This window comes from Bubalus kerabau, chromosome 3 (genome assembly GCF_029407905.1).
Source record: "Bubalus kerabau isolate K-KA32 ecotype Philippines breed swamp buffalo chromosome 3, PCC_UOA_SB_1v2, whole genome shotgun sequence".
Taxonomy (NCBI): Eukaryota; Metazoa; Chordata; class Mammalia; order Artiodactyla; family Bovidae; genus Bubalus; species Bubalus kerabau.
The window spans coordinates 149,808,659-149,930,554 of NC_073626.1; the positions used below are offsets into that span (position 1 = coordinate 149,808,659).

The window sequence follows — 121,896 nt, forward strand, 5'->3', positions numbered from 1 at the left end:
TTGAGATGTGTGGCAACTGGAAACTAATACACGAGTCATCACAAACCTGAGAATCACGGCTTACAAACCACCCAACAAACCTCAGGCAGACAACCACAAATCCCAAGGCCCAAATAAAAGCAGAAATAAGTGCTGAGTAAGGAACTGATGCCAGGAATTTGTATCCAGTCGGCCTGTGACTATGGCCCCCTACCCTCCCAAACATATAATTTCCATTGCTTCTCCTAAAACCCAACCCAATAAGCCCACAATCTAAGTTAAAAACAAACATAAAAGTGTGCCTGCCATGCAAATGCAGCTTCAAAGCAAGCTCATCCATTTACCCCTTCGCTGCCTAAACACAAAAACCTAGAGCAGCCATGGCTTCCAGAGTCAATGTCAACAGCCTGAATGAAGCACTAAAGAAAATGGGAGGTGTGCTGGGTTAACCTAAGCACAGGGGCTGATAGGATGGAGCCAGGACCAGAGCGGACGGGGTCGTGGGAAAGGGATACACTGGCTCAGCCACACAAGCCAGCTGGTAGATGGACCAACGCAGAAAATAACAGGGACATGACACTCTCAGGATCGAGATGGTGCCAGCAATTGGAGCACTGACAGGGGAAAGAAAATCAGGACCAGCAGGACTGAAGCCAGCAGGACCCGGAGCAGTGGCAAGAGGACACCAGGAACAGAACTCAGGGGAGGACCAGCGAGATCCAGTGTGAGGCTGTAGGGCTGGGAGGTAGCAGCTAATGAGGGCCAAGACCCGGAACTCCAGGTGGGGATGCTGAGGCAGAAATCCAGGGACATGAGGAGCAAGAACTACATATGCATACTTAGCACATACTGAGTGCTTTAAACTCACAGTGCACTTAATTCTTCCAAATATCTTGTGAAGGGGAAGTTTTACCATCTCCATTTTTGAAAAGAAGAAATTAAGGTTGATAGAAGATACTGATTTGCTCAGCCACGTGCTAGTATATTGGTCAGCTTGGGCTATTATAATAGAATACCACAGATCGGGTGATGTAAAGAACAGAAATTTTTCAGCCTTCTGGAGTTTCAAAGTCCAAGATCAAGGTGCTGGCAAGGTTGGTTTCTAGTGAAGTCTCTTTTCCTGGTTTGCAGATGGTTGCCTTCCTGCTGTGTCCTCACATGGCCTTTAATTCAGTACACATGTAGAGACAGAGATCTCTGATTTATCCTCCTCTTATGAAGACACCAGTCCTAATGGGTTAGGGCCCCACCCTATGACTTCATTAAACCTTAATTACCTTCTTAGAGGCCCTTATCTCTAAATATAGTCACATTGGGCTTTCGGGCTACAACATAAGAATCTGGAGGAGACGGGATGGGTAGGGGAGTGGGGAGGGAGTGGGAAAAAGACACAAATCAGGGGAAAAGACACAAATCAGTGCAAAAGAGCTAGTTAGTAGTAAATACAGACAGTATGACTTCAGACCCTAATACTCTTTTTGTATATTTATATATTATTGAGGTATAGTTCAATAAACTAAGATTATAGTTCAATGAGTTTTGAATAAATGCATATACATTCAAATAACCCACAGTCCTAGCAAGAACTAAACAGTACATCTTAACCTTGAGACCCCCTCTACCAGACTATCTGATGACAGGAGGTAATTCTACTGGTAGATTTCACAGCAGCCCGGAGTCATCTCTGGCACTGAAGACACAAGGTCCATGAGCAGCAAGACTGGATTATGAACTCCCTTCTACACACACCCACATCTGTACAGGGCTCCCTGCCTGGCCAGTCCTCACCCTCTGCTGCTCTGGATTCTAGCAGACTGACCCTCCCGAGGTATTACTACCCCTCCCTCTCTGTGTAAGGTAGTGCCTCTGGCATCTTCTCTGTGGCTCCAGCTCCCATCAAATAGTCCCACAGTGGTTTCCACCAGATGACCCTCGTGCCTCCTCTACTTTGGTAAAGAAGCACTTCCTCCCTGTTGAGTTCCAGTTCAGAAGAATCAGGGGCTTCCTGCTGTTGCTAGTCTCTGAGTTATCCTGCCATCCATTGCTTGGCTTCTCCGCTCTTCCATCTCCTATACCAACAGTTACCTGCATTATATTCCACAGATTCAGACACTCAGCATGGTTTCTCTTCTCCTGGTTATGCTTTTATAGTACACTGCTACAGCCCCTCAGAAACTGGGGCAGTTCTAGGCATTGGATGGCACCCATGCACAGATGCCGGAAGATGGAGGATTCATCAGCAGAGATTTCTCCCAGAGAATACCAGAGATTATGTTTTTGTTCTTGACATGTTGACACCTTGCAGGTCTATCTTGTTAGCAAATTAGCACTTCCCTCCAATCCATTTGTTGCCCGTGGCTCACCAGTTTTTCAGGTGGACCTGTGCAAGCTGTCGAAACTAGCGATGCTTTTATCATATGGTTCTTTAGCTACTGTCATGACACCATGCTACTAATTGGAGTTGTCGAACTGCCACATATTTTCCCAAAAAAAGTGCATGTCTCTATGAAGTGGTTGGGGAGAAAATAGTGACTTTGGAGGGCAAAATCGGATACTCCAACACTGAGAAGCCTTCAACGGCCTGTGGGTATCCCCTTGGATGCTGCCAACCAGCTGGGGTAGGGTGGGGGAGAAGCCTTTGCAGAGGCTTAAAAGATGACCACAATGCCTGGTCAGCTCTAGTTCCAGTTTACGTCAAGCTCTAGCTAACTGTAAAATCCATATTGAGTAGATTCCCAGGACTACCACAGAAGGAACCCCATCTCTAGTTTGGCTGCAAAACTAAGCCTTGGCTTCCAAGAGAGGGAACACCAGGAGGCAGACTGCACCCACTGGCTCACTGCCCTGTATCTGGGGACTTCTCCAGAGCTGCAATACTTCTGAGTCAAGTCTCCTTTTCTCAGCGCCCACCTCCTAAGCGACAGGCTGTTGGCCGGTCCTGATTGCCGGAGTAGAAGTCCTGCTGTCTGGGGTGGGGAAGGAAACCAGACAGCTCCCACTTCTCCTTCACTCGCTACGTGATAGATCACTTCAGCTGGAAGAAGTATCGCAAAAGGACCTGGAAGCTAGTGGGAGAAATGTGACCCCAAAAAAGAAAGAAAGGAAGAAAGAATCCTTTAGTCACAGAGCTTTTTATCCTAACCACAGAACAGGCTCTTGCTTTCTGTGGGAATAATAAAATCCCAGGCCCGCACTATACTAGCTCCTCAAACAAAAAGCAGCTCCCTAGACTGTAACTCCTCAGGGCTTCTGGGTTGGATTTAGTTTTCACTGGGTATAGGAATACATTAAAAGGAAAGACTGACTACCCTTAAGAAAATCAAAGAAGTAAATAAGCCTGCTGTTCAAATAAGGAAAACACAGGCTGCAGGCAGCTGTGCCCTGTGGTGGATTCTGCACCTGGTGAACAGACAGCACTGTGTCTGCCCCAGCAGGACTTTCCTCCAGTGGACCGGCAGCTTCAGGGGTCCAGCAGACTGCCAGGGACAGCTCTCCCACCTGGGAAAATAGAGTGAAAAGGAAGGACTGAAAGAGATAATTTCATTCCAAAGGAAAAGCACAACAGCTAAAAGTTATTATAAGAGAAGGATCTCAAAGCAGGTGGCAGGAGCTATTTTAAGGGTAAAGAAATATTCTTGGTGGAGAAGTGTTTGGGAAAAAAACACAAATAGTGCATGAATATCATATTAGAGGAAGAAAATGTTCTCTCCAAACTAAAGAGCGGGTATGGAGTCAGTTGTTTTCACATCACATAAGCCCAGTGCATGCCATCTCAGCCTTTCCTCATCTCACCTGGCTCCTGTCTTTGGCAACCCTTTCCTCCAAAGGCAGCCAGACTCAGAATTCTCTGAGAAGAGTGTTCCTCTAAATTATTCATAGGACAGTTCTACCAACTTCCTATCCTCCCCTTCCCAGAAGTATCTGCTCTGTAATAATCCAGTGAAAATGACCAATGCTTGGAACAAATAATGAATCACTCCTTGTAAAATTTCAGGAACTTGTAGATATTTCATACAGGGAGGAATGTCTCTTCAGTTCAGTTCAGTTCAGTTGCTCAGTCATGTTCGACTCTTTGTGACCACATGAATCGCAGCACGCCAGGCCTCCCTGTCCATCACCAACTCCCGGAGTTCATGCAAACTCATGTCCATCGAGTCGGTGATGCCATCCAGCCATCTCATCCTCTGTTGTCCCCTTCTCCTCCTGCCCTCAATCCCTCCCAGCATCAGAATCTTTTCCAATGAGTCAACTCTTCGCATGAGATGGCCAAAGTATTGGAGTTTCAGCCTCAGCATCAGTCCTTCCAATGAACACCCAGGACTTTAGGATGGACTTGTTGGATCTCCTTGCAGTCCAAGGGACTTGCAAGAGTCTTCTCCAGCACCTACCCACATCCTAAATGGTACCACATATAAATATGCTATAAACTTGACCTTTTTTAGGGTATGAGGTCTTGTTTTATGGGAGTGAGAACATTATTTTTTAAATACTGATTTTCAAAAGTTGAGATCACTTTCAATTTACTTTCAATTAAAATCTAAAGCAGACCAGAAAAATATTTATGATGTTAATTCCCACTTGTCTTCTCTTCCTCGTACGTGAACTTTGTTTTTAGTAAAGATACGGGAAAGTGTCTTAAATAAGCAAGAAAAAAAACTTTCTAAAATCCTATTTAAACTTGTATTTTTTTTTTTTTTTTCATTTTCAAAACTGGCTTTAAATACTCATCAGAGTGCCATGCGAAGCGACTGGGGTGAGAGCATGTTACACATATGAGCGGGGGCTGGAGTGCCATGAGAGAAGAGGGACCCAGCCATCAGGGCAGCTGGGGTGCCCCACCCCCACCCTGGGATAAGGGAACAGATAGAGGCCCTCTCTGGAGGGTCCCATGGGCCAACTGGGAGCCAGCCCTCCCTTCGAGGTAGATCATCCAGGAGGGGACCAAGAAGGAGCTCTCACAGTGGTGGTGATAGGCGGTCACTTCCTCAGTGGTACTGCTGATAGCTGGGGTAGCTTGGGCCCTGGGTACCCTCCTTAGGGGGCAGCTGGCCAGGGTCCTCCAAGAATGGGGGTGCATTGTGGCACTGCTGGGCAGTATAGCAAGTGAGAAGGATGCCAACACCCTCGATGAGTGCCAACAGGATGGCCCCCCATCATTGCCGAGCCCACCATGGCCAATGGGCCACTGCGGGCAGCCAGCACAGCCCTGGTCTATGCTCCACTGGTGATGGAGTTCCAGGGATCTTCCTTGCCCCGAAGCCGCACCAGACCGCAGTTGATGGTGGAAAACCGCGCTCCTCCCCCGCCCGCCAGAGTGAAGTCTCCACCGCAATCATCCACAATTCGCCCTGGGCAAGGTTCCCGAGCATACTCCTCCATGGCCCTGCACAGTATGGCTAAACCCCAGCCAGGCCACACCCCCCGTTGTATTTCTTTTCTACCAGTGCACTTTTGGAAGTGTTTTATCCATATGACACTCTAGTCCTGGTAGCGATAAAACACGATTGACAAGTCTATGTCCATATTTACAACTGGTAGGGATTCCTACTCTAATATTGACATTCTCAGTTCTCACTACAGTAGACTATTGCCAGGGACAGACACAATAATCCCCTCAATTGCATGCCTTTTCAATGTGACTCTGCTACTCCTTCCATCAGTGAAAGTGAAAGTGTTAGTCACTCAGTCATGTCCACCTCTTTGGGACCCCCATGGACTGTAGCCCACCAGGCTCCTCTGTCCATGAAATTCTCCAGGCAAGAATACTTCCGTCAGTGAGTGGAGTCGATTTCCTCTCCCCGTGAACCTGGGTTGGCTTTGTGACTTTCTTGACTCACAGAATTTAGCAGGTGTGAGTTCCAGGCACCCTTGTGGAGCCCCACGCCTCCATGTAAGGAAGCCCAGGCTGTCCTGTTAGATAAGTGTCTCAGAGGAAGGAGCCCCAAGGTGCCCAGCTGACAGCCATACCCAGACATGTGAGTGGGACCATGCTGCATCCTCCAGCTGGAGCCATAACCAGCCCACACATGTAGAGCAAATGTGTATCTTTTCCACTGAGTCCACTCAGATGGCAGGTCTACAAAATCATAAGCAAATTACTGCTTTATGCCACTGTGTTTTGGGGTACTTTGTTACCTAGCAGTAGATAACCAAACTACTGACTTTACATAAAATGACTTAATTGTGTACAGCTACCCAAATTTGGTATATCCAGGATGAAATACTTAACCTCAGAAAGCATCACCTGTCTAAATACAAAAATGTAAATGATTGAAGTTCAAATTATGCTCCAAATCAGAGACCACTTCCCCCAGACCCCTGTTTGCCTTCTTCTATGGCAGTGGCCCTCAAAGTGTGGTGCCGGAACAACAGTATCAACAACACATGAGAATTTGTTAGAAATGCAGATTTTGGGCCTTTTACTGAGAGAGAAACTCTGAGGATGGGGCCCAGAAATCTGTATTTCAACAAGCCTTGTAGGTGAGTCTGATGCATGCTGAAGTTTGAGAACCACTGTTCTATAGCAATAATACTTCTGATGCTTAACTGGTATACCTGGCCACCTGGATAAAAACTAGGTTAGGTGGCTAGGTAAAGCCACGGCTAAGTTCCAACAAACAAAAAGTAAGCAGAAATGGGAAAAGGGGTGTTCTCTTCTCTGTCTCTTTCACCTTCATGCTGGCTGGAATTCAGATATGATGGGTGGAGCCCTGGAAGCTGTCTTTGATCATGAGATGATCCTGGGAAAGGAATCCATGCACAGCAGAGCAACAAGATAGAAGGAGCCCAGGCCCCTGATATTATGGAGATGCCACGTGCCCTGACTTCCTGAACATGAGGAATTCCTATCTTCAGTTCTGTTTCTAAAGTTTTCTACCCCTCACAATTAAATCCTAACTAAGATATCATTCTAAGTAGTACCCCTTCCCCTTACCAGCTGAAATATTCTTTAATATAAGAATATTTTATTTTCTTCACTTGTCACAAGCTATTCTTTAGGTTGTTTCTATTTTCATTTGCCTATTAACCATCTCCTTATTTGACTGGAAGCTCATGGGGGCAGTTTTATTCATCATTGAATCCCCAGCATCCAACACATTTTACCCTCCAAACGAGGACTTGGAGAATATTTACTGAATCAAATGGACAGATGAAAGGATGGATGTAGTAAAGCCACAGTTTTTCCTGAGATCTTTAAGCACTGATAAAATGATCAAGCCTTAAATAAATCTTTTTACGTCCAGTAAAACTATCTCCCTACAACATCTTATCTGTTCCACAATGTAATCTAAACATGAAGCAATAATAGTAACTAACACTTTTATACATCTTGTGTGAAAGTCACTCAGTCGTGTCTGGCTCTTTCCAACCCCATGGACTGTGTAGTCTTTGAGGCTCCTCTGTCCATGGAATTCTCCAGGTCAGAATACCGAAGTGGGTAGCCGTTCTCTTCTCCAGGGGATCTTCCAAACCCAGGGATTAAACCCAGGTCTACCACATTGCAGGCAGATTCTTTCCCATCTGAGCCACCAGGGAAGCCCAAGAATACTGGAGTGGGTAGCCTATGCCTTCTCCAGCAGATCTTCTCCAGCAGATCTTCCTGACTCAGGAATCAAACCAGGGTCTCCTGCATTACACCAAAACAAGCTCCAAAAGAGGCACATACTATAATATACCTTACCAGTATTCCTCAAACCTGTCAAAAATCATCAAAAACAGGAAAGTTTGAGAAAGTGTCACAGGGAACTTAAGAAGACATGACTAGAAAATGTAACCTAGTATTCTGGATGGAATTATGGGAACAGAAAAGGGCATTAGGTAGAGACGAAGGAAATCTGAATAAATTAAATACTTTAGCTGATAATAATATGTCACTATTGGTTTAGTAATTGTAACAAATGTACCACACTGATACAAGATGTTAATAGCAGGGAAACTGGGCATGGGGTGGGGTAAGGTGGGGGATGTGGGTATATACTCTCTGTACTATCTGCTCACTTCCTTAAATCTAAAACTGTTCTAAAAAAATGAAGTCTATTTTTTAAAAAAGACATATATTAATTCTCATGAAAACTGAGATGGGAACCATGATGAGCCCTATTTTACAGATAAGAGTACCTTAAGTTCGGTTTCCCCAAGTCTTTGAGACTTAGAATATACATCTCTTCTGCACCAAAATGTATTTGATTCATTTAAATAATGTGTATTGATTACTGTCTGCCAGTCAGAGACTGAGCTTAGGTGATTCTATGAAGAGAGGCACAATTAGGAAGGCAGAAAGAGCTTTGTATCTACCTACTGAAATTAAAGGGCACAAGCAAACATTTTATTAATAAAGTGTGCACAATTCTAAAATGTATTTTACATGGTGACAGCACATATACTCCTTCAATAGCTAGAAACAACTGAGCCTGACATCTAATTATCAAGAATAATTATTTAAATATGAAGCCACCACATGGCATAAATTTTTAAGAACACATAAGCCATATATCAGAAGTTACAAGGCTGTTTAAGAATGAATTTGTATCTTATCCCAGATACTAAAATAACTAAGGCTCTATCTTTGAGGACAATCCCTGGTCTATTGAAAGAACACCTCAAAGGAGAAAACTTCCTATGTCATTTGCATTCCTTTCTGAAGATATTCAGTGTAAACTCCCTTAACTGTTATTTTGGCTGGTAGAACCTTAACATTTTCATTACTGATTACTCCACTGATCAAAACAAAGATTTGGTACATTGGCTGATCAAGCTGAAATTCCTGGCCCATGCCAGTCTGACCATGAAATGTCATACATGCTCACATAATGTGGTACACCAAGACAAAAATAAGCTTTTTTTTTTTTTTGCAAAGTGTATTATTACCTCTGAGGCTTCTTGATTTTCATACCTGGAACTGTAAGCAACAGGTAGACTCCAATCTAAATATCCACCTGAAACAATACCCAAGGGAGCACTTTGTACCCGTAACTTCACTGCTTCTTGTGATTCCTTTAGCTGCCTCACTGTATTTAGCCTTAAAAGTCCAGCTGAGGCATTAGGTCCTTCACAAAGTTTTAGCCTGCTCAGTGTGGGCCATGGCACCTTGTACAGACCTCAGTCATAGTACTTACCACAATTCAGTACATTTTAACAAGTAATGAATAAATGCAGGTGAGGTACCATTCTGGGCATCTGGGAAACATCAGTGAACAAATCAAAGATGCCTACCCTTGTGAGGAAAAATATACAATAAATAAACTATAATAAGTAAATTTTATAGTATGTTATAATGATAAGTGCTATGGAAAAGTAAAGGGCTTCCCTGGTGGCTCAGTGGTAAAAGAATCGGTCTGCCCATGCAGGAGATGTGGGTTCAGTCCCAGGTCTAGGAAGATCCCCTGGAGAAGAAAATGGCATCCCATGGACAGAAGAGCCTGGCGGGCTATAGTCCATAGGGTTGCAAAAGGGGTGGACACGACTTAGCAACTGACCAACAAAAACATATGGAAAAAGAAAACACAGAGTGGGTTAAGAGGGCTGGGATGGACTAGGGCACAGAAGAAGGTTCAAGTTATAGCACTTGAACCATATATAAGAGTACTCATGTTCTCTTCTATGAGAACAGGATTTAAGCAAAGACTTGATGGAGGTGAGGGAATTAACTCACTTCCTTCAAGTCTTTGCAGATCCCAGAAAAAGAGGCTTCCAGATAGTGGAAAGAACAAAAGCAAAGACCCTCACACAGGAATATGCTTGGTGAGTTTGAGAAGAAGCTTGGAGGCCAGTGAGTCTGGAGCAAAATGCCTCAGAAGGGAATAGGAGGGGAAGAGAGAGGTAAAGCAGGGAGCATCAATGATGGCAGCTTCTGGGCCATTACAAACACTGTGGCTTTTACTCTGCGTGAAGTGGGGAACTGTTGATGGGCTTTGAGTAGTGGAGAGACATGATCTTATTTTTGCAAGATTCACTCAGGTCATTATGTGGGGAATAAAATTGTAGCGGGTCCAAGACAGAAGCAGAAAAACCTGTTAGGAGGTAATTATGAGAGAGAAGGATGCCTCAGGCAAGAGAAGTAGCATAAAGTGGGGCAGATGAGAGCCAGATTTTGGATTTAGCATCATGGGGGAAGGAGTTGGTGTAATCCTTGTGTTAGTCGCTCATTCATGTCTGACTCTTTGCTACTCCACAAACTGTAGCCTGCCAGGCTCCTCTGTCCATGGAATTCTCCAGTCATTGCCATTTCCTTCTCCAGAGGATCTTCCCGACCCAGGGACTGAACCTGGGTTTCCTGCACTGCAGGCAGATTCTTTACCATCTGACCGCTAGGGAAGCCCCGATAACAAACAAAGGAGAGCCAAAGACGTCTTCAGGGATTTTGTCCTGAGCAACTACTACAATGGAGGTATCAGGAGCCAATGTGGGAAGACCATGGAAGAGGCAGATTAGGATGTGAAGAGCAGGAATTCATGAAAGAACATGAATTTGGTTGTTGTCTGAAAATGTTCTGTTGACACTTTCTGGTAAGATGGAATAAATACAAGGAGAGTGGGTGTCAGCAGTCTGAAAGAAAATCTGGGATTCAGCAGAGCAGCACATTTTAGAAGTGCTCCATTTCAAATTCCCAACACTTGATATCAGAGACAACATTGTGAGGAAAAACACAGAAATCAATGTCTTTGAATCTAAAAGTGATTGTGAAGAATTAGACTCTGAACATGAAAAAAAAATCTAAAAACACCTCAAATGATTTATCTACATTTACCTCTTTATACATGACCTGAGAATAAAATATGATTTTAAAAATCCACTAGATAGGACTAAATTTTCAAAAAATAGAAAATAACTTCAGTGGTAAGAAATCACCATGTAATAGTTTAATGAGCAATGCTTTTCTTAGTGACACAAAAAAAATATCTTTAAATTGGATACAAGGAAATAATGATGATTAAAAATAACTAATACTTACTAGCCACAATGAGCCAGGGACAGTGCTAAGTGCTATACATGGATTTTTTTTTTTTTTACTCTCTCAGCAATCCTATGAAGTAGTAACCAATTTCCCTCCTTTTAAGAGAATGCCCAAAATAGTGCAGAAAACTTATGTGTCTTTTGTATGTCCCATACAATCTTTGTGCTTTGCTACTTTTTCCCCTTTGGAAAAAATCATCAGCCTCCTATTTAATAATTCCTCACCTTTAAGAATTTTAAGAAGGAAATCTTTAGCATGGGTCTTAGATGCCTGCTGCATTTATTATCCCAAGTCCAGCTGCTCTCTCTGCTACACATAGACTTCTAATTCCAGTCTTTTGTGTGGGTTTGGGGTTTTGTTTGGTTCCCTTTTTCAAGTCAAAAAATAGACATGGGAGACTTCCCAGTGGCTGGGACTCTGTGATCCCAATGCAGGGAGTTCCAGTTTGATCCTGGGTGGGGAAAGTGAAAGTGAAAGTCACTCAGTCATGTCTGACCCTTGTGACCCCATGGACATACAGTCCATGGAATTCTCTAGGCCAGAATACTTGAGTGGGTAGCCTTTCCCTCCTCCAGGGGATCTTCGCAACCCAGGGATCAAATCCAGGTCTCCCACATTGCGGGTAGATTCTTTACCAGGTTAGCCACAGGGAAGCCCAAGAAAACTGGAGTGGGTAGCCTATCCCTTCTTCAGCGGATCTTCCCAACCCAGGAATTGAAACGGGGTCTCCTGCATTACAGGTGGATTCTTTAGGAACTGAGCTCTCAGGGAATTGGATCTCAAGTGCTACAACTGAAGAGCCCATGTGCCACAACTGGGACCTAACACAGCCAAATAAATAAATGAATTTTTTTTCAAAAAAAAAAAAAACAAGCACAGAAGGAGGTACAGGGCTAAAGGGATGAGTAACACTTTGCCCCTGCCTTGAGGCACTCACAGTCTAATTGGTGAAACAACACACGAATGGGTAATCTACTCCCGCTCACATGCCCCGTGCTCTGTGTCTGTGTGCAGCAAGCTCTGACAATGCAGCGACAACTCAGGGCAGGCCCTGATGGAAAGAAAAAGTGGGTGTTTTCTCAACTCCTTCAGCTTCATGCTGGATTACAGGTCATTCTGGTAAACATTCTTGGGCTGCAGTGAGCCACTCAGGGGGTGTTTTGATAACTCTTTGATACCTTGTATCACGTAGGCCACAAGAGCATACACTGTTTGTTTAATCTTGGACTAAAGATGACAGACTAGGTTCTATGTAAGTCCTGAAGATGATTCAGTTCCAGCTTCCCAGGGAAAAAAAAAAAAACAAATTCTGACACACAATTACAAAAGCATGGTACTGGCTGGGCTCAAAAACCACAGTTACAAAAACTATTTAGCAACGTACTGTAGAATAAATGTTCATTGACATTTACAGAGTATTAGTCAATAATATATTAGACAATAACATTTACAGATTTATTACATGAATCTACACAGGGTACTTGTACTGGGGTTAGGGGGTGGGGGAAAAAAAAGGACGTAGTTCATTTTGGAAAAGGACCAGTCTAGTTAGGGAGCCTCTGTGAACCTAGAATAAAACCCAGAGTTATAAACACACCAAATTCTAGTAAATTCAATCCCATTTTACTGATGTTTATAACCCTCATAGGCTGCAGTCCATGGGGTCACTACGAGTTGGATACGACTGAGCGACTTCACTTTCACTTTTCACTTTCATGCGTTGGAGAAGGAAATGGCAACCCACTCCAGTGTTCTTACCTGGAGAATCCCAGGGACGGGGGAGGCTGGTGGGCTGCCGTCTATGGGGTCACACAGAGTCGGACTTGACTGAAGTGACTTAGCAGCAGCAGCATAACCCTCATTCATAGTTTGAGACTATGTGCACTAAGGGACCTCTTATATTAACAGCATCTCAGAACTGTGACAATATCTGCTCAAACCAATGGATTAGGATGATATGAAGTTTTTTTTTCCTGATCTGCAACTATAAGACCCTAATGGTATAAAATCTGCTTGTGCAGGGGAGGGATGAGCAAGAATGTGCTCTAAGTTCAGCTGGCAATAAGATACTTCCTAGAAGAAGCAACACTGTTGTTAATGCAATTTACAGAAACCTATACCAAATCACTGTCATTTTTGACAGGTCCCTTAGGGGAAAAAAAAAAAAGTGTGTCAAATACTAAAATATAAGATTTTAGCTGACTGGATTAGATTCCTTGCTAAAAGCTGTCTACACAGAAGCAACATTGGCAATCATGACACTGAAATTTTTAAGGGTTCTTATTCTCATCTGCAGCCTTGGGATGTGTACAGATGAAAAGATTTATTCTCTCCTCCATCATCCTTACAAACTCAAACAAGTAACCTCATCTAAATTCCTTGTAGAGGGAAGGGGTAAAAGCCTAGGTGGGAGGAACTTTTGAAAATAGTGTCTCTTCCCCACTCCAACTTTTGATGTTACTGATAGAAATGGTCTGTGTGTGAAAAAGAAAACCTGAGAACGACTCATCTGAAATATCTGAACACACAACCAGATGATACAGATAGTTTCAGGAGATACAGGAACTGCTACCATTAAGCTCACCTCCAGTACAATTCCACTATATAGAGATGGGATGCCTCCTAGGGTGTGGCTTGAACTGCTGTATCCTGTACCTGAGTTTAAGTGAAAGTGAAGTTGCTCAATCGTGTCCGACTGTTTGGGACCCCATAGACTGTAGCCCACCAGGCTCCTCTGTCCATGGGATTTTCCAGGCAAGAGTACTGGAGTGGATTGCCATTTCCTTCTCCAGGGGATCTTCCCAACCCAGGGCTTGAACCCAGGCCTCCCACATTGTAGACAGATGCTTTACCATCTGAGCCCCCAGGGAAGTACCTGAGTTTAGGTAATAACAACTCCTGTGAGGGCGTGAGTCAGCTGTGCTGCTTTCCAGTGTCACCAAGACTACATACACGACTAAACCACAACTAGCACAGAGATCAGAGAAGTTTTATCAAGATGCACGTGAACATCAGCATGAAGACTGATGCAGCTAACGACCACTTCACCCTTTTTATTCATATATTGAAAGAAATGTTAACTCTTCTAGAGAAGAAATGTGCTCTGATACTTCTGAAGTACATCCTATGATAAATTATATTTCACTTCAGCACAGTAAAGCATCAGTTTTTAAGCCCCAAAAGACATTTTGTGTGGATGCTTTGCTTTCTTTGAATAAGCATTAGGGAGCAAAGGCATAAAACCTAAAGGGGAAGGAGTTAAGAATCCAGTAAGACAGTTATAAAGTTAAGAGAAACCTATCTATTTGGACTGATGTCGAAGCTGAAACTCCAATACTTTGGCCACCTGATGTGAAGACCTGACTCATTTGAAGAGACCCTGATGCTGGGAAAGATTGAAGGCAGGAGGAGAAGGGGATGACAGAGGATGAGATGGTTGGATGGCATCACTGACTCAATGGACATAAGTTTGAGTGTACTCCTGGAGTTGGTGATGGACAGGGAGGCCTGGAGTGCTTCGGTCCATGGGGTTCCAAAGAGTCAGACACGACTGAGCGACGGAACTGAACTGAAGTGAATGCTGTAGATATTTGACTGCTATAACTAGTAAGAGAGTAGTGTAGCCAAAAATGCAGTATTTGGACAGGACTGCAAAAAAGAAAGCTGTTATCCTTAGAAAGTCAAATGTTTCCACCTTCTCAGGGTTACTAATGCTGTTTTCCCACAGCTTCTTGGAAAAATATCGCTTTTTTCTCTGGGCTCTTTCCAGGTGCTTTATTGAGAGAGTAAAATGGAGGAAGAGGAAAATACCATAAACAACTTCACTGTAGGATGGGAAATGCTGACCTCAATCTGCTTCTGTTCTTTCTGTATAAAATTCTCATATGCGTAATTGCAGAGGAAGAAGGATGATCAGAAAACATGGCATTGGTCATTTGCTGATTGTTCTAGCACAATAATTCTCAAATATATTCATCCTTTATAGTCTAAATCAGAGCTTCTAAAACATTCTATGGTAAAGGACCAAATTTTAAAATTTCCAGTCTACTGCAAGCTTTTATAAATTACAGTAGAAATGAGTTACTAGAAAAGTAAATTTTTAAAAATATACAAAATATAAGCCCCTAAATTTTGTATTAGTGATTTCAACAGGCATAAAATACTCTGTCAAATTGCTATTAAAGCTTATAAAAGCTTATTCTCAGCTTCTGTACTTACCTTGTGGCAGATGGATAACAAACTATTCTGAACTACAGTCTGAAAAGAATTGTCTTAACCACACACCTATCCACAAACATGGGACACATATACATCACAGAAGCACACACAAGTACATCAAAGTAAAGATAAATTTCTATCCATTTAAAAAATAATTTAAATATATATATATAAAATAATTGTTCTACATATTTCTTTAAAATTCACTTTATACCAAAAAAGTTGATGAGAAAGCAGCCATCTCCTATCCCAGCTCTCCCCTTCAGTACCTACCCAAAGTGGCAGCTGTCTAACAATCACACCTATCAGGGGAGCTGTCATTGCCAACCTCCCATCCCCCCAGCCTGACTTTCCTCCTGGGGCTCTCTTCTTCTCACAGCTGCTGACCTGGGTATTCCCTCTGCCTCTCTTCTATGCAGGGGTACCCTTTGAGAAAAACTATAATACTGTTAAAAATATTTGCTGCTCCTGCCTTGGGGTTGATTATACTCACCCCATTGATGTCAGGCTTGGTTATGAGTTGTGATGTCCCATCCGATGGGAGGATTTTCCATCTCTGCCTTGTTAAACTCACAAGTGACCGTGTGACTTGCTTTGGCCAATGACATGTGACATTCCAAGGTGGAAACTTAAGACAGAGTTCTATCATCTCTTTTTGCTCTGCCACAAGTCTGGCAATTTCACAGATAAAGAATGCTCCACCAGCCTGAGTCCAATTATGATGATGAAAAGGAGCAGAACTACACAATGGGCACAGTGGGTGAAAAGAAATAAACCTACACTGCAAACCATTGAGAGTTTGGTACTGTTTGTGACTGCATCAGAGCCTGAGTTGATGAATATATCTGTATTTCCTAGATCTCCTTTGTTTTATGCTCTAATTTTGGCAATTTATCTTCCAGTAGCTTCCTGAGAAAGTGTCTATAATAGGCAAAGATCTAATATGTCTGAAAATAATAGAATACTGAATTTGAAATAATTTTTCTCTGAATCAGAAAGCACTGAGACATTGTCTTCTAGTTTCCAATGATGCTGTTGGGAAGACCACTGTTATTTTTATTTCTAGTCCTTTGTGCGTGTCTTCACCCACTCCCAGAGGCTTTTAATGGCCGCTCTAAAATTTCGTGGTTATGTGCTTTGTTACAGGCCTTTTTCAAGAGATCTGAGTATCTTTCAATCTTAATGCTGATGTTTTTCAAATCTAGGACGGAATCTTCAATATTTATCTTAAAATCATCTGTTTTTTTTTAATAAAAATTTTAGTTTCATCAAAGTTAAATATGCTGTAAGTCTGTAGAGTCAACAACCTTCTCACTGAATGTTTACTGTTCCCCAGGGACAGCCACTCTGATTTTTTTTTTTTAGCTAGTTCTTTGGTATTGACCTCCATATCTCTACACATATATTTAATTGTGGTAACATGATATTTCTGTTTTAGGCATTATTTATTTTCATTATGGAAGTGAGGATTTATTCTCCTCCTTCTCTGCACACCCACAACATACATGCTCCTTTCACTATATATCATAACTTTAATTAGATTAATCATGAGTATTTACATTATTGGGACCTTGTATTCCAGTTAGATTTGAGTCATGTAATAACTATGATTACTTTTCCTCTCCTACCAAACTTTTGGTTTTCCCTGGAGTTAATAATTGTATTGTTCTTTTCATTTACTTAGTTTCCTAAGCATATATTGGCAATTCAAAACTCTCTACGACTCATTTAAATTTCATCTCAGTACATTTTTACATGTCAGACTTTCTAGTTTGTTGGTTAGTTGGTTGGATAGTTTGTTGGTTTCTCTCTTTCATGCTGGACAATTCCCTTAAGTTCGCTGGAGCACTCCCAAATGGAGGTCCTTTCTCCTCATTTCTCAAGAAAGGATTGAATATACTTTAGTTAGCAGTTTGTTAGCTGGGTTTATAACTTTTAAATATTTGGACAAATGCTCTGTAGGCCTCTTTTTATGCTCTTTTCCTAGGCTCTACAAATGGCATAAAGCAGACACGGCCACTAACCCCTGAACTCTGGCTTCCTGTTGGGCAAATTTGCTTCCTTTTCATCAATACCCCTTCTGCAGGCTTAGGTATCAGCTTCCCCAACTCTGCTAAGTCAGTTGCCCTTCCTCCATCCATCCTATCTTCTAAGCATGCGTTGAATTCTCTCAACTGCTGTTATCAGCTTTTCTGTTCCTTTGTCCTTGAGGGGTTGTAGAAGTATCCTATTGCTGCTGTGACAAATTATCACAAACGAAATGTCTTCAAACAATACAAGTTTATTATCTTAAAATGCTGGAGGTCTGAAGTCCGTAATCAGTCTCAGTCCGCTAAAATCAATGTGTTGGCAGGTGGCATCCTGTTAGGAAACTGTGAGGGAGAATCTGTTTCTTTGCCTTTTCAAGTTCACACAGGATGTCTGCATTTGTTGGCTAGTGACCTCATCCTCTATCCTCAAAGCCAGCTACTAAGCATCTTCCATTCTCTCTCTCTCTCTCTCTAACTCTCCTGCCTCCTTCTTTCCCTTATAAAAAGCTTTGTGAAGTCATGTCCAACTCTTTGCAACCCCATGAACTATAGCCTGCCAGGCTCCTCTGTCCATGGAATTCTTCAGGCAAAAATACTAGAGGGGGCAGCCATTTCCTTCTCTAGGGGATCTTCCTGACCCAGGAGTTGAACTCAGGTCTCCTGCATTGCAGGAGGATTCTTTACCATCTGATCCACCCTGGAAGCCCTGGGGGATTACACTGGGCCCACTCAAACAATCTAAGATAATCACCATATCTCAAAATTCTTAACTTAATCACATCTGCAAAGTCCTTTTTTTTTCAAATAAGACAATCCCAGGTCCCAGGAATTAAGATAGGAGTACTTATGAAGGGACTGTTATTCTGTCTATCGTAAGGGTTTACACTTTTCTTACTCCTTTAGTGTGGAGTGTCAGAAATGAGCAAAGCAAAAAATATGTGTTCAATCACCTTGTTTGATCAGGAGCCCAAATAGTATGTGTACTGTTTCCAATCCCTGGGATTCTTCTCAAATCTTTTTTCAAATAGATAAAAATAACAGATAGGAATAATAATAGAAATAACCAAATATCACTGAAGCCTTTAATCTATACATGAGATTAGAACAACCTTCAGAAATTTTTCATGAATCATGAGTGTCACTGTTTGAAAGAGAATCTGGCAGAGTAGAAATGGGAAGAAAATGAATAAAAGTGGAAAACAGAACAAATGAGTGGGAAAAAAAATTTCTGAAGGAGGTGCTTACAAGATTATGAAATATACCTGACACTCAGTAATATGGGTGCTAACCACAGACTGACAGACAAGAATCAAAGATGAGAACAGAAAGGTCACATCACATATGAAAAAAAGCTAAATTTAGAATTGGAATTTCTAAATTCAAACCCCAATTCTCAAACTTACAGTCTGATCTTGTGCAAGTCAATCAGGTGTCTTGGTTGTACAGCTGAAGCCGAAACCATCAAAAAAAGTTATCTCAATTTAAATTAGCAAACATATATGAAAGTCTTCAGGGAGCCATCAATCACATTGCAGTTGGATGTTAGTTGAATCTAAAGCAGAAATCGGCACTAATTGAAAACTAGCATTATGGTAAAGTAATGATAACATAAGAACCCAACAGCTGGAAGGCAGACTAAACGAAAATTTTCTTTCCTATTTCTAAAACAATGGACTTAAAAAAATAAATAAACAAAGAAAAAGATGGACTAACCATAAGAAAATTCACCTTAATGCATGGTCACGATTGCAGATATTCTATAGAAATACCACTTTTACTCATTATTATTATTATTTTTTACTGAACTCCTTCAGTGTGCCAAACACCCCATGCTAGGTATTAAGGTTATAGCAGTGAATAAGGCAGATGCAATCGCTGCCCTCACAGAGGTTAGTCTAGTAGGGAACAAGACAATTAAGCAAAAAATGGCAAGTAAGTGTAATAGGTGATTTCAGTTCAGTTCAATTCAGTTGCTCAGTCGTGTCTGACTCTTTGCAATCCCATGAATCGCAGCACGCCAGGACTGTGTGTCCATCACCAACTCCTGGAGTTCACTCAGACTCACGTCCATCGAGTCAGTGATGCCATCCAGCCATCTCATCCTCTGTCTTTCCCTTCTCCTCTTGCCCCCAATCCCTCCCAGCATCATGGGAACCAAAACATGGACTTCAGGCAGTGAAATCAGACTAGGGTGCAAGTCTGAGGTAGGGGGTTAAGTACCGTGCTCAGAGTTCATGACATACCCTTCAGAGCTCAGCCACACAGCAGGAACTAGCAAAGCAAAAATGAAAGGGGATGGTTAGACAGAGGGTGCCAAGGAGACTACTCCTTCACCTAGGAAGACTGACAAGGTATTTTGGAAACTTTTTAGCCTAATTCTTGTGTCATGTATGAAATGGTGACAGGACCAATATGAGAGTAAAGTGCTTGTATTACTATGATGCTATCAGACTCACACTAATGAAATAATAATTACTTTGCTTTCTTCTCAAAGTAAATTCCCTCCCCTACTTCTCACTCTACAACCGGGCAGTGGGGCACAGTGGCTAAGAGTGCCACTGTGGAATCCGTTTGCCAGCTCTGGAAATCAGGCTCTGGAATCAGGTTGCCAGCCTTGGGTGCACATTCTCACTCTTACCACTTGCTAGCTCTAAGACCTTGGAGACGTTATTTTCTTCATCCCTTTAGGCTTCAGCTTACTTATGTACAAAATGTTCTTAATGTTACTATTTTCCTCATTAAGTTATTATGAGGATTAAGTTAGTTAACAAGTCAAAAGTGTTTAAAACAGTGCCCAGGCCAAAGTAAGAACTCAATAAATCTTCACTTATTGCTGCTACCAGTTTTATTTGCCAACCACTGGCCTTTTGTAATTTCCGGGAGGATAAGAGGTCAGTTGATTTTGTTTACATGGCATTGCTTTCAGTCACAAGGAAGACAAGAATGCAGCAGGACTACTAGCTTACCAACTGGTCCTCAAAATAGAAATAAGAAGCAACCAGAATCTTGCTGATCAGTTCTTCAGTTCTGACTCTGAACGTGGGAAGATCAGAAAGCTTCAAAGAGGTCTTCGTCTCTTTCAGGTTATATAGAACTAAGACAAAGATGGCAGAGAGTGTGACCATGCTGAAATCAGGTCCCATAAGAAGGCAGTACTTTGGGGGACTCTTATGATTCAGGCTGTAATACAGAAACAATATTTATAGATGCATTTAGAGACTATCAAGCTAAGGGAGACCTGTTTATGCAAACCAATGCCAGGAGATTAAGTCCAAAATTTCAACTGCATTTACTCATGAAACATTTGAATGGCAGCTATGTATAAAATACTGTTTTAAATGTTAAGAATAGCAGTCAAAAAAGAGACGAAAGTCCCTGCAAACATATTAAATGAGCTAAGTATATACCATACCAGAAAGTCACAGGTGCCATGGAGAATAATAAAGTACCAAAAGGAGACAGAGAGAGCAAAAGAGCGAAGAGAGAGGTGGGGTGTGGGGTGAACAATTTTCATCAGGGTAATAAAGGAAGGCCTCACGGAAATGGGGACGTTTAAGCAAAGACCTGAGGAGGTGAGAAGGACACGGAAACGTCTCAAAGGAGCATCCTGACCAGAAAGAACAGCAAATTTGAGTCCCTGAGGAGAATGTGTCCAAAGTGTTGAGGAACAGCAAGGTGGTCAATGGGCCTGAGCAGTGAAAGTTAGGGTGAGAAGAGCAGGAAGTGGATCAGAAAGGAAATGGGGTCTTGTAAGCCTAACTGTAGGAATCACAGCCTTTTCTGAGTGAGGTGGGAGCTACTAGATAGCTTTGAACAGAATCATAGTTTAAAAGGATCACCCTGGCTGCTGGGCTGAGAAGAGAATGAAGGCTAATGGAGGCTGATATGAAATCCTGATTGAAGGTAACGGCAGCTTGGACCAAGGTGGTATCAGTGAGGATGGGAAAATTAGTCACATATTTTGAAGAAACAGCAGCAGGATTTGATGACAGATTGGATGTGGGGTGTAAAAGAGTTTCTGAGTCAGCCTCAGCAGTGGAAATGATGGAGTTACCATTAACCGGGACAGAGAAGGTTTTAAGTATAGAAGGTTTTTGAGCAGAGGAGAGATCAGGAGTTTAGTTTTAGTATAATAAAATGCGACCCCAGAGACTGCAGCCCACCAGGCTCCCCCATCCCTGGGATTCTCCAGGCAAGAACACTGGAGTGGGTTGCCATTTCCTCCTCCAATGCATGAAAGTGAAAAGTGAAAGTGAAGTCACTCAATCGTGTCCAAGTCCTAGCGACCCTTTGGACTGCAGCCTACCAGGCCCCTCCATCCATGGGATTTTCCAGGCAAGAGTACTGGAGTGGGGTGCCATTGCCTTCTCCGAATAAAATGGAAAGGTCTATTAAACATCCAAGGCTTCCTTGGTAGCTCAGCTGGTAAAGAATCCACCTGCAATGCAGGAGACCCCGGTTCGATTCCTGGGTCAGGAAGATCCACTGGAGAAGGGATAGGCTACCCATTCTGACATGGAGAATTCCATGGACTGTATAGACAGTCCATGGGGTTGCAAAGTCAGACACGACTGAGCGACTCTCACTTTTCAGAGGCCTATTAAATATCCTTGGATACACAAGTCCTACTCTGAGACTAGGGAGTTGTGAGCATATTTATATCTGATGCCATAACACTGAATGAGGTACTGAGGGAGAGAGCATGAAACAGAAGAGGTGCAAGGTCAGAGACCTGAGACACTCCAATAGTAAGAGGTCAGTGAGCAAAAGAGATTGAGAACAATGACTAATAGTGCATTATGAATATCAGAGGAGAGTAAAGTGCCCTGTAACACTGAAGAAACAAGTGTAACAAGTGAAGTTACATGGGCGGTTGTGATCAACTGTGTCAAATGCTGTTGATAAGTCAACTGAAAAGACTGAGAACAGGCCATTGGATTAAGTAACATGGACAGCAGTTTTGGTGGAATTCTAAAGGCAAGAGCTAGTTGGAGTGAATTTAACAGAAAATGTGAGAAAGGAACTGGGATGGTAAATACAGAACTCTTTCAGGGATACTCACTGTAAAGAGCAAAAAAAAAAAAGGGACAGTAGCTAGAGGAGAAAGTAGAAATAGAGAGTTTTGTTGTTATTGTTGAAGATTAATTTTAAGAAGCAAAATAATAATTTACATTGTTTTTCAGTTGCTAAGCCATGTCTGACTTTTTGTGACCCCATGAACTGCAGCATGCCAGGCTTCTCTGTCCATCGTTATTTCCCTGAGTTTCTTCAAACTCATGCCCATTGAGTCAGTGGTGCCATCCAACCATCTCATCCTCTGTCACCCCCTTCTCCACTTGCCCTCAATTCTTCCCAGCATCAGGGTCTTTATCAATGAATGAGTCAGCTCTTTGAATTAGGTGGCCAAAGTATTGGAGCTTCAGCTTCAGCATCAGTCCTTCCAATCTACCTTATCTAACTTATGCAGGGAACTATAACTATTAAACAGAACACAAACAGATGTAACTGATCAGTGCTTTCTCCTCTCTGTTGGAAAACTGTTGGGAAAGTCCAATTAAAGTCACAAGACTAATTCATGGGCATGGACAATAGCTCCACCTTACCACTGTTTCCAATTATGAAGACTCTCAAGCATCCATCTACACTGCAGGAAAAGAACCGCTAAGTACATCAGATGCTTTAATCAGCTGGGCAGGGTGACCAGTGCTGGAGAAACTCTAACCATTCTAATCATTCCTTCATTCAAGAAACATTACTGAGTGCCTGTTATATGCCAATTACTAGGGATACAAGTCGAACAAAACGTAACATTGCCTTTAGGAAGTTCATGGTTCAAAAAAAGATGCAGACAAGCAAGGAAATCAAACCAGTCAATCCTGAAGGAAATCAACTCTGAATATTCATTGGAAGGATTGATGCTGAAGCTCCAATACTTTGGCACCTGATTCGAAGAGTCAACTCACTGGAAAACACCCTGATGCCTGGAAAGACTGAAGGCCAAAGGAGAAGGGGGTGGGAGAGGATGAGATGGTTAGATATGTAATGTTAGATGTTTAGATATGTTAGAACCATTTAGTGACTGAACCACAACCAAATAAATAGTTCTCATTTAATGGTAAAAGAGGTATGTGTACATGTAAGAGACAAACTTTGAATTAAATAGTTAACTGCTTAGTATGGGGACATCTAGGTCATTTCTTTATAGATGGGCTTCCCTGCTAAGTCACTTCAGTCGTATCTGACTCTTTGCAACCCCATAGACAGAAGCCCACCAGGCTCCCCCGTCCCTGGGATTCTCCAGGCAAGAACACTGGAGTGGGTTGCCATTTCCTTCTCCAGTGCATGAAAGTGAAAAGCGAAAGGGAAGTTGCTCAGTCGTGTCCGACTCTTAGCGACTCCATGGACTACAGCCTACCAGGCTCTTCCATTCATGGGATTTTCCAGGCAAGAGTACTGGAGTCGGGTGCCATTTGCCTTCCCTGGGGGCTCACAAATCCACCTACCAATGCAGGAGACATGGGTTCAATCTCTGGGTCAGGAAGATCTTCTGGAGAAGGCAATGGCAACTCACTCCAGTATTCTTGCCTGGGAAATTCCATGGACGGAGGAGCCTGTCCTCTGTTCATGTGATGACAAAAGAGTCAGACTAAACAACAATGGTTCAAGTGTTTGAGATCCATCAGTGAACAAAACAAAGACACTCCTATTTAGAATGTGTATATTAGCAGGGGAACAATAAACAATGAACATAAAAAGTAGTAAAACAGACAGTGTATCTGAAGATAATGACTGCTATAGGGAAAAATAGGGGTGGCTGAGGTAGGTGTCAAATTGTAATTTTAAACAGTATGAGCAAGGCCTCAGTGAGAAAGTGGCCGTTGGGGCAAAGACCTGAAGGCGGTGAGGGAGTCAGCTATCTTCAGATTTGGAAAAAACATTTTAAGCACTGAAACAGATCCAAGGTGCTAAGGTAGAAGTGTAGTTGGTGTGTGGCAGTGGGAGAAGTAGGGAAACTTCTTAAGAAGCAATTGCAGTAATCCAGGCAAGAGATGAAGGTACTGCAGATCCAGGTCACCTGTACCTGCAGTGGAGGTAGTAGTCAGTTTTTGGATATATTTTGAAGGTACAGCCAATAGAATTACCTACAAGAATAGATGTGGAATAAGAGAGAAAAGAAGGTATTAAGAATCATTCCAAGATTTCTAACCTCAGCAACTAAGATGGAAAATGCTGCAGGTGCAGATGTGAGGGGGAAATCAGCTCAGTGTTGGACATACTGAGCTTGAGATGTCTATTAGACACCTCTGTAGCACCTAGGATCCTCTTGGCCTTCTTGCCTGTGGGACGATTTGCAACTTATTTTGTCCCTATTGCCATGGCCACTCAACCTCAGGCAGTAACCACCCAATAGTGCTTTGCCTCATGCCCAGGCCGCACGTCTCACACAAAGGTCTGCTTGGTGCCCACACAAAACATAACTGTGTATATGTTCCAGAGGAGGGTAGTGTTAGCATTTTCTGATTGAATCTTAACCTTCTCTCCTGACTCACTTCTTTTCCCTACCCTCATTTCCCCAGGACTGTACTCCCTAATGAGATAGGAGCACAGAAGCCTCTGCCTCAGATTCTGTTTTCTGGGAGAACCAAGGCTAAAACAACATCCTAAGACAACAGCAAAGGCATGAGTGGATAGCTGTTGGAGTCTGGAGTCTGGAGTTTGGGAGAGTGATTTGGGGAAAAGATATAATTTTGAGAGTTAATCAGCATGGGCATTGTATTTGCAATCACAAGACAGGATGAGGGCATAAACGAGTGAACAAAAAAGATAAATATCAGATACTGGAGAAGTTGACGATTTTATTCTAGATTCTTTGAAAGCAGTACTTTTGAGAGCAGAAACAACCTTTTATTCATTGCTATAGCTCCAGTTTTATAGTACAGGGCACAAAGTAGGTGCTCAACAGTTATTTTTAGAATAAACAAAATAGGTCATCATGGCCCTCGGGTTAGATAGAAAAACAAACTAAGTCACGAGAGGTGATGAACTAAAACAAGCAGGATTCATGGAACTTGAGTTCACAGTGAGGGTAAAAATTAGGTTCAACAGCTGAAGTAAGAGAGAAAAATAACAGGAAAAGGAAGTGGTGGTTAGAAAAAAAGTGCTCAGATACCACTTTCTCCTTGAAGCCTTTTACAATCTCATGAAACCTTTCCCCTTTTCCATCTCATCTGCCTTATACTAAGTCCACTTGCCCCCATGTGCTCTTCTCTTTCATTAACCCTGTTTTCCAATTGAAAAATTAAGTCATAAATGGGAGTAGTTTTCAAGTCCCAGAGATAAAAATGGATGCTAAAGTTGGATGATTCTAGTTCATTTCTATGGTTTATGGATATGCAAATACATGAAATTAGAAGACTACATTTCAAATCTGAAGTATATCCAAAGTGTTTAGTAAAATAACATGCACTTGAATGACTGGATGACTGAATGAATAAGTGAATTAACGAGGTCAGGTAAGAACAGAGGTCAGGGGAGCTGACATCAAGGACAAAATACAATTGAATGACTGTTAGAGGCTCACTGATCTGACCATAGGGCAAAGGTGAATCAGGGAAGTGGGGCTGCAGTTAAAAGCACCTAGGAAGTTAGCAAAGCAAATAAGACATGAAGAGGTAGGGCCTAAGTGAGTTCACAGTGCAAACAGAAAAGGAGAATGCAGGGAAATTTTTAAATTGAAAATTACCATATTTGGTGAGTCGTAAGTCTAGGCTATGAGTAACTTTATGATCCCATGGACTGTAACCCGCCAGGCTCCTCTGTCCATGGGATTCTCCAGGCAAGAATACTGGAATGTGTTGCCATTCCTTTCTCCAAGGGATCTCCTGGACCCAGGGATCCAAACCCAGGTTCTCCCACATTGCCGGAAGATACTTGACCATCTGAGCCACCTGGGAAGCCCCAAATAATCCCAATATTTTGGTATCATGTATAGTGCCAGGGTAAGAAAAACAAGAAGGTAAGCTACATTTTGAAAGTGTATTTTACACAAAGATAAGATATATAAATAAATCTAATAATGGGCAACATTTTAATTGACACTTGTTACATGTCATTGTGCCAAGTACACTTTCCATGAATGATCTCATTTAATTACCATAAGTCAGTCATGTCTGACTCTTAGGGACCCCATGGACTGCAGCCTACCAGGCTCCTCTGTCCATGGGATTTTCCAGGCAATAGTACTGGAGTGGATTGCCATTTCCTTCTCCGGGGGATCTTCCCGACCCAGGGATCAAACCCGGGTCTCCCGCATTGTAAACAGACAGTTAACCGCCTGAGCCACCATTTCACTGATGGGAAAACTGAGGTGCAGGAGGGAAGACCATGCCCAAAGTCACACAGCTGAACCAGGATTTGAATCCTAAAATATTAAGAAATTTTTCCATGACCACAGAGATATTATTTGTTCAATAAATACTTGATGAACACCACTGCATTGTGCTGAGGATGGGAGGAGAGAAACTCTGGTGGCAAACGAGGCACACTTGGTCACTACCTGCACAGAATTACATGGACAGTAAACAAATAATTCCAAGAATGATGAATCAGGAAAGTGCTAAGTTACAATTAGGTAGGAGGAGTGGGTGACAGAAAAGAATTTCAAGGAAAGGGAATAGCATGTATAAATACCTTGAGGTGAGAGCCTACAGTAGAGAACAAGAGAAAAGAGCCTGGAAAAATAAAAGACATGGCTGGAGTGCAGATAGCTAGAGAAATCATTGGCGAGGCTGAGAACACAAACCTGGATAACGGAGGGCCTGGCCTTCATGATAAGGACTCAGATTGTGTTCAGTAAACAAAGGGAAGGACTGAAGGAATTCCATCAGGGTAGTGACTTGATCAGATTTGTATTTGTTAAAAATTACTCTGGCTGCAGTATGGCAAATGGATTGGAATGAGCCAAGACCAGTTTTGTAGGACCTAGATGGTAGTTGCTGCAGAACTTCCAGCAAGAGGTGAAGTTAGCTTAGAGTGGGATGGAACTGTGGTCATAAGAACAGAGAGAAGCCACAAATCCTATTCTTTTAAGGTAGGTCTAGGTGATTCTGATGTGTGTTGGAGGTGTCTTAGGTTTCTGAACTAAGTAGATGGATAGGATTTCCTTTACTGAACCAAGGGCTATTAGGAAGAGGGGTTTGGCACACCAAAGTCATCCAGATGAAAGTGTAGCAAAAGCACTTGGAAATATGAATCTAGAGTTCAAGAGCAAGATCTAGGCTTGAGCTCTGAGCTGGAGTCTTTTGCATATGGTATCTGAAGGGAACAGAAGAGGAGACCACCTAGGAAAGCGCATACGGTGGGACTCCAGAAGCAGGTGAAGCTCAACAGGATTCCAGTATTTAACAGTTGGCTAGAGGAGAAGCGGGTTGTTAGAGAACCAGAGTTAAGAGGAAAACAAGAGTTTAAGACAAGAGCATATGTGGATGAGGGTGTGGGCAATAGTAAGATGCCAGAACAAGGTCTTGTAAGCAGAGGTCTGAAGCTTGTCTGTGACAATTCAGAGCTCCTCCAGGTGTGTGGTAAGAACAGAAACTAGACTAGAGAGGGCTGAGGAGTGAGTCATGAGAGAATGTCCATGTGGTAAGACATGGAGAGGGACTTAAAGACAGAAATCTAGGCGTGAGAGATTTGGTGGTGGTTTAGTTGCTAAGTCGCGTCCGACTCTTGTGACCCCATGGACTGTAGCCTGCCAGGTTTCTCTGTCCGTGGGATTATCAAGGCAAGAGTACTGAAGCGGGCTGCCATTTCCTTCTCCAGGGGAGAGAGACTTAAGTCTGTTCAAATACTAGACAGAAACGCCAGTAGAGGAAGAAAGGTTGAAAATAACGGAAGGAAAGAAGGTTATTCTTCAGCCCAGGGAGAAAGCAGGAGGAGATCTACAGTACTAGGCTACAGTACCGGGCTAGGGAACTCTTTCAACAGGAAGTCAGTATGGGGCGGAGCTCTGACTTGGACCCTCTCCGCTTCCTAAGACACATTTGCTTTAAGCGTGCCAGCTAAGTTGCTTCACTCGTTTCTGACTCTTTGCAACCCCATGGGCTCTTGCCCTCCAGGCTCCCCTGTCATGGGATTCTCCAGGCAAGAATATTGGAGTGGGTTGCCATTTCCTTCTCCAGAGCTTTAAGCGACTGAAAGTGAATTACAATAGACCTGAAAGCCCGGGAGAGAGCATTGCCGAGTTAAATAAAACGGATAATGATAAAATCAGCATCGAGTCTCGGGTGACCTCTCAGGGGGCAAGATCAGCAGCTTCCAGGCAACGGAAGTCGTACTGAGGGTGCGGATGGGGGAGTGCGTAGTGAAGAAAAGGGGGCAGCGGCTGCAGTAGGAAACTGACTGTGAAAAAGAAAACAATACAGGATGGATCCCCCCCCCCCCCCAAAAAAAGGCGGGCAGGTAAGGGGGGTTAGGGGAAGACATTTCGAAAGTGCAAAAGAGCAACCTCGGACAGGGCAGGTCATGGCTCGGAGGCCGAAGGTGTGCCCCACGGGCCTGGCCTTCCTCGCTGCCCGGCTAAACTCCGCCAGCTGCCCGGAGTCCCAGGGCCTCCGTGCCCCGAAATTGAACGGTCCCGCCAGCGGCCGCCAGGTTTCTCTGCGGATTCTCGGAGCGGAGCCTCCCAGCCTGCCCAGAAAGGCGGAAAACCCTTCCCACAGGGGCCCACGACGCCCCCGGGCCGCGCCGAGGCCTAGCATCCCAGCGTCCGGCCCAGGCCTCGGGGAACCGCAGAGCTGCAGCAGGCCTTCCTCCCCGGCTCCGCAGGGCTTCCGCGCTCAACCGCGGCCCCGACCCGGTGGCGCGTCTTTCTGGTCCCTGCAGCTTTTGAAAGTTCCCGGGGCGGGCGGCGCTCTGGGGCCCAGGCCCGTGACGCTGCAGCCGCCCTAGAGCCCGCCGCTTACAGCCGCAAGGGCAGCCCGCGCGGGGGTTTCCATCGAACCGTCCACACCCTTCGGGAATTCCCCACCACGCCACACACAAACCCCAATTCTTCCTGCAAATTTCCGCCGCCGGTTTGAAACCGTCGATACACGGCGAGGGCAGCGGGGGTGCGTAGACAGACCCCCCCCTCTTCCCCGCCCCCGGTTCCAAGCCCACCGCCTCTTTCCCTCTCCCGGAGGAACCCCTCCGCCGCTCCCGAAGGAACTCGAAGGTCTTCGGCAACTTCCGCCTCCAGCGCGGAGGGCGGGGCTGCTCGAGCTCCTCCGGGCCGAGCTCGGCTGTTTCCGTGCGCGGCCGCTGCGCACTCGGCACTGGGCGGCGCTGGCTGGCTCCCTGGCTGCGAGTCCTCAGTCGGCGGCGGCTGCTGCTGCCTGTGGCCCGGGCGGCTGGGAGAAGCGGAGTGTTGGTGAGTGACGCGGCGGAGGTGTAGTTTGACGCGGTGTGTTACGTGGGGGAGAGAATAAAACTCCAGCGAGATCCGGGCCGCGAACGAAAGCAGTGACGGAGGAGCTTGTACCACCGGTAAGAGGAGCAGGAGGAGGAGGCAGGAGCCGGAGAGAGCCGGGGGGACGGAGGGGGGACGGGGAGGCGCCGGACACCCGCGCTCGGGGCCTTCCCCTCGCAGGAGGGGCCGCGGTAAAGATGGAGCCTCCGCCCGAGCCCCACACCATCGCCGCCGCTCGCAGCGAACAAAGAATAATGGCGGCGGACTGGAGCCAGCGGCGGCCGGGGCGGCAGCGACTCTGCCTGCAGCCAGCGGCGGCGCTCATGGCGGGGGGCGGCGGGCGGCGGGCGGGGTGGGAGCCGGCGGCCGGGGGTGTGTGCGGGCGGGCGGGCGGCCGGCCGCGGCGAGCTGGCGCCCGCGTTCCCGCCGCCGCCGGACCGGGCGCGGAGCCGGGAGCCCGGAGCCGCCCCGGGGGAGGCCGCCCGCCGGCCCGGCCGGCGCTGCCCCCTGTGCCGCCTGCCCGGCCCCCGCCGACAGTCTCGCCCCCCGACCCGGCCCGCAGTCCGCCGGGGCAGCGCCGCCGGGGTGCCCGCGGGGGGTGGAGGAGGAAGAAGGCGACAGTTAAGGGCAGAGGAGGTGAAGGTGCCTGCCTTCCCGGTAGCCTCCGTGTCTGCCATGCCCGCCTAGCGAGGGGAAGCGGTGCTCAGTCTGACCTACTCTCCTCTTCTCTCTTTGTGCAATAAAGTTCGAAACCCAAGGTTTTCCTCTCGTCCTGTATTTTATTCACGCCCTTTCCCCCCGCTCCCGCCCCATTGGGAAAATGCTGTTTTCTGTGCTTCTCTGCTTACATGAGGTAATGAGAACTCGGCGCTTTTTAAAATAATTTTTTGACTCTTTTCCTCACCCTCTTTTTTTTTTTTTTTAATCAGTAGTCATGGAAATGCATTCTTTGGGGGAGGAAGGGGGTGCTAAGAAAAATATATTTGTAATTAAAAACCTATTGGGATCTTGTAAAAGGGAAGCTGATGTTTGAAAACAGTTTCGGTTTTAACCCTTTTCAATAAGGTAATCACTTGAGAGCTATCATTCTGAAACACTTCGTTGAAACAAGTATTAGCGATGTACTTTTGTTTCATATCACCTTGGCGGGGGGCAGCCGTGGTGTTGGGTCCTTTGGATCTCCCCTCGCACCCCAACCATATTTCTCACATCTTTCTTAAATACGAGATTGGTTAACCCTAATTCTAAAAATAGCCATTTAAAAGTATCCATTATTTGCCTCGCCCGTAGTAGGTAACCCTAGCCCCAGACCCACAATAATTTAAGCCGCAAGGTTTATTTTTTTCTTTCCCTATTGGGGAAAACGGACAGCAGAAAAATCATTGACACATCAAAAATTAAAAGACAGTTTTTAAAGGACCATGGGATGTGACCTATTTAAGTTTCTCTTACCTTCTTCAGAAGTTAAAATTTCATGCTAGCGTTAGCTTTCATCAGTTCTGCCTTTAAAGGTTTAATATAAAATACTTTTGGTTGCCAGTTGTTGAAATCTTTTACATTCATTTCCTGATTTAAATATAAAGCCAAAACGGTTATTTTAGGTGATGCAAAAGGTTCTTTTTAAAATACTTCCCTGTCTAATGGTATGATAGAATGGTGATTGATACAAGGTTTCTTGTTAGGAATAAATACTGTTAGTAGAAGCACTGTCTTCTGATGTTCTTTATCCAAGTCACTTTTCCAAAGCCTCCTTGCTGTATTACTAGTATTAAAAAAAAAAAAAAACCACATTGGCCATTTTTCATTGCCAAGAAATTTAATTAAGAAGATGAAATAAACAGTATTTTTCCGTTAAGGGTTGGGAAGATGATTTTATTTCCAAACACTGAGGAAATTATGGTCTTGATGATGCCATAGATTACTGGTTTTCCTTAAGGATTTTCTGCAAACCGGCGTAAGTTGAACAGAATTTCTTTGCCCTTACGGATACTATCTGACAATGACTCTTCCTTTGTTGAATTTTTTTTTAAGTTATGATAGTTTTTTCTTTTGTTTCATCCAAAAGATCTTTTAAATTTTTTAATTATAAATTCATAATCTAATTCTTAGCAGTCTCAGGTGAAACTTCATAAACTTTTGTAATCATTAATATTTGTAATCATTAATATTTGGATATTTATTTGTAACATGTTACTAAGTTATACTTCTACCCCCTCCCAGGGATCAGCAGAAATTACAGCTAAATCTGCTTGAACCTTTTTTTAATGGATGTGTATTCAGAAAGCCAGTGAGTCTTTGACAGAAATTAACTGAAGACTATTAGAGAAGGGCATTTCTTCTGGAATATAAAACTCCAGTGTAACTCCTTTTGAATCATTTTTTTTTTCTCCCCCACAGAAGAGCCTAAGGAAACTTATTCATAAAATGGCACCTTTTTCTGCTTTCTGAAATTCATTTTCATGATTAGATCTGATTAATAGACATTTTTGTTTCTTCATAGAGACGTACTTTTATTTTTCATTCTAAGACACTGAGTTTTATTTGGGGGGATATAATATGGCTACAGTAAAAGCAGGTATATAGCCCTCACTTCACCTCATTTTAAAAATTCTTTTCCTTTATTTACACAGTAAAAAAAAATTCTTGTACTCTTATGCATACAATGTATCAGTGAAATTTGTAATTTCATTTATTCTATAAATGTCTTATCAGACATGGTTATGTGGCCTTGTTTATAGCCAGCCTGTGATACAATCTTACAAGCATATCTTTCTTGATATATAGTGTCACTTCAATTGATGGCTTCTTTATTGACTAGTTAGAGCTCAAATCTGAGTTTAAGGATATAGTAGTCAGAGAATGAGAAAAAGAAAATGAAAGGATTTTTTTTTCTTCTTACGCAAATATGAACACATTTCTACATTATCACTTGAAACACAGTTTATGGCGCTGAGTCGGACGAGACTGAAGTGACTTAGCAGCAGTAGCAGCAAATAATAGTATTTACTGTGGTAGAGAATGTAGTTAGTGGAAAAAGCATTGGGTTTGGGAATCACAGGCCAGTTTGAATCCTGCTGTTGCCACTCTTATCCTGTGCCTACCCTCAAGGAATTTTGTGACCTACAAGAAGTTTCTTGATCTTTCTCAGTCTTTGTTTCTTTATCTGTTAGAATAATGCCAGCTACTTTTAGTGTTGTCAGGTAATTATAAAGTACTTCCTTGGGGATTGAATTTATTTTTAAGTTTTATTTTAACTTCCTAGCTGTGGAACCTTGGGCAGATTTCTTCTCTGTACTACTCATTTTCCTTGATCTTAAGTAAACAGTTATCTAACTCAGACACGTGGGAATTAAATGAGTCAATACATATTAAACTCTAGGCATGTCACAAGTGGTCAACAAATGTTTCCTTTATGTTTTAAATTATCCTTCATCATTATTGTTACTGTGTTTTAATTCACTAGGCCAGAAGCTGCAGCAAATCCAAAGATGGATTACACTGTCATATCTCTCTACCCTCAAGGAACTATTGGGGACATGATGACTAATAAGGCAGAATATATGTCATAAGAAAGCAGTCAAAAGGAAAGAGAGATCCCACTTGATGAAGATGGAAGAAAAGAGGATTATACTTTTGTATTTCCAGTTTTTATTTTTTAATAAGTAATTCTTTTAGATAGTCCATAATTCAGAACACATAAAATGTCATGCAGCAGAAGGTCATGTTTTTTGCCCCCACTCTCCAATCACCCAAGTGTTAGCAGTTTCTCTTTTGTTCTTTCCGAGGTACTCTATCCATGTACAAACCAGTATGTATGTACTCTCCTGCCCCATCCCCCTTTTTATTCGAATGGTAGTACGCTGTGTACACTTCTATATCTTGCAGTTTTCACTTAACACAGCTTAGCATTTGGGTTGTTTCAGTACATAAAGACCTTCATTCTTTTCATTATCAGGCACTTCATCATCTGGATATACCTTTGTTTATTGACCAGTTAGTGTGTTGATTTTATTTTTAACTCTCATGGCTTTTTAAAGTAAGGAAATCTGTTATTACGCCTTTATTTCTTTAAATGAAAGATTTCATTTGAATGAGACATAGCAAGTTATTTAAACTCCCTTGATTATCTTCAGTTTCAGGTTTTTTTTTTAAGTTTTATTAAAATATTTGAGATGTACATGAATAGGGAAGCAAGCTGTATAAGAGTTAACTCTCAAAGTAAATTTAGTCTGTATTTAACTCCTTTGTTGTGGTCCTTATAGCCCTAAACAGACTCTTCCTTTTATTATTTCAGCCAATAAAAGTCTATAGTTTTCTCTTTAAATGAGAAAGAACATCTTACATAGTCTAGATCTTTTTTTAAGTAGACCATTCTCACGGGATGCGATTACCCAGTAATCTTGATTACTGTACTAGCTTTCTCCGAGTTAATTTTTTACACACTCATTAACTTATTTTTTTGATGATTTTCTAATATTTCTTGGTGTACTTATCAGTGAGTTTTATATTTGATACCTAAATAAACAGTTTCACCTATACGATTGTCTACTGACACTTTTCTTCTTAGATGAATTTTTTTTTCCTTTTACTGTGGAAGTCCTTGGCCAAGTTATTACTTGGCCCAAGTAATAACTCCTTTCAACAAAAGCACAAAAGAAAAATTTCAATGCTCTCTTTTTCTTTTTTTTTGACCTTCTAAGCAGCATTTAACTATTTGTACATTTTAAATATACATCTGTTAGTATATTTATCTTTAAAATACACATGCTATAAGGTCTTTAAGTTGATTAAACTTAGAAAATGATAACTAATAATCTAGCAGCAGGAACTCAGAAAGCTCTCTTATCTTTTGAAAAAAAAAAAATCATTAAATGAAGCTGTTTTGGTGATCTCATTCTTTGTATGCTTAATTTGACATATATTAAAGCTTTTAATGTAAGAATATTGTCTTACTGTTATTTTGAGGATTTACTAGTATTTTATATAAAATACTAATACATGCCAGTTTTACCCACTCAATGACTAAAATATTTACAAAGCACTTATAGATTGGTAGGGGTCGGGAGTGGATAATTGAAATCTGTAAAGACAGGAAAGTTTTCCTCTGGAACATATCTGGGGGCTACCAGGGAATTAAATGATTTCTCACAGTCTCATTGTATCAGTGAATTGCCTTTTGGGTTGGAGGTAAAGATCGTGAACTAAAACAACAAACTGATACTGTGAAAATGGCTACTTGTTTTCCTCTGCCAATTTAATAAATATGCTAACTCAGTCATTATAAGTGGTTAGTCTTGGTCAACTTTTTGAAGTTATAAGAAGTATGGTTCTAAATTTATACTATCAAATCTGTAAATGTAGATTTTTGAGACATATTTGAAACACATTTGTTTCTCTCCTGACTCAGTATACCCCCTTAGTATATACAGACTCTTTGTCTTGTGTTTTGCTTTGCATTTTTCTCTTTTCTTAGCTCTGCCAGTCCTGATCCTGTACAGATATGTTTCATTATTTTACCTAGTTTTGCTTACCTGTCTCCTCTGTCACCAATAAGAAGATGGGGCAAAGATTTCTGGTGTTAATTCCAGCAGATAAGTAGATGACAGTATTTTACATAACCAGTGATGAAAAATTACCTTTATGTATTTAATCAATTACATGAATCACAGTTTAAGAATAGTACCCCTTGTTAAACTTTTAAATACCTGAGTTGCTTTTCCTCAGGGTTGAGGTAAGATTAGTAAAGTTTAGTTTACCATAAGTGAAATGGGCTGTCTGAACAAATTCTTCCTGGTTGGATTTATCTAGAATCGCTGAATATTCTATCACTCATCAAAATTTAGAGAGTAAGAAGTCTGAGGCATTGATGCTAACTTTTTTCCTAACTTTTACTCCTTTTGAGAAAAGTAAATACATTTGTTTGGAGAAGAGAGAATTAAGTGAGAAGTTAAAATAACTAAGTAATGACCTTGGTGTCTGAGTGGAGGATGGGCCTGAGAGTTTATACCAGTGGTATTAGAAAATGTCTACCAAAGATTAGTAAATCTTGGAAACTAAGATTTCTTTCTTTAATTTTAAGTCTTTCTCTAATGAAGTGGTTATCTGTGTTTGAATTTCTGGTTATTATTATATGACAGTATCTGTGTTAAGTTGCTTCAGTCGTGTCCAACTCGTCGTGACCCTATGGACTGTAGCCCACCAGGCTCCTCTGTCCATGGGATTCTCCAGGCAAGAGTATGACAGTATAGATATAACTAAAAATGTTTGTAATCTAAATGAAACTGAGTAACAATTTTGAGGGTGGTCATCCCTTTTTGTGTAAGTAATTCGCAATAGATTCATAAATACCTTGTCATTGTTGAATTGAAATTTATTGCTTTTTCTGAACTCTGTACTCTTAAAAGGGCATCATATTCTTAAAATATTTATTGTTTGCTTTTACTGCCATTTATCCATCTAGTCATTCTGCGAACATTTATTGACCATCATCTTTTTCATAGTTGGTGAAATAGTCATAAAATTTAATCAAGTATTTTTAGAGATATTAAATAAACCATTGTTCTAGTTGCTATAGAAGCCTGAGTATGTGGCTTTACTGCCCTTGAGGTACTTACAGTATAATGGAGATGACAGAAACAAGTATAATAAAAAACGGTTTATATGTGGCAGAATGTCAGTTCTCACTGTCTTGAAGGACTACTGAGTTTAGAAGAAAAGGTGTTCAGTGAGGAAACTTGTGAGAAGATAGTACTCAAATTGCATACAGAAGAACTTGGAAGGTGAGAACGAAGGCGAGTGTATTGTGGGCAGTGGCATGGACAACAAAAATGAAGACATGGAAGCAGAATGAACTTGATACATTCACCTTTCTTGAGGTGAAGAAAGTGTCGTATTAAATGTAAATCCACAGTATCTAGGAGCCCTAAGTGTGAAGCAGGAAGCTTTAAATTTCATGTAAGAGGAGGAACAACATAAACAGGAATGGTGTGATATGACAAGCTAAAGTGTAGGTAACCAGGCTGCATACCCCCAGTCCTAGGCAACTTCTAAAGTTCCCTAGGCACTTTTTGTCTCCAGTGCTGAATTCTTTTAGTGCTTAGTCGTGTCTGACTCCTTGTGGCCCCATGGACTGTAGCCTGCCAGGGTGCTCTGTCCATGGGATTTGGATTTCCCAGGCAAGAATACCAGAATGGGTTGCCATTTCCTTTTCCAGGGGAATCTTCCCAACCCAGGGATCGAACTCACCTTTCCTGTGTCTCTTGCATTGCAGGTGGATTCTTTACCTGCTAAGCCATTGGGGAAGCCTATTCTGAACATTGCATATAAATGGATTGCATTGTGATGAGCTTCTTTTACTTAACACAGTAAAACTGTTAGGGTTTATCCATGTTTATCAGGACTTCATTCCTTTCTGTTGCCTAATAATATTCCGTTTTATAGACATGCAATATTTTATTCATGAATTCATGGACCTTTGGGTCATTGTGAATAATGCTGCCATGAACATTCATTTATTACACATGTTGTCATTTCTCTTGGGTTTATACCTAGGAGTGGAATTGCTGGCTTATATGGTAACTATGTTAACCATTTTGAGGAACTGCGAGACTTAGAGTGGTACCCTTTTACATCCCCACTGGTAGTGTATAAGAGTTATTTCTCTGTATCCTCAACACTTGTTTTTATTTTTCATTGTAGCCATTTTAGTGGGTGAGACGTAGTATCTCATTGTGGTTTAGATTTGCATTTCCCTAGTGACTAATGCTGTCAAGCATCTTTTTGTGTACTTATTGGCCATTTGTATATCTTGGAAGAAGTGTCTGTTCAGATCCTTTGCCCATTTTTAAATTGGGTTATTTGTCTTATTATTGAGTTGTAATAGTTGTTTGTTATTCTAGATACAAGTTTATTACCAGATATATATGATTTATGAAATTTTCTTCTATGGATTGTCTTCACTTCCTTGGCACAAAAGTTTTTAATTTTGACAATTTCCAATTCATCTTTTTTTTTTTCCCCTCCCTTTCATTGCTTGTGCTTTTTGTTGTCATATCTTGGACATTATAAATTCTTAATTATTATAGACATTTTAAATATCTCTGAAAGCCACGACTATTTAATGAAAAATATAGTACATATTTGGAATTACACCCCACTTGCTCTGGTCTTCTCTTTTATCCTATGTCCAGATTCCTTAGTTTTGAGTACTGACCAAAAGAAGCAAAGGTAAATATCAAGAAATAGCAACTTTGAAATGAAGTTTAATTCAAATTTTTGTGAATTATTTGTTACTAGAGAATTTATTATGTTTGTGTGAATGTAGTGTATTACTCATAAATGTAAATTCTCCTGTATTAGGGGAATTCACACTTAGCAGACTTTTACCATGGAGGCATCCCTGGTATCTTGGGCATAAGCAGTCTGCCTACAGTGTAGGAGACATGGGTTCCATCCCTAGGTCTGGAAGATCTCCTGGAGAAGAGAATGACTACCCACTCCAGTACTGTTGCCTGGATCATCCCATGGACAGAGGAGCCTGGCAGTCTACAATCCATGGGGTCGCAGAGAATTGGACACGACTGAGTGACTAACACACACACACACACACACCACGGAGGCAGTACTAACGCCTTCATTTTTTGCAGTTGACTAAACTGACCTCTGGAGAATTTAAATTTACAAACTAGTAGAACATTTTCCCTGGGCAAGAAGTAACAGTAAAGCATAGTCTTAGTCACTCTGAATATTAATAGCATTATCTCTTCGTGAAGAAAGTTTTGAAGGTTTAGCTTTATTGATGATTACTAAAATTTGTTGTTCCTCATCAATAGTTTTGGTTTATAAAAGTTCATTTACTTGAAGGAAGTATTGTAGCCAAAGTCTTGTAAAAATATTGATTTCGTTATCTTATTAATCAAGTCTGCATCAACAGAAAGGTTACCATAAATAGCCAGCTCTTGCTTTCCTTTTTTCCATAATTCATTGTTTTTCTGTCATTTCAAAAAAGTTTATGGTTTGAAATAATTATTAACTAAATACTTGTTTGGAGGGAATTTATATGTAAACTGATGGTAGGGATTAGTTTATACTTGCCTAGCTCTTTGGTAAGTTTGTGAGCCCTTTGAGAGAAAGGGTTCTTGGCTGCTTTACTCTATAGTCCCCATAGTTTTTGGCAGAACACTTACGTAATATGCATGAAAACTTACAATGAATGAATTCCTCTTGGAGGGTCACAGATTTGAAAAGCAGGATTAAAACCAATCCCCCTTGAGGTTTTGCACGAAAGGGATTAAAACCAATCCCCCTTGAGGTTAGAGGAAGTTGACATATATGCATATGCTTAGACAATTAGGGGCTTCCCTGGGGCTCAGACGGTAAAGAATCTACCTGCAATGCCAGAGAACCTGGGTTCCATCCCTGGGTAGAGAAGATCCACTGGAGAAGGAAGGGAATGGCAACCCACTCCAGTATTCTTGCCTGGAGAATTCCATGGACGAGAAGCTTGGCGGGCCACGGTCCATGGGATCGCAAATAGACACTTGTAATTGCTTAGACAGATTACAGATTTATTTTTTAAAAGCCAAGGAAATTAGATTTGTTTTTTTGTAGCTTAAAAATAAACTTTTTTCACTGTAGTCTAAATTAATTCTGATGGTTTACTAACGCTTTTCACCTGTGAAACAGGAAAAATAGCATGAGACTGTATTAATCAAAGTGATTACCAGAAGTCACTATCAGGCTGATAATAAAGTACATTTACACGAAATGCTGGACTTGATTTTTCAGGATTAGAGATAAAAGATACCTAAATATGAAGTGAGTCCTTATCAAAACTTTACATAAAGTCGACTGTGGTCTACATGTCATTTTTCATCTTTGTAGATTAACCATGGCTATTTTTTAAGATATAGTTCAGTATACCCTTGGTGCTTTGAGTGCTTGAGATTTTTCTAGTAAGCCAAATATAATTAAAATGATCAGCATGTTGCTTAATAGTTTATGCAGTTCTGCCCTCAAGATATTTCTTCACTTTTTATAATATCGGAAACTAGATGTGCATAGCCCTAAACAGCCTTATAAAGTTCTTAGAAATCTCTTAACATCTTTAGTTCTCCATCTGTGAAGTCAGAGCTAAAGCCAGAATTCCTGTCTTATGACTCCTGCCATGTAACGTGTACTGTGTTACTTCGGGAAAACTGATTTTCACTCTTTATTGTCTAGTATGTAAATAATTCACCAAGACTAGCATTTAAAATTTAGTTCAAAGCAAACTGTTATAATAATAAACGTTAACTTTATACACTTTTTTTTTTAAAAACACTTGGACATTCATTTTTCATTTCAATATAGTGATTTTCACATTGTCACTCAGGTTGAGTAAATGGAATAATGGGCTATAAATATTTAACCTCCAGGCATAACTTCTGTAAGTCCTTAACAGTGTTAGCCTTGAGCTAGTTTATGAAGCAGAACTTGAAATTTGAAGACAGCTTCACTCTTCACTCAACATGGAAATTGCTCTTCTAAAAGTAATTACATGTAGGAGGTGCATAATGCTTTTTTCCCTTTAAAAAAAAAAAGCAGTTTCAAAAATCTAGTAGAATTTCATATATAGAACCTTAAATAAGGTCACTTCTTTGAAAGGCTAAAGGTGGAAAAAGTTGTGAAAATGGTATCAGATGGGTGTTTGGATAGAAAGAATGGGAAGAGTTCAGTAAAATGTTATTATGTAAAATAATGCATAGTCATAGCTGCTGCTTTGCTAAGCAACATTGTTTGTCTCTTGGTGACCAGATATGTGAAGGCTTGTTTTAGAGCCACAAGTAGTCTTACCTGAAGGAAAACAAGGCAGATATATTTTGCCAGTACTTAAAAAAATAACAGTAACTGATTTGAGAAAGTACTAAAGCTTTCTTATTAAAAGATAGTATAGAATTAGTCACACTAGAATATGAGGATGGTTTATGTAGATCATATAATAACTTGCCTAATTCATTTCTGTTAAGTACTTCCTTTGAGGACAGTTTCTTACAGAGCATACTACATATTTTAAAATAACTTATTAAAAATAGCATTCAAATACTGTAGTAATCCGAAAATGGCAATAAATCATAACATGTAAATCTTGAACTTAAGGTGGTTTTCTCTAAGTTCAGCCCAATAAACAAATAAATTAGAGAATTAGTTTTAATAAATAACATTGAAAAGATGGCCTTTTGTTGTATGTGGTTTGTTTTTTTTTTTAGGTAATGGTAGTTGAGTACTGGCAATTACTATTAGTAATTTATTAAAACATATAAACACATTTTCAAGCTTTTACTTTTGTCTCATGAGTGATTAAATTTCATCAGATTCAGATCATATAGAATTAATTTCAGATACAGCTTTTCTTCCCTTCCTCTAATACTAGACTATAGGCTAAATAAAGTATGGATTTGTATTCCAGTTAAGGGAGAAGGATCTTGGTAGGATCATAGAGAAAACTTTCTGAAAATTATGTCAGAATTTACGTAGCTTGGTAAAGTTACCAAGTTATTTTAGTTTTTCACATTGCCTATTCTGGTTCTTTCCCTAAAAACATATATATATATATATAACCTTAATTTGATGGCATCACCGACTCGATGGACATGAGTCTGAGTGAACTCCAGGAGTTGGTGATGGACCGGGAGGCCTGGCGTGCTGCGATTCAAGGGGTCGCAAAGAGTCGGACATGACTGAGCGACTGAACTGAACTGAATCAGTCTCTAATCTAATAAGGTTCTTACAGCTGGAGTTGGTACGTGTGTTGAGCGTGGAGTATACTTGTGTACATATGTGCATACCTACACACATGTATACATATATATTACAACATTCAAATATACTATTTTCCTATCTGGTTTCAGTGAAAGTATGGTGTATTTAATACCAAATGACTATTATTAGCATCAGAAACCTGAAGCATTAAATTTCCAGTATTGATTGCATACATCTCAGTTCTGCTTAATAGGGCATACAGTGAAGATAAATGAAGTGTCTCAAGGTTAACAACCAAAAAGCATACAGGAGGTAAAAAGAGGAAAAGAAGCAGTGCACCATAATCGTTGACTCCTGGAAAGCTAGAGTTCTTTATGTAGCAGCTGAACATTTAGCTTTAATTTGCTTTATTAAATTAATCATGTGGTGGTGGTTTAGTTGCTAAGTCGTGTCCATCTCTTGGGACCGCATGGACTGTAGCCCACCAGGCTCCTTTGTCCATGGGATTCTCAAGGCAAGAATACTGGAGTGGGTTTCCATTTCCTTCTCCGGGGGATCTTCCCAACCCAGGAATGGAGCCTGGGTCTCCTGAATTGTAGGCAGATTCTTTACCAACTGAGCTACAAGGGAAGCTCAAATTAATCGTAACACTCAGAATATTACTCTTAATCAAGACATATTAAATGTATACAAGTATGCTAGCAAGGCTTTCAAACAGCTGTAGTATACTAAAAAATTAACAAGTACAAAATAACTATGTAAAAAGTATTGTACATGAGCCCTGGATGTTTTTAGGTTTTCTGCAAAATATTTTTAGTAATACATTTGACTATGACAACAAACTGGTCATTTAGTTTTAAAATCATGTGCCCAACTGTGACTTTTTGCTGTGATTACTCTGGAGACTTTAAAGTCTGCTTTTGTGATTTCCTTAAATCTCTGGACTTGGTGAAAGAGTTCAGGAGTCACCCACTTGCTAGATATAGGAGCAGGTTTTGTTTTTTTTTTCCCCCTCGTTTATAATAAAGGTCATTTGCATTTTAAAAACCATGGCCTATATTCATATGTTCTCTTAGTTATGAATGTATTATTTCTTCAGAGTCAAAATTCACAGTTCATTTTTATGAATACTGAACCTTTCATTGTAAACTGGATTACATTTGTCATAGATTTAAGGAATTAAAAAGTAAACTTGTGAGGGAGATGGATTTATTTTTCATAAACTTGAGCTAGAATGTTTAGGATCTTAAGGACCTGGGCACTTCTTAAAGTTCCAAGTATTTTAGGATAAAGAACAAGGTGAAGATTTACAGCATTCTTTGCTTTCACTTAATGGTTGTTAGTGAAAGTGATGATACAGGCTTGCTTGCTTGTTCAGTGACCTTTATTACAGAATTTGGTACTGCCAGAAATTTCTCCCTGATCTGGTATAGTTCTGTATAGGTGCTGGGTAGGTGAATTTGAATGCTACCTTATCCATGAGGTATCCACTTTTATAGTATTGAAAATCCCTCAGCGTCCTTCCCACCCTTATATTTTACCCAACACTTAACTGTGTTCTGATTTGTTACATGTTTTACTTGTTATACTTTCTCTCTTCTATTTCCACACACTAGAATATAAATTCCACAAAGTTTTTAAAAAAATTTATTTCTTCATCTCCAGTAACTTGAACAAGTGCCCAACATGTAAGTACTTGGATATAATGCTATAATACAAGTATACTGTATATAATGTAAGTTGTTGAAATTGAAGATCCTGTTAGTTTAAGAACAGTGAATTATTCACTTTTGGTGAGTTACCTCGGGATATATTGCTTTACAGAGTAAAATACATTGCAACATAAAAATTCTAAACCCATTAACTTAACTTTGAGACATCATTCTCATATTCTCATTTTGCCCTAGTAGCTGCAGATTGATTAGGAATGACCATCCTTTATCTTTTATCCTTTATACACCAGCCACTGACTCACTCATTTCTCTAAAGGCCTACTGTTATTAAAGTCTTTGCTTATACCATTTTTCTTATCAGAAAATAAATCCCCAAATTTATTAATACTGTATTTATCCTCAGTGTTTGGCATTCCACCACTCTTGACTGTTGCAGCATACTGTCTTCTCAAATAGACACTTTACTGGAATGTTTATCCTAACTATATTGAAATTTTTGAATATCAATTGTCTTGACTATGTAAAGGTACAAAAGTAATACAACCCTAGTCAGATAAATTTCTTGACACTTGCTAAGATGGAAAGAAAAAAGCTGCTTAATCCTCTTTGAAAATTAAGAAAAGGACTGTTAAACTGATAAATTTTATGTATCATATCTGAATGGTAATATTTTTATATTTGCCCAAGATTAAGAGGCTAGGTGACATATTTTTAGTCCATCTTTGCTATGAATCATATAGTAAAAGGAGGTAGTAAATATTAAGTGGCCTGCATAATTACGTGTGTGTGCATGCATCTTGTGTTGTCACTTCCTAAGACCAAAGCATTTAAAATTGAGAGAGATCTTTTTATCCATCTCTTGTTTTCAGATGAGGAAACTAGAACACAAAAAACTTGTTTTGTCCTGTGACCACTTGATGACAGCTCCAGCTTTCCATCAAATGCTAGGCTCTTTCCCAACTATTCAGAACAGCATTCTTTGTTTCGCTCAAGGTGAGGTGCATAATACTGCAGAATCATTCCCTTTTTGTTTTTCATGTTAAGAGATAGAACTCTGAAGACCCTCAGAGCAAAATGGCATGTCTTTGTGAATGAATTTTTTAAAAAAATTTTTTAGGCATAACACTCTTTTGAAATTCATTTTTAAGTTCATAGTTTTCAAAGAATTACATTCTATTTTTAGGGTTAAATCATGAAAATACCTAAATCTTAAATATCATTCCCAAATAAATTTTGGAATTCAGAATTATTGGAAGAACTCAAGAATTCTTGACAAACTGTCAAGCTAATACTAGATTTTCCATGATTTCTAAAGATTTATTGTTTATAATGTTCCAGATCCAGTATTTTTACAACATTCTATCAGACTTCATATGTACCTTATCTTTGCTTATTCAGTCTTTTGCTTGTTTTTGCACTCCCAAAGTGCATTTCATTTGTATAATCAATTAGGAATCTCCTTTCTTCAAGTAATTTTGGTAAACCCATATATTGGCTCTGTTAAATAATCCTGTGTCTAAATACTGCTGTGCTGACTAAAACTGCCCCTGGGTTAATAGAAAAATTGAAGACTGTATACATCATACCTTATTATCTCTTCTCTCTCCACCTGAAGATACAAACACAAAGGAGTAAAAGCTTTCAAAGTCATAATTAATGTGCTCACATTAAATGCTGATTTAGTTTAGTTGGAGACTGCTGTTTCAGTACCTTCAAGGTGAAAACCAGAAGAATAGTTTCTTTTTTAGTTGACTCTTCTGAATTTCTTACCTGAAACAAATTGTTTTTCCTTAAATGATTCTCACTTGTGCTTTGAGAAAGGCCTGAATTAACTGATAAAAGACTATTGTACTGTTGCTCAAATGATTGATATCTGCTGAAGCTAATTAATATGGCTGTCCCCCACTTTGGAAAAGGTTTGGTTGTCTTCCAGAATGAAATGGTAATGAAACACTGGCAGTTTATTTACATGGGGGATCCTAACCATTGGAAATACCACACTTTGTCTTTAGAAGAAAATTAAGTAAAATAACATCATCTAGTTGGGGAGGGAAGAAGATGCAAGTCAATCACATTCTTTCTTTGAATGTGACCTTGTAACTATAATTACTTATGTTAACTAATGGTTTTATTCTTTTATTATAGAATCATAAATATCTTATTTTCTGAAGCAAGTTGCAATGATACCCTTCCCAGGTGGCACTAGTGGTAAAGAACCAGCCTGCCAATGCAGGAGATACAGGAGACGTGGATTCAGTCCCTGGGTCAGGAAGATCCCCTGGGGAAGGGCATAGCAACCCATTCCAGTATCCTTGCCTGGAGAATCCCATGGACAGAGGAGCCTGGTGGGTTACAGTCCACAGGGTCGCAAAAAGTTGGACACGACTGAAGTAATTTAGCAAGCACACACCTTAAATGTTAAAAGAAAATTAAGTGGCTCTAACATACTGAAAAGTAAACAGAAGAAGTATGATCTGTGCTTTGAGTTACTTTTTATCAGATGGTAGGGTGAAACTGTTTGGATGACAGCATAGGTTAAAAAAAAATGCAGCGGACGGCCCTGGTGGCCCAGTGGTTAGGACTCCGTGTTTCCAGTGCTGGGGAGTGTGTGATCCTTGGTGGGAGATTCCACATGTGGTATGGTGCAGCCAGAAGATTTAAAAACAAAATGTGGCTTGGACTGAAGTCTTTTCAAAATGGTTGTGTATTCTCTATGAAAAGGTATTGTGATGGTAAATTTGTGTTTATCTTTGTTCTCATTAAGTTGATGATGTGGGGCAGAAGACAGAGAAAAGTTTGTGGGTTTCTGCTGTTATTTAGCTTGACTCAGTGCTGTCCTCAGATGGATCATTTACTTACTTTATTGTTATTATTAAGATTAGATTGTTTTGCTTTCATGTTTTCTTCCAGAGCAACAGTATGAACCGTATTTAGTATTCACAAACTATTTTTTGATGTTGCTTTCTGTTACTTTTAAGTCTGTGTGAAATTTTTTAGTTTAAAAGAACATCGATTTTAAGTGTACAACTCAAATGAATTATCACAGGGGGTAGTAAAGTTATTTTACAATTCTTTTAAAAAAATAGTTATTTTTACTCTGGAAATTGGGGTAAACAGTTTAGGTAAATTTTGAACAAATACTAATTTCATATTATAGGTATCAGATTAAAAACTTTTTATCAGTGGATATCTCAAAATCATGACTGAAGTAAAGCTTTTGATTCATATTTTGAAAATGTTACCCATCGTTTCTGGTATTAAAATGTCTTTAATTGAACACATAATCCTGAATCCATGCCCACAGAAAAGTACTGAAATATATAAAAGGTGCAAATCATCATTTACAGTTCTACCAAATCTTTCTCTCTTCAGAGCCAGCACTTACTATGATTCAGTTAAAATTTCTACACCTTTTCTATGCATATACCTTTATAACAATTTGTTATACATTTTTTTTTTTTTAATGTAAATGGGGTTCTACATTATAAAAAGTTCTATAACTTGCCATTTCACTGTCTTGGAAAGCTTTATTTGTCATTCCATTATAGTTAGACTTCATTGTTTTTCATTGCTTTAATTTTTTTATTTTTTTTATTTTTAAACTTTACATAATTTTATTAGTTTTGCCAAATATCAAAATGAATCTGCCACAGGTATACATGTGTTCCCCATCCTGAACCCTCCTCCCTCCCCATACCATCCCTCTGGGTCGTAATTTTTTAATGGTCCTTCTAATGATGGATACTTGTTTCTAGTTTTTTACTATTCCAAAAAAAATTCTATCTTTGTAAACTAGTCAATAAATAATAAGAGTTTCTTACTGAGTAGTAGTTTCTCTGTATTCTAGATGTTATTGTGTTGATTGTATGTATGAGATATTTTCTCCTTGTATACTTGTCTTGGTGGCTTTTGTCTTGTTAATATTTTAAATAATTATGTAGTCAAATCTGTTGATCTTTTCCTTTGTCATTTGTTTTGTGGCTTCTTTATTTCTAAATTATTCATTTCCACAGAGATATTTTCATTTTTAACTGTCACTTGTAAAAACATTTTATAGACTCCTGTGAATAGTGGCAGAATGTTAGTATGTGATACATTTTGATGGCATGTAATAATCACATAAGGATTAATGACTCTTGATTATCAGTTTCAGAGTTATAAAATAAATGTAATAAATTCTGGAAAAGCATTGGAGTTTTTGTGTTGTTTATCAAATCACCATAGGTAGTCCTTACTATTAAATTTATTTTTGACAGGTAATATGTTAGGAACTGAGTGATAACAGTAGGACACAAGTAAGAAATAATCCCTTTTATTGTGACTCCTTGAGACACAGTTCCTCCCCCAGTTTATCTGCTATATATATAATCAGTTTTTCTAATCTCAAAGTAGTGTCCACTGCTGGGAATTGCCCTCCACTTTTGCAGTCACCCAGTGCCAGATCTAACAAACACTCTAAACTCTTAGCAAAGCAGGATCTAAAAGGATCAGCCTTGATTAATTTATCCAGAATCTAGTTAAAAATTTTAAGTGTTTTATTGTGTGTGTGTTGTTTGTGGGTATACATGCACGTATGGAGTGTTGCACATTTATATAGGGTAATGAGTCAGAATGCAAAAGAACCTTTTCTGTGTTTGAGGTCTCTAATTTGACTCTGTGTCAAGAGCCATAAGTTGAGCTCTTGAAACTTGGGCTATTTTGTCTTAACCACCAGCAATTTCCTGAGGAAGTAGGTTATAATTTTTCTGTTTCTTCCCTATCATAGAGGGAATACCTTTATAGGAGGTACCTTGAAGCCTGTATCTCATAGACCCTGTCATCAGCTCACTTCTGCTCTCTGCCCTCCCTCCTTACCTGATTGATACATTTTGAAAAAATTAAAACTTTGCTGCTGCCCTTCCTCTCCTTATTAGGACAGATTCGTGGAAGAGGGGAATCCCATCTTCCATAACAGATGGAGTAATATTGGGAAGTAAAAGGAAAAAGCTTTTTTCTTTTTTGAAAAAACTAGAACTTTTACAGCTCAGCATATTTGGACAAGTCTTGACAGTAATCCAACTACATTGTAGCTTAACTAGATTTCTGAGTGCATCTGCTAACCTAACCACCACATATACCTTTTTATAACTTGAAAATTGCCTTTAAAACCACAAAAGCACAAAGCACTGTAGTGCTTGTAACACTCTTCCATATTATTGTAGGTAACTAAATGACCATGGAATCTGGAGCAGAGAACCAGCAGAGTGGAGATGCAGCTGTAACAGAAGCTGAAAGCCAGCAAATGACAGTTCAAGCCCAGCCACAGATTGCCACATTAGCCCAGGTATAAAAACATGGAGAGATTCCAAGTTGTCTCTTCTAAGAGGAATATGTTTCAAATACAAGAGAACTTAGTTTTTATTAGAGATATACATAGAATGAGGGGTGACATTCTTAGAATATCAAAATTCCTATTTATTTAGTATCAGCCTAATTTTAGAAATGACAGTATTCAGTAACAGAAAAATGTATTGCTAAATACTAACACACTATTTGTAGTAGTGACATGATTCAGGATAATTACATTTAAACTGATGGGTAGATGGTCTCTTAAAGGAATAAAACTATGATAACTGGGTTTTGTTTTGTTTTTTTCCATATCATAGATTTATTTGGGGGCATAGGGACACATAATCTGAAAGGCTAATTTTACATGTGCTTAAACGAAAAAGATAGAATAAACAAATAAATTGACACACAAGTAAATATCAAGGATGATAGTTTTTGTCCCTGTATTTCTTAAACTATGATTCATAGTTCTTTCATTTCGTTTTTGTCTTAAACATTCTAAGGTTATATTCTCATCTTTATTTTTTGTTCTTATGTATTTTTCCTCAAATGTTTTATTAACATTTATTGGCATTATGTTATATATGAGTGAGAAAAGTGGTTAATATAAAAACCAAATAGCAAACAAATAACCTGCCAGGTAAGAAGAGTGGGATGTGGAGCTTCCGCTTCCCAGAGAGTTTAAAAGCTCTCCTACAGGAGAGTCTGGAGCAAGAATGGTTCTTGGGAAATGGAGGACTAATCACATATGGTCACCACACTGAGCTAAAATACGGGTCAAATACTAGGTCTCTAGCAGGAATACTAGGGCCGAACACTAGGTCTTCTGGTAGTCAGAAGCAGTGGGATGTTCTGTGTTTTCTCCTAATCACTGGGGCCCACCTCCAGCCCTGAGGAGTAAGGCAAAGCAGATTATATTTAGGGATGAAGTAAACGTACGCTCACGATGAAGCAGGTGCAGGAACAAAGGTGAGAGCATCAGGGCCTCTTAAGTACATGTCAAGGCAAATGTGTACAGATCCTAATCGGGACTCATCCAAGCACTCAGCCCTCTAGTAAAAAGAAGATACAGTACCAGCAGGGATTTTGGTGATGACAGTCCTCAACATACCTATCTCTCGGGACACCATTCTTCTGGTCTGGATGTCCTCCACGTCTGCTGTGTAACGTCATTTTGGAGGTTGCCTTCCTACTGTCTTTCTCTTGTGGAGTTTTGTTTCCAGTGGTTCCTTGAGCAAGTTTGACTGCGTAAAGAATTCCTGGTAAAGAAAATGTTTTTCAAATTTTTAAGGCACAGTCATTTTCTAGTATTGATGTTTTAAAAGACTAAACCCATTTCTTACTTTGTATCTCTTGTTATCTTGTAAAAATCTCTGTTCACAGTGCTTCACCATTTCATTATCAAGGCCTGGAATTGTTACCATCCATTGTGCAGTAGTCTTCAGTGGGCCCCTTTTTTTTTTTTTAAGTGGAGACTTGGGTCTTCAATTCTGGGCAATTTCCTTAAGTTATTTCATTGATGATTTTTTTCTCTCCCTCTTCTTTCTCTTTTATCTCTTGGATTCTTGTGATCCAGATGTTAATACCTCTAGGACTGTTTCTCTAGTTTTCTCTCCTGTTTTCAGTCTGTCTTTTTGCTCTGCCCTCAGAGATTTCTTCAACTTCACACTTCACCCCATCTGTCAGATTTGTTTTATTTCTGCTATCATGTTTCCAAGAGTTCCTTTTGTTTCTGAACAGTCCTTTTGTATTTTAATAGTATCCTGTTTGTTTCAGGCTTCCCTGGTGGCTCAGACAGTAAAGAATGTGCCTGCCATTCAGGAGACCTGGTTCAATCCTTGGGTCAGGAAGATACCCAGGAGAAGGAAATGGCTACCCACTCCAGTATTCTTGCCTGGAGAATTCCATGGACAGAGGAGCCTGGTGGGCTACAGTCCGTGGGATCACAGAGTCAGACATGACAGAGCAACTAACACTTTCACTGTTTTTTAAAAAATATTTCATGCAGGCAGTATTTTCCCTTTATAATATTAAGTTTTAAGTTTTCTTCTCTCTACATAGATTTTCTTCTGTATACAGTTTTCCTCTTCTATCTTTTTGGTCACCATCTTTCATATTAGAAGCTTTCCTCATATTTGATAACTTGTGGTTGTTGGCGTACATTTAAAAGTAAGTGACCAAAAAGCTATGTTGGACGTTGTGTGTATACGTTTGGGGCCTGACGTCTGTGAGTTGTGAGCTTCGTGGTAGGGTGGCATCCCATTGTCATTATGTTAAGTCTTCTTAACTTGGTGTTTGTTGGTCAGGTTCCTCAGAGAAAAGCTTTACTATCTCCTGCATATAAATAAAGACCTGTGAGCCAACCAACGGAAGGAGATTGAAGTTCAGTACCTCACCTCAGCAATGCCTGGTGTCGAGCAGTCAAGAAACCCTCCATCAGAAAATAAACCAACGTTTTTCTGTCCTCATAGGGGAGATTAGGGTCTGTTCACAGAGGCTGAGGAGGGGATCTACTTGCTTTTCAAAGAGCCTTCAGTCAGCCTTCCTTATCTCCAGCCCCTCCTTTCACTCTGCCTTCTAGGGGGCCCTAGATTCTGAGCCTCTTAAGGACCTTGTGGCACAAATCAAGCTGTCCCTGCCTCCACCTCATGAGTTGGTCATCTGAGGTCTTCCAAGTTCGTTAACATTCACCCACCTGTTTCCGGTCTCCAAAACTCTTTATTGTTACTTCCTTTCCCATTCTTCTCTGCTGGTGTGATTATGCCTGTAAAAACAAAATCAGTTTCATGAAGCTTAATTGGAAATTCGGGAAGGAACAAAATTATATGCACATGTTCAATTAGCATATAATCACTGATAAGTGGAATGACATGGTACTAGAGTTTTAGGAGAAGTAGTGTCTGTTCACTTTTGTAAGTTTTGTTGTTGTTCTTTTTAATACCTAATTACAGAGGGTTTTTTTTCATTTGCTCATCCAAGTCCTTGACATATACATTTTGACATAATTTCTCAGAATTCTGATACCTATTTTTGTTGTCTAATAGTAAACTGGAAATTTGTAATAAAATTGTCAAGACCATTGTGATTTGACCATTGGATGTAAAAAAACAAATTCAGCCTAACTAGTGAAGGAGGAAAATCAATCTAAAATAATAATGAAATGTCTTCTGTTACTTTTGAAATTTACAAGTATTTCTTTTAAAGTGGAAAAAACATTGGTTTTGACTATAAGAGTGTTAATTTTTATGGAGGGCTTTAAGTAAAGAGTTGGGTGAAAGGATGATTGCTGCAATACTGTTGTCACCTTTCTTGTAACAGGCAAATTTGAAAACCTAAATGGACAGTAATAAGGAATTTATTAAATTATGTAATTTTACCATTACACAGTCATTAAAACCATTAAAGAATACTATTAATGGTATGAAGAGATATTTGAAATGGATTTGAAAGATTCTTTGATAGTGCTATAAAAATTGAGTGTATATATATGTATGCATCTTTAAAAACACATGTATCTACAGCAAAAATATTAAATGATGAGCTCTGAGTGGTAGGAATATAAGTGATTTTTTTCTATATTGGTGTATCTGAATTTTCTAAATTTACAATGAGAGAAACCATTATGTGGAATGATTAGCATAGAAAGAGGATTATTTGTTAAGTTAGCTTGTTACATTTACCTTATAGAATACTCAAGAGAAGAGGACATACTAATTGCTTCAAATATTAGAAGAGCTTTCCATTGATATGAGATATTCTGAATAATTTAGTTATGGTTCGGTTCTCCAACCTTGATGTCGGGGAACATGTCCTTGGGTCCATCAGAGGTTGTGACTAATTTATAAACAAGCACCCTATGTAACTCTAGTGGAGGTAATCCGTGGATCACATTTTGAGAACCAAGTAAAACTTAAGTAAGATTTGTAGCGGCCAGAAAAAAAGTGATCGATAAGGAAGGACTTCCCCACTGTCCAAAGGGGAAGCTCAGGACTTTAGCCTCTGCCTTTAGTAGGTGTCTTTCCCCCCAGGCTTTATAGTCAGATACTTAACTGCCTTGTAAACATCTCTGCAAATTCAGATGTCATATCAGTTCCATTGTTTTCCACCACTACCCCAGCCACCCATAAGCTGCTTCTTGTGTTCTCTGTTTGGCATAGTTTACCCGTTTTCACCCACATGTGAACTATGCGGGTCATCTTTGATTTCTCTCTCACTTCCTTCCATCAGTCATTCATAAATCCCTTTCTGGTCTGCCTCCTGAATTTTCATTCAATCACTTATATTATTTCCATCCCTAATACACCTAGTGCCTAATTGCTGGCCTTCAGTTTTACTACTATATATAGACTTTCTCAGTTGGTCTCACCTCTACTTTTTTCTTCCTCTGAAATAAGTATCTTTTACCCTACCACTAAAGTAAAGTGATCTATCTAAAATGGAAACCTCACTATGGTATTCAGGAGTTCAAAAGCCCTTGAGTGTTTTTTCCAGTCTCATATAAAATGCAGATTCTTTAATGTAACTTATATAAGATTTCATGACTAGCCCATCTGGCCCCTGCCTGTTACTCCATCTCTCCACACTTCTACTTCCTATAGTAACACACTTACATGTTCCAGTAGTACTAACTGCTGGTCATCCCTCTCTGCCGTGTACAGACATTGCTGTTCTCTTTGCTTTTGCCAGTGTCACCGTCTTCGTGAAGTTCTCTGCCTCCCCTCTGCAACTCATAAGAACATGCCTTACTCGTTCTTTCTTTTTTTTTTAACTAGTATGCTTTGTTTCAAATTAACATACTTCCTTGGTAGCCTCTCCTCCTCTTGCTTTGGGTGGGATCACTCTCCTCAGTGTGTTCATTTTTCTCTTTGCAGACTTCATTACTTCATTGAATTATATTTATTTGTGGCCTTTTCCCCATTCCTTCATACATATGCCTCAATAATTTCTTTAAGGGCAAAAACCTATGTCTTTCTCATTTCTGTAGTTTCAATTCTAGCATTGTTCTGGCACACATATCCCCAGTAGGTGAGTTCAGTCACTCAGTTGAATGACTCCTGGACTGAGTCGACCTCATGGACTTGAGTCAACCTCATGGACTCTAGCACACCAGGCCTCCCTGTCCATCACCAACTCCCAGAGCTTGCTCAAGGCATGTCCATCAAGTCAGTGATGCCATCCGACCATCTCATCCTCTGTTGTCCCCTTCTCCTCCTACCTTCAATCTTTCCCAGCATCAGGGTCTTTTCCAATGAATTAGTTCTTCACATCAGGTGGCCAAAGTACTGGGGCTTCAGCTTCAGCATCAGTCCTTCCAGTGAATATTCAGGACTGATTTCCTTTAGGACTGACTAGTTGGATCTCCTTGCAGTCTTAGGAAAGAGTATGATCACATGACCTTCATTAAATTCCCAAATTTATTACCAAATGGACAAATAAAATTGCTACCCTCAAACACATTCAAGCGCAGGAACCATAAATACTGTACAATCTGATAGATACATATGACTTAAGAGCCCTTTTAACCTGGGTATTGACTTATTAAGATTGCCTTCTTTGTGCCTCAGGAGAAAACTGGTTTCTCAAATTCTCTCAATTCTGCCCCCTTATCTCTTCAAGAGGAAGATAAATCCTTAAAATATCAACTATTACCAGTTCAGTGCTGGGAGGAGATAGAAATTTTCAGTTTGTACTTCCTCATGAATGAAAGGCATACTTGTAATAAGTTTATAAGAGAAAAATATGCTTTATACTGTAAGATATGTATTTGTTTTAGACTTAGTAGCTAAGCTTCACCCAAGTTTGGGAACAATTATACTTTAGAACATGGCTTAATTTAACACATGATATTCTGAAGAATTTTACATTCCTTCAAAGCTAGCTTATCTCTTGACCTTGGGTAAGTTGCTTAATCTCTTGGAGCACTTAATGTTTCTGTCTCTCAGTGGGGAGAGAATATGGGGATAACTCTTATTCTAACCCAGTCTGATTTCTTCAAAGAGCAAATGAGAAATTGAATATGAAAGCAGGTGGGAAACTTTAAAGCACCGTGCAAATAAAGTGGTATTTAGTGTTCAAAAAAAAGTCTGTGTTACATATTTTGATATTACATTAGAACAGTTTTTTGATTTTTGTCATTTGGGAGGAGTTTAAAAGTGGGGGGCATGGGAAGTATTTGTAGTGTTTTTTTTTTTTTTTCCAAAAAGAATATTAAGTTTAATGTTAGTTCCTTTCACACCATCGGAATACTTAACCTAGCAGAAGGGTCATCCTTTTGCTGCTAAAAAGTTGCTTCATATTAAACATGAGTACTCCCAAGGAGGTATCTGTGATGGTAATTTTTTTCCATGTTCAACACCATAGGTATCTATGCCAGCAGCTCACGCAACATCATCTGCTCCCACCGTAACTTTAGTACAGCTGCCCAATGGGCAGACAGTTCAAGTCCATGGAGTTATTCAGGCGGCCCAGCCATCAGTTATTCAGTCTCCACAAGTCCAGACAGTTCAGGTATGTGTATTAAAAGTTCTGCATCTACTTTCATAACTGTCGTTGATAGCCATATTTCTCTTCCTTTCATTATGAAAATAGGAACATGTCTAGTTTAGAGTTTTATTTTATAGTAATTATGGAATATGCTGCATCTGTATAGTCACCTTAAGTATAGGAACATATATACACAAGAACAGACATAATAAAAAACTTTCTTAAACTGGAGGAAAAAAAGAATTGATTGGGAAAAATCATAAAGTATACGGGATAAAGTGGAAATGTTGGGGGAGACTATAAGGGTACCTCAGGGAAATAAGAAGCAAAACAATAACTTTGTAATTATTTTCTAAGCATGCAATTGGAAAAAACAGTCCTTGTCAAAAATTAATAACCTTACCTAAGGTATTATTTGAATTTTAGAGAAAAACAACTATGTTTAGGAGTCTTAAGTTAGAGTATATACAACTTCGAAATGATACCTTCAGAAATTGTACCTTAAGAATCAGGGATTTTTCCATGCATGTTATCTTATTCTTTGGAGAGATTGTTCCTTTAATTTGGATCCAAGGGGAATAAAGGCATGTAAACCTCTACTTAATTGTAGGGAACCTAGGGCAGTATACATCTTTGCAATGAGCTTATTGGGGAAGGAAAAAAAAAGACTTGAACGTTCATTCATGTAGGCCATAACCCCAGCCTCCCATTTCATATTTTTTGCTTCACAGTCTTCCTGTAAGGACTTAAAAAGACTTTTCTCCGGAACTCAGGTGAGTCCTAGGTCCTATTTTTAGAAAGGAAGGTGAGAAATTATTCTTTATATCTTTGTCCCTTCTCTCTAAACATGGAACTCAAGGTTTAAATAAAAATCTTAGGTATCTTCTAGGTCTAGGCCAAACTCCTTACCCATCCAGCCCTTAATCTGTTACTTAGTTTCCCTATTTACATCCTTCTCCCCTCCTCCAAAAGGTAGTCTGGCATTACTTCAACTCTTTCAGAGAAAGGAGGCAATCTCCAGAGGTAACCAGTTTATAATCAGAGGTAATTGCTAAAATATTCTTCCCTGAGGTGATCCAGAATACCTTTCTAAAAGTATTACCTAGTGGTCCCAACTCTATCCTCAGAAACAAGCAAATTTAACTCCTTTTTCTATTGGACTGCTTCCTTTTCCCTATCTCCCACATCCTTCCCACTAAAAATATGTCCAGACCAAGTAAATGCCTGTTTTTCTTCAACCATTTATAATTGACATTGCTTTGTTTCCTCTGCACCATCCATGTTGTCATCTTGTGGGTGAGAGCTGTTTTCTTTCTTTTCCCCTTGAGTACAGTAGCCAGATGGATACTTGTAGAGGGGAGAAGTCCCTTCTTTGTCTTCTATTAGTGTCATCAAAGGATATAATAGGTGTTAACTCACCTCTACTTCATTTGATCTCTGTGCTTTGGTTTGCTTGGACATTTAGGGCAGGGGTAGAAGGAGAAAGAAGAGTGAATGTTTTTATATAAGTAAAATCATCAAGTTGCAATATTGAAAAGGAATTTGTTGTTACTAAATAGATGGTATAGTCCAGGTAAAGACTGAAGAATTTGATATTTCTGTAGAACCACACTGACTGAACAATAGTCTCCTATCTTTTGTCTCAGTTTTTATTTCATTGAATGCTGCCTAACTGTTGTTCATATGATGTATGCCATTACTAATTCCCTGCTTGTATCTTCCTCTTGATAATAGTGGAAAGAACCTGACCTCCTAGTCAGGAGACCTAGATTCCAGATCTCACATTAACCTTTACTTTTTCTTTTTCACTTATGATAGGAGGTCTTTCCATAAAGAACACACAAAAATTAACACAAAATTTGCTAACGTTATAAATATTGGTTTTAATAAATGATGTTTAATTGTTGATTATATTCTTAATTTTAATCTGTACTCTGTGGTAAGAATAATAATAATGACCATTAACTTGTAGAAATGTGTGAGCTGTGCTTATAATTAGAAACCTGAATTCTACAAACAGAAACACAAACAGTATTTTTAATTTAAAGGCCCTAAACCATGGAGAAGCTATTAAACTTCAGTGGTATTTCAGCTAGTTAACAGTGATTAGAATTAATCATTAGAGAATGGTTTATAACAGAAGAGGTGATCAAACAAGGAGAGAACTGATTTCTCAAACTTCTTGATGGAAGAATATTAGTATTCTAGAACAGCATTTCTGAAATATATAAGGTACATTTCTCTTGATGTGAGAATAAGATATTAAGATTTCTGTTTATCTTTTTTCATCTCAGAGGATTAGAAACTAAGCTTTACTAATATTTCATATTCAGCAGTGCCCTAACTTATCCCTTATGTATACGTGTAAGTCAGATCTCACAGATTATGTAAAAATTCCCACAAAAATAATGGGAGTTACACAAATGTATAGAAGTTAACAATATCATCCTCACTTTTCATTTGTTAAGTTTGGATGCATTTTTAATACAATGCAGTTAAAACATTTCATAGGATTTATGGATTATGTTACCTTAAATTATTACATTCATTCCTTCAACGAATTTTTATTGATCACATGCTATGTGCCAGTCACTGTTCTAGGTGCTGTGAAAGCAGCAGTGAGCAAATAATACTTCTCTATTCTCATGAAGATCACATTTGAGCGAAGAGAGACAATGAAAAAATAAAATATGTCAGGTGAGGATAAGTGCTGGGAAGATAATTAAAGCAGGGGAAAGGGATAGAGAATAATGTGGAGGGAAGGGTCTTTTATTTTATGTAGAGTGGTCAGGGAACACAAAGAGCAGAAAACTAGAAAGCAGTGAAGGAGGCTAAGCCATACAAATAATAAAAGCAAGTCCAGAGGCCCAAAAGTGAAAGTATAGCAAGATGACATGGCCTGAATAGAGTGAGCAAAAGGGATTGTGGTTGGCACTGAAGTTTTTGATACAGCCTTTGCAATACTTCATAATGTGATGGGAACAACAATAAGTCTTTTGTGCAAGGTATCCAGTGGTTATCATATAGCCAATATTTGAGTTGCTGAACAAACATAAGGATGTTACTTGTTTATTTTTACATAAGACAAGTGTTCCAAAGTTGCTGATCTTTATAATGGCAAGCAAGAGATAACCTATAAAGGATATGTTAACTAACAGATATTTTTGAAAAAAAGAAATTCTTTTCAACTATCCTTTCTGAGAGAAGGTGACATTTTAACAATGTATGAGAGAATACCTCCATTTTGAAAAGAAATTGTGCTTTGGACAGAATATTTTGAATATAGAAGTTTGGAAATGTTCCTATACTTTTTTTTAACTGAAAACAGTATAGATTTGTCACCTAGAAATTCAAATGTATATACTTTTAAAACTCAGGAAATAGAGTTTTCCAAACTATTCAGAAATGTTCTTGAGTTTCGGTAGGTGTTGAACTTATTTGTTAAAATGTAAAAGTTTTTATTAGCATGTAATAACTGACCAAGAGTCAGGGAGATGAAAGTATACTAGTAAATCTCATCAAAAGTTTGTGCAATTGATAGATGAATGTGAAAAAAAAAAAAAAAAAAGATTGTTTTATTTAGTAAGCCTGACCACAAAGCACTTACTCCTATATCCACATGTCATGAACTCCTTTTTTCAGCAGTTGCAGATGTCAGATCACATTTCAGAAAGTCCAGGCTTAGAATCAGATTTTTGCGTCACTGTTATAAAATATTAAATGGTTTATTAATGAACCATGTTAAAGCACATCACTCTTGTTGCTATGAAATATTAAGAAATTTACAAGTGTATTTTAATACTTACCTTGACTCTTTAAAAATTAATTTGTTTTATGATATAGATAATACTTAAAACTTGCAAATAAATGTATGTGCTTATATAGATTTTCTTATTTATAAGGGAGATCTGCAGATCAGAACAGTCTGGAGATTACTGCTCTAGACTTTTATTAAACTCCTTGATCCAGTGAATAAACTTTGGCCCTAAACCTGAGGCTGAACTGTACTCCAGGAAGGTGCTTAAGTTTTCAGGGGACCATGTATAGTTTGAGAAAACATTTAATACGACCATTTTTAAAATTTTGTGCTAGTCACTGTATATTTTATTTTGACATTTCAAATAACATTGAAATAGGGATTTTTTTTCCTTCTTATATAAACAGGAGGTATGGGTTTTTAACAAACTTTGTTTTAACAAAGAGAATATTGAGAAATACAGATCTACAACCTCACAGGTTCAGTGATGGGTTTGGCTTTTTTAAAATTTCTTGACCTATAAATGGCCATGATTAAAGTCCTATTTAAGGAACTCAGGAAGGGATTAATAATAGAGGCAGGAGGAGGTGAAGACCAGAGGAAGGGGCTCTGTCAACGGAATGTGATGATAGTCTTTGATACTTACAAGTGGGATATAGTTTTTCATGTTATTTTTTTAATAACCTATTAAACATGTGTTGACCTGTTATTATTAAAAAGGATTTTAATGATGCTTAATGGTCTTAGCAATGAGGATTTAGTGGTTTAGGGGGCGGGTTTGGTTTTTTTGTTTGGTTTTGGTTTGAGGACGGGTATGGTGTTGGGGGTGGGGGGAGTTTTGTTTGTTTTTTTGTAGATAGTCCATAGGAATTGGCTTCATATTCATAATTCTAAGTTCTGTCTGGATAGTATTCCACCGAAGAGGAAATACTGCATTCATTAAGTAGTATTGAATAGTTATGAATTCCCTTTACATTTAAAAAATTGCAGTACATATCACTTATATGTGGAATTTTAAAAATACAACAAACTAGTGAATATATTAAAAAAGAAACAGACTCACAGATACAGAGAACGAACTAGTGGTTACCTGTGGGGATAGGGATGAGGAAAGTGGCAATATAGGAGTAGGGGACTAAGAGGTACAAACTATTATGTATAAAATAAGCTATAAGAATTTATTGTGCAACAAAGGGAATATAGCCAATATTTTATAACTGTAAATGGGACATTGCCTTTAAAAATTGTTATTCACTATACTGTATACTTATAAATTACATTGTACAGCAGTCATACTTCAATTTTTTTTTTTAAATTGCAGTTGTAGAGTATAAGTTAGTTCCTTTTGTGTGAATTGACAAGTTGTTTCAGGTAAGAGGAATAGGAGACTTTGTTCTACTGGGAGCAATCGATGCATTGAGTTTGGGGGAAAAAATTAAAGGCTATATATTTAAAAAGCAGTGTTAATTTGTTTCATTTCAAAATTGTCCTATGTGTAGTTTATGTAGCATGTTTTAAAGTTGTTATTTTAATGACTTTCAACTTCGAAGAGTGCTTCAGTTCAGTTCAGTCGCTTAGTCGTGTCCGACTCTTTGCGACCCCATGAATTGCAGCACGCTAGGCCTCCCTGTCCATCACCGACTCCTGGAGCTCACTCAAACTCACGTCCATCGAGTCGGTGATGCCATCCAGCCATCTCATCCTCTGTTGTCCCCTTCTCCTCCTGCCCCCAATCCCTCCCAGCATCAGAGTCTTTTCCAATGAGTCAGCTCTTCGCATGAGTGTGCTTACGTCATTATGTATCCTTGAAAGAAGGTTTTAAGAATGAGAGTTAAGCAAAAAAAGACAATGTAGAGAAACTAAGGTTCTAAAAAACATTAATGAGGATAAACATTTGTCAGGTTATTCACTTTGAGTTCGATCTTGTTATCCGTTGAAATTCTGATTCTCTGCTAAGGCCTTTTTACAACTCATCAGCTCTACATCTTTGAGAAAGTCTGTGTAGAGACTGCTGAGTGAGCTAGTTAACAGCAGCTACAGATTAGTGGGAAAGTGTTCTGTGTGCTCCTTTGGCAGTAACTATAGTGTTGTTCGGAGAGGGCAATGGCACCCCACTCCAGTACTCTTGCCTGGAAAATCCCATGGACGGAGGTGCCTGGTAGGCTGCAGTCCGTGGGGTCCCGAAGAGTCGGAAACGACTGAGCGACTTCACTTGCACTTTTCACTTTCATGCATTGGAGAAGGACATGGCAACCCACTCCAGTGTTCTTGCCTAGAGAATCCCAGGGATGGGGGAGCCTGGTAGGTTGCCATCTATGCGGTCGCACAGAGTTGGGCACGATTGAAGCGACTTAGCAGCAGCAGCATAGTGTTGTTACTCTACCGTGAATCACAGGTCTATAGGACTATACTTGGTTTACTTTAAAATGTTTTAAGGGGCACATACATTACTTTAATGTAGATCTATTTTGTGAAACATTACTAGATTTAACAAACTTCATTTTAAAGTGTGTGTATCACAAAGCCCTCCTAATACAACTGCCTGCTCTCCAGAACCCTTAGGCTCGGACCACATACTTGATTTCTCAAGTTTCTCTTAAATGTGTTTGTTCTTACTGCCTTTGCCATAAATTTTGATAAGGCGCTATCCCACATAGACCCTTTTGCCTTGGTTAAATTTAATTCTCACTCCGACAGCAGCATGCTCACCTAGGTTAGGAGAGAGCAAGAGGCTCCTGCTGTTTAGCCTAGGGAAACTTGGCAGTGTAAATTTGACAGACTAGCTTACCTAAATGACTGAAGTTCTAGTCTAAAAATGGTCTGAAAATGCTCTGGGTTGCTGCTTCTGACAAAATTGGTTTGAGATTGGAACCAGCAGGATATTGATGCTAGTATCAAATTTAGTTGACATCTAAATTTGAGATGTCAAGTGTTGACAGTGGCTTCACTACTTCATAGCTTTGTGACTTGGGTGATTTACTTAAACGCTTTGTGCCTCAGTTATTCCATCTATAAACTGGACATACTAATGGTACTTATCTAGCACCTAAAGTGAGTAATGTAATATATATATGTATATGCTTTAACATAGCATCTGCCACATAGTAAGTTCTCAGTAAATGCTAGTTGCTGTTATTATTATTATCCCACATAAAGTCTGTGTTCATTTACCTTTATTCCTTCTCAATCCAAGCGTACTTTCCAGAATACACAGTTCTTTACCTTGAAGTTTTGCTTAATAAAAATTGTGGATTGCCAACTTTGACACATGTCTATATGTAGCAGAGGACTTCTTCCAGAATTGCTAGAAACAGCCATCTGGAACATGGTTGAAGGATCACCAATCTTACTTGTACAATTGTAAATATACTCAAAAGTATTTACACATCAGTTAAAGGAAAATATTTGTACAATCAGTAGACTGATAGCTAGATATTTAGTGATTTATTCTTTCCTTCGTGTCAGAACTTTATTTTACTTGGTAGTTTTGTTCTAACTATAAGAAAACAACTGACAGGTGATACTGATACATTCAGTGTTGATTATAAGAAGACCTGAAAGAGATTAGGCTGAATTTGGATATCACAAAAGTTTGGTTTTGACAAAAAAATTTTAGGTTCTCTGACTTCTGTAGGATGGGGAAAAAAGGGGAGAGGAAAGGGATGGTATGATTATCTCCCATAAAAACTGATTTTCTTCTGAAGCATGTATAAGGTTGATATATGCCCTTTTGTATTTGACCTTTTCTTAAAATTCATAAAAATTTTATGGGAACTAAATTTGATTATCATGATAAAGTTCTTCTTTATTTTCAGATTTCAACTATTGCAGAAAGTGAAGATTCACAGGAGTCAGTGGATAGTGTAACAGATTCCCAAAAACGAAGAGAGATTCTTTCAAGGAGGCCTTCCTACAGGTATGTAGGTAGTTGAATAGTTAAAAGAATTTAGGATCAGAAGTATTAAGGTGTACCCCTATGTAGTTACAGATGAAGAGATGTCAGAACGCCAATTAGATGCTCGATTCAGGACCATACAGAACATGTCTTTTCATCTTGAGTTGCTTCTCTCAAATAAGTTGAAGCTTGTCATATAGAATAAGAGCACTTCTTAATCTGAACATGTTGTGTCTGACTCTTCGTGACCCCATCAACTACAGCCCACCAGTCTCCTCCCTCCATGGGATTTTCCAGGCAAGAATACTCGAGTGAATAGCCATTTCCTTCTCCAGAGGATCCTCCTGACTCAGGGATTGAACCAGGTCTCCTGCATTGCAGGCAGATTCTTTACCATCTGAGCCACCAGAGAAGCCTTACTCTGAACAGTCCTGGATAAAAGACTGATTTTTTTTTTTTCCTTCTGTTTTTGTAGACTGTGCTGGCTGCTGCTTTTCTGTTTAAAAGATTGGAATACATTTGATAAGGCTATAGCATTTTCTAGTTATAAGTCAGTTCTGAGACTGTACCATGTACTTCATAACACATTTCTTATTCCATGGTACTTAGCATGATAACTGCTTGTTAATTTAATAGTTGCTTAGGGTGATGTTTGGTGATATTCCCTAATTTTAGGGGCACCTTACTGCAGTTTTATGTTCAGCTACAAAAGTTGCCTAATCCATACCTTGCTTCCAAGATGGACCAAAACTGTTTTTAGTACTACATAGAAATTGGAGCCATATTAAGTATCTCCAGGAAGAGCAATTCCACAAATCTTTTAAGTTCAATTCATAGTTTAATAAACTTCAAGCTTATTCTTCCCTTCTTTAGCCTACATTATTTCTATTTATATATATTTCTATTTTTCAAAGGAATGTTATATCTCTTCCATTTTCTTGGCTGCTAAGCCACCCCTTTTCTTTATCCTCACAATTTAATTAGGGGTCCTAAAGAAATACCAGTAAACTGAGGTCTTGAAAATTCTGTGTTACCAAGTATGTGTTGTATTTATTTATACTCATAATTCTCAAAATATAGCTAGTTTTATCTTTTAACTTTGAAATATATCTAGTGTTACTATGTAAGACATTTGATCCTGCAGCAAATTCAACTTGATACTAAGAAACAAGCTACATGGCTTCTCTATATAAGTTCTAGGTAAATCCTAGCTGTAACCTTATGATACATGATGTGTTTTATGTTGGAAAAAAATCTTTTTTTTTTTTTTTTTTGCCTTAATTGGCACCACACATGTGTAGAGAAGGGTATCTTCCCTTATAATCAAACCTCCATAGTGGAGTATGCCATTATTTTGCTTTTAGTTTATGAACTCTCAAAACCTAGCCTGTATGTCTTAATTTGATTATAACAAGATCTATATCAAAATTCTTAGGTTATTTTTATGAAGTTGGAGAAATGGGAATTAAATAATACATGCTGGGTTTTTATTGGAACAGCCCAGCTTTATAGTGATCAGTTTTTACCCAGAGGAAGTCCTTGAAGGGTTCTCACTTGGTTTCATCTGGCTTGGTGTTTTTATCAGTAATTGAGCTGAAAACATAAAAGCCATGTTTATCAGATCAACAAATAACAGAAACTTAAGGGCAAAGTACCCTAAGAGATGGTAGAATAAAAACCTTGAAAGATCATAGCAGCCAAGGGAAATAGAGTGAAACGAATAGTCACACTTTATTTTTGGGGGCTACAAAATCACTGCAGATGGTGATTGCAGCCATGAAATTAAAAGACGCTTTACTCCTTGGAAGGAAAGTTATGACCAACCTAGATTGCATATTCAAAAGTAGAGACATTACTTTGCCAACAAAGGTCTGTCTGGTCAAGGCCATGGTTTTTCCTGTGGTCATGTATGGATGTGAGAGTTAGACTGTGAAGAAAGCTGAGCACCGAAGAATTGATGCTTTTGAACTGTGGTGTTGGAGAAGACTTGAGAGTCCCTTGGACTGCAAGGAGATCCAACCAGTCCATCCTAAAGGAGATCAGTCCTGGGTGTACTTTGGAAGGAATGATGCTAAAGCTGAAACTCCAATACTTTGGCTACCTCATGCGAAGAGTTGACTCACTGGAAAAGACTCTGATGCTGGGAGGGATTGGAGGCAGGAGGAGAAGGGGACGACAGAGGATGAGATGGCTGGATGGCATCACTGACTCTATGAACGTGAGTTTGAGTGAACTCCGGGAGTTGATGATGGACAGGGAGTCCTGGCGTGCTGCAGTTCATGGGGTCGCAAGGAGTCGGACACGACTGAGTGACTGGACTGAACTGAACTGAATAGGGTAAAATGTTGAGGATAATGGTAAAATTTCTGAACTTGAGTTTAAAATAAAATCAGTTATTCCCATACAGGATTCTGGATCAAGAATTCATCTAAAAAAGATAATGTTCTTTAATTATCATTGATTAAATGTGGTTGCCAAAATTTGTATTGGTTTAAAAGAAAAAAATAACCTAGTGTCTAGATTAAAGTGAAAGTTGCCCAGTTGTATCCAACTGTTTACCCCATGGACTATAAAGTCCATGAAATTCTCCAGGCCAGACTACTGGAGTGGGTAGCTGTTCCCTTCTCCAGGGGATCTTCCCAAACCAGTGATTGAGCCCAGGTCTCCCATATTCCAGGTGGATTCTTTTCCAGCTGAGCCAGCAGGGAAGCATTCTTTGCCATGCAAAAGGGTTGTTTTTCCTGTAGTCAGTTTTTCTATTCATCTCTTCTTTAATTGCACCTGGATTTTGAATCATCGTCTTTTTTATGTTCACTGAAAGGAGAAATTCATCTGTGTTTTTTCTAGTCCTCATATGGTTTTGACATGTAGATGCCCTGATTCATTTTTAGTTTAATGTTGAATATTTTATTGTTTATTATTGTAAGTTTTTTACATTTTAAACTATAACATTTTTAAATTCTATCCTAAACACTCAACTTTCTGTCAGTTTTCTGATCTTTTCCTCTTCTTTGTATTTGGCCAGTAAATGTTACTTTTATTTTAACTGATATAATTCTCTATTTTTCTAGAAAAATTTTGAATGATTTATCTTCTGATGCACCAGGAGTGCCAAGGATTGAAGAAGAGAAATCTGAAGAGGAGACTTCAGCACCTGCCATCACCACTGTCACGGTGCCAACTCCAATTTATCAGACTAGCAGTGGACAGTATAGTGAGTAATTGATATTTCTGTTTTGGAAAATGAGATGAAAAACTAATGGCTGCATTCTCCTCAAAGTAATCTTATAAAAGCAGTCGGCACTTTGCTAGATCTTGATTGTCACTGTTATATTTCCTTTCAGTTCAGTTCAGTTCAGTTGCTCAGTCGTGTCCGACTCTTTGCGACCCCATGAATCCCAGCACGCCAGGCCTCCCTGTCTGTCACCAACTCCCGGAGTTCACTCAGACTCACGGCCATCGAGTCAGTGATGCCATCCAGCCATCTCATCCTCTGTCGTCCCCTTCTCCTCCTGCCCCCAATCCCTCCCAGCATCAGAGTCTTTTCCAGTGAGTCAACTCTTCCCATGAGGTGGCCAAAGTACTGGAGTTTCAGCTTTAGCATCATTCCTTCCACAGAAATCCCAGGGCTGATCTCCTTCAGGGTAGACTGGTTGGATCTCCTTGCAGTCCAAGGGACTCTCAAGAGTCTTCTCCAACACCACAGTTCAAAAGCACCAATTCTTCAGTGCTCAGCCTTCTTCACAGTCCAACTCTCACATCCATACATGACCACAGGAAAAACCATAGCCTTGACTAGATGAACCTTTGTTGACAAAGTAATGTTTCTGCTTTTGAATATGCTATCTAGGTTGGTCATAACTTTCCTTCCAAGGAGTAAGCGTCTTTTAATTTCATGGCTGCAGTCACCATCTGCAGTGATTTTGGAGCCCCAAAAAAATAAAGTCTGACACTGTTTCCACTGTCTCCCCATCTGTTTCCCGTGAATTGATGGGACCGGATGCCATGATCTTCGTTTTCTGAATGTTGAGCTTTAAGCCAACTTTTTCACTCTCCACTTTGACTTTCATATATTTCCTTTACTTATATGCAAACTTTTGTAACAGAAGCATTTGCTTTTCTTCAGGGTTTAGTTAGAATTATCCAGATATGTAAGACCTTTAAGTGGCCCTTTGTTTTGTTTAGGTGCATGGAGAGTCTAAGAAAGTTTTTTAAACCACTACTTAAAAATGTATTTCAGTCCTCATATAACATGTTAATAGAAAACATGAGTTTTTCAGATAATTATTCTTTATGTTTAAGGCCAATTTTTGTCTCACAGAAAGCAAAGTTTTTTTGAAAAATTATCAAAGTTCCCATTTCTCTGATGTCTCTGATACTTGGGTCTCTCTTCTTATCTTTCATCTCAATCTGTTATAAAAGTACTTTTTGAGTTCTCCCTTTGTTTGATCAAAGGCATTTGTGTGAATGGTACCTTTTTCCTCTCTTTTTTCCCAATATCTTTTTGCCTTCCACAGTGCCTCATACACTGATATTTTCATTTTTATTTGTTTATTAAATACAATGCTGCCCGCTATATAGTTGCCCTCCCTCTCTTCCTTAATAACACATCAAATGTACATATCGAAACTCTTACTACATTGGTTTTCTAATGTCCTGGGGTAGTCTGTGTCAGAAATATGTATAAAAGTTTGACTCCCAGTTTATAATTTTCCAGTTACACCTTGGCCTTGATTTGCATAACTAATTTGCATTCCACCCATATTAAAAACAAGTAGCAGACTTTTTAGCTCTACCAAAGCTGAAAGTTTTAATAGTAAGTAGAAGGCAGGCATTTTTGACTAAGCTTCTTGTCCATTCTGTAAGTTTATTAGAGTTCGCTCATCCTCTTCCTTCTTCATTGGCAGAAAGAGGTATATTGTGTATTTTTTATCAAAATAATTTGAGCTATTCAAGGTATGTGTTCTAACATATTGATACATGAACTTTTTCTCCAACTTTAGTACACTTGAGGAATATAGCATAGTCCTATTAGTAACAGAGATTCATTTACCACAGCAGTTCTCATTTGAATTAGAAATAGAAGGCATGCTCTCCAGACAGAGGCATATCAGAATCTGAAATAGGGAAGTGAAGTTGAGGGAGGTAAAGCTCAGAAAAATAGATGTTTCATTTGTCACACCCCTTCCATCCAGCAGCTTACAGTTGCTTGTTTTAAGGTTAATACTTTGAGATTTTTAAAGGCTTTATGCATTAATTGTTTATGCCTTATTCTCTCTGTATATGCATATATGACTTTGATGGAACTGATTTAACATTATGTTCTTGATTATTATTAACAATCAATATAATGACCACTTATATATGTAACAATATTATATATTTATTATAAAACAAGTATATGGTTAGGAAAATTCAAATGATAAGAGGTTTATAGTATTAATAAAAAGTAAAGACCCTTCCCATCCCTCCCCAGTAGTAAGAGTTTGGTATATATCCTTCATTCTTTTTCATTCTGTTTATACATACACATGTAAAATGTACATGTGAGACCTACATTGTTTATATACTACAGACAAATATATTCATATATAGTTATATAAGTGGTTTCTTTTAATAGCTACATTGTGTTTCACTGTATAAATATAACATTTGTTTAAAAATCACATACGCTGATGAATATTTAGGGCTTTTCTACTGTTTCAAATAATGCTACATAAACATTCTTTTAGTATATACTGCCCTATCCTGTCAGTGGGGTAGAGTCTAATGAGTGGAATTGTTGAATCCTAGTCAGCCTGCCCAGTCACCCTTCCCAGTGACTACATCAATTTATAGCCAATAAGTTGGTTGTTGTGTTTTTTCATTAACACTAGTATTAGTTTGTCCATTACTTGGTTCACAATCCCTGATAATAAGTGTTGAAAAGATGTTATTCTTAGGTAGAAAAACATGTTTCACTAAATCATTTTTCTCTTCATTTTGGCTACTCAAACTGTCAGATAAGTTTGTTTAATTATACGCTTTCCTTATTTTGTGATAGAATCATTATATACATCTAAATACACGTTAGTTACTTGACTTCTTTTCCTTGTTTTAATTTAGTTTTTTTGAGAGCAATCTTAAGTCCTTTTAAAATATGACGTGTATAAATAAATATTAAGAGAAAAACAATGTTTGATAGGATCAGACTTCAGTTTTCAGAGTACTTTCCTATATACATGGTCTCATTTGAGTTTTATAACAATTATACTTATGGGCTAGAACCATATATTTTTATTTTTACAGAATAGATAACAGATTCAAATAATAGTTTAGTGATGGAACTTGGACTAGAACCTAGATCTCCTGATTTTTTAGTTTGCTTCTTTCCTTCCACTGTGATTTCATTGGTATATAGTCAAGAAGAAAGCTGTGTGTGTTGAATACAGTGGAATTTGCTCATTAACTCTAATTGAGAAATTGTGGTTTGATTCTGTTAACCTTCTGATTTTTTTAAGTTATCCAGCAGTGTTAATCTCAGAATACTTTTTACATATTTCTTTTTTCCCCTTTGTCTAAGATAAGTAAAATTTATGGAGTTAGCTAAAGTGGATGGATTATATATGCCAGTATCTGAATTTTCACAGGTATTATTGTTGATCCCAAACCATCAATAATTTCCTTCTAAGAGACACAAAGTAACATGCTCAAGTCAGACATGTTGACTTTGTTAAAATCCATTATGTAGTTTTATATGTAATACTGTGATTTTTTAGTCCTTCTCTTTCTGGAATACTTGAACTCTTAACAGGAAAAAGTGTCTAATAACTTTTTCCATGTACCAAAGGTTAATTCAGTTTCTTTTATAAAGTGAAATGTCTTGTATGAGCCAAAATTTATTTCCTTTGGAGCAGATGAATGACACATGTGAATAATCAATGGATTCTACATGAGAAGGCTTGAATATGTAGCTTAGAAATAGCAATAAGATACTTTTTCCTAAATGATCATCTTGGGCTCCAGTTTTAAACTCTATGAGAGGTCTGTGGTAATTAAGTTCCATAGGACATTTCAGTTGTCTCATTGAGTGGATTTCTGTTACACTTTATGTATTCCTAACTGAGTAAGAGAACAGAATGCACTACTGAACTGCTTTATTACTTATGCATTAAAATAATCATTTATTGGGTGCCTATTACATACCCATGTCTGTGCTAATAAATACATGAATGTAGAGAAGAAATATAATACATAATTAACGCAAGAATAAAGGAAGTGTGGGTCACAGAGTGGTACCTCTTCTCAACCAAATAACTTCAAATGGAATTTAACATTTTCTCATTTTATTTTTTTAATTGTTTTAACTAACATTATTATAAATTATAATGTGGTTCATAGAGTATACTTGTATTCTAGAAATTGGATATAAGTTTTCCTGAGCAGAAAGTTCAGAGAAGGCAGTGGCACCCCACTCCAGTACTCTTGCCTGGAAAATCCCATGGACGGAGGAGCCTGGTAGGCTGCAGTCCATGGGGTCTCTAGGAGTCAGACACGACTGAGCGACTTCCCTTTCACTTCACTTTTCATGCATTGGAGAAGGAAAAGGCAACCCACTCCAGTGTTCTTGCCTGGAGAATCCCAGGGATTGGGGAGCCTGGTGGGCTGCTGTCTATGGGGTCGCACAGAGTCGGACACGACTGAAGTGACTTAGCAGCAGCAGCAGAGCAGAAAGTTACTTGACTATACAGAATCTTTCTTGGTGATGTTATCTGCTGCAATTTCTCCTAGATATGTCTTGCAAATTATTCTTTGAATTTAGTGTGTGTGTGTTTTATATGGTATTAATTAAACTTGTAACAATAAAATCTGTTGGATTTTAGTTGCCATTACCCAAGGAGGAGCAATACAGCTGGCTAACAATGGTACTGATGGGGTACAGGGCCTGCAGACATTAACCATGACCAATGCAGCTGCCACTCAGCCAGGTACTACCATCCTGCAGTATGCACAGACCACTGATGGACAGCAAATCCTAGTGCCCAGCAACCAAGTTGTTGTTCAAGGTAAGAGAACTTAGAACTCACAGGTGTAAATTCTTTAAAAGGTTAAAATTTTACAGACTCAGAAAAAAGTAAGTATGGTAATGCAAAGCACTGTTAAAATACAGCTTATTTTCTGCAACATAGATAATATTTTCCATGAACTCTTCTTCCGTTATTCCAATTGGACCAAAATGTCATGGCATAAAAACAACTATTTTCAGTTTTAAAAATATAACTTCTATATTTAACACCTTTAACATTTGGATGTAGGAGAAATGGGGTAGGGTAGAGGGAAAGACAATAAAATTAGGAGTTTAAAAAGCTAGTTTCTAAGTCTTAAGTATATAGATTTGCTTTGTGACCTTCAGTAAGAGCCAGCCTCCCTTGACCTCATTTTTTTTCAATGTGTCCAATGAAAAGTTGTGCTAAATCACTGATAAGAATCTTCAGAGGTTCAAATTCTGTTTCTCTGCTTTTAGTCAAAAGTAATTTATATCTTCATTTCTATGGTCATCATTTTTTATTAAAAAGGAAATCATTATATTCCGAAAAATCTTTTGCCAGTGTGCAAGTCCACTGCTCTATGAGCAAGAATAGTTAAATCCATGATGAATTACAAAAATTCAAAAATTACAAATATTTTTTCTTTTTTTGTTTTCTTGTTGTTTTCTTCCTGTTTGTTTCAGAAATCTCTATCAATAGTGGATCATTTTTCTTTGAATTCATTGCATATTTTAAGAATGATTTATGCCAGATTTAAAATTTGCATATTAAGGAGATAATAAATCTGTTTCTAAAAATATTTTCATTAATAGTATGTTTTGTCTCTATTAGGTAATGACAGATATGCCCCTTCACCATGGATGATTAATTTTCAATAATTCTAAAACCAGCTAAAGAATCATAATATATTTAAAGGGCCCTAATGTACTTACAGGATATTTTGTTGCTAAACAAATAATATTTGAAGAAGATAATATTTTGCTTATTAATGGGAGTAAAACACCTTTTCACTTTACATGCAGGTACTCAAAAATTGTAAAGCAGGATGTCAGTGAATTTGAATTCTGAACATCAGTTTGAAGATGGTAACACATTTAGTCTATACATCTTTTTGACCCAAACTACACATTTTAATTGATATTAATAACAAATATGGATGATTTTTAAAGAGTTTCAAATTCTCTCAGATAATGTTAGGTTTCTTATTCCTAGGAGGGCATATTTATTATTAAGCTGTTTTTAGAAAGAGACTTTTTTATTTCACAAATGATAGATCATTTAATTATAAAAATAAAACTTCAATTTATTTAGCCATTATCCTTTATATTAAAGCAGTGCTTACAGGTGATATAATTGATCAAGTGATACATTTTTTCGTCCTTTCAGTTTTGTTACAGTCAGGAATTTATAATAGTTGACCATAATGCTTTATTTTCTCTTCGATTTGGCTATTTTATGAAAAATCATGGTCCTTTTTATGTCGTGGCAAGAGTTTACTTGAAATTTTTTAATAAGAATTTACCAGTATCAAAGGAAGACATTGAGGACTATACTCTATCAAGGAAGATCATCCAAGCTGTGCCCTACTTACCTTTTAGGTTCAAGGCTGGTAAACATGTTAACAACAGAACAGAACTATGTTCCAGTGAAAGATAAATGTAAGATCCAGCAGATATAAGTCATGAAGATCCTTTTTCATCCAAGTGCCTATACTAATAAATACACTAAATTGGGAATTATTTCTGAGTAATGAATGACCCAAAGAATGCTGCTGATTCTCAATATTTTAGTCAGAATCATCTGTTGCTTTTTTTCCTTTTAATTCAAAATGTATGTTCAGATTGATGATTGACCCGTAGTATTACCAAGTCACAGTGCTTCAGTGTCTCACACCATGCTCACTGTTTCTCTTTTCAGCTGCCTCTGGAGATGTACAGACATACCAGATTCGCACAGCACCCACTAGCACCATTGCCCCTGGAGTTGTTATGGCGTCTTCCCCAGCACTTCCTACACAGCCTGCTGAAGAAGCGGCGCGAAAGAGAGAGGTTCGCCTCATGAAGAACAGGTACATACATTGCATTTCCTTAGATTGTTGTAGGTCAAGTATAACTTCAGATTATGTCAGTAGCATCTTTGCATTGGGATTTTTTCCTCTGGTAAAATTGATGGATCCTGCTAAAACTTCTTTATTTAATAAGCTGCACTTAATGAGATGGCTGATGGTCAGTCTTTGATGAGTAGTAGTTCTCTTTCATGCAGTTTCTCCATGAGAGAGATAATGCACAACTTTGCTATATTTTCACTATTGCTTCAGCCAGCTGACTCAGTTATTTAAAAATTGTTTTTGTCACAAGTAGTATCATTAAGAAAATTAGGAGATGTGTGTGTATATAAATGGTAAGTTTTATTTACATTAAATGTATTTGTAATAAGATAAATGTATGATGGCCAGTCCAAGTTTTAATGCATATTAAACACCTAAATAAAGATTTTCAAAAAATAAATTAATTCTGAGAATATCTTACTATTGACAAAAATTTTAAAATAGAGCTAGTCTTCAACAATGAACATGCTAGATATCAAAAATTTCTTAAACATGGGAAAGTTATTTCCATAAAGTAAATTCATTGCTGTAAATAGCTTTGTCATTAAAAAACAAAAGCAGAATAAAAAATGTTATTTACTTGTATTTACCTTACTATTTGTATGTATTTAGCTTAGGATTTAAATATTTACCTTAAGATATGGAAGTTATCTAAGACAAACCAAAGAAAAGGAAAATAAAGATATTAAAAGTTTGAAACATTGAAAATATTCCTCTGCTTTTCACCCCAAGATTCTTCATATGCTGTGATGAAGTGAAGGAAACATGAAAGTTGAATTTAGAGGATCTAGATTCAAATCCTGGGTCTACCCCTTTTGCTGTGACTTCAGAACATAACCTCCTAAACCTCAGTTTTCTGGCATTTTTACAAAGGATCTGTTGTAAAAATAGAATCCCACTACCCACCCAGAGGGTGGTTCTGTGGGTCAAATAAGATAATTCCTTTGAAAGCACTTTGTAACTGCAGTGCTCTATTGAAACATCTGTTTTTCTGCAGTTTCATTTTTCAGCTCAGATCAGCCTCTTTCATTCCTAAAATATTCCTAGCTATTACAGAATGTTAGTAAATTAGATCTAGACTATGAGAAATGGCAGTTTTTTTCTGGGTTATTAGGAAAAGAGTTGGAAACAAGCTGAGTAACTTATTTGTGCTCTATCAATCTGTGATTTTCTGTAAGTATTTAAGTTAGAATAATGAGCAGAAACATAAAAGCTGTGTTCATATTTAAATGTATTTAAAAATATAAACTCTGTTTAAACTTTTTCAGTTTTAAATGTTTGTAAGGAAATGTTTTAACCCTTTTTAAAATTAGAAGCAAGTCTGATTAGAAGTCTCAAGTAAAGGCTAGGCTAAAAAATGTAAGATAACAGTATTTACTGAAGAAACCAGTTCTCAACAGACACAGCAGTCAGGTAAAAAATAAATCTCTTGATTATGAAAATATCAGAAAGACTTCAGATTATGTCTCTGTAGTCTGGCTCTGTAGAACAGAAACACTTAAGAATGAGGTGAGCAGGCAGCACTATAGCTTCTTGTCTGCTCTGGTGTACAGAGAGAGAGCTGCCCATTTATAAAAGCAAATTAATTTGACTGGCATACCAAATTTTCCTTTTTATCTATTCATTTGATTCATGATTTCCCACACACACACACACACACCCCTCCAGGTTGGGGACAGGGCACACAGAGCTACAGCTCCTAACAACCTCTGCTTGCCTGAGATATTCAGGGATGCTACCTAACTTACTGTGAGCTCTTTAATAAAATACTTTGGCTTGGATTTAATTTCACTCTAAGGAAACTTCCCATTGACTGCTGTAGCTCCCTTTTCCCTTTATTTCCAGATTCCTGCTGCTTCTACTTTTTCAACTTTCATTCACTAGAATTTGCCTTCTGAGCCCACCATACCACTCCTGTCTACAAAAACATACAGATACCCTCCAATTTGGGACATCTAGTATTCTGTTTTCATTTCATTTTACCTTTATGGGAGTATTTGACACTTATAACTGCTCGTTTCTCTAAGCTCTTCTTTGGCTTATTCACCTGGTTTTCTGCCTACTTTTCAAGTTTTCCCTTGAAACTTTCATGCCTACCTGTATTTCAGGCACCACCTTTATGTTGATACAACTTAATTATATACTGGTTTTGTTCCCTTGAGATACCACTTATTTAGGTACCAGTATATGTTAGACACAGTACTTTGTTTCTTTATATATTTCATTAGTTCTGCCCACAGTAAGAAAGAAGCTTATCTCCACTTTACAGTAAGCAAGTAAATATTTTGCCAGAGGTCACACCTTTTAAGAAAAGGGTAGAACTGGGATATGAGCCTGGATCTGGCCCCAGAGCATGTGCACATGCTACCTCTCGTGTGAGCATGCAGTGGTCATCGCCTGCCGTGCCGTGCAAACTGGAACACCTGGTGGCAGTGTGCTGGAGGTATGTAGGGCCACGAAGCAAACACGGGAGCTTCCCTTGAATATTTATTTTGCTCAAAAATTTGGCAGAAACAAACATTTTAAAGGTAAAACTAAAGATTCGAAACTAAAGGTAAAACTAAATTCATACCAACGGTAGTTGCTTTGGATTGTGCCCCCATCCTTAGTTTTCTCTGGTATTATGGTTACTTAGGTGGAAAAGTTAGAGGATCAGTCTTCTGAACATACTCAGTAGGATAGATACCACTTATGTATCCCACACAAAGGCTGTCCTCTAAACTTGGATAAGGAAAGTTGTGATTCTTCAAATTCTGTAACATTCAAATTGCCATATACTCAGAAATAAAGTGGTAAATGTTCTAAAAGTATAGATGGTTACATTAATTGTTTTGCTACAGTAACAAAAAATCAGTGTCTTAGAAACAAAAATCTCTTCCTCACTTACTTACATTTTGGCAGCTGCAAGTCATATGCTATGGCTCTCCTCCACGTGCTCCCAGCCAAAGGAGGAGCATCTCTTTGAGGCCTGTCCTTGTAGCAAAGGGAAAGGGGCAATGCTTTTTGAAGCATCTGCTTGATTGTGGTGAACATCACGTCCACTCGAGTACCACTGGCGAAAGCACAGGTGAGGACAAGCCCAACGTCAGTGAAATGGGGATGTATACTCTTCCCACAGGGAGGGAGGAGTAAAAAATTATGGAAGCAATGCAACCCCTGTCTTGTAATTTTAGAATGCAGGAAGAATATAACAGTTTTCATAAAAGTAGAAGTCATAAAGGAAAAGGTTAAGGTAGGTATGACAACACCTATGATTAGCCAAGGAAAAGATAAAATAGCAAAGCAAACAAACTAGAAACCTTTTAACATATAAAATCAGGAGACTAATAAGGGTATGTAATAGGTAGATTTAAAGACAATGAATTAGAAATAGGGTTTAAAAAAATAAAAAATCAAACCAAGTAAAGTGTATGCTATGTCAGTGAAGGTAGATCCATCCATTCAACTTCCCATGTTGCTCAGCTGGTAAAGAATTGCCTGCAAAGCAGGAGGCCCTGGTTTGATTTCTGGGTCAGGAAAATCCCTTGGAGAAGGAATAGACTACCCACTCCAGTATTCTTGGGCTTTCCTAGGGCTTTCCCCTGGGAAAATTCTTTATGGCTCAGACTGTAAAGAATCCATCCTCAGTGCAGAAGTCCTGGGTTCAGTCCCTGGGTTTGGAAGATCCCCTGGAGAAGGGAACAGCTACTCACTCTAGTATTCTTGCCTGGAATATTCCATGGACAGAGGAGCCTGGCAGGCTATAGACCATGGGGTTGCAAAGAGTCTGACACGACTGAGCGACTTTCACCTTCACTTTTTCATTCAACTATATAAAACCAACCATTAATAATGAAGGTTTGTTTTTATTGAGATGGGAAGATGCTCATAGTGGAAAAGAGCAGGTTACCAATATATATATATTATAATCCCATTTTTATTTATTTTTATTACAGAAGATAAACATGCTCATTATAAGCATATTAGAAAACATAACCTAAAATTTTTTCTCACCACTAATGTACCACCCAAAATGTTAACATTCTGGAGTATAATTTTTTTCCCCTAGTATATATGTGCAATGATAAATAACATTTTTAGTATAGTTCTTAATTTTTTATTTTGGAATAATTTTAGCTTATGGGAATAGTTAAAAGCATTTTAGTACAGAGTTCTAGATACTCTTATCAACCGTCTCAACTTTCTTACAATTTTAGCATATTATGTAACCAGTCTGTGTTTCTTAAAACTAAAGAAATTAACATTCTGTCATATACTGTGGATAGTAATTAACATAGTATTTTTGGACTTCCCTGGTGGCTAAGACTGTAAAGTGTCTGCCTACAATGTGGGAGACCAGGATTCAATCCTTGGGTCGGGAAGATCTCCTAGAGAAGGAAATGGCAACCCACTCCAGTATTCTTGCCTGGAAAATCCCATGGACAGAGGAACCTGGTAGGGTACAGTCTGTGGGGTTGCAAAGAGTCGGACATGACTGAGCGACTTCACTTTCTTTCTTTTTTATCATGGTATAATACCATTAATTGAACTATCCATTTTATTTGAATTTCCTTAGTTATTCCACTTTTCTCTACCAAAATCCAATCCGGGTTACTACATTGCATTTATTCATTGTGGCTCCTCAGCTCCTCCAGTCTGTGACAGTTTTTTTCTTTTGAAGAGTAATAAACTTTCTTTCAGAATATCCCTCACTTTGGACCTGTGTGCTGTTTTCTTATGATTAGATAAAGGTAATGAATTTGGGGGAAGAATCCCACAGAGGTGTAGTCTGCCCCTTCTTGTCACTTATCAGGAAGCACATACTAGCATGATTCATTCCTGACAATGTTCACTTTGATCACTTGGTTAAAGTGCTCTCCAACTGCTCCACTACATTTATTTTTCTCTTTTTACACCCTGTTCCTTACAAGCAAGTTACTACATTGAGCCCACAATGAAGTGAAGGATTATTAAATACCACCTCCTGGAACAGAGAGTATCAAAAAATTTGTGGTTATAGGTGAAAACTAACACAGTAATTGGTGTAATTTCACAAAGATACTTGGAGACTATGCAAATATCTTATTTCTTTTTCAGGTATTCCCCACTAATTTTAGTATTCACAGGAAGATCTTTCCTGCAGTGATTATTACTATGATATTCTAATGAGAATTTTGTTTCCCCATCCCTTCTGCAATTATTAACTGGAATTCTTTAAGGAAAATCTTTCCCTTCCCCGTGTATTTTTTATATCAGTATGAATTTATAGATATTTACCTTATTCTTTGGGCTGTAATTCAGTATTACTTAATTATGATATTGTTAAGATTATTCCAGCTTTGGCCATTAGGAGTTCTTATAAGTTGATTCCTGTGTCCTTTAGATGGCATCTTAATTTTCTTGAAGCACATCTTTATTTTCTGACACTACATTATCCAGGTTGAACTTCTCATCTTACGGTTTTCTCTGCCGTAGATTTGAAATCAGCCATTTCTTCAGTGAGCCCTAGTTTCTTTCATTGGAAAATGGTTTACTTTGACCACTTGGTTAAAGTGCTGTCCAACTGCCCCCCATTACAGTTATTTTTCTCTTTTTATAAATTTTTCAAAGTGCTCTTTGCTACTGTGGTTTCACAGGCCCTCTTAAAGGACAGAGCTAGGAAATATATATGTGCGTGTGTATACACACTAGCTCATGTATGCACACATCTATAGTTCTATGTATTACTATATACTGTAGTAATTACTATTAGTATGTTTTACTAACCCCACTGACTAATCTCTAACCACAGGGTTTATTTTAGCCTTACCTTCCCCCTTTGCTTATTTGTAACTTTGTTCTCTGACAGAAACTTGGCTTCCCAATAAAGATGGTTTATTTATGTATTTATTAAACACTAGTATCATATAAAATCGTTTTATAATTGCTAACTTATACCCCTGTGAGAAACAAATTTACAATACAACATTTATGTACAATTCTTTTTTTTTTTTTTTTTTTTCTTATAACTAGTAAAGGCACTGTTTTCAGAGTTACTTAGCTGTGCTTCTTTTTTCTCTACTTTCAGTGAGGTGGGTGGTGGTGGTGGTTTAATTGCTAAATTCTGTCCGACTCTGTGACCCCATGGACTGTAGCCTGCCAGGATCCTCTGTCCATGGAATTTCCCAGGCAAGAATACTGGGGCAGGTTGTCATTTCCTCTTCCAGGGAATCTTCCCAATGCAAGGATCAAACTTGTATCTCTGCTTCACAGGCTCGTTACCCCTGAGCCACCTGGGACGCCCTCAGTGAATTCATGTCATACATTTACAGTAAAGTTCGATTTGTCAACGTGTTCATTCAATTCTGGGATTACCTGATACCTTGTTTTCTGTTTTTAAATTCTCATTACTTTACTCTTTGTGCTGTATGGTTCTATGGCGTCTGACAGACATATCTCCCACCACAGTGCCGTACCGTACATTTATACCATTCTAAAAAGAATTCCCAGTGATAATTCTTGGTGGTTGGCCTCTACCACTTTCCCCAGCTCCTAGAAACCACTGAACTGTTTTCCATCTTCTGTCTTTTCCAGAATCTCCTATAACTGTAACCTTTTGAATATGACTTCTCTCACTTAGCACAATGCATTCAAGATTCATTGTTAGTGGTGTATGAATCAGGTAGTTGGTTTTATCCCTGGTATTCTATGGATGTGGTTTATCCATTCACCTTAAAGTTTATCTTCATTTCTAGTTTTGAAGTATTATGAATAAAGTTACAATGAACAGTTAGATACAGGTTTTTATATGAACTTTCAGTTCACTTGAGTAAATATCTAGGAGTGGCCTGGATGGATGGAATGGTATGTATATATTTAATAAGAAACTGCCAAACTGTTTTTCAGAGTGGCTATACCATTTGCCTTTCTACCAGCAATGTATGAAAGTTCCAAGTGCTCTGTATCAAGTGTTATAACGATATTTTATATTTAGGTCTTTGATCCCTTTTGAATTAATTTTTGTAAGGTGTGAAGTGTGTTCGGGTTTATCTTTCTGTATCAACTGTTTATTCTAGCACCATTTGTTAAAAAAGATTATTCTTTCTTTGTGGAATTGCCCTTGTACTTCTGTCAAAATGTAGTTGACCATATTTGTATAGGCTTGTTTCTGGGGTGTCTGGCTTGCTTCATTGTTTTGTGTATCTGCCCTTTTGCCCATCCAGTCCATTGGGAGAATCTTTTCATTCTCTTCTGTTCTTAAAAATACTCAGATAGAAATTTTTGAGACACTTTAAGAGGCACTCTTCAAGCTAAAGAGTTCTTTAAATTTTTTATTTAAAGCTCATTTGAATTTTTGTATTCTATTCCAAAATATAGTAATTTTTATTTTCATGTGAGAATGCTTGCTACCCTTCTGCCCCATCAATTAAAATTGGTGCTTCAGAACAGTTTTTTTTTTTTTAATCAGTTTTCTATGGTATGTTGAAAATTTTACATTAGGCAATTTTTAAGTCATTCTCTTTATTTTTTCAAATGCCTAATCTTTAATATATTAAAATGTTTGTTGCTTTGAGCCAGATCTCTTTTTTTAGTGTATTCTATCTAACCCAAAATAAAGGCTGCAGAAATGTTGCCTAATCTTTCCTGTCTTTTGCTTATAGGGAAGCAGCACGAGAGTGTCGTAGAAAGAAGAAAGAATATGTGAAATGTCTAGAAAACAGAGTGGCAGTGCTTGAAAATCAAAACAAGACACTGATTGAGGAGCTAAAAGCACTTAAGGACCTTTACTGCCACAAATCAGATTAATTTGGGATTTAAATTTTCACCTATGATGGTGGGAAAAGGACTGGCTTGGCCACAACCAGAAAGACGAAATAAACATTTTATTTTCTAAACATTTCTTTTTTTCTATGCGCAAAACTGCCTGAAAGCAACTACAGAATTTCATTCATTTGTGCTTTTGCATTAAACTGTGAATGCTCCAACACCTGCCTCCACTTCTCCCCTCAAGAAATTTTCAGCACCAGGAATCATGAAGAGACTTCTGCTTTGTATCCCCTGCCCTCTTCAAGAAGTAATAATTTGTTTACTTGTAAATTGATGGGGGAAATGAGGAAAAGAAAATCTTTTTTTAAATGATGTCAAGGTTTGTGCTGAGCTCCTTGATTGCCTTAGGGACAGAATTACCAGCTCCTTGAGTTGACGTAATGTTTGGGCCGCATGCTTAAAGTAAGTAAGGTGCAATGAAGAAGTGTTGATTGCCAAATTGACATGTTTTCACATTTCCATTGTGAATTATGTAAAATCATTGAAGAGACATACCCTGTGAGAAAAGAATTTTAGGATGGTGTTGAAGAAATTAAGAATGAATTCAGAGTGCTTTCTATGTACATTCTCTTCAATACTGAACACTTGTCCTTGGTTCTTAAAAATATTCTGTATTAACTATAGCTCTTCAATAGGGCAGTTGTTGCTTCTTAATTCAGTTCTGTATGTGTTCAGCATTTTTGAATACATTAAAAGAAGTAACCAACTGAATGAAAAAGCATGGTATTTGATTTTAAATTAAATCAAAGTAAGTAAAATTACAAAGCTTCATTTAGTTTAGTACTAAATTTTTAGTACAAAGATGCTCATTAGTAAACCAGTTCCTTGAGTTATATAACAAGGTTTTTAAATAAATGTTTTTGTCATCACCTTCAAAAATATTTATATTGTCACACATTTATTTTAAAAGGTTTTTCTAATTAAACTGCTCCCCTTTGCACTTATACCACCAACAGGAAAGCCTTCAAGATGTTGAAGCAAAGTGATATATTTGTTTATAAAATATTATGTGTTGTAGAAAAATACTGATTTTAAATTGTTTCCATATTAACATACTTCAACAGTTTAGTGAATTTTTTAATGAAAAAAGTTACAAGGATATAGTTTAAAAGTACAATTTTAGATATACACAAGGAAAATAATTTTCTTCAGACTTATTTGAATGACTGCTGTACTACAATATTTGAATTGTCATTCTTGCAAGACCTTTTTTTGTTTTCTTCCAAAAGGGATAGGGATGCTTAGCTTTCCAGTATGCTGTATATCCTTTGTTATTCTGTAAAGGAGCTACCTGTTTTACCTGACTAGAACCATCTGTATGTATCACACATTGTTTCCAATATGACTTTTAATTACTAATACTCATTTTATTCACTAAGTTGATAAATTTAAAAGTTACCCTTTAAAAAAATAAGACTGAGATATATCTGAAAAATTTGTAATTGACATAATGTTACATTATAATTTCTCATTTGAGAAGGTGTTCTTTTTTTTTTTTTAAGAGTCTAGGATTTAATGTTTATATTTAGTTATGTCATGGGTTGTTTTTAAAAGTTTGTTAATGTGTTAACAAAATATGCAGATGTGGGTGTTAATTATTGAGTCCATTTTGAAAAGTAAGACTTTTAATTAATATTTGTAAATGGTATTATTTTTTGTTTGTAACAAACCGTTGTCTTTTTTTAAGGATGAACAGAGTTTATGAAGCCAGCATCATTCTAAGAATTGAGTGATGTAGTCTTATCTTTGGCAGTTCACCAGATTCTCAAGAAGGCTTTCAAACGACTGTAAATTTTGTTGTTTATCCTGCTGAGCTAACGGTGAAAGTTGTAGCATAAAAATTATTTGTATGCCAGCATAGATATACCATTTTCCAAAACTGGTTTGATAGAAACCAAGCAAAATCACAAATCTGTTTGCAAACCAGAATTTTTAAATGAGTCAGAATGTCAAAACTGAACATTTTAAAAGTCATAAGCTTTAGAAATTAAAATTGCTTAATATTTAGCAAATTAAATGTTTTCAGAAATCAAGGCTGTTTAATTAGCAAGTTGGTGGTCTCTTAGTCCCTGATAAATCAAGGCAATCACATCCATATTAGCTGGTTGGATTTATAAGTTACTTTGAGGATGACTGTTCTGGTTTGAAGTCAGTTAATGGTGAGGTAAGAAGTATATTCTGTTGCTAAATCTGTTTAGACTTTGGAGAGACTTGAAGATTTTCGTTTATACAGATAGAAATTAAGCATCTTTTGTGAAGACTTTTTTTTTTAAGAGAATTGGGAAAAATGTGTTTGTTTTTAAGCATGCAACTTTGAGAATCTTTGTTAACAACATAATTTTTAAAAATCTTACAGCCAAGAATATATGTGGCCACATTATAAATGTTTTTTGTCTTCATATTGGCCAAAAGGGAATAAAACTGTCATCATAGGAATCTGTACATACGCTACTGATTTGCCTAGAAAATAGCAAGTTTGGTATTGCTCACTTTGCAAATATAGGGCCATGTGGCACTTTTATCTATAGGACAGATTAATTCTAATAAAAATGAAGTGGGAGGGGTTTATTTTTGATATATTGCTCTTATGAGTTTTTAGGCTTTGATAGTGTTTAACTGAAAAGTGATTTAGAAAGGGCTAGATCCAATGTGTTCACATTATTAAAAAGAATTGATACCGGATGTAATTTTTAAGTTCATTCTTTTTCAAACTCAAGTACCATATTGGCAACCATAATATTGTCATAGGTGCTCTATTCATTTAGATATTCTTGGGGGGATGGCATTTGTATAATATATGTGTACATATATATATACATACAGTATATATCTGAGGCTCTGAGAGCTCTTAAGTCAGGAATGCTAAGTATTATAGTATATTGAGGTCAGATGAAATTTTACATTTTTGCGTGATCTATTGCATCCCTTTTGGTAGTTTCTTGGACTGCATTACTCCAGCACTCATGATAGATTTTTTTATCTGCTAATTTCCTTTTTTTTTAAATTGTTAATTTTCTTTGACTTGATACTTTTAAACATGTTACTAGTCACTTGAACCACCACCACAACCACCACCACCCCCAAAAGTTTTTGGTTTTTATGCTTTGTCTCTGGCAGCTATAACAGTGGTAAAAACATTTTGAAGATAGCTTCTAAAAGGTACCACTGATTTTTTCAAAAATCATCCTGGGGGAAAATTTTTGGTGTTTTCGTTTGAGCAGGGATTTTTGTCAGAAAAGACACTGAGATGGTAAGGCAGCAGCAGTGCTAGGATCTGAAAGCACAATACCAGTCAGGCAGGCTGTCCGATCAGAAGTCATCTGGCTGGAGTTTATCTCTGTCTCTCAGGCCTGATCCCTGATCCTTTTGACCATTTAGGGTGACATGTGGAATCATACAAAGGCTTATTAGGAAGATACAAGTTTGTTTAAACCAGGATGCTTTTACTTACTTTAAGTGACTTCAATCTAGATTTCTTATTTTCATTTCTAATATTTTTAATTCTGTGATCAGCTATAGTCAGCTGTCAGCATAAATTGGTCTCTATTTTGAAGATCAGAAGGTTGGCCGCTTCATTTTTCAGGATTAAATAAGGCTGACATCTTAAAGTTAAAATTTTGAATTAAAGTAGTTCCAAAGACACTTGTTACACACCATTTAATTTTTTTCAAGAGGCTCTATTTGTTGCCTTTGTAACCCTGAAAACTGTGGGTATATTGTTTCCCATTGACTTAATACAAAAGTTGTATATTTATTTGGATTATATTTACATTATATTCTTTGTAAATGTTTGGTGTAACTTGCACTTTTAAAACGACCCTGTTTGGGGTATTAGCAAACTTGAGAAATTCCCTCATCAATTGTCATCTGACTTTATGTCTTTCTCCTCTCTTCAAATCATGTGTCTTTTTTATGGAAGCTTTTCATTGATTAAAATATTTTATTGAACACCTAAACGCTAGCCTTATAAATAGCTGTAAAAAGAGGAAAATAAGGAAATTAGACTAGCTCAATTAATTTAAAAATGGGTTCAAACCCTATCTAATTCTCTTTCATCATGAATAAAGATAGAAGGAAATACAACTCAAGTGAATAAATATTTGTTTCCAATTTTAAATGAGATTCTGTCCTCACCCCAACATTAATACTATCTGTAGGATCCTAAGATATCCTTGAATTTGTGCAGAACAGTGAAAGACTTCAAGGTAATTAATTATTGTTGTCATGGAGAACACGTAATAATTTGATTAACTTTTTCACTTTAAATTGTCTTTGTTAACATAAAAAATAACTGTCTAAATTTGACTGGTTTCAGATGAGAGGAAAAGTGAGGTGTGCTTATAGTAAGCCTATAGGTGAAGAATAGTGGGATGAATTTGTTCACTCAGTTGTACAAAGCACAACTAGAACTTTTTGTTGGATGGCTTACATACATCTTGAATACTTTTAATGTTGATGTGTTGACTTTTTTTAAGTTGACTGCACAGTCACTGTATGTACTAGGAACTGGTTTCCTTGACTGTCTAGAATCAACAGCTGAGAGAGGCACTAATCCCTGAGGGGTCGAACATATCATGGAGCTGAGTCAGTATGGAAGAATTTCAAATCAATCAAACAGGGTGCTGCAGTTCCATCTGTCTCATCTGCTGATGATAAGTTCTTATTGATGAGTGAATGTAGCTTAAGCCTTTGTATGTGTCCTCAGGGGGCAGACAAACTTTAAGAGGGACCAGATAACGTTTGAATGGAGGGATTATATTTCAAGTGTTTTAGCTTGAAATTTATTTTTTAAAAAAATAAAAATAGAAAAAAAAAAAAAAAAGAACAAAGCCTGTGAAGCAATTTGATACTATAAACAGGCTGAGTTGTTTAGCACAGAGAGAAAATATTGACCTGTCTGCATTCTGGTACTGTACATACAGGTCCTAGTTGGGTAAAACACGATACATTTTGAGTTATTCTCACCAGCAAGTAAAAGGAAAGTGAATATTCTTCAGTAAGTGTCTTTTGAAAGGGTCAAACTATAGGAAATGCAAATTTTACCTGCTTTATTACAGGCATTATTTAATACTTGCCTATAGAAGTATGGCATTTCTAAGCTGGTGTCTGAGGAGCATCTCAGATGTGAGAGTAAATCTAACATAGTTCAAAAATTGGTAGGGGAGGAAGAAAATCCCTGCAGATGATGACCTTAGTCAGCTGGCCAAGTGAAACGATCCGTCATTGTGTTTGGGAGGTTTTATTTTCTTACGTTTTTAAAATTGAATTGGTATATGCTTTATAGACATTGTATTTTTATCCAGGTGCCACTCCAATCTGTGTATGTAATAAAATTATTTATATTAAAATTGGGAAATAATCCGTGAGTATAGATGAGGATGGCAGAGAAGAGTACTCGTTCGCAGTTTTCCATGTAAAGTCCCTGACTAGTTTGTCATGTCAGTTGTCATCCCCACCCAAAAAAGGAATTATTTCTAACCTAGGTGTATCACTTGAAACTTTAGAAACAAAGTAATCAGGGAAGTTTCTAGAGAAAGGTGTCGGGTTTTTGGTTTTGTTTTGTTTTTCCTTGAGGATTGGGGTCAAGAATACCTCCCCCCAAAACTGTCAGCACAAAACAGGGTATTGACTTTTAACTCTGATGTTGCTATTGGAGTTGAATACTAAATAAGTAACTATAGTGAGGAAAATACATTTCTAATAAAATTCCCTACATTCTAGAAGCATCCCTGTTTTAATTTTTTTTTTTAACCTAAATCTTTTTGTGCTTTGTGTAAAGAGAAAAAATGTAGAGTTATGATGCATTTTATTAACACTATGTACATATTAGCTGCTTTGTGTTCAGAATGGTAGCAATTGCTTTGTATATTAAAGTAATCCTTGTGAATTTGTGAAATATTGTCATAAAGTGCTTTTTCTTACTGTAATCTTTGTGGTATCAACTGTCATAATGCCCTTTTTACACAAACATTTATGTGCTGTCACATAAACATGCTTTTAAAAACTCCTTAAGTCTCTCTTTTTGGGATGGGATCATCTACATTGTGGTTTTTCTAGGTGTGTTAAAGCAATATTTTGTGGACTTGGTTTATTTTGTTAAATGGCAAAAGTTATGCTAGAGTATATCACAAGCTTATGTTGCACAGCAGCAGTAAACTAACTCAAACAACATATCTTTACTTAATTTTACTGTATTACTGGTTTTTAGCACAATATTTCTTTTTTCAGTAAGATTAATGAACAGTGCCTTTTTGAGGATTTAGAGATGTTACTGCCCTGTTGAGACAACTGATGAGAGACATATGGCCAGCTGTGTTTAATGTCAAAATGCATGTTTGCATTAGAAGGATAAGAACAGATGGATCTATTGGGTCTCCTTGTAATTCTAAAGTTCTGTGATCGCATAAAATGGAAGGAAAGGGGAGATGTGGTTAGTCTGCTCTTTGCTTAAAGCACAAGAATAAAAGATTCTCTCCTGTACTATTGATTCAATTTCTGAAAATTAGCAGTTGCAGTGTAAAGGGCTTTTAAAAATTGCCATGTTGTTTAAGCCTGTTATATCTGCCATTGTATTGAAAGAAATACATGAGTTTTATTCCTTTCTCCTACAAAGAGTGACCACATAATGTACAGACAGACATTTTTGCGAGGGAAAGGGTGAGGTGTAAGCCAGGACTATGCTGAGCAAACTGGGATTTACGGTGACCCTCCTTGTAAGCTGAGCTTAGGTGCTTGGACCCCCAGTAAAAACGAAGAGTTCCTATCCTCTCCATCCACAACTTGCTGTCACTTGCTCATTTCACAAACACGTACTTGTTGAGAACACAGTTCGGGGCACTGAAAAGTTCCTGTCTTCAAGAAACTAAGACACACAGCCAAGGAAACAATTCTAACACATTAATACAATTTGAGTCCTGAACTCTAGACTCATATTTGTCATCTGTACTCTGACTGCAAAATAGAGGTCCAAACTGAACATTATAATTTCTCCTCTAAATCTATTGTCCCTTAAGCTGGTTCTTCTTCATCTTGAAGGTGACACCATTATCCACTAAGCTGCCTTGAATCAGGGTTGTCCTTCCCTCTTCATTTTAATTTCTCCACAACTTAAGCATATTGACCATACTAGGGCTTAGAATGCTAGTGAGGGCCTAACAAGAGAGAAGGTAATCTGAGTTTGAATGTGAATTTTGTTCTTGTTTGAGGTGCAAATTCATAAAACATCCATTTTGAAGTGTGCATTCATAATGTATTACCACCACCTATATCTAGTTCCAAAACTTTTATCACTCCAAAGAAATGCTGTACTCAAATAAGAATCATTCAGCTTTCCCCTCCCTTCAGCCCTTGACAACCATCAATCTTTCTGTAGATTTACCTGTTCTGGATATTTCACATTATCATACAATATGTGATGCTTTCAGTTAGCCTACTGTTTTTGACGTTCCTCCACATTGTAGCATTTATCAGTACTTCATTTCTTTTTATGGCCAAGTAATATTCCAATGTATATATATGCCACAGTTTGTTCATCTGTTGCACCTTTTTTGTTCCCACTTTGGAGCCATTGTAAATGATGCTTCTGTGAACATTCATGTGCAAGTTTTGTGTTTGAGTGCTTGTTTTCAACTTTTGCGGGGTATATACATCTAGGACTGGAATTGCTGGGTCACGTGATAATTCTGTGAGTTAAATTTTGAGGATCTGCCTCAGTGGCTGCACCATTTTCCAGTCCCACCAGCGATGCAGAAGTGTTCCAGTTTCTCTACATCCTGGCCAACACTTGTTTACTTTTTGGAAAAAAAAAAAATAGTAAAGCCATTCTCATGGATGGGAAAGTGGTATCTTACTGGGGTTTTGACTTGTAATTCCTTAATGATTAATGACACTGAACGTCTATTCATGTGTTTGTTGGCCATTTGTATATCTTCTTTGGAGAAGTGTCCAACTTCATTGCTTGGCTTTTTCTTGAGTTTCGAGTTCTTTATATATTCTGGATACTACATCCTTATCAAATAATAGGATTTTGCAAATATTTTCTCCTATCCTGTAACTTTTCTTCTCATTTTCTTGATAATGTCCTCATTCTAATTTTTTAACTTAGTTTTTTAAAGTAATAGTATATTTGGAAAAAAACAATACAAATGGGTGAGTTTATCCTTTTAGTGACAGTCTGTCACTAAATGTACACACACATGTAAATCTTTTCTCTCCTTGTCTCTTTTTTATAGATGGTGCTTTGTTCCTCTGAATGTGTCTTGGCAATAGTTGTATTTCAGCACATGTCTGTCTACCTCAGTCTAACAGGTGTGAAGTATCCCATTGTATAGATATAACACAGCTTATTGAACTAGTACTCTCTTTCTGGACGTTTAGTTTGTTTGAAACTGTTGACTGTTAAGATATACACAAGTTAGTATAGATGTATATACAAGTTAGTGTATCTCCAAGATAGATAACCAAAAAGTGGAAACTTATTAAGTATAGTTTTCTTCATATTTCGAGGTGGTTTGCCAAGCAGTATTAAGAAACTGCTAAGTTAATTTTAAAATGTTGTATTCATTAGTATTTTTTTATGTCAAACTTCACAGTCTCTCTTTTCATAAATATTCAGAGAAAAATTAAAAGTAGCAGACTAGCTTAAGGTTAGTAGTCCTCATTTCTGTTATACTGTTTTCCCTTCTAATCTTCCTGAGCAAGTTGTCCTCAGCTAGGGAGCATGTGGTGATGCCATCTTTTTAGTGTTAGATTTTAACCCTTCTCTGGTTGTAGGAAGAAAAGCATAATGTGATTTTAAAGCAGAAACTTCTGAGCTAAGAAGTCCTCGATTTTTGAAGTGACAAAAAGAGCCCTGAGGACTGCCCTGCTTTTTTCCTGGCAGCTCACGTCAGTGGTGAGAGAACCCAAATCTCCAGTTTGCAACAACACGGAAATATACTCACTCTAGCGTCTCACCTTACTCTTGTAAAGCACTTGAAAATGCTGCTCCTGTCTCAGCAGAGCTTGTGGGAGCCGTAACATGACTTTTTCTAACACTAAATCACGTGTGTATTTCACCAACTATATCCAGGACCTCTTATCAGCTCAGTTCAGTCCCTCAGTCATGTCTGATTCTTTGCCACCCCATGGACTGCAGCACGCCAGGCCTCCCTGTCCATCACCAACTCCCGGAGTTTACTCAAACTCCTGTCCATTGAGTCAGTGATGCCATCCAACCATCTCATCCTCTGTCCTCCCCTTCTGCCCTCAATCTTTCCCAGCATCAGGGTCTTTTCAATGATTCAGCTCTTTGCATCAGGTGGCCAAGGTATTGGAGTTTCAGCTTCAACATCAGTCCTTCCAGTGAATATTCAGGACTGATTTCCTTTAGGATGGACTGGTTGGATCTCCTTGCAGTCCAAGGGACTCGTACCAATAGTGCACTAAAAGTGATTTTTAAAAGAATCTTACTAATAAATTGTTTCAATTCCTTGGCAAGTCCAGTGGTTAAGATTCTGCCCATTCATTGTCAAAGGTGTGGGTTCAGTCCCTTGTCAGGGAACTAAGATCCCACAAGCTACATAGTGCAGTCAAATAAGAAATTTAAAAAAGTGCTTGAATTTTAAGAACAGTATCTTAAATTGTTATTTTTGTTTCTTGATTTTAAAAATGACTGAAAATCATTTGCTTCCATCAACCACCATAAACTAAAAGCATAGATTAACCAGAAATGATGTTGGAACTGAATCTTTTATATAAGTGCATAACAATTTTGTTACTGAGAATACACTTTATATTTTGATATCCCTGAGAATAGGCAATTTAATAAGGTAACTGATACATAAAGGAATATTTATTTTTCATGAGTATATATTTATTGAACAACTTTTATGAAGAGGACACTGTTAACACTTGAAATATAAAATATGAGGTACAGTCCTTGCCTTGCTGGAGCATAAACTGTACTTGGAGAGATAATGAAACATTTCAGACAATGTTACTCTGCCCTCGGTTTTCAATCTAGTGTTCAGTTCACTTAGATAAAGTTTTTTGATCAATTATAATTGTGATCCTTGAGTACAAAGAATAAATGTACTATTAGAAGCTGTTAGAAACCATGGCTTCAGATGGTTCTGTCATGAACTAAAGCAAGATACCCTTAAGAGGGATCTTAGAAAACAAGTGGACTTTAGAGTTTTAGTTCTAAAAACCTGATGTATATTTTAACTGAGCATCTTGGCATTTGATTCTTTTTCTTTTTTTAATATAAATTTATTTATTTTAATTGGAGGCTAATTACTTTATAATATTGCATTGGTTTTGCCATACATCGACATGAATCCGCCACGGGTGTACACGTGTTCCCCATCCTGAACCCTCCCTCCCCATACCGTCCCTCTGGGTCATCCCAGTGCACCAGCCCTGAGCACCCTGTCTCATGCATCGAACCTGGGCTGGCGATTCGTTTCACATATGATAATATACATGTTTCAATGCCATTCTCCCAAATCATCCCACCCTCGCCCTCTCCCACAGAGTCCAAAAGACTGTTTTATACATCTGTGTCTCTGGCTATCTCGCATACAGGGTTATCATTACCATCATTCTAAATTCCATATATATGCATTAGTATACTGTATTGGTGGCTTACTTCACTCTGTATAATAGGCTCCAGTTTCATCCACCTCACTAGAATTGGCATTTGATTTTAACTGGGAAAAAAAAAGTTACTGATACCCACTTGGCTGTTAACCACATAACAGTTAAGAAACTGAGCAATGTGAGAATCAAGGCTTAGGCCAGTAGGTCTAGAGGAGACTAGATTTCTATCCTTGAGGACAAAATAAGCACACTTTAAAATGCATATTTATGGGATAAATTAATCCTTTTCTCAGAAATAAAAAGTCGCAACTTTGTTGACATTTATAGTGGACCAGATATATTCTTACACCCCCTCCCTCTGTACACACCCCTGAAGCACTCATTTCCCAGCTTCTGGTAACATCGGTGGCTGATGGCGCTCAGCTGAGTCTCTCAGGAATTGTCTCCACCCCAAAGTTAAGCCCCTTGGATCCAATGACTGACTACACAAGGATGTAAGTCCCACCCCCGTGCCTCAACACCCATTTTCTGGCCACCCCAGCTCTGAATTCTGCTGAGGGCTTTCCCACCTGCATCCCAACCCAATTTCTCCCTCTTTCCAATCCTGCTACTTTTACTCCCTGAGAGGTGTTGTTCTTGAAAGCATTCTCATTTAAACTTTCCGAACCTTAACCTTCAACCCTGAGTCTATTTCCCTACGGAACTGGACCTGTGCCATTTTGAACCCAAAGCCAAAAAAAAAAAAAAATGACTTGATTTTCACCTAGACAGCCGAGCTATTCCCTGGTGAATTTTTCTCACCTTTTCTTCTATTTGTAGGACAAGGGGAAAAAATTACCTTCCACTTCTTCTGATTCTTAATGTTTGACAGAAACGTAAAAGAACCCAACCACAGCTTCACTTGGTAGGGCATCCAAGCACTCTACTGCCCCCACCCCACCCCATCCATACCCAGACATTCTCATAGCTCTCTCCAAAGTCAGGGATGTTCAAGCAAAGGAGCTGAACTCCAATCAATACATTCATTTCTAGTAACAAACCTAGATGGGATTGGCCTTTCATTATAGTGTTGTTAATATTGCAGGGCTTCTATTTTACTTGTTTTTAAAGATGTTCCAGGCCCATGGTACAGTACTGGCATTTTATGGATTCGGTTATCTGTGGACATTTCCATTTCGTGTGCATTTATCAGAACTGTGTTGAACTGGCACATCACAATGCTCAGAACTTTAAATTCACCTTTATTAAAGTAAAACCTCTATCTAAACCTCTATTTAAAATATGATACATCCAAAATAGTCATTAAAAGTTAAGAGGGAGGAGGTCTTGTTTGTAATGTTTTACAAAGAAATCTATCTCTAGTACGAAACATCATACTGAAATTATAATATTCTTGTGGTCTAAATGTTTAAGCTGTTGTTTAAGCTTTTACATTGTGGGGGTAAAAAACAAAAGGCCAGGGTATGTGTGTGACTTCATAAAGTCTATCAAAGGTAATCATAAAACAATGTGGCAATCAATCCAAAGATCAATACCCTCTAACTGTAATATATCTTTTTCATTCAACAAATATTTGGTTATGATATACTAGATACTGGGGAGACCATAATGAAAGAGGCACAAGCGTTCCTGGCCCCCCAAGAACTGTACGATCTTCTGGGGCACACAAACATTGAATAAACAATTACAAGTGCAATGTGGAAGGAGCTGAGACTTGGGGAGTTAACCTCCCATGGACGGATGAGGTCTAAAACTTTTTCTTTTACTGTCATCCTGTGCATCAGGAGGAGGCAGGGAAAGCCTACAAAACAACATTTGAGAAATACAAAAACATTTGAGAAAGGGTCAAGCTGAAGGGAGATACTACAGCTTTTGATTTGAAGAAGATAACCTATTCCCAGCACATAGAGGTCCAAGATTTTAGGAGCTTACCAAAAAGTAACAAATTTTATTTTTATTTACTCTTTTGTTTATATACCTAAATCTGAAATTACACCAAAAATGCATATGAGACCTCAGAAAACTCACATCCTAATCTCTAGTAACCAAAAGTACTTAAGGCCTAAATACATCAGACAAAAGATTTCAATACTATTAACAGATCAGGGAATGTACATTAAACTGCTTGTCTTACACTCAGAAAATTAGAAAACTGGGATAAACATATGTCTTACAATGTGTTTTAAATAATTTGCATCACCTAGCCTCACCAAAACAAGTTCTTTATACCAACCCTTCATCACAGCATCGATGAAAATTGTTTATTGAGAGGCAGCATATGGGATACAAAACAACACAAACCAAAATCTCACACTTTGCTTTAATGTTAATTGAATTTCAGAGTTAGTAAAATATAACTAAAGAAGTCACAGCTACGGGACAAAGTGCTGCTTTGTTTTACAACTGCACATTTGCTTTGTCTTTTGAGAACCTTTGGTTAAACTTGTACAGCGGGCTACTTTACTACATATGATTATATTCCCCATGTAAGACCTTAATTGATGCACTCAGTGACAACATTCTTATAAATTAGAACCAATTATAAGTCCTCTCTCAGGCGTCTCCTCTGTGCTTTGTAAATATGTACGTCTTTTTCAGAATCATGGTGAACCTTACGCACAGTAAATTGCCTCTCCAGCATTGCTAAGAAGTTGTAATCCCGTTCATAGCGAATTCGGCAAGCTAAAAGAACCACAGAGTGGTTGCTACAGAGATGCTCCAATGTTTGAAGAAGATCTGTGAATGTTTCTTCTAAATATATGATATCAGCTCCAAGTATCAGGTCAAATTCTCCAGGTGAAAAACTCCCCAAATTTTGTCCCCAAGTCAGCTCCTTAACAACAGCTTTGGGCTGGATATGGGGTGGTAAATTGGCTTGAACGTTTGATTTAAGAAACTCTAATGCTACTTTTCGATCCGTGATAGTCACGTGAGCACCTAGAATGTGGGACAGAAAGTAATGTGCACATGAGTACAATTAACAAGTAGAGGGGTCAAGTTAAACAGCAGGGTGAGCGATTCTACACACTTCACCTGATACATCAGAACACTGGCCAGAAGCTCCTCCTCTACTGCCTGCAGGTAAACATGAATCTTCAGTTTGCCTCTATGACTTCTCACTGTTTCCAGAAGTTATGCCTCTTAAATACAAAGTCCCCAAGTGATAAGCTAGCTGATGCTTCTGAATTCTGCAGGCAGAAGTGGCCCACCCTCCATAGGTGTCTACCATTACACTTCATTCATTAGGTTACCATCTTCAAGTCAGTAGGCTTCAGGGCAGAATGGAAGCCAAAGATGAAAAATCTGGGCACAAATGATTATGAAGACAGCAAGATACTTTTTTTTAAACACAGAAAGGCTCCTTTCTGGGGCTAAAGCTTTAAAAAGAAGCATGGAGAAGATGAACTGGCTGCTAAGAAATTTCAATCTACCTCTACTTATGCTGTCAGGAAGCAGCCAATCTATATGCAATCATTCAATTTATATATAATTATGGAAAAATGATAAAGTTAAAAATCACAAGATTGTATTACAGTCCTGTAGGTGAAATAATGTTCTCTATGTGCTAAGCTTCTACAAGAAATGTGTAAAATAAAGGAGGCAGTATTGTATTAATCTGTTTCTTGTGGGTTGTTTACAATGAACTAAGAGATTCAACTTTTTGAACCAGTATGGCGGAGAGAAGTCTGAACTGGTAGTTACCCTTCAGGTGAAGCAACTACATAAGGTCAGCCCTGAAACACCTCATCTACATTGCATTAATACTATCACACACATAATCCTGCTTGGTTTTAACCCTGTAAATTCTAAAACATAAACATTACACTTCATTCTTTCATAAATTATTTTTCATCTGCATCCTCCAGTCTGCAATCTTCATGGGCAATCCCCCAGAGGATCCCAGAACAGCTGTTGGCAGCACCATTTCAGTACAGTTTATACTGAAGGTTTCTTATCTTGACATATAACATATTAGAGTATATAATTCAGTTGGACATGTGACTCAGTCCTGAGTGTGATACTGTGAAAATGTGCAAGTTGACAGATGCGTGCACCTATCACTGTTGCTGGACAGAATGCTGCCTGGTGAGTAGAATTCCGTGATACTTTCCATCTCTCCTGGTAACAAGCCTTTCCTGCTTTGACCTAGAACTTCACCGCTGGCTTCCTAACAGTCTACAGAGCACTCTGCTGTCAGCACTGGAGTGATGTGGTTTTCCACACGTCACCTCAGTGTTCACGTTAATAGCTCTTAGATGCAGACCTCCTCGAACACCTGCCCTAGAGGTTTCTGAGGCTACTTCTGACCTGCCACGTGTGCCACAAGTTTCAGCAGAGTCTTACTGTCAGTTGGCCGTTCCCCAAAACGTCCACCAATTCCATAAATATCCAAGTGGCTGCCATCAGCCGCGGGACAAAGACCCCCACCTTCACAGAATCTCCACTTAAGTGAGGAGAGAGGCAGCAAGGGGTGTTTTTAAAAGTAGGATATCCAGTATGTTAGTCGGAGGTATACTCTAAGGAAAAAAATAAAGCAGGAAAGAGAGATATAAAACATCAGGAAGTAAGAGAGTTGGTTTGAAAGGAAAGGCCTCATTGAGAAGGTAACTTAGGTAGGGGAATAACCAAATGCATAGGCACATGTATGGAATCACGATTATAACTATGATTAAAATATGGATGGAGATTCCTTTAAAAAGCTAGTAGTAAAACTACCATATGACCCAGCAATCCCACTACTGGGCATATACCCTGAGGAAACCACAACTGAAAAAGACACATGTCCCCCAGTGTTCATACTAGCACTATTTACAATAGCTTAGGACACAGAAGCAACCTAGATATCCATCCACAGATGAATGGGTAAAGAAGTTGTGGTACATAAATACAATGGAATATTATTCAGCCACAAAAAGGAGCAAATCTGAGTTAGTTCTAGTAAGGTGGATGAATCTAGAGCCTGTTATAAGAGTGAAGTAAGTCAGAAAGAGAGAAAAATATATCGTATATTAACAAATAAATGGAATCTAGAAAAATGGGACTGATGAACTATTTGCAGGGTAGGAACAGAGACTCAGACATGCAGAACAGACTTGTGGTCATAGCTGGGGAAGGACAGGGTGGGATAAGTAGAGAGAGTAGTCCTCAAACATACACATTACCATACGTACTGCCAGTGGGAAGCTGCGGAAAACAGAGGGAGCTCAACCCACTAACCCTAACCCTAACCTAGAGGGGTGGGATGGGGGTGGTGGTGGGAGAGAGGTTCAAGAAGGAAGGGACATACATATATTTATGGCTGATTCACATTGTTGTACGCCAGAAACCAACACATTATAATTACTCTTCAATTAAAAATAAAATTTTAAGAATATGGATGGAGAAAAGGAAAAGAAGGAAACACACCAAGATGCTAATGGTAATTATGTTGTAAAGTCATGAACAACCAGAATCTTTGGTGGGTTTTTCCTTTTTTTCAGACTGCTTCTAGGGCTATTTTTGTAATAGAGTTATATCATTTTTATAACAAACAATAATTTTCCTGATTTTCTAGCTCATCTTTCATTCCAAAGTTCTTTGGGCATCCACTGTGTGCCAGCTGCTGTATTCGCACTAAGGACACGCAGAATGAGACACTGTCCCCCTCCTCGGGAGCCTCAGCTGGCCGGGAGAGACGGACACCTGAAACAACCGCCTGGAGTCAGACGTGGCAGAGCTGGGGGCAGAGGGGACGCTGAGCACTGGGGCGTTAGAGGAACGAGGCCGCAGCTACTGCCGGGGCAGCCACGGGCACGCCGTCTGCCCTTCTGCATTCTGGCCCCTCCCAGAGGCCCCACCTTTTGTGGCAACAACTAACTAGTCCCTCGCTCTGGGATGGTCTTTGAAGAACCTTACCTGGCTTTCCCAAGCCCAAAAATGCAGATTTCCAGATCGGAAACAAATACTCAGAGGGGCTATGAACACTTGCTGAGCATTTACTTTGTGCCAGTCAATGACCTACAGATGTCTACACGTGATCTCATTTGATCCTCGCTGGGCAGTGAATACGGTCATTATCCCCATTTTATTGGGAAACTGAAGTTTAGATTTTCAGCAACTTGCCCAAGGTAACACAGCTGCTGCTGCTGCTGCTGCTAAGTCGCTTCAGTCGTGTCCGACTCTGTGACCCCATAGATGGCAGCACACCAGGCTCCCCGTCCCTGGGATTCTCCAGGCAAGAACACTGGAGTGGGTTGCCATTTCCTTCTCCAATGCATGAAAGTGAAAAGTGAAAGTCAAGTCTCTCAGTCGTGTTCAACTCTTTGCGACCCCATGGACTGCAGCCTACCAGGCTCCTCTGTCCATGGGATTTTCCAGGCAAGAGTACTGGAGTGGGTTGCCATTGGCTTCTCCAGTAACACAGCTAGTAAGAGTTAAAAGAAGTCAGAGGTGGTAGAGTGCTTACTTGAGGCTGGGGGGTGGTGAGGGAGTGGACAGGAGGGCATATTGGGAGTTTGGGATCAGCAGGCGCAAACTATTGTATGTGGGATGAATGGCAGCAAAGTCCTACTGTGTAGCACAGGGAACTGTATTCAGTATGCTGTGACAGAGCAAAATGGAAAATGTATGTATGTATATATATGTCTGGGTCAGTTTGCTGTGCAGCAGAAGTTGGCATGACGTTGGGAATCAACTATGCTTCAGTAAAATTAAATTGAAAAAAAAAAAAGAGGTCAGCGCCTAGTGGGCCTCTAACCCTGTGCACATCACCACACTCTGTCTTGACAGCAGTGAGGAGGCCCTTGTTCTCAGGAAGAGACAGAAGAAACCTCATCTTTCCATCCAGTTAACTTCTCTCACGTCACCAAGACAAGGGTGAGTGTTGCAGAAAGAAAAAAACTCAGGCTGCTGTATCCGACAAGCCTGGTTTGAGTCTCAGCTCAACACTAATCAGGACTTCAAAAAGTGGGTTAGTTTCCCAGAACTTCCAGCTTCACTGGCAAAATGAAAATTTTAAAACATACCTAACATACATAGGGATGATATAAGGTTAATGTGAGGAGAACAAAAGGTGGTATCAGTGAGGGCCTCCCTGGTGACTGAAAGTGCTGTGACATCAGACACGCTTGTGTATTAAGTCGCTTCAGTCATGTCTGACTCTATGCCACCCCGTGGAGCTGAAGCCCATCAGGCCTCTCTGTCCACGGGGTTCTCTAGGCAAGAATACTGGAATGGGTTGCCGTTCCCTTCTCCAAGGGATCTTCCCAACCAAGGGATGAAACCCACATCTCTTGTGTCTCCTGCATTGGCCGGTGGGTTCTTTACCACTGGTGCCACCTGTGATGTCAGACAGATGGACCTAAATCAGCTTCTAGGTACGTAATTCCACCCACCGCCCCTGCCTATGCTCCGCATGGGAAGGCAAAATCTAAACAGAGAAAGTAATACTGAAAAAGATATGTTGCCAGAAAAAGAACAGGACAAAAGTGGGGCTTTAGTGGGTCCTCAAGTACTTGTACGCACATGATGGAATTCTAGATCCTGACCACCCCAGCGTGGTCTGAGGACCAGCAGTTTGGGCATCCCTGTCATCACTTGGGAGCTCATAAGAAATGCAGGCTCTTGGGCCCCACTCCAGACCCAGGGAAGCAGAAACAAGAGCCCCAGCTGACAATACTGAAGTGAGGAATAGTATATATTATATCTTAGAGGCAGGTACCCAGTCATCAAATAGCTTGAACTGCACAAGCCAGAAGTTGTAGAAAAGAATCAAAAAATTTGTCAACAGTCAACTCTTTGTCAAAAAAGAGTCAATGAATTATGAAATAGAAATGAAGGTTAAAAATGCTCTAGGCCTAAATTAATGTCTGTATGCAAAAACACACACACACACACACACACACAAACCTTGACATCAAGTCAGAACTACGTACTGTTTAATAGAGGATGTTAGTTCAAACTGCAGGGGGCCCAGCCCTTCCTAAAAGGAACAAACCACCAAAGATTCCTCAGCAACAAAGGTAAAAGATTTTCTGCTCTCCTTACTTCCTTGGGATAAATCCAAACATAGAGACAGGGATAGTGGTTTAGTTGCTAAGTCATGTCCAGCTCTTGAGACCCCATGACTGTAGCCCGCCAGGCTCCATGGGATTTCCCAGGCAAGAATACTGGAGTGGGTTGCCATTTCCTTCTCCAGGGGAACTTCCCAACCCAGAGATCAAACCTGCTTCCCCTGCATTGCAGGAGGTCGGTACCTAAAACTGTAAAAAAAAAAAATACATGAATTGGATAATTCTCTTTGAATTCAGTCTCCTTAAGATCATCACAGAATTGAAGGGGGCAAAGCATCTCCAATGAGAATATAAATAACAGGATGAGAGAGAGAGAAGGAAAGAGCCTTCCTGGAGTTGTGAACATAGCAGTTGTGGCCCGTGACTCATAAGTACAAGGAGGACAGTAACCCAGTAAGAGGGAAACTAACAATGGGTTTGCATCATGAAAAGGCGACCCTTCCACTCACACGGGAGGGAGCCCTGCGTCACACTCACCCAGCAGGGCAGCCACTATGCCCACCAGCCCTGTGCCAGCACCCAGCTCCACAGCAGAGCAGCCCCTGAGCTCCACAGTGCCCATCTCCAGATATGTGGCAAGAACGACAGCCTGAGTCAAAACACAGTATGACAGTTAAGGTCAACAAGCGCTTCAGGATTTCCAGCAGGCTCCATGCTCCAGGAAGTTACCACACACCCCCTCCCACTGCGAGGCTCAACTCCCAGGTTAACAGCACCCATGCGAACTCAGTGCTGCTGGTAGGGTCACCTGGAGCAAACATGGATACCAAGTCCCACAGCCCAGCTGCCCCCAGCCCCACCGGAGGCCCTTGGGGGGACAGCAGCAGTCAGTGATTCTGTCCACCCAAGACCGGGTCCTGCTGAATCTGGGAAGGTGGTTAACTTCTGTGTCACGGCACTCGGACACTCAAGGTTTACAAACACATTCTGGCAGAGCTGACATAAACAGTCTCTGTGATTTGGCTTAAGGAAAGTCCAGTTCCTAAACTGAGTTCAAATCAGCAAAGCCAAAACCAAAGGGGACAAGCAGAGCCCCACTAAGCCTCTGGAGCTGCACCCCTCTCTCCTGCTTTCCTGAGCCCCTAACACTCATCACCCCTCAGCGACCTGACATCAAGGGGTAAGTTTCAGATGAAGGGTTGGACTTGATATGTGAGTTAGCATTTGCAAACACCTCGAAAAATCAATGTATGCTCTTAACATAATTTTAATTTTTCATGGCCACATACTATTAGTATACTGAGCAATTCCTCTTCTCGTTGAGAATGAAGGAGACTCACCCATTCCTCACTATTCTGTATCTTTACTACTCTCTAAGAAAACTTTTCTTGTAGTTACCTTGGACTAGATTCCTAGAAGTAGTACCACTGGGTTACAGATATATCAATATTTTGTATCCCTGAATGTTTCTGACACCCCTAATACAATGTTAAGATGGTAAAACTGTATCTATGCCAATCCAGCATTCACTGAATCCTGAGTTTCCCACTGAATCCCAGGTGTGGCTAGAGGCTGAGGGCAAGTCTGCCACAAGCAGTTGAAAGAACAGGGCTGGGGAGAGGGAAAAGTAGCAATTACAGTGTCCTTTTTTGATCATGACAACTATAGAAAACTTAAAGAAAATACATGATCCTCCTGTGGGGCTTTGTCAGTTACATTTTCTTTGTGCAATGTTAAACTTAGTGTCCAAAGCAGCTAGGGGCTCCAGTGGCAAGTCATTTAATTTCTCTCAGCTTTCTTTACTCACCCTTAAAATGCAATCTATTTAGTGGGGTGGGGGGCGGACAGGAAAATGATTCTAGTGGGTAGAGGTTTTCTGGGGATGGGGTGTGGTGATGCAATGTTTTAAAACTGAGCATAATGGTACTTGCACCACTTTGTGAATTTACTTAAAAAAAAAAAACTTGAAGTGAAAGGTACAGTATATGAATTACAAGCCAACAAAGCTGTTAACTTTTCAAAAATAAGAGCAGTCTTATCATCAATTGCTGATATTTTCAGAGGCGTCCGGGGCTCACTTACCGCGTCCCAAACCACCGCTGCGACTCCCAGTTGCTTCCAGTCCTGCCGGATCTGTATCGTGTGGTTTGCAAAGGAGAAGGTGGCCAGAGGCTTGTGGAATCTCTGCAGCCCCATCTCCGCGGTCTCCGTATAGGGCACCAGGGCCATCTCGCCCCCGCCCAACTCTCTGTTCTCTCCAAGCTGTAGGGCAAAAGAATCCTGAGTGAGGCTCTAGCCAGAAAATGCATGACCTCTTTAGTAGCTCCAAATGCTCAAAGCCAGTTGTTACAAGTTCAAAAGAAGAAAGAGTTGAGGCGAAGTCTCTAATCCCTTTTGCACGGCCCTCCTGGGAAGTGAGATTTCGCTCTGAATTCACGCCAAAGGTGCTGGATGCCCTATACACTCAACTGTAACCACTCAGTGAATTCGCAGCGCGGTAAGAGTGAGCTAAGTGGAGATGACAGCTCAGGGCGAGGAGAAAGTAGCGCTTTCTAAACCGCCTGGGCCCGCGTGGACTGCGGCTTGCAGCCCGCCGCGGTCGGCGGGGCATCTATTGTTTTGTGTTGGTCTCCCCTCGCTCCCTCTCCCTCGGTGAGTTCAATGGGGCCCACCACGGACTCGAACCTGAACTTCAACCCGGGATTAACGTTGTGATTATCCTGCTTCATGGTACCAGTTGGATATACACGGTCTACGCAGATCCATTTCCTGGAGACTGAAAGTGAAAGACACTGGGGGATTCTGAATCATTTGCGGGGAGCGGGACCCTGGGTCCGGCATGGAGTCGGCCCCCCTCCGCGGCTGGGAGCCCTCCTCGGAGTCGCCCGCCCCCCCAACCCCAAAGAGGGGCGGCGAACAGGGACGCACGTCTTTCCGCCGGGCCCCGGGGCTAAGGGAAGCTGCGGGGTAGGGGCGGGAGCCTGGAGAGGGTCCGCCAGCTCGGCCCGGCCTCACCCCGCCCCGGGAGCGCCGCAACCTCCCCGCCGAGGGCGCAGCTAGCACCCCGGGAGCCCGGCGGGCCACACACTGGGGCCCGCGGCACGGCCTTGCCTCTACTTACGGCTCCGGAGACGGCCTCGCGTGGCGCGCGCGTAGCTTTCCCCGCCCCCAAGGTCGCCGACGGAAATGACCGGCTTTAAAGGGCCAGAGAGCAGGTAGACCGCCGGGCCGGGCGGGGCCGGGCGGCCGGCGCTGGGCCACCCGTTTCCGGTCCCCCGCCTTCCCAGAACAAGCGATCCCCGAGCGCCAGCGACGCGGAGCGGCGGGTGCAGTGTGGGGACCCAGAGCGGGGATGGCCGGGCGGAGGCGGGGGCGGGGCGGGGTTCCCGCTGCGTGTGTCCGCAAGGTATCCGCACCCGCAAGTCAGTTTCTCTGGCCACCGAGGGTGGAGCTCGTGGGGGATCCACGCTCTCTAAATCGGGGCGTTCTTTAACGACCACCGCAGACTCGATCCTGAACTTAAACTGGGCGGGCTCGATCCTAAACTTAAACTGGGCGGACTCGATCCTGAACTTAAACTGGGCATTAACAGTATGATTATCCCGCTTTAGGATACCCTCTGTTATTACTGCCCCACCATCGTCTCCAGTATTAGATACAAATGACATTCGCAAAAAACCAATGAATATCTACAACCTTAATGCCATAATCCGGGACCAAATCAAACATCTGCAGAAAGCCGTGGACCGGTCCTTGCAACTGTCTCGTCAAGGAGCTGCAGCACGGGAGCTGGCCCCCGTGGTCGATAAAGACAAGGAAGCCCTAATGAAAGAGATCCTCAAGTCGCTACTGAGCACCAAACGGGAGCAGATCCGCCACACTGAGGGCGGTGCTGAAAGCCAACAAACAGGTGATCTCATTCTACTGGTGAGCTATGCTAGCCAACACTTTAGTTTATGCCTAAATGTTTTCAGTGTCCACTACCATCCGGATGGGAGAAGGAAATGCCAACTCACTCCAGTATTCTTGCCTGGAGAATTCCATGGACAGAGGAGCCTGCGGGTATAGTCCATGGGGTCACAAAGAGTCGAACATGACTGAGCAACTAACACTACTACACTACTGGATATACACCGCTGGAGATGCGGGGGCGCGGAGGGCGTTGGGTGCCACCGCGGCCGGGGACCGCGAAGCCACCCGCCTGGCGCTGGACAGGCGGTGGTTCCACCTGCCAGTCTCTGTGCTAGTTCTCGCGCTCGCGCTTTTGTGTGTGTGTGTGGTTTTAAAATGTGTGCACTTGCGGGTCAGTTAGCGGGTGTAGGAGAAAATTCGCCCCCAAGAATACTTGGTCACCCATCCACCACCCATCACCCATTCACCGTCTCACCAAGGTGAAGTCCGAATTAGTGAATTCGCGCGCTCCCTGTCTGCGGAGTGCAAAACGCGGGGTTGTTGCTAGCGCGGTCAGCCGGGATCCTGTCTCCTTCCTCCCCCGGCCAAAAGGTCAGCGCACCTGCCCTGGGGGCACCCGTTCTTGAGACAAACTACTCAGAGTGGCGTCTGGCCGCAGGCCCCTGGGAGAGACGCGGTTGGAGAGAGCATCCAGGAATGTGACTGCGCTGGGGGTTGGAGGGAGGTGGGCAAAAATGACGAGATGAGGGCTACCCTCCTTCTCCCTGGAAGATTTCTTTTTCCTCTTGGATCTTGACCCCCAGACCCTGCAACCCACCCGCCGCCGCTCTCTCGCAGCGAGTCTCAGCTCCGCCTGCACTTTGGAATAAACTGGAGCGCTTTTCAACCCTGCAGAGCTGGATGCTGCCACTGCAAAATCTCAGCTGGTTAGCGGTGGGGCCAGAGCAATCCTATTTTTCAGAGCTTCCCGGGTGATGTCGGCAGGCAGCCTGGACCATCCGCCTCCCCGCGACCCCCGCGTCCCCGCTTCCTATTCCTCTCGCATCCCGCAGGGGGCGTGCTCTGCTCTCTGTCCAGATTTCCTTAGAAAGCTGGGACCCTCGGCTGTAAAAGTGACTTGAAGAACTTTGAAAGTCACCAGTGAAAATCTTTTCCTTTTTTCTTTCCTTTCTTTGCTTTGCTCAGTTATTCATCACTAACTTTTTTATGTTAGTGGCATAAAACTGGCAAGAAAGTGCAACGATTCCCCAAACATTCCCTGCCCGGTGCCTAGCCTCCCCTTTTATCATCTCCCGCCAGAATGGTACATTTATTACAACTGATGAACCTACGGTAACACATCATTATCACCCCAAGACCAGAGTTTACACATTAGACTTCACTGTTGGTATCAGTTCAGTTCAGTTTTGTTGCTCAGTCGTGTCTGACTCTTTGTGACCCCATGAACTGCAACATGCCAGGCCTCCTGGAGTTTACTCAAACTCATGTCCATTCAGTCGGTGATGCCATCCAACCATCTCATCCTCTGTCGTCCCCTTCTCCTCCCATCAATCTTTCCCAGCATCAGGGTCTTTTCAAATGAGTCAGCTCTTCGCATCAGGTGGCCAAAGTACTGGAGTTTCAGCTTCAACATCAGTCTGTCCAATGAATATTCAGGATTGATTTCCTTTAGGATGGACTGGTTGGATCTCCTTGCAGTCCAAGGGACTCTCAAGAGTCTTCTCCAATACCGCAATTCAAAAGCATCAATTGTTTGGCGCTCAGCTTTCTTTTTAGTACAACTCTCACATCCATACTTGACTACTAGAAAAACAATAGCCTTAACTAGATGGACCTTTGTTGGCAAAGTAATGTCTCTACTTTTTAATGTGCCGTCTAGGTCATAACTTTTCTTCCAAAGAGTAAGCATCTTTTAATTTCATGGCTGCAATCACCATCTGCAGTGATTTCGGAGCCTCCAAAAATAAAGTCTGACGCTGTTTCCCCATCTATTTGCAATGAAGTGATGGGACTGGATGCCACGATCTTTGTTTTCTGAATGTTGATCTTTAAGCCAACTTTTTCACTCTCCTCTTTCACTTTCATCAAGAGACTCTTTAGTTCTTCTTCACTTTCTGCCATAAGGGTGGTGTCATCTGCATATCTGAGGTTATTGATATTTCTCTCGGCAATCTTGATTCCAGCTTGTGCTTCATCAGCCCAGCGTTTCTCATGATGTACTCTACATAGAAGTTAAATAAGCAGGGTGACAATATACATCCTTGATGTATTCCTTTCCTCATTTGGAACCAGTCTGTTGTTCCATGTCCAGTTCTAACTGTTACTTCCTGACCTGCATACAGATTTCTCAAGAGGCAGGTCAGGTGATCTGGTACTCCCATCTCTTTTAGAATTTTCCACAGTTCATTGTGATCCACACAGTCAAGGCTTTGGCATAGTCAATAAAGCAGAAATAGATGTTTTTTCTGGAACTCTCTTGCTTTTTCAATGATCCAGCGGTTGTTGGCAATTTGATCTCTGGTTCCTCTGCCTTTTCTAAAACCAGCTTGAACATCTGGAAGTTCATGGTTCACGAATTGTTGAATCCTGGCTTAGAGAATTTTGAGCATTACTTTACTAGCATGTGAGATGGGTGCAATTGTGCAGTAGTTTGAGCATTCTTTGGCATTGCCGTTCGTTGGGATTAGAATGAAAACTGACCTTTTCCAGTCCTGTGGCTGGGTTTTCCAAATTTGCTGGCATATTGAGTGCAGCACTTTCACAGCATCATCTTTTAGGATTTGAAATAGCTCAGCTGGAATTCCATCATCTCCACTAGCTTTGTTTGTAATGATGCTTCCTAAGGCCCACTTGACTTCACATTCCGGGATGTCTGGCTCTAGGTGAGTGATCACACCATCATGATTATCTGGGTCGTGAAGATCTTTTTTGTACAGTTCTTCTGTGTATTCTTGCCACCTCTTCTTAATGTCTTCTGCTTCTATTAAGTCCATACCAATTCTGTCCTTTATTAAGCCCATACCATTTCTGTCCTTTATTAAGCCCATCTTTGTATGAAATGTTCCCTTGGTATCTCTAATTTTCTTGAAGAGATCTCTAGTCTTTCCCATTCTATTGTTTCCCTCTATTTCTTTGCACTGATCCCTGAGGAAGGCTTTCTTATCTCTCCTTGCTATCTTTTAGAACTCTGTATTCAAATGGGTATATCTTCCCTTTTCTCCTTTGCTTTCTGCTTCTCTTCATTTCACAGCTATTTGTAAGGCCTCCTCAGACAGCCATTTTGCATTTCTTTTTCTTGGGGATGATCTTGATCCCTGTGTCCTGTACAATGTCATGAACCTCCATCCATAGTTCATCAGGCACTCTATCAGATCTAGTCCCTTAAATCTATTTCTCACTTCCACTCAAATCTTAAGGGATTTGATTTAAGTCATACCTGAATGGTCTAGTGGTTTTCCCTACTTTCTTCAATTTCAGTCTGAATTTGGCAATAAGGAGTTCATGATCTGAGCAATGGTCAGCTCCCGGTCTTATTTTTGCTGACTGTATAGAGCTTCTCCATCTTTGACTGCAAAGAATATGATCAATCTGATTTCGGTGTTGACTATCTGGTGATGTCCATGTGTAGAGTCGTCTCTTGTGTTGTTGGAAGAGGGTGTTTGCTATGACCAGTGTGTTCTCTTGGCAAAACTCTATTAGCCTTTGCCCTGCTTCATTCTGTAGGCCAAATTTGCCTGTTACTCTAGGTGTTCTTGACTTCCTGCTTTTGTATTCCAGTCCCCTATAATGAAAAGGACATCTTTTTTGAGTGTTAGTTCTAGAAGGTCTTATAGGTCTTCATAGAACCGTTCAACTTCAGCTTCTTCAGCATTACTGATCAGGGCCTAGACTTGGATTGCCATGATATTGAATGGTTTGCCTTGGAAACAAACAGAAATCATTCTGTCGTTTTTGAGATTGCATCCAAGTACTGCATTTCAGACTCTTTTGTTGACTATGATGGCTACTCCATTACTTCTAAGGGAGTCTTGCCCACAGTAGTAGATATAATGTTCATCTGAGTTAAATTCACCCATTCCTGTCCATTTTAGTTCTCTGATTCCTAAAACGTCAACGTTCACTCTTACCATCTCCAGTTTGACCACTTCCAGTTTGCCTTGATTCATGGACCTAGCATTCCAGATTCCTATGCAATATTGCTCTTTATAACATCAGACTTTGCTTCCATCACCAGTCACATCCACAACTGGGTGTTGGTTTTGCTTTGGCTCTGTTTCTTCATTCTTTCTGGAGTTATTTCTCCACTGATCTCCATAGCATGTTGGTGTTGTACATTTTATGAACTTGTACAAATGAAGATATGTACCCACCATTATAGTATCACATAGAGTAGTTGCACTTCCTAAAAATCCTGTCTTCTACATATCCATCCATAACCTTTGGCAACCACTGATTTTTTTTTTTAACTCCAAAAAGTTTTGCATTTTCCAGGACATCATATAGTTAGAATCATACAGTATGTAGCCTTTTGCTTAGTGTGCATTTAAGGTTCCTTCATGTCTTTTCACTGTTTGGTAGTTTATTTCTTTTAAGTGCTGAATGACACACATTCCGTTGTATGGATGTAGTACAGTTTGTCCATTTACCCACTAAAAGACAGCCTGGTTGCTTCCAGGTTTTGGCAGTTATGAATAAAGCTGCTATAAACATTCCTGTACAGGCTTCTCTATGGTCATAAGTTTCCATCTCCTTTGGGTAGAGACCAAGGAGCATCACTTCTGAGTCACATGGAAGAGTATGTTTTGTTTTATAAGAAACTGCCAAACTGCTTTCCAAAGTGACCGTATGATTTTGCAATCCCATCAGAAATGAATGAGAGTTCCTGTTGCTTCACATCCTTACCAGCATTTGATGTTGTCAGTGTTTGGATGTCGGCCATTCTAATGGGCTTGTAGTGGCCTCTCATTGCTGTTTTAATTTGCAATTCCCTAATTACATGTGACATGGGGCATCTTTTTTTCCCCCAGTTTTATTGAGATATAATTGACATATAACTTTGTATTAGTTTACAGTATACAACATAATAACATGATACATGTAAATATTGCAAAATGATTATCACAGTAAGTTTAGTTAATATCCATAATCTCACATAGTTACAGTTTTTTTCCTTGTGATGAGAACTTTTAAGATCTGCTATCTTAAGTTGCTTCAGTCATGTCTGATTCTTTGTGACCCCATGGACTGTAGCCCTCCAGGCTCCTCTGTCCATGGAATTTCTCAGGCAAAAATACTGGAGTGGATTGCCATGCCCTCCTCCAGGGGATCTTCTCGACCCAGGGATCAAACCCACGTCTCTTATGTCTCCTGCATTGGCAGGCAGGTTCTTTACCACCACCTGGGAAGCCTCTAGGTAGATTTTATGGTAATTCTGTTCTATTTTTAATTTTTTGAGGAACCTCCATACTGTTTTGCATAGTGAGTGTAGCAATTTACATTCCCACCCACAGTGCACAAGGGTTTTCTTCTCTCCACATTCTCACCAACACTTGTAATCTCTTACCTTTTTGATAATAGGCATTCAACAAATATCTCATTGTGGCTTTGATTTGCATTTCTGTGGTGATTAATGATGCTGAGCACCTTTGCACAAACCTGTTGTTTGGACCTTTTTAAAATCTGATTTCTTATAGTTAGATTTTAAGAGTTCTTTGTATATTTTGGATAATACTCCTTTATTAGATGTGTCTTTTGGAAATATTCTTCCAGTCTGTGGCTTGTCTTTTTATTCTCTTGAATTTCGTTTGCAGAACAGAAATGTTTAATTTTAATGCAAATTAGGCTTATGAGTTATTTCTTTCATGGATCATGCGTTTGGTATTATACCTAAAACATCATCACTATGCTCAAGGTTGCCTAGGCTTTCTCCTATTTTATCTTCTAGGAGTTTTGTAGTTTTGCATTTTAATTTAAGTCTGTGATCCATATCAAGTTAATTCTTGCGAAAGGTGTAAGACTGTATCTAGAGTTATTTTTTCCATGTGGATGTCTAGTTGTTCCAGCACCATTTGTTGAAAAGACAGTTTTTTTCCTCCCTTGTATTGCCTTTGCTCCACCTGGGGATGGGGTTAGGGACCGCCCCTACCTGGAGCCCTGTCACTGCTCCTTTTCCCTTTGCTGAAGACCTGCAGACCCCAGATGGGGGCACTTCCTAACCCCATCCCCCGGTGGAGCAGAGCCCCAGCCAACCTGTGTAATATGTGAACCACGAGTGAGAAATAAACCTTTATTGAGCTCACCATTGAGACTGAGGATTGTTATTACAGCATAATGCAGCAGAAGCTGCCAGAACACAAGTGTGAAAAAGGGAAATTTCAAAACGGGGAGAAGTTTATAGTGTGGGTGGCTCAATTTCAGTAAAGGTGATCCTTTTGGGGAGCTCTACATGGGGCTTCCCAGGTGGCACAATAGTAAAGAACTCGTCTGCCCATGCAGGAGACCTGGGTTCAATCTCCTGGAGGAGGAAATCACAACCTACGCTAGTGTTCTTGCCTGGAAAATTCCATGGACAGAGGAACCCGATGGGCTACAGTCCATGGGGTCACAAAGAGTCAGACACGACTGAGCACTCACATACCTCCCACTCTCCCTTGTTAGCATCAGCAGCATCAACTGAGACAACTGACTGCCTTTATCCAACTGTGATTCTAAGGCTTGAAGACCATTTTCCTACTTGGGGCAGTCTTGTGGGAGATGTGCAAAAAGGTAGATTCACTTTCTAGATTATTTATAATTCCAAAGTGCAGCTTGTTCACAATATAACAGTCTCTAAATCTATGTGCTTTTTGCTCATAGCAAGGTGGCTAGGCTTCATTCCCTGGTCATCTCCTGCACCCAAACAAAGGGACCATGCTTGGTCATCTCCTCCAGGTCCGTGGTTCCCCATGTACCTTTAGTCTATTGGACCCTCATACCCATTCACCCCTTGTGGAGAGCAGAATTTAGGGTAAGGTAGAATATAAATAAGTATACCCAGGGCCTTTTAATTTATAGCTTTTTGTTTTTATTCCTGTGACTAAAACTGCCTAAAACTGAGGGTTCAGGGTGGGGAACACATGTATACCTGTGGTGGATTCATTTTGATGTTTGGCAAAACTAATACAATTATGTAAAGTTTAAAAATAAAATAAAATTAAAAAAAAAAAGATTAAAAAAATAAATAAATAAATAAAACTGCCTTTCCCCAATCTTATGACTCCGCACTAGAGAATAATGGTAGAAGGGAGTTTTTTCTTTTATCCCTCCTGTTTTCTGGAACTGGTCTATATACAAGGTCACAGCAGATGCAGCAACCCTGGTACAATGTGATCCTGCCCTGGACCAAGTGGATACCCAGCCTGGGCTGGGCAGATAATTCCCTCTGCAGATCGAGAATTCAGGGTGGCTACTGAACATCTCTTGTTATTATCTTTATTAATTCAATATTTATTTCTTGTTTGGTTGGTAGCAGTCCCCTTTTGCTAATGGTCAAGAGCCCTGGGGCCCGAGAATCTGGGTCCTATCCCAGCTCTGCAACTTAGTTTCAATTAGTTGTGAGACCTTAGCTAGGATGCATTCACCTGTGCCTCACTCTGTTCCCCAGCTATAAACTGTTCACTCTGTTTCCCAGCTATAAAAAGGGGATAATGTGCTGATTAAATTAGTAAACAAGGGCTTCCCAGGTGGTGCTAGCGGTAAAGAACCTGCCTGCCAATGCAGGAGACATGAAAGACACAGGTTCAATCCCTGGGTCGGCAAGATCCCCTTGAGGAGGGCACGGCAACCCACTCAGTATTCTTGCCTGGAAAATCCCCATGGACAGAGGAGCCTGGCAGGCTACAGTGCACAGGGTCGCAAAGAGTCAGACATGACTGAAACTATTTTAGCACACAAAGTGAGGTTAAAATGAGTTGTCTAAAGTACTTAAAACCATGCCCAGCAAACAGTGAACTTCATGTAGCATTTGCTCTTGCTCGTCTATGTTTGGGGTGGGACTGACCTCAGCCTTGACTCCAGGACCAGGCACATGGCCCCAGCCTGGCCAAAGAGTATTTCCTTCTATCTGGTGGGTCAGAAGTAGGCATGTGACCAAAGCTGGGCTTTCCTGTGGCCAATCACGAGACTTGCTAGGACTCTCGGAGAACCATAGGGTTGAGGAGGATGAGAAATCCAAGTCCTGTTAGTCATCTGGTCCCAAGAGGACTGAACCTGGAGCGATTGGCGCCCTTGCAGGTGCCTGTGGAAGGAGAAGTGCCTCCTGAGGTGCCGAGTGACCACCTAGATCCAGTGGGCCAGAAGTGCTGGGTTATTTGAGCTGTTAAATTCCCTAATTAGCTTAAACGAGTTTGAGCTGCTTTTCCCCTTTTGTGTCCCCTGCAGAAGAAAAACAATCCTGATATTTTCAGTCTGGGCTGGTTCCTTGAACAAAGGAGAAAAAGCCATGCCCATCAGGGCCACCTGGTGTGCTGTGTGGAGAAGCCAGGCCTCCAGATGGTCCTCCAGGTCCTGCTGCACCTGGGCTCCCAGGGTCTACAGGACACCAGTGTAACCTGATAATAAAGCTCCCTTTTTTGCTTTAGCTATTGTATTTTCTGATGTGTTTTTTTAGAAAGTAACATAAACAGAAAATGAACATTCTATAAGGTCCTCATGTATATAATAGGGCTTCACTTGCGGCTCAGCTGGTAATGAATCCGCCTGCAATGCAGGAGACCTGGGTTCGATCCCTGGGTTGGGAGCATCCCCTGGAGAAGGGAACAGCTACCCACTCCAGTATTCTGGCCTAGAGAATTCCATAGACTGTATAGTCCATGGGGTCACAACGAGTCAGACACTACTGAGCAACTTTCACCTGTATAATAACTTGCTATTGTATTTGCCAAACAACAAATATGATCCTAATAGATGGACTTGTGTTTGAAAGACAAAAAATCTTCTCTCTACACTCACTGTCAGCAGATGACTGGAGTCTACACGTGCATGTTAAGTAGCTTCAGTCATGTCCAACTCTTTGTGACCCCATGGACTGTAGTCCTCCAGGCTCCTCTGTCCATGGGATTCTCCAGGCAAGAATACTGGAGTGGATTGCTATGCCCTTCTCTAGGGGTTTTCCCAACCCAGGGATCGAACCCATGTCTTTTATATCTCCTGCATTGGCATGCAGGTTCTTTACCACTAGCACCACCTAGGAAGCCTCCCCTCCCACCTTAATAAATATGTTGGCAAAACAGAAGTGTGATCTCTGGCTGCATCTTTCTTGTCCATTCTAGGATGAAAAGGCACCCCCCCACCTCCACTTCACACAGCCCTAAGTCTTCTGTCTCCTCTCCAGAACTGGAGAGGATTGCTCCCCAACTTTTTCCACCAATGGCTTCTCCTTTTTGCCTTCAAACAAGTCTGCTGCTGCTGCTGCTAAGTCGCTTCAATCGTGTCCAACCCTGTGTGACCCCATAGACGGCAGCTCACCAGGCTCCCCCATCCCTGGGGTTCTCCAGGCAAGAAACTGGAGTGGGTTGCCATTTCCTTCTCCAATGCATGAAAGTGGAAAGTGAAAGTGAAGCCACTCAGTCATGTCCGACTCTTAGCAACCCCATGGACTGCAGCCTACCAGGCTCCTCCGTCATGGGATTTTCCAGGCAAGAGTACTGGAGTGGGGTGCCATTGCCTTCTCCATCAAACAAGTCTAAGGGTCCCCTATTATCTAAAAATTCAGGATTTTAAGAGTGCTGCAGGCTTGCCTCTGCCTGTAACCTGCCTACTCTTCTCGGCACCCAACTGACATGTTCTGTTCTCTCAGAGGGCCTCTGGCCAGCGCCAGGTCTTGGCTCTGTCCTGGCACCAGCCTTCTCTGGACATTGGACTTAAAGAGGTTCTTTCCTCTAGGACATCAGGGCACCAGTCTCTGGTGTTGCCCTTCTGCCACCAGGGTCCTCCAGGCTTCTGCAGCTTCTCAGAATGCTGGCCTTTCTTCCTATGCTCTTGCCTACTTAGCCTCTTTACTGCAATTTCAGGGTTCAGTGTATTCAAAATCACCACTTCCGCACAAGCAGCGGCCCGCTCAGCAGCTCAGCCGAGCAGTGGAAGAGTTGGGGGCTGGGACTGCAGGATGCAGACTTGAGTCCTTCTTCCACTGGTCCCGAATCTCATGACCTTGGGCAAGTTACTACCACACCTTGAGCTTCAGTTTCCTCATCTGTAGATGGGGTTGATGATAATACCCACCTCACAGGATTGCTGCAGGCACCAAGAGGGATGCTGGATGGAAGAGCTCACTGAACACTTTAATGTGTGGTATTGTTCTTGCCTGGAGAATCCCAGGGATGGTGGAGCCTGGCAGGCTGCCATCTATGGGGTCGCACAGAGTTGGACATGACTGAAGCGACTTAGCAGCAGCAGCAGCAGCACTGAGTATCTCTTTTAGAGTGAAAAATTAAGAAAACAGGCTTAGAGTCAAAGCCTGGACTTTACTGCAGGTCATATCCTTTCCTAACTGTAGGACCTTGACTCATGAATTAGCATTTTGTGAATTTTCCTCATCCGCAAAAGGGACGTCTTATCATGACCCTGCCAGCTTGATGGGAAGAGGAAGGTGGTGACCACATGCTCAGTTCTTCGACCAGTACCTTGCACACAGAAAGTATTTATTAAACATCTGCTGTAACTTATTTCATCACCCTCATCTGCTACCCCGGCTTTTCCCTAGTTCACAGGATCTGTAACCTTCCCGCCTTCCAGTGCCCATGCCTTCAGTCTGTTTCATCAGTACTCATGTCATCCCAGGTGGCTTCGGTGACCGAGGTGTGCTCAAGGCATTGGCCCTGGTGGTGCACATCCAGGGAAGAAGCCTGTGGTTTCTGTCTCCCCCATCTCATCCTGACATCCTCCTCCACCCAGGCTGCTTGCTTGGGGTCTGCCTCTGACCTGAGGGCACCGTGAAGTCTTTACATGATTTGCCATCCTTCGGTTTATTTGTCTCATGTGTAACAGGCTCTTACTGTTTCTTCCTAAACACTTTCCTTCTTGAGACAAACCCCCTTGTCTGTAGACTGGCCTCCTGGTCTCCTGTCTGCCACCAACATCAGAACACACTGGGCAGCCCTGCTGGTGGCTGAAACATTCCAATACTGGCTGCAAGTATGTATGTGTCAACCCCAGTCTCCCAGTTTATCCCAGCCCTGTTTTGCCCTTGTTTCCTTTGTATCCATATATCTATTCTCTACCTCTGGGTCTCTAGTTCTGCTTTGTAAAATAAGATTGTCTGTACCACATTTCAGTTTTTTATAAGCCATCCAGTTGGTGTACTTTGTTATGGCAGCTCTAGGAAATGGTTACACTGATTTCAGGGGCTGGAGCCTTGGCTGAACCTAAGCTGCTGAGAGTGAGCTGCCTGAGAGCGGTCTCCTGGCTGGCTGACCTGCTGCCATGCCCATGGGTCAGTGTCCTGCCAGGTTGTCACTCTACCACCCTCCCATTCTCAAAGTGAAGTCTTAGTTGCTCAGTCATGTTTAACTCTTCGTGACCCCGTGGACTGTAGCCTGCCAGGCTCCTCTGTCCATGGGATTCTCCGGGCAAGAATGCTGAAGTGAATTGTTATTCCCTTCTCAAGGGGATCTTCCCAACCTAGGGATCGAACCCAGGTCTCCCGCATTGCAGCCACCAGGGGAGCCCCAGTATTCTTGCCTGGGAATTTCCATGGACAGAGGAGTCTGGTGGACTACAGTCTATGGAGTCGCAAAGAGTTGGACACAACTGAGCAGCTAATACTTTCACTTTTCTGGTCCCCTTCTCAAAGCCCACTTCTAAAGAGACCACTCTGCCTGCACACAATCTTTCTAGCCATGCATTTCAGTAGCTCCCTATTGCCTATCAATTCATTGCATCAAATTAAAAAACCTAAGTTTTTTTTTTATCCTTCTTTGTTCCAAAAGATATTTAGGATAATATCTTATTTACTTTTTTGAGATCCTTAGTGATCTCACTGCAAAACTAGACCTTCCAACAGTCTCAGAATCCAGACCGAATTATTAGCTTAATTTGTTCAGATCATCCGTTCACTTGCTGACATTGTCTCCGGGGGCATCTACTTTGTGCCTGGCACAGCTGTGCATCAGTAGTCAAGGCCTCGCTCTCAGGAGCGTGAGTTCAGCTGGGGCTCCAGCCCATGGCGTCAGTGTATCCATTTCCTGGAGCAGCCATAACAAAGTACAAAAACTGGGTAGTTTATAAAAACAGAAGTGTATTGATACTTCCTCACAGAGCTGGAGGCTGGGAGTCCGAAATCAAGGTGTAGACAGGCAGGGCTATACTCCCTCCAAAGGTCCCAGGGAAGACTTCTTCCCTGCCTCTTGCGGTTTCTGGGGGCCGTCAGTGTTCCCTGGTCTGTGACAACGCAACCCTAATTTCTGCCTCCATCTTCACACGGCAGTCTTCTCCCTGTATGTCTAGATTTCCCACTCTTTATAAGATCACCAGTCATTGGACTTAGGGCCCATTCTAATCTAGCATGTCTTCTTAATGGCATCTTAGCAAAGTCCCTCTTTCCAAATAAGGTCACATTCTCAGGTGCCAGGTGTTCGAGCTTAACATCTCTTTTATGGGGACACAACTCAATCCACAACAAAGCATCGAGGACAACAAATGAGAACAAAATTTTAATGAAAAATAGCTTTTTAAAAAACTCCAAATTTGCTTAAAATTCATAATTTTATAGTACAAACCAGTATGGACAGTGGTTGAGAGCTTGGGCCACTGAATCATAGCATCTGAGTTTAAATCCTAAAAAGATAAACTTCTTCCCTTTTTCAGAAATAGGTTAATAGTAGTGAGATGGTTGGATGTCATCACAGACTCAATGGACATGAACTTGAGAGAACTCCAGGAGATAGTGAGAGACAGGGAGGCCTGGGGTGCTGCAGTCCATGGGATCGCAAAGAGTTGGGCATGACTTAGTGACTGAATAACAACAAAATAGTAATGCCTATGTCATTGAACTGTTGGGAGGTGGTGAGCATGTCAATTTAACATGATAAACATGTCAATTACCACATATAACACCAACCTATTTAACCACTTATTCTGATTTACTCCTTTTTAATTTATCATTTAGAATCTTAATTTTTCAAAAAGGTAGAACATCTTAAAGGCATTGTTATTGCACCTTAAATCAAGCATTCTTTTCACTTGTGCAATCCTTAGCTGTCGTTTGTAAATGGGCTACTCTATGCTCATACAGTTCACCTTCTATTAAGTAACAGGGATTATAAATATCAAGTTATTCAGACACTGTATTCCATTACGGTGAACATTCTGCTCGCATGGCCTACCTTCTATGGGAAGGTAAATCAGATTATAAAATTGAGCCATTGTGACATCATATAGCCACTGCAGTGAACTGGAAGAGTGCCTACTTGATTTTATTTAAACTGAAATTTCCCATAATGACAGCAGCATGGTACAACATAACCACCCATTAGCCGAGTTCAAGAGCTGTTTACACAGTACATAGGTCAAATGGGTTTTGCTACTATAAATTTTACCTGTAGTGACTTTTCATTAATATGGGCCAAGGTAAACTGATTAGGCTATCAATCTCTGGAAAGTCGAAGCCTCACTGATTGAATATTATAGTAAGAGCAAATTGGCCACATTTCCCCACTATTCTTGAAAGGAATGGACTTGAGAGACAAAGGTATAGAAAATATGGGAAGTTTCTCTGAAATTATTATTAAATAGTAATATTCCCCTCTTAGTTTTTAGAATGCTCAATTCTAATCCAAGCTACTGTGATTAATGTTTTAAATTATTCTTTTATTCAATGTTGTAATACAGATTATTTGTACTGAATTATGGTTATAATATATTTTGTGCTGTGCTTAGTCACTCAGTCATGCCCGACTTTTAGCAACCCCATGGATATACAGTCCATGGAATTCTCCAGGCAAAAATACGGAAGTGGGTTGCCATGCTCTCCTCCAGGGGATCTTCCCAACCCAGGGATTGAACCCAGGTCTCCCACATTTTAGGTTAATTCTTAACCATCTGAGCCACCAGGGAAGCATGTAATATAGTTGTACCATAACCTGTTTTTAAAGATATAGAAATTGAGATGTGTGGGCATTTTCCCCCCCTTTTGGCCATGCCTTGCAGCATGCAGGCTCTTAGTTCCCCAACCAGGGATTGAACCCAAGACTCCTGCAGTGGAAGCACAGAGTCTTAACCACTGGACCACCAGGGAACCCCCAAGATGTGGGCATTTTTAAAAGGTATTTTTTAAACTTTGCACTCTTAATTGAGTGCAAAGTTTAAATTGAGACTCTTAATAGCTGTACACTAGCGTTTGAACTGTGACTAGAAAACACATTGCCCTGAACTTCTAACCCAGCAGCAGTTCTCAAACTTTTTGGTCTCAAGATCCTTTACACTTTCTGAAATCGTTGAAGACCCCCCCAGAGAACTTTTGTGTGGGTTGAAAGTGAAAATGTTAGTTGTTCAGTCATGTCCGACTCTATGCAACACCATGGATTGTAGCTCACCAGGCTCCTCTATCCATGGGATTCTCCAGGCAAGAATACTGGAGTGGGTAGCCATTCCCTTCTCCAGGGGATCTTCCTGACCCAGAGATCGAACCCTGGAAACCCTGGGTTTCCTGCCTTGCAGGCCTGGCATATTCTTTACTGTCTGAACCACTGGGGAAGCCCTTTGTGTGGGTAAGATCTATTAATGTTATATTAGAAAGGATACATTTTAAGAAAGTAAAACAAACTATTTGTTAATTCATTTTAAAATTATAGCCACATCGCCATTATATATCACTGTTACAGCAATGACGTCATCATATGTAGGGAGCCTCTGGAAAGCCCCATAATCTATTCATGAGAGAATGAGAGTGAAAAAGGTGAATAACATCTCAGTATTATTGTGAAAATAGTTATAGGTTATCAATTTTCTTGTTATCTTTAACAGGGAAGCAACATAGGCAATACAGAGTTTGGGTTCTGAGTGGACTCAGGAGGTTGATGCCCTGGGTAGAATTCTGGCTCCACCACTTAGCTGCCTGGCCTTGGGTCAGGGGTGAGGAGTCACATAGCCTCTCTCAGCCTCAGTGTCCTACCTGGAAAATGAGCACTCTATTCCCCATTACCTCAGAGGCCTGCTGTGGGGTTTAACTGAAATAATGCCTATAAAGGAAGACTGCTTTCCCAGCCACCTTTCAGGTAAGGTGGGGCCGAGTGCTGGGTCTGGCCATGAGGGTGAGGGCCATAGCGTCCCTGCCTGAAAGCCTTTTCTCGCCCATCCTCACACCCTCAGAGGCGTGAGGAGGAGCTGGAGCCCTGAGCTGCTGGATTGTGACAGGAACAAGAAGTAAATCTTCATTTTATTAAGCCAAGGAGATTTGGAGCTTATTCACAAATGCAGAATAGCCTGGCCCATCTTCACTAATACGTAAGGGAACTCACTGGAAGGAGAGGACTCTAAGGGGGTGATATTTAAATGGAAATTTTTAAAGATTAAAGAGAAACCACTACTTAAAGAGGCTGGGAGGCTTTCCAAGCAAGGGAGTAGAAAATACAAAAGACCCCAGAGGGAAGGAAGACCAGCTGTGAGCCAGAGGGGGGCAGCAGGAGATGAGCCTGAGGGAGGAGCCAGAAGATGAGCCCCAGGGGGTCGGTAGCAGGGGGGCGGCAGGAGATGAGCCTGAGGGGGACCAGCAGGAGAAGAACTTGAGAGGGGTGGTAGGAGAGGAGCCTGAAGAGCAGTCAGACCTGACACTGAACCACTGAAGGACCTGACTCCCTGGCTTTCACCCCACAGGAGAGGTGGTTCTGGGGCACCACCACCCAGCTCCTCTGGGTGAGTCACAGAGCCCTGGGTGGCTCCGGGGTGAGGCTGACTGCCCTGGATGACGTGAACACAGCCAGAGAGGCAGTCTCGAGGATATTCGAGAAGCCTAAGGAACAAGGCTCACTTTGGTGCTACAGAAAGTTAATCACATTCAGAGCCCTGGTATGACCATGTTCATTATCATCTTCCTGAAGTTACCCTGCAGCTTCTGAATCTCAAAGTTTCTGTAAGACCTCACTGAGAGAGAAAAGGAGGACTGCCAGGAGCTCTACCCCAAGGGGATGGGCTGCATCAGTAGCCGCATTCGGACGTTTCATGTTGCCGGTGAGATTGCCCTGGTTCACAGCCGCATAGCAGCTGCAGCTGAGCCTGACATTTTTGTTCAACAGCACAAGAGGCAGCTTCAGGAGAAGTTTCCAGGCTTGTGTTCTGGTAGGTTTTGCCATCACAGCTGTGGTTTTTAGAGAACTGCTGAGTAAACACAGCTTCCCAGGTGGTACAGTGGTAATGAATCCACCTGTTGAGGCAGGAGATGCAAAAGACTCAAGTTCAGTCCCTGGGTCAGGAAGATCACCTGGAGAAGGAAATGGCAACACACTCCAGTATTCTTGCTTGGGAAATCCCTTTAGTCCATGGGTTCACAGAGAGTCAGACACCACTGAGCACACACACACATGCATACACCAAGGAAATATTTGTTGAATCAATGTTATGATTCATAACCATCACACAAAATTATTGCCCACCTCACTACAAGAGTTTTTTAAGTTCAAATTCCACTTATTAGTCACCTTCGAGTCAATGATGCTGAAGAGTTAGCAGTGTTTTATCAACCTGATTCCAAGAAAAGGGATGGAGCCATTTGCTTTTCATACTGGGCATGTTAATTGATATGTAACTAGTATAAAAGTGGATACATTTTAAGTAAGCCAGATCAAAAGGAGAATCAAATGTTATCAAATGAAAATGATTAGCTTGCAGTTCCAAAAGAACTCATTCACTTACAGCAATGCCCCTCTTCAGGTGTCACATGGCATTGGGAATTCAAGTCTTGCTGATGGGCTGTAAGGAAGTTTTCCAGATGGGATGATGGAAGTGGAATTACATGCAAATGTGAGCAGGGAGGATGCGGTGCTGAGGGTCCAGGACAGGATGCGGGCAGCTGTCCCTGACTGACAGCCTTTGGACAGCCTTGACTTACAGATAAGTTTTGTTCATTCCACACCAACTTGGCTCTCATGGTTTTAATTGTAATTTTGTTGTCAACATTTTGAAGTGGGGAGATAGTGACTTCCCTGGCAGTCCAGTGGTTAAGTCTCTGAGCTTCCAATGCAGAAGACATGGGTTTGATCCCTGGTCAGGGAACTAAAATCCCACATGTGGCCCCCAAAAATGTTTTTGATTTAAAAATTAAACTATAAGAAATAAAAGAGGAAATGTCAGGTAAAAATCAAGGTCTCTGGCTTTCTTTGAAATTTTTGTAAGTATCTGGCTAAAATGAGCCTAAAAGCCCAGAAGATAGCAACGAGTTAGAGCTGAGCTGGCACTCTCCTCCCTAGACAGTACACTCTCTCCAGTTTGCTGCAGTCCCCTCCATTCCTTAGTGTCTTCTCCTTAGCCAGTTTCATGCATTGCCAACACCATGGGAGTCTTTGAGGGGCCCTCAATAAACGGCATCTCTCTTTTTCTTCTTTGGGTTCTAAAGAAGCTGGAGAAAGAAAACAGTGAATAAAGCTGAAAACAAAAATATCCTTTTTACTTACTGAGAGAGAAGAGGCTGGAGGCGTGGGTTATATCTGCAGACAAAAGCAAGCTGACGCTGGGTGAGGGCAGGACATGCAGTGACTCTCACAATACAGGGAGCGTGGGCTCTGTGCATGGACCTGCTTCCAGGAGGAAAAGGGACAGAACCGAGCCACGTCTCAGAAGTTTGTCCTTCCCCAAAGGTGTCAAAAGGCAGAGAGGCCTGGAGTGATGGTCTTGAAGATCCCAGAATGGGGAAGGAGCCCAGGTTGCTGGCCTGGCCCCCGGGAGCACTGGGCTGAGGACGGCTGGAGAAAGGATTCCAGAATGTGCCAGGCTGGTAAAAACCATCTCCTCCCATGGTGGTGGTGAGTTCTTCAAGTGGCTTTTAGCTCAAGGCAAATAAATATGGTAACATTCAGCAACAGTGAAAACGAAGAGTCTAGAAAGAAAGAAGCCGAACCCACTGATAAACTGGAATGAATCAACAGGATCGAGCTGGCATCCATTCGAGTGGAATGAAAAGCACTGAAAATGAAGGCCAAGGAATAAAGACAAAGAGCTGAAAGGGAATCCAAGATGTGCCGAGGACATGGGGGCTAAATTAAGGAAAATAAGGGAGAGAGAGAGAGAGAGAGAGGGAAGGAGAACAGACCGGCAACCAGCAGAGATGGAGGGGCAGCAGCTGAGGGAGTATCATCATATTTATTGAGGGCAGCAGGTGCCGAGCACATTCACGACCCTACAAAGCCCAGGCGTGCCTCGCCTTACTGCTCTCCACTTTACTGCACTTCACAGATAATTGTGTTTTTTACAGATTGATGGTTTGTGGCAGTCCTGCTTCGAGCAAGTCTATAGGCACCATTTTTCTGACAGCATTTGCTCACTTTGTGTTTCTGTGTCACTTTTTGGTAATTCTTTCAATATTTCATATTTTTCCATTATTATTGTATTTGTTAGGGTGATCTGTGATCAGTGATCTTTGATGTTACTATCATAACTATTTTGGGGCACCATGAACCTTGATCATACAAAACAGTGAACTTAATTCATGAGTACTGTGTCACTGCTCCTCGGACCAGTTGTTCCCCCATCTCTCTGCCTTTCCTGGGGCCTCCTTATTCCCTGAGACACAACCATATTGAAATTAAGCCAGTTAAAAATCCTACAATGGCTCTAAGTGTCCATGTGAAAGAAGAGTCACCATCTGTCACCTTAAAACAAAAGCTAGAAATCATCAAGCTTGGTGAGAAAAGCATGTCAAAAGCCTAGAGAGGACAAAAAGCTAGGCACCTTGCACCAGTTAGCCAAGTTGTGCATGCAAAGGGAAAGTTCTTGAAGGAAATGAAAAGCGCTACTTCAGTGAGCAC

At 40.0% G+C, this 121,896-nt stretch overlaps 2 protein-coding genes and 1 pseudogene across 15 annotated transcripts; 1 reads left to right on the forward strand and 2 right to left on the reverse strand.

Annotated features, from left to right (window-relative positions):
• Positions 1–4,858: 4,858 nt before the first annotated feature.
• Positions 4,859–5,779, reverse strand: LOC129647814 (mitochondrial import inner membrane translocase subunit Tim17-B-like; annotated as a pseudogene).
• A 23,636-nt stretch (positions 5,780–29,415) lies between these two features.
• Positions 29,416–86,900, forward strand: CREB1 (cAMP responsive element binding protein 1). 12 transcript variants are annotated; one of them, XM_055573276.1, is made up of 10 exons: positions 29,476–29,703; positions 43,908–44,031; positions 48,240–48,361; positions 54,727–54,873; positions 55,581–55,622; positions 62,422–62,522; positions 65,573–65,715; positions 70,364–70,546; positions 72,446–72,596; positions 80,255–86,900. In XM_055573276.1, exons 3-10 carry the CDS (start codon positions 48,248–48,250, stop codon positions 80,397–80,399), a joined length of 1,026 nt encoding a protein of 341 aa, XP_055429251.1. In that variant the 5' UTR covers positions 29,476–29,703; positions 43,908–44,031; positions 48,240–48,247; the 3' UTR covers positions 80,400–86,900. The 12 variants fall into 12 exon arrangements, 10 of the variants coding, with proteins under 10 accessions (XP_055429259.1, XP_055429252.1, XP_055429258.1 ...); XR_008712128.1 differs by lacking the exon at positions 43,908–44,031 and having other exon boundaries at positions 29,477–29,703; positions 80,255–80,822; positions 82,108–86,900; XR_008712129.1 differs by lacking the exon at positions 43,908–44,031 and having other exon boundaries at positions 29,477–29,703; positions 80,255–80,667; positions 82,108–86,900.
• Positions 86,901–92,964: 6,064 nt separating this feature from the next.
• METTL21A (methyltransferase 21A, HSPA lysine) lies at positions 92,965–102,177 on the reverse strand. 3 transcript variants are annotated; one of them, XM_055573286.1, is made up of 5 exons: positions 102,114–102,177; positions 101,678–101,768; positions 101,075–101,254; positions 99,530–99,641; positions 92,965–93,938 (listed from the first exon to the last, which is right to left on the reverse strand). In XM_055573286.1, the coding sequence occupies exons 3-5, from the start codon at positions 101,219–101,221 to the stop codon at positions 93,541–93,543; spliced, it is 657 nt and encodes a 218-aa protein (XP_055429261.1). In that variant the 5' UTR covers positions 101,222–101,254; positions 101,678–101,768; positions 102,114–102,177; the 3' UTR covers positions 92,965–93,540. The 3 variants fall into 3 exon arrangements, with proteins under 3 accessions (XP_055429261.1, XP_055429262.1, XP_055429263.1); XM_055573287.1 differs by having other exon boundaries at positions 102,104–102,125; XM_055573288.1 differs by lacking the exon at positions 101,678–101,768 and having other exon boundaries at positions 102,114–102,174.
• Between the last annotated feature and the right edge of the window lie 19,719 nt (positions 102,178–121,896).

Bases quoted from the DNA above. Each gene is read 5' to 3' on its own strand.
- CREB1 (XM_055573277.1), top strand. From the start codon at position 48,248: ATGACCATGGAATCTGGAGCAGAGAACCAGCAGAGTGGAGATGCAGCT. The intron at 48,362-54,726 runs GTATAAAAACAT...TCAACACCATAG, and splicing joins AGATTGCCACATTAGCCCAG to GTATCTATGCCAGCAGCTCA. The intron at 72,597-80,254 runs GTACATACATTG...TTTTGCTTATAG, and splicing joins GTTCGCCTCATGAAGAACAG to GGAAGCAGCACGAGAGTGTC.
- METTL21A (XM_055573286.1), bottom strand. From the start codon at position 101,221: ATGGCCCTGGTGCCCTATACGGAGACCGCGGAGATGGGGCTGCAGAGA. The intron at 99,642-101,074 runs GTAAGTGAGCCC...GTTTTGACTCAG, and splicing joins CAGCGGTGGTTTGGGACGCG to GCTGTCGTTCTTGCCACATA. The intron at 93,939-99,529 runs GTGAGTGTGACG...CCCACATTCTAG, and splicing joins CATAGTGGCTGCCCTGCTGG to GTGCTCACGTGACTATCACG.